The sequence below is a fragment of the Bactrocera oleae genome, chromosome 2 (assembly GCF_042242935.1).
Source record: "Bactrocera oleae isolate idBacOlea1 chromosome 2, idBacOlea1, whole genome shotgun sequence".
Taxonomy (NCBI): Eukaryota; Metazoa; Arthropoda; class Insecta; order Diptera; family Tephritidae; genus Bactrocera; species Bactrocera oleae.
In genome coordinates, this window is record NC_091536.1 from 96,300,604 (window position 1) to 96,415,948 (window position 115,345).

At 32.8% G+C, this 115,345-nt stretch overlaps 1 non-coding gene and 1 pseudogene across 2 annotated transcripts; one reads left to right on the top strand and one right to left on the bottom strand.

Annotated features, from left to right (window-relative positions):
• Window positions 1-5,641: 5,641 nt before the first annotated feature.
• On the bottom strand, window positions 5,642-20,821 carry LOC106614784 (neuromedin U receptor homolog nmur-2-like; annotated as a pseudogene).
• Window positions 20,822-43,678: 22,857 nt separating this feature from the next.
• Window positions 43,679-104,862, top strand: LOC118679917 (uncharacterized). 2 transcript variants are annotated; one of them, XR_011394873.1, is made up of 3 exons: window positions 43,679-43,788; window positions 88,097-88,160; window positions 104,501-104,862. It is a non-coding gene; the product is annotated as an uncharacterized protein (transcript). The 2 variants fall into 2 exon arrangements; XR_011394872.1 differs by lacking the exon at window positions 43,679-43,788 and adding an exon at window positions 80,096-80,628.
• Window positions 104,863-115,345: the final 10,483 nt, after the last annotated feature.

The following is a 115,345-nucleotide window of genomic DNA, read 5'->3' on the forward strand; positions in this document are numbered from 1 at the left end:
ACTCGTATTCCTGTGAACTTGTAACTGACCTTGTCTTTGCAGTTGTTATTGCTGTTTACGCAGACTGCCGTATATAAATGTACTCTACGAAATGCATTTATTTATTTGGAAATGTATTTCTTTGCCTAGTTTGTCTATTGGTTTGAGTTATTTCGTGACCAATTTCTGTGCTGTTACTTCCAACACTTTCACTTTTGCTTTTTAGCAAGTTATTATTAATTGTCTTCCATTTTCCATTTTCTTGTGTTTATTCTTAGTAAGCAACTATGTTATGTGCTTTGACTTCACAAGCTATGTGGCATAGCGAAATTTGCTTGTGTATAGTTGCCAATAAAATTAAGAATTTGTAATAAAATTCATATGCATGATTTCATAAAATAAATATTCATATGGCTTAATAAATATCAACTAGGTATTTTGAATATAATTCTTCAAAATCACTACCTCTCCTATGAGGATCTTAAACGTTGCTATCGAAAAAGCGATAAGTCTTTTATACTTTTTTTATTATTCCCAAAAGTGGAAAATAAAACAGCGTTGTTGATACGATAGACTTACATATACACCTACTTTAGGTAAAATTATATAACTTTATGACTCCTTACGAAATTTGGTATAAGTTTAGATAAATAGAACTTCAACTGCTTCTATATCAATCTAACGACATTTTAAAGCCTACAAATTTCCTTGGCTTTGCAATATTTGCCTACTGAAGCCTTTATGAAGTGGTCGAAAGAGAACATAGTAAACATGCCGTCACTGATGTGTGACAACATTTCCGTCGAAAATTGCTAATTTTGTTCACCATATACCGAATAAAATGTTCTCTATGAATCTATTAAATAATTCATATTAATTGAACAGTGCTGTGTTTGAAAGCGAAATTCTCTAAACTCAGCGAGGCAAAAATTAAAGAGAGAATATTTGTACATCTTTCCGACAAATTTGGTTGCTGTGAGTAACGAACAAGACGAGAGGTTCCATCAGGACATTTTCTTAATGGAGAAGCGTTATTAAGGGAAAAAATACCTTCCATTATAAATCTTACATACAAGTGTTTCCTACGCACATCCATACGCGTTCTTCTATTAACAACCGCTGGATAACTTTCTGAAGACATATTTTTAATACCTCCAAGCTATCATAACCACAGAGCTTAAAAGAGGAAACCAACACTACCACACCGAGATTTGGGATGCAAGGCAATGGTTATGCAGCCTTCAGCTAAAAACCACATACCTACTCACCTAAAAAGTGAGAGAAAAGTTCTTATTTTAAAGTTCACTCAAATTGCAAGTATTCAAAGTATTTCCTTCAGTTATCCTCTTAATTTCTTTCAGTTCCTTGCTTTTATTTTAGTGCCTAACTTGCTATGTTTTACTCTTTCTTATTTTTCCTCCTTCCCTTTTGTCCCATATCTAAATGTGAATACTCCTGTGTATCCTTTTTGGATTTCTCTTTATTTAAAGCAACTTTTGAATTGTTCCTACAGTATTATTTCAAATAAGAGATTCTAAGCCGTAATTTCGTCCCATGAATTGCATAAAAATGTGATTATCAGAGAAACCTTCGTAAAACGGTTGATAGTATTTGGGGTAAACATGTTTTGTAAATTTGTATTTAACTAATGCTTTCGAATTCCAGAAGTGGAAATTTTATTATTTGCCGTTATCTTTGCTGACAACAATGAACTTGAAGGAAATTCCCATCAACAAATTTATGAAATGTAATTACAAGAGAATTTTGCATAATTATGAAGGGGTTTGTCGCCATAAACAACTTCTTCTTCATCATATGTAGGCCCATAAAATAATCCAGAAATATTTATTATATTTATATAATCTCATATATGAACACCACTGTGTTGGAAAATCGAAAATATTTGACGATCGAAAATAATGTTTTTTAGCGCAATAATATAATTTTTAATGTAAAAAGCTTAAAGCTGATGTGATAACCATTTAATGAAAGATAATAATTTTCATTTAATGAATTAAAACAGAAAAAAATGTAAACTCCGCTACACCAAAGCAATAAAACCCTTTACAGGTGTAATTTTTATAGCTAAAGGGATGAGAAAAGTTATTTACTTTGATTTTGACCGGATATTTTATGTAGCAGCTGCTATAGTAGTCCGATCAGAACAATATTTATATTTATATCGGAGACTATAAGATAATAATCTGTGCCAAATTTCGTATTTTCCTTATGGGTTTACATATAGTTCGAATTTTCAAAAAATCGATTTTTTAAATTTTATTTTCTTAATATACATATATTTAAAAATACACATGGAAAATGTTATATCGTTCCGGTGAATACTTTTAAAGTTACACGCAAATTTGAAAAAACATTTTTTATTCCAGAATTTATTGCAGAATTTTGTTTTCAAAGTCGGTAACCAACATTACTCGAAAACGGCTAAACCGATTAGTCTCAAATTTTAACACGAGCTTCTTAAATGTATTTTTTAGTAAGTAATCGAAGATTTTTTCAATAAATATATAAAAAAAATTTTTGTTTCCGTTGAAAAATCGATTTTTTTGAGAAATCGGTTTTTTAAGTTCAGATGATCCAATTCAGAGGTATAGTGGTCACCGCAAAACGTCTTTTTTGAAGCCTCCTAGCTCCCGAAGATCAGCTGTATCTCTTTTCCAAATAAAAGTCTTCTAACTTTATATAATCCCTTATATAGACTTAATTTTAACCGTTCAGTTTGTCTGGCAGCCATCTGCTATATTTGTTCAATCTAAATAATTTCTTACGATATTGCACCATTTCTTTGGACAAAAACCCATGTAAAATTTCGTAAATGTATCTTGTCAAATACAAAAAAAAAAACACATGAGCAGCTTTTTGGTAAGTAAAGCACGTGTGCGAAATTTAAGTACGATATTTCGAAAATAATCGCGTATATACAGACGGACAGACGGAAAAATATCGGCATGCCATTTGATCGGCTAAAACTTTCTTCCATTTGTATGCAGTCTTGGAGAGCTGGTCCCACAAATAGTAGGTCCAGTTGTTATGCCTCAGCGGTTCTTGCAGGTTTGACATTACCAACAAACTTTTTTCATAGAATTTCATACATATTGCAAGTCCTTCTTTTGCACCGATGAGTTTATGGTGTTTTGTGTGACCTTCTTCCATGCTCTAATGCTCTTTTCCTGCGGTTCACGCTAGCAGGAGAGGTTGCCAATTTGAGTATCCATTCAAGCAAGAAAGTTCACAAAATTCACAACTGTTCAGAATTTCAATTAAGAGCAAGCAACGTATGCAAAAGTATTTAGCCAATCGAGGGTTTTGGTTAGTAGAAAATATTCATAAAGGTATTATTAATATTGTATGTTTAGAAATATGATAACATAATTGCACGAATCTATGCTTACATATACACATGAATGTGCATTTAAAAGAGACAGATGGCAAAATGAGAGAAGACTGGGAAAAATGTTTATTAGATGAAAATAAGGTTATGAATTAAATTCATCAAGATTTGTAAGGTTTTTCGTTCCATCATATCCACACATGAGCACTACACAACAACAATATTTTTAACTATTTTCTATTTCCTTAACTAGTATTGGAATATCTCAACAATTTTGGTATTTGTTACAAGACAATATAAGTACACATAAATTTAGATAAAATTTTTTCTAAGTAAAATTTTCCTGTGATAAAAAATAAATAGCAGCACCACAGATAAGGTGGTAAAAAGGTAAGTTTTTAGGAAGGAAGGAAGCAAAGCAACAAAATGCTATCGGCGATGTTAACGATAACTCCTATTTTCCGGTTTTGCTTTGTTTGGCATTTTTAACTCTACAGTGTGTTCCAGAAGTATCGTTTTCGTTTTCCAAAGAGTAGGCAGCGCTTTTTGGGAAAATACATTGATTTGTTGTAATACGTTCTAGTTTGTTAATTCAAGGAGTAATTAGGACATTTGTGTTTACGATGAGCGACTTTAATTTATCCTATCGGGTATGTATTACATTCCAACTTAAGTGACAATCGAGAGCCCCGCTATGAAAATAAGACTACACATAAATGCTTTATTCTTCTTTTTATTATCAATATTAGTCAAACTTAAAACGTTCTATGATATAGATCGTATGTATATGTGGTGGACTAGTCAACAACTAAGAAAGTCAGCAAAAAATGTACTACAATTACCGGTGCTTTATGAATTGAATAGTAAACAAGTACCTATATAAATAAACACAAAACATAAAAACGCCAATAATTGCGCTATCAACTCAAGAATTATCTTTCATTATTGGGATGCCGACGTCGAAGTTATGACCCACCAGCACCAGGTTTTACTCAAGCAAGAAAAAAAATTCATGAGAAGTGCAGTTATGTTATATTAATGAATAAATTCCACTAGCATGTATATAAGTGAAGGGAATATCCTTAAAATGCAAGAAACTTCCTTTAACATGGAAATACCATATATGTTTATCAGGTCTCTGCTGGTCATCAAGTCAGCCTTACCCCTTTTGCCCTATGTAATTAAACATACCTTTAGGCGCAAATTCCCCTGGTTGCAATATTCATCAAGGACAATTACAGCCTACTAATATGCTTAGTCCTTTTCGGCGATAGATTATCTGGTGCACAAAGTTCCTAAATGACTGCAGGCGCTTGAAGAGAAATGTGCATAAATTATTTACAGCTGCAATATGAGCCTATTGGCTCATGCAAATTTTGACGTTTTTAATTACAGTGAACTTTAGTTAATACTCAAGCATTTAAGCTTCGGTTATATGTACCTGCGGGCATATAAGAGAAGAGTACTGAGTCTAGTTTACTGCACCAAGTTGGTACGCTGTCATCTGGTCTTAGTAGTAGCATAAATATCTCACGTTTACTGAACTCCCTTAAGTTGAATAGAGCGCTCTGCTGTGCTCTCACAAATATTGTATTTACTGTCATAATCTAATATCCCGCAACAGCATCATCACCTGCAACATGTCGCTTATTCAGCTTCTTTTTACGAGAATGCTAATGAAACACTGCGCTATTCGCGTTTATATCCTGCGTTCTCTTATTATTTTCGTAAGTCGTATATGTGAGCGACCCACATTAGTCATATTAGTTGAGCGCCCGACGAACACGCCTTCGTCAGAATATTCGATGTATCTCGCTTAACTGTTTCGTTAATTAACATGTGATCATCGGCTAGGGACCGCGGCTTACGTACCGCATGCACCATACTGCTGCTAATGACGGAGCAACTCAAATTATTACTCCGGTTGCTATTTATGGCTAAAGACTGCGGATGACCATGGCAAAAGTTATGCTCTGTGCCGAGCTTTTGACAGGACTTATTGAGTTGATGAATTTAATGGGATAAAGTGTGAGAAAGGTGGAAAAGGATAGGAATGGACAATATGAGATAACATGAGATGATTTGTCAGACACAGAATTAATGATATGAGATGAGATAAGATGAGAGGAGATGAGATGAGATGACAGTTGTATATAACGATAATTAATTCGAAACGAGATGAGACAGAAAATAATACAAAAATTCTGTTGAAAGGCAACCTAAACATGTTTCACTCGTTTGCCTACAGTGGCGAGACACTTCATTTTGCATATGTAACATTTTTGTCCACTCATGCCTTTCACTGCATTTTAGTTAGCACACCATGAAAGCATCACATAATTTCTGACTCATGATGTTGTACAGCAACGGATTGATGCATATCGATAGGTAATATAGCACAACTAATGTGAGGTCGACAGCATCGGATACATCTTTGAATGGCGATTCAATGCTCACGCCACACACATCTATCAGCCGTTCCCACGACAGTCGGGTCTACGTAACCGGAACGGACCCGGATTTATTCCGGCCAAGGACTGTCAACTCGGTAGAATTCTGCCGCTACAACAACAACAACATTAGCCGTTGAGCACGGAAGGGTGCCCAGCGAAGGAAGAAGGCCACTGTAACGGCCAAACGTACAAAGTAGGTTGGAATTAAATTACAATATAAAAATCTTCGATAAGGCCTGGAAACTCCCCATATAACCTACGTTTAATTTCCCACAGGGTTGCACTCGTTAAGTGATTGTTGACATCGAACCATTACACACATCATTCAGCCATCTCGTGAATATACAACATAAACAAAAATAACCAATCACTGTTACTAGAACTGTTTAAAGCACATATTTCATTTCAGCTCTTTAAATAGGTTACGCGCCTACCTGTCGCTGTCACTGTGGCAAATGGTTGCGGCAGGCATCGCCTACTGCTCCATTTGACATTAATTGACTTAAGCAGGCGTGTTATTGTCGAAGCCGACATAAAATTATGTAAATATTTGTTTAGCTGGAACGGAGAGGAGGGATGCCATAGCGATGGTCTAGGTTAGAGAGTTTTGGTATTTTGCTTTGTTTATTTGACCCAATTTGTGCCTACTTTGGTTTTATTTGTTTACCCACTTTTTACCTTGTTTGGTGGAAGGCGTTGGGAAAAATCATGTGAGAGAAGCAATCTTTCAATATTTTTAATGCAATAATACCCAAAGACAACGAAGAATTGTATCGCCTGCGGCAGGGCCAAGAACAGCGTTGCCAAATGGCGAAGATGAATTTGATGGTAGGTGACAGCTTCGACAGTGTGTGTACTGTCTGCAATTAGGCAATAAAGATAGGAAAGAAAGAAGAGAACGAGAGACGAGAATTTGCTTGGTGTGCCTGGAATTCCGCACTTATGGCTACAACAAAATAAATCTATAAATAAACTATATCGAAATTTCCAACAGTCAACTATGTATGTACCTTCTGCTCAACGCAAAAGAGGCTTTATCCATAACTCGACAAGGACATGACATATGGCCATACTTTTTTTTTGCTTAGGTTGGCAGGACTGTTATATTTTTACATGTCAAACTTGAACAAGTCAACCTCGAGTGTGTTTTTCGAATTTTACTATGGAAATTAACGTTGAGCAAAAAGTGTTTGTTTGAAATTTTGTTATTCCAATGGAATAAGTGCGACGGACGCAATGAAAATGTTGCAGAAGGCATATGGGGAGTCTTGCCTATCACGTGCACGTATTTTTGATTGGTATAAGTCGTTCAAGGACGGCCGTACATCGCTGGAGAACTTGCCCCATGATCGTCGTCCAGCAACGTCAATAAACGAAGAAATCGTCGAAAAAGTAAAGAAAATTGTGTTGGAAAATCGTCGTGTGACTGAAAGAGAGATAGCTAGTGAGCTCAACATATTAAATGGATCCGCTCATAGCATTATTCACGATGTTTTGGGCATGAGACGTGTGTCTGCTCGACTTGTTCCAAAATCCAGCTCATACGTCTCGTCTTGTACGCGATTATTTGACCAAAAACAACGTAAATATTGTTCCGCAAGCACCGTATTCACCCGACATGGCACCGTGTGACTGTTTTCTTTTCCCTAAACTCTAATTGCCGCTTCGTGGAAAGCATTTTCAGTCGATTGAAGTCATAAAAGAGAATTCGAAGAAGGAACTGAAAGCCATACCTAAAGCGGCCTACCAGAAGTGTTAGGAAGATTGGAAAAAAAGCTGGCATATGTGTATCGCCTCTAATGGTGACTTTTTTGAAGGGGATAAAATAAATATTGAATAATAATTAACCGTTTTTGTTGTTTGAGCCAGTCTCGTTTATATTTGAGCAGAAGGTATATGTCCGTTATTTAAAGTGAAAATCATGGAGATGAAACATTGTGTGACGTGCCCTAAAAATTGGCGAGCTTAAAGTATTTCAGTGCATAATTTTACATACTTGTGAGAAGCTTCTTGCTACTCTTTGTTTTAGCAGCTGGAGTTAACGGTATTAAGAGGTAATATTAATAAACAAAACGTATACATGTACAACCTGTACTTAAATTTAATGCTTAAATCTAACCACAAAAACCCTCATATATGTAAGTGAAATAATACAAAAGATTTCTTCATTCAAGAAGCATTGCTTTAACATATACGAGTATGTGGTCGTATTTTAATTTTCCTGACTTGACTCGGTATTGCATGAAGGTTTGTATGTAAGTTTGCGCTTATATGGCTGCATTCATATTAATATAAACAATAAAACCTTTGTACTGGTGTTGATTTCTGACAAAATGAAAATTTGCTTTTTTTCGATGGCGTGGTGTACCTAAATAGGCATGTTCTTATTAGAAAAGTCGAACAGGGAAATGCTTTACGAGATGTGTTCAAAACCAAACGAGAAGTTTCGTTTTTTGAAAAAAGTATTTATTCACTTGTCCAAATTAATGTTGTCGCCTTCAAAATAGTTCGCATGCGATAATATGCACTTATGCCAGCGCGTCTTTCGATCGTCGAAATACTTCCAAAACTGGCTGCGGCGCCGTTACAGTATTGTTTTTGACCAAGAATTCACGAACAAATTCATTCATCCATTTCTACTAACAAATGAAAATCGCCAATCTCATAAAAAAACACATATTGACCGATGTATGCGGTATAAAATCTGCCGGAAGTTCGAAAATCTTTCTTCTATATAGTTTCTTATATTCGGTTTCTGGAGCGTTATCAGTTTTGCCCCGTTCTGAGCATTTTTGGGGCAAAGGGCACCTCAAAGACACTATTCATGCGAATTCTTATCCGTATTTATTCTAAATCTTTAGCATTGCATATTTATCTATATTTGTATTTAGCCTATGTCTGCGATACCTATTTAAATATATGTTGAAGCGAAACAATGAATCCAATGACTACATCGCTTTTAGCTTGTGGATCAACCATAGAATTTTCGGCTTCCAATGTCACGATTTATTTCAATTTACATAATTTACAGTTAACGAAAAATTTCCAGCAGACATATTCCAAAAAATTTCTGTGCAATGAAAGTCCAAATGAAATTGTATGAGCATTGTGAACAGTTACAATAACGCTTTGCAAATAAATTGACCATAAATTTAATCGCTTTAATGGGTCAGGTTTTGTTTTAGTTATTGGGTTCTTTTTCTGTTATTTATTTTCTTAACGATATTGAAGAGTTTATTTTCATATTAACAACGATGTTAATGGATGGTAAAGTCATAAATGTAAAGAGATTCATTTGTGGAATTGTTTGATTTTTTATATTTATTTGTTATTTTGTTTTATCATAAAATTTTTGTTTGTTGCAAAAAATTAACTTTTGCAAAATAAACTGTTTTTCATTGAAACAAATGAGAAAATTTACTTTATAAGTGCTCAATTGCATTTTAAATATCCAATAATTTAATAAAAGATTACATACATTTCCAAAGATTGTATTAAGTTTTGTATAACTTTATGTTGGCGTTGCTGATTTTCGCTAAAATGTTGATCTGCATAAATACTTGTACATACATACATTCACATGATAAAAGGAAATTGTTAAATTTTCTAATAATTAACAAAATATGATACGTATATTCAGTGTAAAAAACAAGCATCACTTTTGATAATAAATCATTCAATAAATATTTATGATTGTCAAATAAGAGGTTAGCTGTATGTTATATTTTTGAAAGCATACCTAAATATATTTGCGCCTATTTCGGATTGTAACAGAAATTTCCAAACGAGTCACTCAACCTTAATGAGCTGTGTCATGTAATTATGGTACTGTAATATTGCTATAACTGAATTTGGTCATCAAATAAATTTGTCGTCATGAACTAAATCTCCTGTCAATAAGTTTTTTATCAATCAAAAGTTTGTCGTGATATTTGATAAAGTTTTCTACTCAGCCCAGTGAGTTTACATTGAATTAACTGTCATACACTTAATCGGCAGTTTAGAGAGTTTAGTTGCGGTGTGAAAATTTTAACTGTTCACCATATCTTCCCACACTGCAAAAGCATTTTTGTTGGAAAACTTTTTAAATTTGGTTGAAAGTTAAAAAAAGTTTTTGAAGAGAATTTGTCGATTTGAATTATTACTCAAAACATTCAGCTAATATGGCAGCTTTATGCAATTGTGATCAGATCTAAACAATTTCTTCGGATATTATATTCTTGCTTTAGAAAATAATTCATGCCAAATTTCGTGAAGATGCCTCGTCAAATAAAAAATTTTCTTATACAAGCACTTGATTCCGATTGTTCAGTTTGTTTGTTAGCTATATGCTATAGTCGTCCGATATCGGCCGTTCCGACAAATGAGCAGCTTCTTAGTGAGGAAAGGACAGGTGCATAATTTCAGATATATGTATATACATATATATATTTAGATTTCGATAGCTTAAAAACTGAGGGACTAACTAGTTCGCGTATATACAGACAGACGGACATGACTAAATCAACTCAGCTCATCATGCTGATAATTTATGTATATATTTTATAGGGTCTCCGACGTTTGCTTCTGGGTGTTACAAACTTCGTGGCAAACTTAATACACCCTGTTCAGGGTATAAAAATGAAATTTGGTACAGAGGATCACAGTAGCCAAGGACACCCGAGGGCTAAACATTTTTTAAAGTGGGCGCGGCTTCGCCCCCTTAATGCTTTAATGCACATATCTTCCAAACCTCTTAAGATATATTAACCAAGCTTGCTACGAATAAGTCATTTTATCACCTCTTCAAACTCTGTGAAAGTGGGTTAAGTCGGATACTAAACACAACCACTCCTCATACAAGTATAACAGTTATGTTGAAAACTACTTAAAGTACGATTACTCACTGAATAAATGATCCGCAAGTTTTAAATTTCACCACCAAGATGGAAAATTGGTATCCTGTTTTGTTAAATGGATGAAATCGCGGCGAAACTTTGCTTAGTTTGATATAAAGTTTTGCCAAAAAGTGAAGATGTTCCCATGCCTTTGTTCCTTGCAAGTTGCAAAAGTATAAAATGTTTGGTAACACCCGAACTTAGCACTTCCTTACTTGTTACAATTTGTGTGTTTTTATTTGTTTGTTGTCACCAATAAAACTATCTAGGATTAGTAGTAAATTTCATTTCAATACTAAATATACTAAAACTTTTAATTTAATAAATAATTTAAGTGAACAAATTGATCCCATTCCGTGTTTCTGTCACGGAAAGGCAAATACATCACATATAAATTAAACACTTGTCTCATAGTTAGTGAAATTTGCACAAATACCCGTGTTGCACAGCGAAACTGATTTCCATTTGTACATTCAATTTTAATTATATATGAAATTGAATCGCTTGAATTACCATTTAAGTTCTGGTGAATTGAGCGCGTGGCGTGAATGCGTTAACGAATTGGATTTCAGCTCAAATCAATGCCAAAACACACATTGAACTGCGACCGGAGCTATGAACGATATCCAATATAAATATGCATACATATATATACATACACATATACGCATATTGGCGTACAGAAAATGATTTTCAATTTTTTATTGACTATTTGATATTTTAAGGTAAATAAGTTTTTGCAGAAACGTACAGAAGTCACTTTGTTACGTACTTGCATAACGGAGCGGTCCTTCAGAGGTATTACTAGAAAAGTAGTAACGCAAAATTAATTTTTTTAGAATAGAATAGCTCGGGGTAGGTAGGTACACAGAGTGGATATCTGATGACACACCCAGGCCTTTAGGCGGCCTGTTATGTCCTCCCACAACTACCACGTGCTTCTGATGAAATTCATCAATACCAAACGTTTTATCTGTGCAACAGTCGAAACAGCGTCACGAAACCCTCAACCGATGGTTGCGAAAGCCTTGCATTTGCATAGGAAATGTTCTATAGTTCTACCTTCTAACAGCTTCTACAATAGTCATTGTATGGCGTTCCTGGTCTGCTAGCATATCTGCCAATTACTCCCCCTAACAGCTCCTGCACATTTCCTATGTGCATATATCCCTTCACAATTTCATTTTTAAAAGGGCAGTATCTAACGAATTTGGTCCCTTCGCACACATACACATACATATGCATTTGTTCTTATCTTTCGGCTACTGTTGTTTTTAGAAACAGTTTGCCAAACTCTTCTTCTTTCCCATCTTCTTCTCCTTTGTTCACATGAAATGCTTCAGCTAAGAAACCGGTAATTAGTGCGGCTTTGGAATTGTTCACAGAATTGTCGGTTAGTAGATTCTAAGCCACAAACTCGAGACTTGAATAGTCTTTAAATTTGATTATCATAAATGAGTAATTAAAACAGTTGGTAGATCAAGTAAGAGTTTGGGTGCACATGTTTTGTGAATTTGGTTTTAAGACATTCAAACGATTTGTTCAAGTGGAAATTCTGTTGTTTGTCATCATCTTTTTTGACAACGATGCATTTTGCAGCAACACATTTATCAAAAGTAATTAAAATAAAATTTTGCATAATTATGAGGAAAGCTTGCCCACTTCAAAACTAACTGCTTTACAGTTAAAGTAGATTATTATGCAAATTCCTAAGAACATCTTAAATTGGCTACAGACAATTTAAGGAAGAATATGATTAATTAATTTCTAGTCTCGCTCTGTTAGTCTACATAAAACTGAAGTGATAGGTAGGTCACCGTATATGTTTCATTCCGTGGCACGAGCTCTTTGTTCAGGATTTTTGATTTCTTAAGTGCACGTGACTCAGGTCAAAACTAAACTATGCACAGCAGAACTGAACGGAACGCAGAAAAATTGGTTATGGAATTTTAAGTATTTAATTTAAAAGCTTTAATTCTTGTACATATTGTATAAATGGTTCAAGTAATAGTTTCTTAAATTCTATTTTCACTACTAGAGAGAGTACCGAAGGCAAATGTCAAATTATTAAAATCATTGAAAGCGATTATTAGCTTTAATACTGTATGAAAACAACCGCTAAACTGACGTCGTTGAAATCTAAGAGCAAAACTAAAATACTTATAGTGTAAAATTCTAAAAAGTATATTCAAATATTCGAATTTGTATTTTAGATGTGAATAGAATTTCAATATACCTTTAGTTCACAAACTTCACGATAAATTAATCAAGTATACTTATAGTGTGTAGGTCACAATTATTATTATTGGAAATATTTAAAATTTCCAACAAATATTTATAGCATTTGAGTTGTTCCAGCGCAACTTTCATGAAGAGAATTTCATGGAAACTTTTTAGCTTTCACCAATGGTGATAACAATGAAATGGAAAAGTCAACGCACATCTAAACACATACACACATACATTCTTGTATGCATTAATGTGAGTGGGGGAAGTGTGAGGGGATAATCGCACTGACTTATTTGTAATAATATTTGCTTATTTGACCTTCGTCATTTTTCAACCCGATGAAATCTGTAGACAAATTTTTATTTTATAATTATACTAAGAATTGCTCATTATTGATGCGTCATAAACAAGTATATCTACTAGTAGTTATAAATTTATATATGTATCTATATATCTGTATGTATGTAAGTATATGTATCATATATTTACACAATGTCCTTTTCATGTTCCATTCAACCTTGCTAGCCTCTCAATGAGCTATAGCACACACATACATATTTTGGTATATAAATAAAAAAAATTTATATGAATTATTACTTTCTCTTACACTGTCATTCTCGAGTGTCTAATGGCAAGAAAAATAATTGCGTTGCATTAATTCAGTGATGCTGCTCAAGTTGCTGTTGCCTGTTCTGACATGATACAAAGCAACAAGGCAACATTTGTCGCGACAATTTGAGAAGAAATGCGTTGGCACATAACGAGGTTACTGCGGTCAGAGATATTAGACCAACAATATGCTACACTTTTGATATTTGTGTGTGTTGGATACGTCATTATTTTCGATTTCTACAATCTAGAAATTTCCGGAACTGACACGCCGATTCAATATAAACCTTTATCCTTAGAGAATTCACTGCTAAATTTTTGTAGGTGTTGAAAACACCAATTCTAGATTTTATGAAAAGTGAACGCGCGTAAATTCGCATTTGTGCTCTGAGAGAAGGTTTATTTATTTTTGTTTTTGTTCAAAGGTAATACAAACAAAGTTTTCACTTGAAGTGCACTCATTGTCTTATTTGCTACTCGGACGTAGTTACGCATTTAAATATGTTTGTACAGATGTGTATGTGAAAGCGTGTAAGAGTACGTGCTGTTTTTCATACATATGTTTTCCACCTTTGAATTGAACACGTAAATTGTTTGGCTTACAAGACCTAACATCTGCTAGGCAGCGACCATAACAAAAAAAAAAAAACATTTTGAAACCTTCTGCAACTACAAGTTCTGCAAACACTTGTGTGCTTTCTGTTGTGAGTGTAAGCTGCTACGCACACATGTACTTATGCAAATATAGTTTGTATATGAAAATATACAAATATTTTGGTAGCTAAGCTCCTCTATCGTGCTCTAATGCTCTTTTCTACGGGAGCAGGTGAGGTTGCCAATTTGTGTAAACATGCAAGCCAGAAAGTCCACAAATTTACAAGCGTAAAGAATTTCAATTTAGAACAATAAAAAAATGGAAAAGTGTTCACATGTTGATGCTTAAAAAGTTTTGTGGTTTTCAAAAAAAAATCAAAAAAATACTGAGGTTACTACAAATTTGAAAACCAGTTCGCCTAGTCACGCAAGTATATGCTTTAATATTAAATAGAGATGTAGACAATTAGAATGAAAGAAGACTGCTAAAAATGTTTACTAGTGGAAAATGTGATTGATTGGTTGAAGAGCAGAATGACTTGGGTTCTTCTACTGAGGCTTGAGATTTTGAAATTTTTTTTATTATTATATATATATATTAGGGTGGAGCTAAAAAATTTTTTTTGTTTTTTGCTTAGCCTGAGGGTGATTTGTAGATTATAAACAAAAAAGTTTTGGAAAAAAACAATTTTTAACATCTAGAAAATTTTATTTGTTTGAACTTTTCACATTTATATAAAAATTACCTAATTTGACGGTTTTTAACTCAAAATTTATTTTAACGCTTAAGGAAAGCATCTTGTCGTTTAATACTTTTTTTTTAAACTGCAATAATGACCACAAAAATTTTTTTAGTTCATAACTTTTAATTGGCCAGAAGGAGGACTCTCCACAGCTTCTAGAACACTTATTAAAAATTTTATACGAAATAAAAATTTTAACTCGAAATTTTACTTTAAAAGTGAGTGCTTTATGTTTTTCCAAAATTTTTTTCTTCTATAATCTAGAAATTTGACCTCAGGATAAGCAAAAAAAAAATTTTTTTTTCGCTCCACCCTAATATATAATATATATTATTTCATATATTATATTATATATATTTATAATATAGGAATATTTCTACAAGTTCGATACTTAATTTTTATTGACATAGCAGAATATGACCGACAGCTTATTTGGTGTTTTCCGCTTATTAAACTTTGCAGTAGAAGTAAATAAAAGGGAATTCTGCCAGAAGCAAAATGGTTGCTCAGTGGGATATATACCTTTCTGTTATCTATATATATATATATTGATATTGCAGATCAATAACGACTGACATGTGCGTGTACATAGCTTCAAAAACTATACATACTCAACTGTCAAAACCAACACAGAGACGAGTATTTAGCTAAAGTGGTTGCTGTCAGTTCTACTATTGCTGCATACATTCAGAAAATAAACACACGTAAATATTAGTATTTTTTTTGTAATAAAATTGATTTCCACTAAAATTTTACCGTAATACAAAATACTTGTTACTTTAAAGTTTGCTTTGAATTTGCATTAATACAACTAAACGCTGAAAAGCACACTAAGTCTTCGCTCTCTGCATACATGGAATTCACATTCACTTACCCAACGGTTGCTCTGCCATGAACTCGCCGCATTTAAGTTTACCAACCATTGCTGCAAGCGTACTACACATAGCACAACCATATTATATAGTTATGCACCTGATTTTTGTAATTTGGCACCGGTTCAAAAAGCGTCATGGTGTAAAACTTTGTTCAACTGCAATAGGCGGCTTAATAGGAACACCCACAAACAATGCGAGTTATAAACCACGCTGCAGCGAAATGTTGCTCAAAAAGGAGGCCAAAAACAACATTTGCAATAACAACAACTCACTTTAACACTTTGATGGTATGCAGCTGCTAGAAAATGCTTGAATCTGTTTATTGACTTGTTCTGAGTTTATTACATGGGACACGCCAACGCAGTTCTCTGGTACCACCGCCTGCCAACTGGTTAACGAAAGTGGGCGGTATAGCAGGCATATGAATAGCTGGTAGTGCAACAAACTGGCTCGCAGGCAGGAAGGAAGGAAGCGACAGAATGTTACGCAGCGACTAAAAGCAATATCGGCACTGTTAATGACAATCAAGTTTCCATTTTTGCGTGTATGTAGACATTTTTTTGCTTTGGCTTTGTTGCTGTACGTTTTTTTTTTAATTTGGATTTTTATCGCTGCTCTGAATTTGTGATGTTATTGGTGGTTGTGGACCTCCGAAGTTGTCGCTCGTACTTAGCTGCTACACTTTATGACCCAAAGGGCACGCACTGATTCACGAACCCACATAAAGCAATCAAAAGCGCTTAAGCATATACGACGACTGCCTTCAAAATTGTTTGCATTTTTTTTTCTGTTGTTTATGTGAGCATTTGCGTGTTTGACCGTGGATTTTGGGTTATTATGCATATTCATTGAACTTTTTGCGTTTTTTTTTTCTTTTCAATCGATTAGTTCGCAAATCCAAGATAACGAGTAATAAAAACACCTAATAAACTACGACCTAATATGAACAAAACCTAATTTCTTCCAAAGTTGGCAAAAGATGTAGCTCATAGTCAATCATTGCTGTACTTTGATTAATAGATTGATATAGATCCCCACATTAAATGTATCATTTCATATCCTTAAACTAAAAATAACATACTTTTATAAAACCAAGAGAGAAAGCCTCTAAGGCTAGTGCTCCTTTACTTTGTATAATAATAATTGTATTATTTCATCATAATCGTATTAATGTATACTTATCGCTATATTTTAGCAAAATGCCAGCACTCTCTAACTAACGCCAATTTTTTTAATCACTTCGCTATCAATTTCAGCTGTCAACAAGTTGGTCAGGGTCAACAGCTGTCCATCGTGTCATAACAGTGACTGCGCTCCCACGTGACTCACATTTCACTTATAAGTATAACTAAATGAACCCGATACAGCAGTTTGTTCATATACTTTCGTATTTGCAGACAGATTTAACTAGAATAATTTATAAAGCAGAATTAACTGCCAACCCAGTAAACAAACAAGCTGGAAGATTCTATTAAAATTTCATTATTTACTAAGTATTGGAAAGTTGTGACGCCGAAGTGCAGTAACCAGCAGCAGTATTATAATCGTTTTTCAAAAACCATATATATAGTAGTAAGCGTATTTAAAATTGGTCTTGTAAAGATGGAAATTTCGGCTTTGGCACTGGTTGAAAACTTTTTGTTAAAAGAATACGCGCTGTGTTCGAAGTCGACTTATGCTACGTATACCAAAATAAAAGCGATGCTTATTCGATGCAATCTAATCTTTATAATAGTTTAAAATTTTATCTGACATGTTTAATTTTTTACAAAGCTTTATTAATCAAATCTATTAATGAAAAATCTAAAGCCGTAGTCAAGACTTGACTTTTTGTCACTTTCTCCATTTTTGTCCAATGTTGTTTAACTACCTACTCTTCTAAATATGTCTGTGGTTGATGTGAATTCTGCACAATGCCTACTATCTTGATAAATTTACTTACACAAAATGTTATCTAGATCTCGTCATTCACTGTCTTCCAGCTACGGTAATCGAATATTTTACTCGATGGTTAGAAAACTTGTTAGTTTGAAAATTTGGATTTAAGAGTTCAATACCAATCAATTAGATTTTGAAGAAGTTATTTGGATAAAATAGTGAAATCAAAATAATAAAATAAAAACCTTATTATTTTTTTTTTTATAATTTTTGTTTTATTAATCATTTATTTAAAAATCTACTCATAATTCAATATTTTAACTACTTATAACATTTCCCACCCTTGCGAGTTAATCGACATGCGATCATCGCCGAGGGGTCGCGCATTACGCGCTGCATGCACTATACTACTGTTAAAGAAGGAGCGACGCAAATTGTCACTACGGTTGCAATTTATGGCTGAAGACTGCGGATGGCCGAGACAAAAGTTATGCGCACTGCCCAACTCTATGTCGAGTAAATTATTGCTATCGACTCCATAGGAACGTTGCGACAGTTGAGATTGCAGCATGTGATGGTGTTGCTTCTGATGTTGTTGTTGTTTGATTGTGGTCGCTGCAGTTATACCATTTACTTGATTTGCAACGATTTCTTCTCGTTTGGTTAGAGTTGTTGGCAGCGGGGATTTCGAACCCCCGATGGAGATATAATGGGATGTGATGAATGACGACTAACACTGTTGCCACCCATTCCACCGCTGCTGTTGATTGTGGTCGTCGTTGTTGTTGTTCGGATGCTGTCCTGAAGAGAGAGTTGATGTTTTTGGTCACGTTGTATGAAGACTCATGGAACCGTTCTGTCTTAGCAGTGCGCTGTGGTTGCGGCTTTCACTCTGATAGCGGCCCGGGAATACTAATTAACGAGCTAGAATTACCTGCGAAGGACAACAGAATCCCTTTTTTGCATTCAGCGAATTCCACAATTCCTAAATAAAAAGCTGTTTCTAAATATGAGATGTGATGGATAGAGGTGAGGAAGGGTAGGAATAGACTAGATGGCAGAACAAGCGGGGTCGAAATGAGGTCTAGTGGGATGAGATGGTAAAAGATGCGTTGAGGTTAGTTGAAATGTGTATAGTTTCGAAAATAAGCCAGTGAATTCGAAGGGAGATGATATTTCTAAAATAATATGCGATATAATGTATGTTTTACCAATACCTAAAGTGGTAAGACATTTCATTTGGCATATGTATATAACATTTATTTTCACTTGCGCTTTTCACCTATCCGACTTAACATTAACCTTAGCTCACCTTGAAAGCATCATTTGAGAAGAGAAAAGAAAATAAAAGAAAACACATAAAACGGCAGAAGCAAAAAGAAAAAGCCATTATACAAATAAGTAATCATGCAAAAGATGTACATGCATATAATTCAATTTAATTTCGTTGGCACCAAATTGTTTGATGTACATAAAAAATAAAGCAGTCCCAATAAACAACAGATGTATATTATTAAAAAACATATTCGTGTATTGGCACTTTTAACTATCTCTAAGGCAGCGCTGCATATGAACATCAAAAGAGAAATAAAGATGTGTGAATATTCGATAACGCCGAGAGGAGCGCCATGTTTCTTACCTTAAATTTCCTACAGGGATGCATTTACGAAGTAAATGTTGCCACCGATCCATTACACACATCATTCAGCCATCGCGTGTTTGTGTAACCTTAGCAGAAACAAATAATCATTCCCTGTGTTCACCTTAGTTCTCGGTCTGCTAAAGTTTAATTTGCATTTATTGATGCTACAGGTGCCTTAAGGGACTGCTTGCTACAGTTAATAGGTTACTCGCCCACTTGTTGAATACATAACTGCAGGATTCGTACTGAGAAAATAAAAAACTCCTTCGAGTTGATATGGCTAGCGGTTACGGCAGCAATCGCCTGCTGCCTTATGTGACATTAATTGATTTGAGCGGGCGTGTTATTATCGACGCCTACACAAATTATGTAAATATTTGTTTAGGCATATTGAACTGGAAACAAGAGGAGAGTTGATAAAACGATGGCCTGGGTGAAAGGAATTTGTGATCCGTTATTGAATGTATTTCGCTTCATTTGTTTGACAGAATTTATTTAACTGTTTTTCATGTAGTTTGGTCACGTGACACGAAACTCGTGACAAAATCATATGAGCGACACAAGTTGTAAATATGTGGAGTGTTTATGGGATGTCTAATATTTTTGAGTAATTACATAACTCACTAGTTGTCATAGAAGGCGATAGTAGGAAATATTTCACAACTGCTTTAGTTTATATTAATATGCGTATTTTTGTTAAAATTATTGAAAACGTCACGTACGTCACAGCGTATGACAAACGAAATAAAGTGACCATGCAAGCAAAGACAACGTCTAAAGTCTACAGTCAATTGGTGTTTGAATCTTGACAACTACACCGTATTCTTTTCATAATAGATTAAGCAATATTATTTAGTTAAACAAAATTGTTGAATGATAAACATCGAATTAAGACTCACTAACTATTCATTTGAGCAACAACAATTACTTACCCAACATCCTGATCCCACGACTTCGAGCACTGATACCTCGACGCAAATCCAGACTACGTCTACTTTAATAATCATCAGGCTTATAGCGAATCCGTCTTAATTGTCATTCTATTGCTTTATTTCCGAATTATTTACTATATATTTTTATATACAACATTTCAAACCTTTCGAAAGGCTATATGTAACAAATGCAACTCACCTGACAATAGCAACACCAAATCCGACACAGCCAAGTTGAAGAGATAGAAATTAGTCGCGGTGAGCATAAATTTATTTCTCGAGATAACAATGCAAGTAATGAGATTACCCAACACACCAGCCACGAAAATGATGGCGTAGAAGACGGTAAGCGTTATCAGTGCGGACATGGGGAGCTGCTGCTGCGGCAACTCCCAGGTCTGATTGAGCTGCGCAGTGTTTAGCAGATCCGTTAGGTTCTCCGTCGATATATTCAGAGTCAATGACATATTCTGCTTGAATGCCTCGCTCTGCAACAATTGCTGTAGGTCCCCCACGGAGGACGAGTCAAAGGCAAAGAGCGGCGAATTAGAGTAATACGCTTGACTTATGAGGATATCCTCTTCGAGCAGCAACATTTCGTCAGATGTTTAGGCGCTCGTCAAAGTGCTGGCGGAAATGGTAGAGGTTGCCAGTTGAGGGCGCCAAATATATGTTGCGCTGGCTGGGGCGGTGCTTAGTTGCTGGTGTGAAATTTAATTTTCTGTAATAGGCGCGAGGCGTTGGCTGTAAGAGAGTAAAAAGTGCTGTATTTAGTATATATGCGTAAAAGTAGATATTGAGATCGAATTTCGAGCTTCATTGTGGTTGATAGAATATTAAGTCAGTAGGCGGGGCAAACGAAAACATTGTAGCTGTAAGGCATATATTTCACAATAAACACAGATGCTGGCATATATATGTGTATGTACTGATATACATGGCTTTGTAAATTCTTTACATTTATTTTTTCATGCAAATAATGTGCCACAGATATTTAAGTTGATAAAAATGTATTTTCTCCTTTATGGTAATTTAAAGCGTCTGACTTTTTGCCTTTTTGTGGTTGGTCTTTTGTGTCAAGCATTCAACAGGAACAAAACATATATATGGGCTTCGACTTTAATACTGGAGAGTTTTACTTTTTTAAAATTGTTTAACGTGTTGGACTCATGCATGCTGTAAATTTAGTAGAATGAAAGAAAAGCGAAAGTTAAAAGTTCACAATACTTCGGCATTGCGGAAACCCTCACACACACCAACGATGCAATGGAGCAGAAGTTAAAATTACTTTGCCATGTATTGTAGTGCATTTGCAAAATAACGAAAAAGAAAAAGTCAGAGACAATAATTCACGCAGCATGTATGGTGAAGTGTGCGGATACACCATGGAAAATTCAAAGCTATTCTGGTATTGTGAATCACAGCTAATGTAAAATTGGAGAACGATGGAGTACAAAGCAAAAGAAAAAATTCAAATATTTTATCAGTTCTCCCATCGATTGACTGAACTTTTGCATTAAAACAAATTTAGATATAATTTTTTTAGAGGTATATGAAATAAATTTCTTGGTTCATGTATAAATTAAAATAAAATGCACATAAACAATAAAATACATTTACTTATATACATAATTATTCACTAAACAGATTGAATGAATAAAAACTGAGTTTTATTAATAAGGCAATACGATCTCTATAATACACAATAAACAAATTTAAACAGTAAAATCAAGTAGCAAGTTTAACTAATAAAACATTATACCCCCATAAATATTTTCTTGGGGACTTAGCTCTAACTCTAACTCTAACTCTAACTCTAACTCTAACTCTAACTCTAACTCTAACTCTAACTCTAACTCTAACTCTAACTCTAACTCTAACTCTAACTCTAACTCTAACTCTAACTCTAACTCTAACTCTAACTCTAACTCTAACTCTAACTCTAACTCTAACTCTAACTCTAACTCTAACTCTAACTCTAACTCTAACTCTAACTCTAACTTTAACTTTAACTCTAACTCTTACTCTAACTGTACCTCTAACTCTAACTCTAACTCTAACTCTAACTCTAACTCTAACTCTAACTCTAACTCTAACTCTAACTCTAACTCTAACTCTAACTCTAACTCTAACTCTAACTCTAACTCTAACTCTAACTCTAACTCTAACTCTAACTCTAACTCTAACTCTAACTCTAACTCTAACTCTAACTCTAACTCTAACTTTAACTTTTACTCTGACTCTAGCTCTAACTGTAACTCTAATTGCAAATTTAACTCTAACCCTAACTCTAGATAAAAGAAATACAAATAACTCTTCTGCCGTTCATTGTCCTTGAAAAGGACTGAACTTGGAAGTTACTACGGAATGTGTACAATTACTTGTAACATGTTGAAGGGGAAATAAACATTACACATTACTCACACACTCAAAGTATAGCATGCTTTGGCATTGCTGACATACTATATACTCAAATTTTACCTTAGAACTTTTCTAACACCTTTTTTATTTTGAAAATTTACTACGAACTACACAACCGATCTTAATGAAATTTACACAGGTTTTTCAGATATAATTTAGAAGGTTATGAATTCAATTACAATTATCTTCTTGAACGATGGAGTTTTATTCAATAACAACTATTAAGTTTAAACACGTATTTTTTGTTTTTACTTTTGATGATCCTGTCAGAAGTTCTGCTGTCAACGCGGAAGCACCTTGTTTTTTAAAAGACTGCGGGAAATGACGTCGTAATGACCAAGTTTTGAATATTTTCATTTGAAAATTTCCGAAATCTTTATCAAATATGTATCTTCGGAATTATAAAAAGTTTGAATAAAATATTTAATTTTTTTATATGAAAAAAATATTACTGAAAATAGGTCGTTTTTTGCTCGACGAAATCCATATAACCCCTTAAATAAAGCATCTCTTTCTCTCTCTTCTCTGCATTCCATATTATTAGCAGCATGAATACAAAGGTATACGAGTAAACTTTGAACGTATGAAGAACTTCAATAGAGAAGTGTTAAAAAAATCACAATAAAGCAATTGTATCGTAGATAAATCACTCTGAAAATTGTGGAGCTATATTTAAAAAAATTCAAAAGTGAAAAACGTTTTAAAGGTCATTTGCATGCACATATCCAGAGAATTATTGATTTTGTTGGTAAACAATTTTATAGCCATTGAAAGATAGAAATAATAGCATATATGAGTGTGGTTATGTTTATTTATTCGAGAGTGAAAAAACACATCAGTAAACACTTTTCTTATTTATGCATATCTCTGTTGATTTTGCCATTCAGCTGTTAAATTTTATGAGGCTTGCTGTGACCAGAAATGGCCGTTATTTGGAAGATTTTATTTTTGTTTTGTTAATATATCTTTCTTTATTGAATCTGTCTGTTCAAAGCATTACGAAAGTTAATAAATCTTAAATCTTTTTAAAACTAAACAAGCTCAATCTCGTAGTTGAGATTTCTGCTAATACGTTGCTCTTTAGAAGGCTGGTAGATATTTACTTATTAAGCTAGTTTGATTATAAGGCATTAAATAACGGATCCAGTTCATTACACAGTTTAAGTTCATAGGCTGTGCTCTACTACTTTCTTTACGATTAGAATACCAAGATCTTTGTGAATATTTTCATTTTGAATGTACCATGGTGGTATCGTTCTAAGGATTTTTGACTGAAACCTTTGTGTTATATCGCTGTTAGTTGCACAGGTCGTACGCCACAGTTGAATACCATACAGCCAAACCGGCTATATTAGTATGTTGTTTAATAAAAATTTTTTTTGTCAAGGCTAAGTTTTGAATTTTAACTCAGTTTAATTTGCACGCTTTTCTTAGTTTACGAACAGCGTCCTTCAATTGCCGCTCAGTAAAAAGAGATCGATTTGCTTGCCATTCACGTCTAGCTTGCCGTTTGTGCCTATAAACTTCTCTTTTTTATCATTTGAAATAATTTAATCAAATAGACAGATTATTATGCAATTCGCTATTTATGACCTCAAGACAGCGTGGAATATCATTTCCAAGAATACTAAGTTCACAGAAATGATAAACAGTGCAACAAGACGTGGAATGGGGTCAATACAATGTCATTGCATATCGTATACATGTTTATGTGCTGATATGAAGTTTTTCTACTCTTTAGTACTCACCTCGCACAGAAGACGTAGAAAGGCACACGCACAAAGACAGTAGTGTAGCTGATAGTGTTTGATTTATACATATATTATAAATGTATATATATATATACATTACTAACAAGTCGTTGCCAATGCCACGCGAAGCAAGAATTCCGTATTCAATGTCAACATTGAACTTTTCGTTCGTTTTCAGCAGCACGAATGATTATGGGTGAAATATATTATATAAAACTATGTACAAAAGACATATAAATCTGAGTTATTTAAAGTTAAGAATTTGCGCTTTTGCAAATATGTAGAAGAGAGAGGTAGCATTTAGTCTGGTCTCTTTGCTAAGTAGTTGAGAGTTGAGGATGAGCTTAAGTTATAGATAGAAGCGCCATTCACATATATTCCAAATGCTTTTATTAAAAAAGTTTATGCTAGGTTTATATTATATATCATTTCTGTCATTCATTTTGCTTCAAATGCTTTATTCTATCCTACTGTGCTAAATAGCACCTTTCTTAAACTGTTGTATTTTAGTAAAGCTATATTAAGATGCTGACCATCCGAATGAAAATTACAAATGTAATAACGTACAAATAGCCAATATAAAATAGACAAATTACACCAATTACATTGAAATATGGGCAAATAAACTATCAACCGAAAGCATAGCCGAAATCAGTAATGAACTTTGATTTTTAGCATGGGTGTGAGGCTAAACCAGACTATATATGTACTACTTATATAAGCCAATATATAAGCCACTAACTCAAAGGCTATTTATTTGTAATGGAATCTAAACTGCAAATAATACCATAAACAAACGATTAAGATGAACTACTTTTAGTTTATTGACATAATAAAATTTTATTTCAGAAGCTAATAATAAAGAAGACTTTGATTGTATAAGTTGCAAAATAAAAGTAATGATAAATAAAGCAGATTAAAGAATTAGTGACATAATATTTACTGAAAGAAATTTTAGGTGAAGAAATTATGCTGAAATGATACCTGCATATGTCATGATTTTTATTCTGATTCATGTACATTTGATATGTCTGACTCATTTTTCAACATTGAAAATACTATATTATTTTATTTTTATAAATATAATCGAAAACAAATTTCTATAGAGTAATTTTAAAACTTAGGGGTTGATATTTTCGTTTCTATAGCCAAGCAGATTTAGATCTGGAGACTTAAAAACTCTCTTGCATTGCGTCTCTCCAGTCGGAATAGCAAATAAAAACTAAAAATCACTTCTGATTCGTGTGAGTAGATTCGTATGTAATGGCATACTTATTAAATGTCGAATCGAAAATAAAAGAATACAACAAATACCAAAAAAAATCACCAGAAGCCATAAATGATGACGAAAAAGCAAAAAACTTTCTGTCGCTTCGTTGAAATATGAGTAGATAATTAACTGGCAACTACTATAAACAGCTGTTCGACGACTTGATTGACAGCTTTATTTAACAGCATGTGCCTTATTTGTGATGTTATATTTCTTAAACATTTTCGGATAATGAATGTGTGATAAAGTAAATAATTAAACGTTTGTATGTAAGCACCACTATTTTAATACTACGCACCAAATTAAGCCCACATATAAATGGGTGTATGTATTCTAACTGATAAAATAAATCTCCTTAAGATTCATTAAATCAAAATGAGATAAATAATTAATGTTTAGTGTTGATGAAAATAGATACTACTTATTATAATTCTTTGAGTAAAAAATTTAGATTATCCAGAATGAAAAGTTGAAGCAAAAGAAATATACGGATATTCAAAATCACACAACAACTCTTATATACTTTATAAATATTGAATTAGTTGTTTGTTTAAGCTTTTCAATTTCCGTAACTAAATTTTATATTGAAAATAGTACCTCAGGTTACGTATACGCACCGGAGTGCAGCATTGGCTTCGAGGTTGATAAGTACGTGTATGTGTGTGTATGTACTATACTATAGAATTTAATTATTTTATTTTCGAAAATAATAAAATTAAATGAGGCATGCAACAAATTTTGACGCTCACTTGCTTATACACATTCATGAGCATGTCAGGTAGTGTGTTTGTGTGTGTGAACGGCCGTTCAGATGCACATAGACGCACATGTAAATAAAATATGCAAATGCAATATGGCACTATGGAGAAAGGTTCTACAAATCCCGAGCAGTTGTAATAAGTTTAGCGAAGTACAATTGTATTTAAATTGCAAGCCATTCTTGACCCCGCGTATAATTTGACTCATATGTAGCATCAAATCAGACTATAACCCATACATCACAGATATCCTTCCAAAAGTTTGCAGATGTGTCTGCTCACAGCGATTATGTATGTGTGGCTCATTGGCTTCAAAATGAGCTAACACCACGCTCAGCTGGCACGGGACAACATTAGTATTCAACTGCGCGAGCTGTCCAACCAACAACAACAATAAGAACCGGAGACCAACGGTTCACAATTGGTTCACAATTTAGAGAACACAATGGTGATTTGGTACTTTGAAACCACACATGCATAAAACATTAGCGTGGATCTATGTATAAACGAGTCCTTATGAATGTATTATGTATACGAGATGCAATAATTGCGTTAGATTCAACATCTGCAGTTACCAATGCATATGAAAATATTTGTATGTATATACCAAAATGTAAATGTAAATATTTAAAATTGCATATCTCGCATTGCTGTTAAGTGTCTTTGCACATTCATGTCAATACTTCTACAATACTCTACAACTCACAATATTCCAGCAAATTAGCATTTATATTGCAGATAGAAACGCGCTTGCGATACAAAATGTGAGTATATATGTAGTTTATATATGGCTTATATAATAAAACTCGCAATATATATATATGTATACATACTTGTACATATGGCCTAACCTCAAGTCAAACTTTGCTGCAATTGTTGAACAAAATGTGCTTTAAAATACTAAAGATGGAATGTCTGTGCTTTTAAAACTGACATAATGAAATAATATAAGAGCACTCATTATCAAACGATTTAACAGCCACTCTAAGGTCGTTAAAGAAGAAGCATCTAACTTCAAAGCAATCCCAATTAAATTGCCTTATTGGTTACCTTTTCGAGGCAATTAATTACAAATTCACCTAATCTTATTGATTTACTCAAATATATACACGCAATAAATCAATAGTACCCCGCAGGAAAAAACAAACTTGACACATAAATAGACTCATATTTGCATTCTTATGTAGATAAAGACACGTAATTATAGACATACTCGTGTGTTTGTATTTCTATATGTGCGTGTAATAAGCGATGCTGATTTGATACTTTTGACAATATTTGGGATTTTATTGTCATCACTTATAGCTGATTATATTCAAACCATGAGGATGAGCGTACACAAGTATGCATACTTAAACACACACAACTACAAAAATATATTCGTTATATGTTTGTTCTTACACATATAAGAGTGATACGTGTGAACAAAATAGTGAAAAATGTGATACCTTGCTTTTTATAAAATGCTATAGACGGATGAAATTGTTTCTGTTGTGTTTTGTAATTTTGCTTTCTGGTCTTTCGTAGGCAAGGCGAAATTTATGCAACATTTTTGAACTTGTAGCAGCTGCAGTGAACGTGTCGTGAGACACATATATATGTGAATATATAAATATATATATATATATATATATATATATATATATATTCAATTTCTTAAGTATATAATGTGTTACTAACCCTATTTTGAAATACCTATATACATATATCTAAGATATCTGCAACTTTTTATGCATTCATACGATGTTTTGCGCGACATTACACCATTAAATATTTGAAAAATCAATGATTCTTTAATTCTGTGTTTTATTGATTGTTTGGATAAAATTTCAACCAGAACAATACAAACAATAATACTAAAATCAATAATTTACATTTTACTTAGATTTTAAGAAATACATATATCATATTTTTACAAATTCTGCAATTTTATTTTTCAAAGATAAAACATTTGAATTAAGGTATAATTTTTTTTCATTTTGCGCCCAAGCTACCTATATTTTATGAAATTTACTGGAATCTGTGTCCCCCTAAGTCAATAGGGAATATTGGAAACAAATGCAAAGCAAACAAAAATTGCTCAATCGTATAAATTCATTCCTCCGTACTCTATACAAATTAAATTTAATATGTGGATACAAACTTGTCCTCATAAAATACGCAGCAGATTGAGTTGAACGTATTTTTCTTCTTTTTTATGCCAATAGACGTTGAAGGCATGTACCTTTATAACATGTGTATGTATGTATATATAGTATACAAATAGGCGCATATACTATTGCCTAATATTAATGTTAGATCAGAAGATTTACATCTTCAGTCCTTTCTCGAATGTGTGGGCATTAATCTTGAAGCTTTACTTAAGGAGCTAATAAATTTCTTAATATCTTATGAAGATAAAAAAGGCCTAAAACATGCTGCCATTTTTGTCCAATGTAAAATTATTGTACGTAATTTCCTGCATCAATAAATACTATACATATTGATCACTGTAAAATGTTTACTATAATTTATATTTTGTCATGCTGGTCATAAATCAACTTTACTAGACGATTCCTTACCACAACTATTCACTCAACTATGGAAAGTAGGCTACGAAACTGGTGACAATATGAGCGTATTAAAACTTACACACTCATACATTAAACATATTTATCACATAGAATATTTTTTACAAAAATTTTTTAAGGCGCCACTTAGCAAATTGCTCATTTTTCAACTCATGGATATGATAAATGTATACACAATTACATAATAAAAAAGAAATAAATTAGTTTTTACTAAAGATGTAGAGGTGGGAATTTTTTTATTCGCGCTGCTGACTAAAGCAAAGGAATTAGAATTATTCTCCCATAAAATACTAAAAATTTGCATAATAAATTGAGTTAAACAATTACTTTTTGAAAAATTCTATTTGTGTCCCTCAAATGATAAATGACACACATTTAAAATTGCTTAAAATGAAACATAGCGCAACACTTATCAAAACCGCAAAACTTACGAAAATTTGCAAATTAATCACTGAGCCTCATACAGTTAACATTTATTCCAGTAATTTATTCCACACAAAATATATAAACATTCTCTGCTCTGTGCCAAAAATCAAAAATCTAACAGCTAAAACTTTTCACATTTGTGCAGATAGCACCCAGCGGATTATTGAAAAAGTTTGTGAGAATTTTCAGCATTAAATGCTGCAAATACACAAACGTAGGTATATAAACAAGTATATGCACAAATAAAATATGAAACAAAGTGAAATAAACGAAAGCTTTTGTGGGGGTGTTAAGGAAAATCAGATGGAGGGACTATAAATTGATTTTATGATATTCAAATTGGTTGTGAAAATCTTGATAAGCGAAGGCGTTTAGCAGAAAATATAGAAATGGACTTAAATATACTTAAAACAAAAAAAAATGTTAACGTTAAAAAGCTATAATACCCTTCAAAAATACGAAAGATTCCTTACAAGAACCTGATGCCGATCGTTTAGTTTGTATGGGCAGATATATGCTATAGTGGCCCGATATCGGCGGTTCCGACAAACGAGCAGCTTCTTGGGGAGAAAAAAAGTGTGCATTTCAGTTCGTTGTCTCAAGAAGTGAAGGACTAGTTCGCGTATATACAGACAGACAGACAGACGGACATGGTTAATTCGCTGATCCTTTGGATATGCATTTTGTAGGGTTTCCGAGGTTTCCTTCTGGGTTTTACAAACATAAAAATGCTTTTTGGTATAGTTAGTTTTCTTTTTTTAATTTTGTTTGAACTTATCATTTACTATACTTGATGCTTTAATTGAAGAGTTTTATTTTAAATGCGTTAATTATATTAGTTTGGATATTTCCAAATTCTTGAACGTTAAACACGAGCTTAAATTTCATTGTTTAAGAAACTGGGCGTTGAAATTCGGAACATTATCTAGTCTTAGTCACAAATTCGAGTTTATTAGGCAATAGAAGTTATAGCACCTCACATCCGAAAGGTTAGCTCATTTTATATAATAGCTAAATAAATTGTAAGAAAATTAATAAAGTTACAAAAAAATTAAATGAGTGTAAATAATAATAACAAAAATTACAATTTTGAGTAAAACGTGAAAAGTAAAATTCATAATTTTTTCGATTGACAAATATTTACATTTTCACAATTAAACCTCAAATAAAATCTTTTGAATTTTTATTTCGAAAATAACGTTTTCACCTTTACTCATAAATAATATTTTCATTGTATTGAATAATCTAATATATATCATAGGCACAGCAACAATAATTGTTACAACTTCTGGCTCAATCACTAATTTTAAGAACCCTAAAGATCTTTAGTTATAACAATAATAAAATTCTAGCAGCAGGTACATTAATATCATATACATATATGAAACAAAACTATTAACTTGAGTATTGCGCTGATTTGGTTTAATTGATTGTTTTCATCTGAATTGCTAACCTAAAGGAGTTTATTTTTTTATCATAAGCATTTATTTATTTCCCAATTTTTTTTTGGATTTGTTTTGATTAATACATTTAAATTAGAGTATGTAAATTTCTCAAGTCACCTGGTCACAAAGGAATTTTGATTAAAAAAATGAAAACGCTAATTATGCAGGACCATTAAATTTCTGAGCTTCCCACTCAAAGCGAGAAATGAGTAGAGCTTGGTAAGCATATAAATAAATTTTTATATGGTTTATGGTTTTTAATACATACGTACAGCAACAGTAACAACATTCGCTGTAAATTGTTGATAATGAGGTTTGTTTTCAAGGTGTGTTTTAAAAATAACCGAACCCTTTGCATTTATAATGAAATGCACATTCAAGTATCTCTTAAAGTTATTATTTATTCAAAAAAAAGGGTTTCATTAACTCAATACAACATTTGGAACGGTCATTTATAGTATATATTCTTATATGCCGTTTATAGGAATGTTCTTCAAAACAACAGTTTTCATTTTTCGAAATTGAAAGTAGTCTCGTGGTAAGTAGATTGAGTTAATACAGTAGGTGCTTTATGAGAGAAATTCGTTTTTCATCAAATACTCATTCACGTTTTTGGTCTTCATTAAATTCATGTGACATTTCGTTTCACACAGCCTTAAAATGTTCACTCATATTTAAACCATCAACCAATATTCCCGTAGTAAAAATGGTAGCATGACCAATAAGTATGTAGTGTTATGCTGGAAACAGTCGCCGACATTCGGCCCTAACGTACTTAACGTCCGTATCAAACCAAATCTGTCAAAAGTTATGCCCGTAGTTGCAACGCAGAAATCAATTGTTCTCTTTTGTTTTCATTTCACCAATGTTGCCATTGTTCTATTTGTATACACGATTTTTCACATATTTAGTTTAATTACTATTAAATATAGTCTACCTATTTATAAATAAATGTATTTGACTGTGATTTTGAGTTAGTTTAAGGCTATTTCAAATATAATCAAGTTTATTTTTTAATTACTACAAAATATCGAGACTGGCAACCCTTCGTTGCAAGAAAGCAATCAGCTCACTCGTTTCCACGGGAAAAATCCAATTTTCGCGGATATTCTACCATACGGCCTGTAGAAGCGGTGGGGGGTGTTCAGTATTGCGCTCTCATAAGATAGGTTGTACCAGCTGTTTGGCTGTACGGTTTTGAGTCGGTGACTGTTTCCTGCATTAATTTGCTTACGGCGACTAATGGAACTTCGGTGTGGTGTGATTTAAATAGATATTAATGTCTTTCTCACTGTTGACTGCGCAGACCGGTGCAAATATTTTCGGCAAAATAGCTTTGGAAGTACGAATAGTTGACATGACAAACATGACAGTTGTTCATTTAGAAAGGTGGTGTGTTGATAATAAACTTCTTAGGCAAAGTAAGTGTTAATAAGAAAAGAAGGACTGTATTTTTTGACATTATGAACGCTTTTAGCCATAGAACTGTTTATCAAAATAATATTAAAACACGTTTTTGAAATTTAAACGTTCAAAATTTATATCGATGCAAATATAACATATATTTGAAATATGAAAAATTTTAGATGAGTGTTATTGTTGCGTCAAATTATTTCACATAATATATTTCCAAGTGATTCATGCCATGAGTTTAATTTAATTGGCTGATTCCAATTGTTTATTTACGCTTAATTTATTTTAATTGTAGGCAATGCCCAAAATGAATGCTTAACAAATTACGCGCTGTCTTTGATTCGTAAACAAACATTAAATCTTTGCTAAGTCCAAGTTCAGGCAGCACATACACATAGGCCATTGATATAATTAACAGAAAAAAATAACGATAAAATTATGAAAAACATTTGTATACATGCGCAATTAAAAATCTTTCGAAACCCACGGCTTTTATGTGTCACTTTGACAACGCAGTCTAATTAGTTGACTTCACTTCACATGAAATAAGCAGCTATGAACAATTCTTCAGCTGCCAACTTGAAAGCAAATGCAAGATACTTATTATTGCGTTTGGAATGCTCATGTTTATGTAGATTTGCTTGAAAACCGCAAGTTCTTAAGAAGAAATCTATACAAATACGTTTTAGTACTTTGTGTAAAAGTCAATGAACTCATTGTGGTGCTAAAAATAATGAATTCGTGTGATGTTCGAATTATGTCGTCAAATTTTTCATTAATTTTTTTTTTGTGTATTTTTGGTAACTTAGATTTATTTGCCTTATTTGAGTTCCTCTTTTATGCAGAAAAGCCTGCAATTTAGGACTTTAAACCTAAAAATAAGTGCTAACGAAACCGCTGAGACAAATTTCATTTAAGAGCGAACAAAAGTCTCGAATTTTACGGGATAGTTATTATACAAAACATAAGTAAATATAAGTATGTTATGTTATTGGTAACCGATATATAGCTTTGAATGTCAGGAAAGCGCTCATTGGTATTTTGCACAGGTGCGATTAAAATTGATAATTATTGAAGATTATAATATCTAAAAAAATTCTAACTAAATTTTATTTAACTAAACTAAGTACTTAAGACACTAATAAAAAAACTTTGTGTTTCATTTTATAGCAATATTTTGATATATGCCCTCATTCATATGTACGTTTTTGTTTATGTGCTTATCGCTTAATTGTTACCAAAAACCAGTTTGAACCTCTAAATAACTTTTAAAATTTAACTAATTGACTTCATTGTGATAAAAATACTTTGAATTCATTAAACGATATGAGTTATAAGCGCACACTTAAAAAGAAACACAAACATATATGTATGTGTGTTGACAGTTTTTAAAAATAAAAGATGCGAGTGGTAATTGTTTATAAATACTACATGTATTTATATGTTCGTAAGTATGCAAATTATATATGTTCGAGAATAAACTAACAAATTTTTTACTCTGTCTTGTTTATATTTGTGATACTTAGAGTATTTTTCTCTTTTACAATACCTTCTTTTTATGAAGAAGAGAAATGTCAACATTGAACATGACATTGGAGGCCAACTAAATTAGTCAAACACCTAACACGCACATACATACAGTCACACATACATACACATAGATATATATATGTTAGGCATATAGACATGTTTTCTATGAAATAAGACTCGTATAAGACATATAAACATATATAGTTGCATGTATGTATATCTATGCTTCCCTAAAATGGGCGAATTCACGGCCAGGTGAACATCGCCACCTTTGTTGCACCAAAGGCAAATAAAACACTTTACTCCTTTCAAAACGTAAATTGAATTTATCCTATTGTTGCCATTGTATGCCATAAATGTATCTTTGAACGCTTTTTTCAGCATTTCTCCATGCTATGGTTCAAGCTAATTTTTTGCTCGAGTGCTCCAATTTCCACCCACTCAAGCTCCTTCTAGAGTGTTTATATCTGTTGCAATAATAAAAGTACATTTTGCTCAAGCATTTTCTTGACTCGCAGTGATTGTCTCTGACATTACATGCTCATCAAGAAGGACAAATATATATAATATATATATATATATAAACAATTTAATTTAAGCATTTGAATATTTTCAATGGTTGATAGGGCGTATACTTAACAATTTGGAAAAACAGCAAGTTGATACCAAATGTAAGCCGTTATAAGTAAATGCTTTTGAATATCCAAATAAAACGAGTTTTACATACATATATCTATGTAGTTGTAACTGAAAAGCGGCAGCGAACGCTGTATAAATGACATTTCAGCACTAAAAAAAAATTATTTTTTATATTTAAAAACAAAAAAATCTTTAAAATATCATTACTGATTATCTCGCAAAAAATCTCAATATATAATTTCCTTAAAAAACTATATTTTCGAACTTATAAATTTCGGTAGAATTTAAATCTCTAATTCGTAAATATTTTTGTTAAATGGGAACTTTCTAACACTTTGCTAGTCTTGCTAATTATAGTTTGATTGTAAGATCGAAAGAACAGCAAAATCGTTGTAGTAAGGCTTTTGTAGTTCTTTCGACCTTACAATTAATGTAAATTTTTTCCCAAAGTGTTTAATAATACTCCAATGGCTTCGTTTACTTATACTTCACTTTCACTTTTTTTACCAGTGTGATATTGTTTATTACTCCCCCAAAATATTATTTCAATTATTTTAAATCTTGTAAATTAGTATTTCTTAACTTGTCAAAGGCCGCAAACATTGAGTATTTAAACTTTTTAACAAATCAGTTCGGTAATATGTAAAAAACATTGGCCTTCGTATTATTTTATTGTACGAGAATTATTTGAAAATACGTAATTTTAGAACGCTTTGCGTGGAGGTTGGAAATTTCAGTGACAATAAGTTTTACTTCCACTTTTTCTTTTTACCAGTTAACTTTCTGCTTGTCGACTTTTTGTCTTCATATTTATTATTTTAGGCGTTTCAAAAATTTCTCACACTTATCCCTAAATATCGGATAATGTAGGTATATCACCTCTAGATGTTTTGTCATATCTGTGGCAACTTCATCGTCTCACTTCAACGTAGTGGCACTGTCAGTACTCCAACTTTTCTTAATCCTGCCAACATCATGTATCTATATATATATAGTAAGCTTTTACCGCTGAGTTAGCTGTATGTGTCTTACATAAATAAATTTCTTCGCGTGTGCATTCACTTATTTCTAAAAGTTTCAGGTCTTAGACATCAACATGACTCGTCAATGGCATTCGGTATCAGTATTTGATTTGATGCTCGATTTGGTCACAGAGATAACAGCAACCGCAAAGTGCTTACGCAGCTTTGTAATAAATATTGGCGTGCGCAATTGCATGATGCAGCTACAACTACACACATACACAAAATGGTATCGAATTCCACTGAGCACACAGTGTGACGGTGTCGCAAATCTAATTAATTCCACGCGTTTGGTAACTGTTGGCGCGATAGGCAGCCGGCAGGATCTTTTATCGGCAGGAGACTTAAATCACACATACACACACAAATTTCAGCAAGATTCCTAAATAACAGTTTACGCGTTAATTTACACCTATTTCGGTTGACATTTGTGGTAGTGTGTATGTCTACATTTTCTTACCGGAAATCACATCAAGTCCCCATGCGTTAGCTTTGAATGCGTTCATTTGCGTTGCAACTTAATTGCGTTTCCACAATGGCAATTTACTAAAATATTACTTACCTTTTCGTGAAAAAATTTTCAGAAAAACCGAAGAGACACATGGGAGAAAGTGCGTGTAAAGCATTAATTCCCCGCTGATTTAAACGAATTTTAATTCTAATTAATTGCTCCAAAATCATACCCAAAGTATAGTCTTATGTAAAGCCCGCACTTAAGCGCATGAAATTATATTAGTTTAGCTGTTGAATTCTTTACTCCCCCCTCTTTCTTTTTCTTCTTCTTTCTGCTGTGCATCACTGTCGAATATCGGATAGTATCGATAAATATTCGAGTGTTTGCCAGAAGCAAGTTATTTATGATAATACTTACATACGCATAATTAGTATTTGAGCCTGTGAAAAGTTGAGTGCCAGAGAGTAAATAAACTCTCAGTTCAAATGTAATCTTACACAAACCTTGCAAAATCCCAGCAATTTGCCGGTTTTAGTAAATTTACTATAAATCAAATATTTAGTAAAACATTCAGCACATTAATCGGTGACACTCGCTTAGTCAAATCAAACATAACATTATTAATGCAAACCAGATATAAAGGAATAAGTAATAAAATTTCTATCTTCCTAGTTTTATTAAACATGCATTTGAATGTGCAAATTGTAATACAAAATGGCGACTATCATCTCCGCCGCTGCAGACACTATCATCAATAAGTATAATTCCTTATGACAAGTTTGCTACCTGGATACTTGCAAACTTGCATGTGTTGGTGTTTTACGAGTTACCAAAGCCGCTTAGACAGATACGGCATGGCAACTAGGTAGGTATTCAATGATTCCTAATCATTTCATTCTACTTGTACACAATATATTGGAAGGCTAAACACCTTGAAGCCGCAGATATAAATGGGCATTAATCGCAATTTCTCTTTAAGCATGAAAATAAGAAAAAGTGATATAAAATACATGCAGACAAATACATTCAAATTACGCGCCAAATAAGATTATACTTAATTACATCGAAATTTTTATATATATACAGAAATTATATACTTACACTAGTATTATGCATAATCTATTTGTGTATATGGTTGTATATAAGTTTATGAGAAACTTTGTCTACGTGCAGTCATTCAGTTTATAAATAAGTATGTACTATATACTAGTATAGGATTATGACTACAGGAAATGTCTGTTTTGTAACTAAACTGCGCCTATTTGCACACTTCGCTTGATTAGTGTAATCCAACGCACAACTTTGGCCATAATCATTATTCTCACACTTCAACACACACCTTCAGCTATTTATTTATCTATTGTGGAGGTCAAAATTAATTACTTATTCTGTTGTGCATTTATAACATAGTGTGAGTGTGTATGTACAAGTGTATAATGTACGATATAGAGATGTGCAGGCACAGAGAAGAAAACGGAAAGTTGAGGAAACAGAATTAATACACGCAGCTTAACGGTTAATAGAAATATATTACTATTCTAAGAAAATCCTCTTAATCTTTTATATAACCATTTATACATATAAATATGTAAATCTTTGGTTCTTGGTTTAGAAATATATTACTCAAGAGACTAAATAAGTCTCGTTTTGTCAAAATTTAGTTGGATCTAATGTTATATATTATATACACAATGACATACTTATATTTACACATATACTATTGCTTCGATACCTAAAATTTTTGAGAAAGTTATATCATATTCCTTCGACTTTCTAAGACTCACGTTCTATGAATTTTATTAATTATCTTTTCATTAAAGCTAAGAAGCCGTGAACGCTAAATGTTCATTTTATTTGGTAGAAATTAATAATATCACGTGTGGATTTTCAATTGCAAAAATCGGGGTTGTGGATCTATCCAATTATCTACGTTAGCTACAACTTTTAATAATATCAACTCGTTGAATAGTTCAATACTAGAATAATGTATTTTACTGTTTCACTTATTGTTTTCAAAGCACGTTTTGTTCAACGGCTTCAACTGCAATCAATACTAACCAATATGTCAACAAAATACCACTGGTGTTATTAAAGCATCAGTACCGTTACACAGAAGAAAAAAATGTGTTTAAAGAACAATAAATCATTTTCGCTTACGCAAGCTAGAATTGCTGACTTCAATTGTGTGCGTGATTTCGCTTTTTTTATGTACAAGGGTCGATATGAGATATTATATATGTGAACACATACATATTCCATAAACCATTAATTGTATTGCGAATATATCGACTCAGAAACATGCTTACTTTACCAGATATAATACGTGTAGAAAATCCATGCGAGAATTTTAGTGAACAAACAATTTAAAACACTGTGCCGTTATTGGGCACTCTATTTAACAGTTTGCCGTGCACATTATTGTTGGTCATAGAATGTTTATACAATACATATCTATATTTTACTTTTGTGTTTTTGATTTTGCTGCTATGACATGCCTGATATTATTCAAGCAGCACGCGATTAATAAAAACGTATTCGATACCGCATTCCCAGTTCGATACAGTTAGAATTTTGTCAAGTCAAAGTCATTTACTCATTTTCCTAATGCGGCCCATATGACGTAATTTAATACACATACATATGTATATGGCAAATGTTTATTTAATATATGGATCTCTGTAGATATAGTAAATATCAATATAACAGATAGTTAAGTTGCCTACGTCTTGAAATATCGACATTAACCAGACATTTATATGTGAATTCTAAGTTGTTACGGCTAACCCTAGTTATGCGCTTATATAACATCTCTTTTGTTTGTTAAATCCAGAACTCGCAACGAGCGAATTTCACTTCTTCCTTCAAGTTGCGCCTTAAGATAATCAAAAGTTTCAACATATTTTCCATTTGCTTCCGACTTCCTAAATTAGCTGTAATTCATTGTTTTTTGTCACTCACCGGAAACTAACTTACCAACCGCTTGTGAATCAACACAGTTTGCTTGAGAAGAGAGCAATTTCCTAATTGAAATTATGCAAAGAGTAACCTCGAAATACCCTTAGGAAGCTCAGTGTATAATTTTAAAATTCGAGTAAAATATATTTGAGTAGAGGAAGAGAAGTAAGTACGCAATCACAAACATGCAACAGATGTCCCGGAAGATGCTGTCCTTCATTGTCGAGTAGCTTCCTCATCTTTTGGTTTAAAATATTGCATTTGTATTAGAAATCACTTTGGTTATCAATATTTCCAGTAAGCAGTTCTCAATATCAGAGTTTGCAGTACTTTCAATATTGGCTTAAAAAGTTTGCAATTCCTCGCAAGCACGCCCTTTGGCATTGCCATGTGCCACTGTACTTTTGCTGCTTTCTTGCTGGCATGGCAAGTTGGTAATTCAATTGAAGCGCAGCGACAGAAGTTGTTCGGATAAGAAAAGAAAAAAAAAACAGCTCAGAAATTAGATGTTTAGCACGTTGCAAGCAAATTTATTTTATTATTCGCATATGTCTGTATGCATTTGCATGTGTTTAGACGGACGGATAGACGGACATGTCTAAATCGTCTCAGCTCGTCACGCTGATAATTTATATATACAAGTATAATATATTATATAAGGTTTCCGATGTTTCCTTCTGGTTGTTAAGAACTTGGTGGCAAACTTAAGATACCCTGTTTAGGGTATAAAAATGCAAATACATTGTTTCTAATTTATTAAATTAAGGCGAATGCTAATGCCAATGCAAATATCGCCTGGCAAAATTTGTGCGCCCTACACACTCAACTGAGTCACACACACACTGCTACAACTCAGTTCAGCTATAATTGAACTGCTGCGAAAACCAGCTTGATAAGGGCTTGCTTTCGATTTCCTTTTCAATTTTATTTTTTTGGCAAACACATACATAGGTACATTTAAACATTGCTGGGAAAGAACAAATCAAATAATGTTATAATTAAACCTTAATGGTCTGCATGCATGGTGAAAGAATGGTTAATAAATGTTGAGACTACTATGAATTATTCACTCGGAATATCCACAATTAACGGATAATGTAAAGTTAGCGAGATTGGCAACCTGCAGGGCTGTGAGTGTCATTTAATCATTAGCATAGATTTCTTGGCCAAAAATATTTCGCATAAGTACATACATAAATGAAACTAAAAATGCTCGCTTCACATTGCGTGGGTTACGAATAGTCCAGAGTTTTTTTTTTCTTTTTTGCTATAAATATAATTTATACAGTTTTTTATTAAGTTTTTATTTTTTGTTATTACACTGATTACACTTTTTATACTTCATTTAATAAATGTTTGAATAAAAAATATTTTGTGTCTATTTTTAGGAGCTCAATTCGCATTATGTGTCAAAGAAATACACAAACAGAGTTTTTGTTTATCCTATTTTCTAGATTTTGTAATATTGAACATTTTGAAAGTTATGCGAATATAGAAAAAATACTTTTGAGTGTGTTTAAAAATAGAACGATTTTTTTTACTATTTTTTTATTTTTACGTATTTTTTAAAAATTGTAATAATTTAAATTTGGGGATGAGGCTCAAGAGATGTCTAAAAGAAGATTCTCTGAAAATTGCGAATAAATCGGTTCAGTAGTACTCGAGAAATCGTGGGTATCGTATTGAAAAAGTCTGGTCTGAGAAAATCGCATTTAAAGTTTCGCGTCAAGTCTTTTGTTCGATTTGACCCAGTCGAACCTGTTTGAAGGCCGCGTAAGTAAAATGTGTATGTCTCGGAAAATAATTTAAGTTTTCAAAAATGCACCCCTAGACATATTTCTAAATAGTTAAGTTTTGATTATATGAAAAAAACTATTTTTTTTTTTTTAAATTCTACACTAGTGTACTTGATGACCAGTATTTTTCTAGGAAAGTGTAAACAAAATGAAAGCGCTTGCTGCTAATGCCATCATTCCCTCATTTTACTTTCAGTTTCAGAAAAAAAGCATTTTGTATTTCATTTTAAGTGCATTATAGTTAATGAAAATATTTCGTTGAATTCTTAAAAAAATATTGAATTTGGTTATTGCTCTGCTTGAATCACTGACGTTTTACCTAAGAATATGACTTTCAAATGTGCGACAGGTTAAGCCCTAATGCAGTTAGTATAAGCTTTGAAAGATATATAAAGAGTATATTATATATGTAAGTTATATTGCGGTTTTAAGGTCATATAAAATTTTAATATGAAAAACAACGTCGCGTGGTATTTAGATTTGTAAACTCGGTAGCTCAATATTGATGTATGCTTAAGGCTGGTACAACCAGTGAATCAAATGTTTTAATCCACATTTCTAGTGTTCCTAACCTTGGCCATTCAACTGGTCGCATTTGTTAGCTTAGCTTTGCATTTATTGAGAAGCTGTTTAAAAGTATTGTTATACAATTTCTTTTAAGAATCAACAAAATCAGATTTTATCTTCGAAATTGCAATTTCAATAATGTTCAAACAAAATGCAGATCTATATATTATCTCCTGCTGAAGTCTAGCGAAAGTCAAAGTCAATGCTGATGACTGTGGCAAATCCATGAAAGTAGCTACAAACATAGCCAAGCATACTTGAATACATACAAGTACAATACATATTAGCTAGTCAAGTATCTAAGTGGCTACGAACGAGCAGAGGAAAATATTTTTCTTAGTCAAGTTGGTATAAGCGTTGGAAATTATCGTGCATTGCCTCTGATTGGGTTGAGATTATCAAGTGGCTAAGAACACAATGATAATATATCTTACATGCATACATACGTACATACTTACACCCGAGCGTTACAAATCGAAATTCTTGGGTTGCCGAAAGGTCAATATTATCATGCTGTGGCATTAAATCTGTGCCCTAAATGCTAAATTATAGAAAATGTCAATGCTGCGAACAGCGATTAGTTATATACAAACCAACAAGCAGTTAAACAAGCAAGCGAACAATTGTGAGAAAGGAGAATGCAAGTAATTCACAAAGTACTGGGTGACATCGAGGCACTTGAGAGGCAGAAACTGAGAATACTTTCAGAATATGCATGTGTACTTAAGGATGTTTGGTTATAGTTAATACTTTTTCATACAAACACAACATACAAGCAATCTACTTACTCACTAATATGCTTTAAACTGACTTAATTAAAATTTCATTTCGGTGAGCATAGGGAATACTACCAGTATCAAGTCCTGCTAAGGAAATACCAGTGGTAGGAGAAAAATGGCTTACCCAAATAATATATGTCATGCCATCTGTAAAGATATGGAAATTTGGGTAGAAACTGGTAAACTCCACTTGCGTTCCCCTGATTGCTACAATATAATGCTATAAATGTTAAATTCAATTGTTTTTGGTGCGTTCGGCGATGCCGCACTATGTATTTTTATACCCTGAATAGGGTATATTAAGCCAGAATGTTTATAACACCCAGAAGGAAACGTGGAAAACCCTATAAAATGTATATAAAAATTATCAGCATGACGAGCTGACTCGACAGAATATACACTAAGAAGCTGCCCATTTGGCGGAACCGCCTATATCGTACCACTATAGCATATAGCTGCCATTCAAACTGAACGATCAGGCGCTTGTATTCTTTTGGAACCTTTTGTGTTTGTGAGGCCTAAAATAGCTTTGGTGTAATCGCTGTTAACGTTTTTTCTTGTTTTTAATAATTTCTTAACTGTTCTGTGTTGTGGTATCTCTCATCTTTTGTTTCTTCCTTATATAATCTAGATAATAAAATTTGCGTAAGTTGACTTTCATTATATTTATTACAAACAATATATGATTTTCAGGCAACCATAAAACAGACACGTAAACAATATGTGTAAATATGAATTTATTGTAAGAAGCCTTCTTTGTTTCTGTTAACAATGAACACGTTTCGAGACATTACTTTATTGGAGGCGCATTTTATTGCTTTCCATACTTTTTTCGTTAGCTGTTCTTCTGTTTTATTGTCAATTGTGTTTGCTTCAAAATCTGACAGAGAATTAAATGCCCAATGGCAACTATTGTTTTCGTATTTTATGGCATTCTACCAAAGAGCTTTCAGGAAAAGTTATCAGTGAAACCAATTGCTATCAAAAATCATCAAGTAATTTTTAATTAGCAACATTTGTTGTGTTATCCTTTGGTGGGGAAATGATTTATGATTACTCTAGTAGATTCCAATAAATTACGAAGAGAATTTTAGTTTCTCAAAATGCTAAGACCAATAGTTATTTATTGAAATTTTATTTACTTTTTTTTAAAATTTTATTAATTATGTTATATTTTATTAAGTAATTGATAATGAATATTTTAGCCCTTAAAACTGAATTCTTAATAAAACTTTATTCAAGTTAGAGCTCGTTTTTACAATGAATTCAAATATATATCACAGAAAATGTTTTATAAGTTCCAAATCGGAGGTAATTTCTTAAAAAAACTTAAATCGAATTAAAAATATGCCTAAACAGATTTAGTTTCTTTCAAACCATTTACGAATTATTTACGATCATATGAAGTTAGATTTGCAGATCAGGTATATTTCCTGTAGACAAAGATATTATTATTTTTTTTTGAAATCTATGGCTTTTGCATATATACAAGCTGAAATGTTTTAAAATGCCTATTTTCATAGATTTAAAAGCTGATTTAGTTCTTATGCTTTGAAAAAGTAACTTGTTTTCTTTAAAAATTAGAATAATTTATTATCTATAATATTTTTGTTCAGCATACTCTTCTAAAATTGTTTAAATTGCAAATGAAACTTATAAATCGACATTATGAAAGGTATTGAAGTTCTTAATTGACACCAAATATATTATTTTGTAGATTGTTTTGGAATAAAATTATTTGATATTAAAATAACCATCTACTATTAATTAGTAATAAGAAGTCACGTCCTTTAAGATAAGAAGGCGGATTCCAAATGTATATTCCGTAAACAGTGAGTATTAAAATATTTTCGAAAATATTTTCTTATGTTTTGAATACTCATGAATATTTGTCACAGCTCTAAATGTAGTTAATTAGTAATTAATGGAACATTCTATCGTTCTAATACTAAAATTTCATTATTCAGTTTCGGAGTTATTTAAGCACTTTTCACATAATGTATATAAACGTTTTATTTGTAAACATAAATTAATTTGTTAGTTTATAAATTTTTGTCCTAACGTACACTTTTCTAATTTGTTTTTATTTCAGTGACAATTGCAATTAAACTAATTTCTAAATACAAATTTTTATGCTACACATAAGTTTTTGTGTTCAAAACATGATACCTTACTACACTTATTAGCTTTCACTCAGCATTTTGGGTATACAAATTTTTTGCTAATAAAAAATCTGAAAAAAATTCGTATTGGCAAATTTTCATATTACATATCTAACTCTGAAGTAGCGGTTAGCCACGTGATCATTAAATATCATTGCACTTAATTAACGCGAAAAACGGTCAATTTAGTAGTGTCGTGCGACACGTCGAATGAGTAACTTCCGACCGAGGTATTCAAGTAGAAGTCCTCTGTTTCTTCTCCTTCTTCTTCCTCTAACACATCCGTACTTATCACAAACAGAATCGAAGAATATGCACACATCCGGTAACGAAATCAGACTGAAGGCAAAATATAGCCTTCACACATGTATAGGCAGTCATCGACAGCTGCTGTCACTGCCGCTGTCTCTGCCACTGCTGCTGCCGCTGACTCTACTGCTGCCGCTGTAGGTCGTATGTCGCGGCGAAGTTGAGATGAACGGCAAAGCAGAAGTTGGTGCAGAAATTCGGTTTAGCAGCGAAGAGCGCGATGCGACAGCCGGTGCTTTTTATTGCTTTTTCCATTGTTGCTATAAGTTTGTTACCAATTAAGTTCAGCAGCTCTTGACAATTGGTATTAGAGTCTCTTTTACCGCGATTTTCTACTACCAACAAGAGAGCGACGAAAGCAACTGAAACCAACAATGCTCCAATTGATATAGCAGTTGTTGCTGGTTTTACAAATATTATTATTTGTTGCAAATAGATAGTTATTCCTTGTGAAGTTATCATGTTATCACCACCATCGTACATACACACACACAATGCTTCCTGCATTGTTCCCTCGTGTTTTTCTTTAATGAGTTTCACTCGCTGTTTGTACTGGCTGGCAAATGGCGTGTCGGTAGCTTTTCCTTTATATTTGTCATAACATTATCTTTTATTTGGAAATAACTTTGAGGAATTTATGCGTTTCACTTCATCATAACCCGTGACAACGGCTGGCACAATAGCTTTATAGCTTTTCCGCCATCTGGTGTCCGAAAGGTTTCTATTTTTACGCCAGACTTGCCAGTGGCTGTTTGCGTTGCTGTTGACACAATTTCAGGCGGAAGTAAAGAAGTCAAGTTTACATAATACGTACAATGTCGGCTTGACTGTGTGTCCACAAATTCTTTTATGTGAAAATATTACGATTTAGCATGGCTTTTTTACTCAATTTATGGGTTTTTTAGAACCTAATCTAAGACAGGTGTCAATCATTAGAGGACTGTTTAAACGTTCTAAGTCACGTTTTTGTAGGATTATATTAAATCGTTGATAGAAAACAAGTCGTAAAACACAATAATTTTGAAAAATTTACATAGTGGAGGCTTGTTCTCATCTTCATTTTCTTCTTAATCTAACAAAATCAGGCCCTTATAAAGTATCAAAAGATCTCTTGCGTACGTTTAAGATTTTTTTTAAATTACTAACGGTTGCATGTCCTTATTCTGTTTTAAGCAGTTTTAGTTTTGTTAAAATTTTTAAGTTGATTTTAGTTATTGATCGATATTATTTTTCGTTTTGTATTGCATTAAAATATTCTTTAAAGATGTCGATTGAGCTTTTTAACCATTTAAGATCTGAAAATATTCCCGCTTCCTTTTAAGTCATTGCGGCCTACAGCCGTGAATCTGACAATGCTACGCTTCCCGAACCTGCAGCTTGCTACCACACGTGTCATTACTTCTCCTTTAGTCTTCTCTTTTTGGCCAAAAGCTAAGCACGTGCCGGCGCACGTAAATTATACTGATGCATTACATCTCGTCATCTGGATTCACGGCGAGTTTTCTTATATTTACTTTTTAGCAATTTTTTTTTCTATGCATAATTTGATGTGTTGCCTCACATTGATTTTTAATCTTACATTAATGATTTTCTAGAAGTCTGACGCTTTTCTCTTTCTTTTCAACCTCTACTCGATTGAAGTATGCAAACGAAAAGGAAGAAACAACATTTCCATTTAAGGAAAACGTGAAGTAATTAAATGCATGCCAATGTAGTGCTGTATACGAGCTTAACGGAAATTACTAAAGTGCTTTTCCTAGTAATAATGGCACAGCTGTTGCAAAATATTTAGAACTTTATTGCTTTTGGCGTATTAAAATTTATTTATTTTTTAATGGAAATTGAAATAAATAAGATTGGTCAGATTCATTACAACAAAAATTTTTTTCATTGATTGGTTTGCTGAGATTATCATTTGAAAGGAAACTAGCATTTCAACTGAGGTAACAAAAGCTGCAAAACAATTTACTGTTAGTTCACAATCTTAAATTACTACTGCGGAAAAGGCATCACGGTGACTATTGAGTAAAGTAATATTTCAAATGCGTGTTAAATATTGTATATTTATCTACTCGTGCTTAGTGTCGATAAGTATAATCTGCATGAGTACTTCTCACAGCTGGTTAGTCAAGAAGTTAGTTCTAAAGCAATAATTCATAAAACAAATGCCACAATCTTAACTGCTGTGACCAAATATGAAATTTACTGCGGTTTCTGCTGACAGCACCTTAATTGCTAAGTAACCACTGAGTAAACTGAGTTTGCGCCTAGTAGCGGTTAAGTGCTTAAATGACTTTAATTCAGCAATTAACATGATTTATGTGTTGCGGCTACTTGCAATATGTAACAAATATGGAAAATTCAATGGATGATTTAATTGCTTTGAAAAAGAAAAACTCATAATTGTTTCCAGTTCCAAGTCTAGACATAACTCAGTTGCACTAGAATGCAGTTTCACATTTTACTGTTTTTTTATGTTTTTGTTTGTACTTTGCAATAATCGTTATATTTAATTTTGCAGCAAAACTTTGCCTTTACTTTTGCGATTGTGCCTAAGAATCTGCAATGACCTTAAATTTCAATTCAATACAAATTCAACTGTGGCATGGAGTTGTTTCGCCATTTTAGGCCGGTCATTAGTGTAATATGTAGAAACGGGAAAATGTATGAATACATACATATGTGTGCATTGTTGTGTGTGTGCAAGTTATTGATTTGAATTGCTAACAACAATGCTAGTTTTTTACTCCATTTACTTTTATCAATTCGCGTTAATGTCATGCGATAATTTCACTTTTACCTTCTCCTTCACTACTTCCCTTCTCCAATTTCAATATAGGTAAAACTGATGTTGTTGTTGCTACTGTTGCTACTGTTATACTGTATTAAGATATTTCGTAATACTGCATAAGAAGCAAAAAAGTTAAATCTGATTTATGTGAATCAAGCAAAAAGTTAGGTTAGAAGGTCAAAACTACGCGTGTTAAATTGACTGCTAGCCACAGAATAATGCCATGAAAGCTCTACACAAATTTAGTTAACCGAACAGAAAAATAAAATCATAAAACATCAGAAATAAAATAAAGAACCTGAAGTAATAGTAACAGTAATCAAAAACTCAGTGCCAAAAGAATCAATAATAGTAGCAGTGACCACCACACACAGTGGTTTTCGTGGTTTTTCTCCAAATTTGTTGCAGCTTCGATGGATGGATATGAATGGAATACTAGAATGACTTGCAATCGTCAATTTGCCACCGGTGGACGTTGTAAATTTCAGCAACGTTGTTAGTTGTCCAAAGGAACAGCGCAATACCGAAAACACTATAACAAAAAAGCGGAAAGTTTCGTCGGTCGCATGTTGCAAAAAACGCAGCAAATATAATACGAAAGCATAGAAAATAAAAAGAAAAGTAACAAAATTAGAACGTAAAATTGACTAATCAATAATATTAAAGTGTATAAAAGCGAATTTGCAGAGCCGATTTAAGTATAACAATGCGCTGTGAAACGTTGTTGCTATGACAGCCTTGCAATAAAATAGCTTGCATGAAAGTCAAGAAATTGTTCAAAGTTACACAATTTTGAAAATATTTTGATCTTCTTTTCATATAATTTTTATCAACCCAAGAAAACTTCTAGAGCATGCTTCTAAGTCCACGCTTAATCGTTGGAAAATTTTGTTAATAAGTATTAGGTCCTGCGGCCTAAGTACTGTTGAAATGCTTGTTGTTAACTGACTTTTCTAATACGTGGAGATCTCGCATATTCCTTTTGTTTGCGGAACGATCCCAATTGCAATTCTATTAGCAATATTGAAATATATTTGACCATTATAGTTTTCAGCTATTAGAAAAAATAAACTAACCGAATTAGAAAAATTATTGTTTCGAATCATAACAATCATGTAAGCAAAATTGTAATGTTTGAGGAATTTAATGCTATTAGAAGGTTTTATGCCAAACTGAACTTAAATGACAAATGATGTAGAATATATAATATATAATTAACGTACATATAAAAGTAAACCATCAGCATTAATTCTGGAATTTATTGAAAATTTTTTTTTTTTTGCTGCTGAGTGTAAATCTTAAAAATATGTATAATTTAAACTTTTGTTCATCATACGCCACGTGCGACCTTTTCATGAAGCCTTTTTAATTTACAATAAATACTTTAAAAATATGTACTGAAGAGTAATATTTATGTTAAATTTTATTTATATAATTAATAATAATAATATATCATCACTTAAACGCTTCCATTTTGATGACTAACTACTGTAAGCATAAATATATGTGGTTAGGTTAATTGAAACAAATTGATGCACTGCTGGAGCATTAATTCATGATAAATGGTCGCTTTGTTAGTACGTTTTCACAATGCTTTTTCGGGGGTCATTAACTTTTAGCCAAACTGAAGCAGTGGTAGAGTAAAGTATGAGTCATTATGAGCCTATGTGCACTAGTTTAGGTATAAGGATACGGCTTTCTATTCATAACTACATATAGTGTGGGTATAAAATATGCAAGAAAACCCACCAACATTTATAGGAAATTGAAATAAACACATATGGACATTTGTTTGTAGGTATGATATATATTCCATTCGATTCCATATAATTGGCATGTGCTTAAGTGACCTATTTATTAATAAATGCTTCATTGACAAATGCCGAAAAAAGTTAATGATTTCTTTGCTTGAGGCAAGCCATGTTGCTAACTGTTCTAATTTTCCTTAATCGTGTCATTGAAGTTTTGTTCTGAAATTATGGTACATATATATACAATTTATGGTATATATGTATTACGAGTATATCGTGTATATCAAGTATTACAACTTTTATTTTTCGCCCATTATAAGCAATCATTCAATTTGGTTTGGTAATCTCAATAAAAAGTATAGTTGTTGAATCGATTGCCGAGTAGCATCTCTATGATAGCTGTAAATCATAGTAAGGCAATACCCTCTTGCTTAGTCATTGCAAACGTTGGCTTTCAATTCTGCCAATATAAATTTACGTCACAACAAAAATTCATCAGCCCAAATAAAACTATCTGTCAACTAATCTGGCAGCTTATTCTCTAATAATCACAGTCGTAAAAATTGTACAAATTATGTTAAATAATAAAGAAGGCAACAATAACAAATAAAATTACAAACGAAAACTAAATTGAAATAAAAAAATGTCTCATTGAAAGAATTTATGCCAATAGTTTTGAGCGTCTTTTAAAGAAGTATATTCGCAGATACCAGCTAGTAGATATTTCCATTAAATTATTCGAAACGAATTTAAGAATTTTATACACGATATCTTAAATTACATGCCAGTAGTGTTTCGATAGGGTTTTGAACACTTAAATTCGAAACATGGACAATGGCTTATCTTCTTTCGTTGTCCTTTGTAATCATAACATATGTGAGGATTGGGACCTCTTAGTAATAACATTCTGTTAGAGCATTTTGATCAAGAAATTGCATTACCCATGGGTTAACTATGATGTAGATTTCTTGGATACTTCTCGAAGAAATGCTAACCCGACCTTGAAACCATTTTATATACATTAATTATTCTGATAGGAAAGGCTAGAGTTTGCTAAATCTTCTATATATGTATCACAATTAAAAAAAACTGTTAATACCTACAGAAAAGTCGACGACCTCTACTTCATTAATAAATCAAATGCAGAAATATCAAAGAAACACACACATTGAAACTCGTGTTGAAATTGTCGACTTCGCTCTATAAATACCAACACGTTTATTTCACGCTTCGCCTCGTGCTGTTTCCACTATAAGTGGTGGATGTATAAAAACGTGTGTGTTGTGGCAACGAGTTGGAAAGTTCATTGAATTCCGCACAAGTTTATCTTCTTCTTCTTCATTAGAGCCATCTTGTCCTCATGTACCTCAAAGGTCTGCCTCTCAGCTTCATGCTGTGCTCAAGTATACATAGCTGTTGATTTAACAAATCTGTCATACATTAATCACAGCAATGCTTTCACTTTTTTGTCAAATACATATATGTTTGTATATATAGTACATGGCGACCTACATTATTCTGGTGACAATCCTAATCATATTCTTTACTCAATGCAGAGGAAATCCAACTAGGGCATGAGATCATCAACGAATTCAGTGCGTCAACACATTAGGGGAGAGTGTTCTATTTTTACTCTGTTTAATAATACTTTTTTGGTTTTGGTGAAAAAATACCGTACACTTTGCTAATCGTTTCAAGGTATCTTTGAAAATGCCAACGTTAAATAACTATGAGTGTGTCGCACCATAATATGATTGATTGATGCGAATAAACAAGTTCTTACTACGCCGTACTTACTATTCGTTCACCTTCCGCCTATACCCGTCACAATTTCAGATCAGCCACGCTAACAGTAAAATATCCAACACTGACGATGCCCGCTAAGTTTAAATAAAAAATTTGCGTTTACCAAAAATAACAAAAACAAGTTAAAAATACAAATAATGAACATCTAATGCGCATCTACCGTTTATCCTCGTTGACTTTGGTAAAAGCCTCAGAGTGCAATAAACGCGATAATAAATTATGTGGCTAATACAAAGTGTTTGTTGCAGACACAACTGAAGGACTCCACAGCATTTCAGCGACTGCAGTTGGCTGCTGGCGACACTCCCTCTTCTCCAAGCGATTTATCGTTGTGCGCCTAACACTTTTTACTGAGTTGCTAGCTAGCCAGCCAGTCTGTGGAAGCCCCGTCATCGTGAAGAAATTCATTAACGATACGTGAGTCATCGACATCATTTTTCACAGAGAAATTCTCTATCCGAGTTAAGTGTTTGTCTATCATTGTTGCCTGTCGCTTTGGCTGATGTCTCTGTCCAATATATGTAATACTTTGGTTGCAGCCCAACTGTCAAATGCCTACACGTCAAATGCCTACGCAACCACTTCGTCGCAATCTGTCAGATGATGGTTGGCACCGATTGCAAACCTAATAACTGCAAATAGTTCACATGCCACGAAAGCGGAAGAAAATACGCAAATGTTCATCATTCATCAAGTCCACCATATACTCAGTATAACAGTATTGTTAAATGATACTTTTAATAGTATTACGTGCCCAATTTATTTATTATGTGTAAACATAATTATTAATTTGAGAACCCTATTCGGTAATATATATTGAAAAGCTAATCAAACCAAGACGCATTCGAAGCTTAATTATGTGCTTATTTTTCAACTGAAGCAATCCGAAGATTTTAAGGTTATTAACCTGCTACTTAGTAGTAGATAGAGAATGACGTATGAGGCGTATTAGTAACTAATTCTGTAGTTAATAGATACATTAAAAGCAAAATTTTCTTCTGAAATTAACAAAAAGGGCAAATAATTTAATATAAGAAACTGTAGCTGAGCAGAACTTGAAGAACAAGCTTAACACATAGTACTGTTCGCAAATACCAAAAACCCTCCATTAGTGAAATAAAAGAAAAGCTGAGAGCATAGAAAGTGCATAACTGTACACGAGCTCACATTTGACACCCTTTCTGCACATTTCGTCCAACAACAACCATAAAAATGCACTTAATATGTGGTGGTGTTTCAGTTTTCTAGACTTAACTTGGCATTGCATGTGTATAGATAAGTTTTTGCTTATAGGTATGTGTAAACTCACTAAACTAAATAGTTTGCAAGGTCGAACTTTAGCCAGACCTACAAACACTATGGCAATAGCGGTCAAGCCCAGACTAGGCTCATTTTCAACACAATTACAATCACTTACATACAAGTATGTACATGTAATTAGACAAACTAAGCATCCAGACATGCTAAGCTCAAAAAGCTAAATTGAGTGAAGTCATTTGTGGCTGCAGACAAGTCAGTTTCACCCACAAGTCAACGTGGGTTTCCATGAAACTGTGTTTATATTAATACGTTCTTGATATATGTGCAGATACTGTGTTATAGTAAGATTTTTATTGTCATTAAGTGATTAAATTTTAACTCCTAGGCTGCTAATTTGGTCTTCAGTCTAGACCAGAGCTAAATTTACGACTTTGATGACCTTAATTATTGAAACTTCACAATTAAATATTTTTCCAACTTATAGTAAAAAGGAAGCAACGTAAAATGATATGTTTACTTGTATATGTATACTTGCTTCCAGTATTTCGCCACAATATTATTTGATTTTTCAAAATAAAAGATTTTTTTCAAATTATGTGTATGATTTTTGTAAAAATTAAGCACATAATTGATCTGGTGAAACCTATAGAATTAATCTATATTCTAAAAATTAATTCTGCGTCCCGAAAAATGCTTATATTTTCCTAACCAACGTAGATCAAAAAATATTTCAGAAAAGAAAACGATTTTCAGCATTTTCTGACTTCAAAATGGCTGTTGAAAGATTACAAGTAATGTTGCCTTCAAATTTGAAATGTAGATATAAATTAAAGAAATAAATGTCTTGTCTTTAAATATAAATATGAGCTTAAATTACCATACACACAGAAACGAAATTGCGAATATTTTCGTTACCACTTGCAGAAACTTGAATTGCAATCTGTGCTCTACGCTGTACTGTTGTTCTTCCGAAAATCTTGCAATGTGGTTTGAAGGAACACTATATTTTACTCTTGCTCCAGAGAGCTTTGTATTATTAGTTATTTCATTTCCTTGAATGTCATAGCTTTTTAGATTTAACATTACATTCCCATACAATAAAATCTCGAGTTTGTTTTTAGAGTAAAATTCTATTTACTAGTTTTATTTAAATTAACGGTGGGTCTCCCCATCTATTTAAAATTTTTTTTTAAATTTTTTATCCAAAATATATATGCATATTATATTGCGTATTCAATAAAGTTTATTACGTTTAAAATTTCTTTGCACACTTTTCTCAAGTATACAATTTTATGTCATGCTTCAAAAAATATTTTTCGCATGCTCTGGCAATAGACGCAGAGTACAATACTTTTGTTCAATTAACGGTTATTTGTAACACCTAAAAATAGGCGAGATAATCGAAATCATTTGCATTTATTGCTGATCTAACATTTAGTGTAAATCCAGTTGCTAATTTATGTATTTTTGCATTTACGTGGGTTATTAAGTAAGTTTATCGCGTTGAAGCGGAGCAATGAATTTAATTGACACTCCGCTTTTTGCTTCGATTAAGCGTAACTTTTTCGCTTCGCAATGACACAATTAATTTGAATTTAGTACACGGTTAACAAAAAAATTCCAAAAATCTTCGGAAAGTTCCAATGCAATAAAAGTGTTTAAATGAATGAACCTGTGTGAACGTTATCAACAACAACATTTTGTAAATAAATTGTGCATAATTGTGCAGGATTTGCTTTGGTTTTGGGTGCCTTTTCTGTTATTTATTTTCTTAACTGTATGGAAGAGCTTAATTTCATATTAACTGCGATGCTAACGGTTGAATAGCAAGTAATATTTACTGCTTTTTCAGCAATATTCTTCTTACGTCCAAAATTGAATTGTCGAAATCGAACCAGAAGTTGTGCCAAAAGAAATTATCTCTTTTTAACATGAAATCACGCTGATACTTTCCTGAGTTTAATATGTAGTTTTGCCAACACCTGAAGGTGTTTCTCAGGCTTTGATTCTAGTAAGTTGCAAGAGTATGAATTGTTCGGTTACATCCGAACTCACCATTTTTTTACTTGTTTTATGTGTGGTTTTACATAGTTCATCCGTTGATTCGAGTCATTTATTGATTTGGGCGATTTTCGTTTTTATTACTTTACACATTTTTACTAAAATTTTTCAGTTGGTTTTTCATTAGATGAATATTTTCTCCTTTTGTTTTCCATTTTCATTCTTTTTTACTAATTAATCAAATTTGATCTGGGTTTTGACCTACACAGGTTATGTAGCCCAGCGAAATTTGTTTGTTTGTATTCGCAAATAAACGATTACTTAACTTACAACTTAATTTTGGGCGTAGTCCCGCCTATCTTGGGTATACTTCAAGTAAGTTAAAATTGGTTCTCACTTAGTTGCTTAAAACATTTCTTTAAATTTTCTTATACAGTATATTTATCAAATGTTATTGCACAGCATTTCGGCAAACAACAAAATAATTGCTTAGGTTTATTAAAAAAAATATCGTATAATATAAATATTATTGCTATTGATTGCCTCTTGCTCTCTGCTAGCTTCTTGCTCTCGACAAAAGTTGCTTAACCAAGCAAAAAGGTTTCATATCAACACGGACATACCATTCTTGTTTAATTATATGAAATTTAATTGATTATAATGCTCAACTCAACTCTTGGAAAATTGAGTGCGTGGCATGAACGCGTCAACACCTCAGCTGACCCTACCTGAGCTGTCACCGCAAATCAATGCCAAAATTAGTGCCAAAGCTCGCCTTCGTCTAGAGAAATCAACGGTAAGCAACTTAAATATATATATATATATATATTATATCAACGGATATAACGAATTATAATATACATATAATAATTATATATGAAAGAAAACAAGTTTCGCCTTTTTATGAAATATTGTTAGGAAAATAAAACTTTGCCCAAAAACGCCACACACTCCACAAACTCAAAAAGTGCAAAAGTCATTTTGTGGCGTACTTGTACAACGGAGTGTTGCCTCTGAAAATTATTGGAAAAACGTGTCGTAAATGAGTTCTCTTTGTTAAAAAGTTTAGAATTAATAACAATTTGAGATCGTACGAAATTCGAAATTGCTACATTTACATTTATAGTCATTTTCCACATTTGATAACAGCCATACTTAGTACGTGACCGCTATGTGTTACATTTTGGGTTCCTTGTCGAAGTAATCCAAATATTACAATAATTGGCTTTTCTACTAGTGGCGTTGGGTGTGGAAAAATTTAAATTATTAAGTTTTAAAAATAAAAACTTGGGGTAGGTTCAAGTATTTCTATATCCAAAGCTCGAAACCGTAAGATATAGCCAGGTTGGTGTCACTTCACAATGAAACTACAAAATATTGAAATATATCGACATGCTCTCTTCGGTACATCTGCATATACATGTATATATAAATATTCTTCTTTTTAAGAATCTTATAGCTAAATTAAGAAATTACACTCTTACACATAAGAGAGCCTTTATATGACCAAAATGGATTCCATTCAAAAATAGACTAGTATACGCTCTCCATATCTAAGAATTCAACATTTTCTCTTATTTCATCACCTACTTTGGGTTTATAAATCTTTGTACAGTTTCCCATCCATATTGATGTTCACTTTAATCTCTTTTGCCATTTTACTGACGATTAGTGAAAATATTTTGGAAGAAATCGCCACAAGTGTGACGTCAACACCAAGGACAACTTGGAAATATGAAAGTTGTCAGTGATGTAACTTCCATATTTCTTATGCATGTTTATAAACATTTTTCTATTTCACAACCACTAGGCAAACTTCTTAATATGCACTTTTATTCATCGAAGTTGACATAAAAACGGAAGGCAACAAAACCACACTGTTTGTGGCAACAAGAGAATAGTTATATACTCTGCACTAAGCGCTATTGCCCCCCAAAAAAGTTCTAGGAAGCAATTTTAATGTCTGCTCAAATTACAATAATCCGCTACATTTGTTTCATACATTTCTTCACATTTATATTCATACATAATTACACTTGAATAAATCCTTTTTTTTCGTAGGCATGCTGCCGGTTCCTTCTTTTATTTTATATACTACAATACTTCATTCTCTATTGTAATTTTTATGAACAATTTGCTAAGCTTAACTAATCTGTTTTCCTTCTCTTTTCTCTGCCTTGTCCACATGAAGAGTTGTCAGCTGTGAATCCTTATCGCTAATTAGTCCGGCTTTAGAATTATTCGCAGAGCTGTCTCTCAAATTAGCGGTTCTAAGCCATTAACTCGCCACATAAATGGCAAGAAATTATGATTATCATAAATAAGTGATTTAGACCGTTGGAAGAGCAGTTAGTAGGTTTTTGGGATGAAAATGTTTTGTGAATTTTGCTCTAACTTATTTACGCTATTTGTTCAAGTGGTAACTTTATTATGTGCTGTTATCTATGTTGCCAACAATGATTTTGCACCACTTTTTCAGCAAAAAATTTATAAAATGTAATTAAAACAAAATTGTGCGCAATCATGAAAAGTTGATTAAAATGGTGCAGTTTTATAGTAAATAAGAAGCTATAATACCCTTCACAAAAATATAGTGATTCGCTTTGAACGATTTCTTTGGAGATTACACCATTGCGTTTTCGTGAAGATACCTTGTCAAATGAAAACGTTTTCCATACAAGCACTTGATTCCGATTGTTCAGTTTGTTTGTTAGCTATATGCTATAGTAGTACGATATAGACGGTTCCGACAAATAGGCAGCTTCTTAGAGAAAATAACCTGTGGAAAATTTTAGATCAATATTTTAAAAACTGTGGAGCTAGTTCACATATAAACAGACAGGCGAACAGACAGACTGGCTAAATCGACACAGCTCGTCATGCTGGTCATTTATGTATATATTTTATAGGGTCGCTGACGTTTCCTGCTGGGTGTTACAAACTTCAAGGCATACGGAATATAACTTGTTCAAGGTATACAAATATTAAATAGTAAAGTGACGATGTATTAGATAATTATAAATAAAATTTAAAATTAAAAATAATTAATTTACAAAGAATTCTAGTCTACGCTGTAGGTAAAGCTGGGTCACCAACTCTGTTTAATTTCTTGAACTCATACTAAACTATGCATAGAAGAACTGAACAGAATGGAGAACAATTGTTTGAAAAATTTGTTTTAACCTATTTTTATACATTAGTGTTGTAGTTAAACTTAAGGTCCTGTACTTATGGTGGAACGGTTTCTTGTGTCTTTATGCACTATACTCAATAGCTTATAATGATCACTTTTCGAAGGGCACAATTTTGCTTTATACAAATATTTAAACAAATGAACTGCGCACTGTTCTGTTACAAGTATAAACTGTATTTCAGTGAGAGCGTGTTCTGAGCTATAAGGCCAGTGAAACAAAACTTTCCAGTCACTGTTTTCCGAACAGTTCGATATATTTGAATGAATAAAAATTATTGTTGTTTACGCTTCAAATCAATGACATAAACTGAAAAAGACGCACAAGAGTAGTAGCTTTCCAACACATGTTCAGAATATTGAAAAAATTAACAGTAATTGAGTTATCTCATCTCTTCGAAAACCGAACGAATATATGTTCTCTTTATTTTTTACAACCTCAACATTTGTGGGACCTGATTATAACATTATGACTACTAATGATCAGTATATGTGAATCAATTACTATATCAATTATTTGTTGTTTGTCGTACTTGTTTCAAATTCAAACCAAAACAGGCTCTATTTTATTCGACTTCAGGCCAGACATTGTTCTTTGAGTATTCCGTACTAAATTTGTGAATATATACATAAATTTACGTAGGTTTAATATAAATCGTTATTTTTTTAGTTTTATGTAAGCTGCACAATTCTCCTCAAACAACTCAACTCAGCTTATTAACTTACAGCTCAAATTTGTCAGAAACAAAAAAAAATTTCACAACTTCTCACTGTTATTGATTTTATTAAGAGGGAGAGAGAATGCGAGAGTGAACAGATATTATAAATCTGCCTCGCCATCCTATGTAAAAAAACTATAAAAATGAGGTAAATTCATTTAAGTTCCTTTAAGGGGGTTTTCTAGTCTAGAGACATGAATTTTAGGTAGTTTTTAAAGTGTCATAAAAAAAGGCATTCATTATTTTTACTATTGATTTTTTTTATCACTTAACTTAATGTTACAAGAGTACAGGAAAAAATTGAAAAAAAAATAGTTAAAAATTTAAAAACATGACAGCAAATAAAGAGGAAGGTCTAAAAAAATTGGCACATGAGCATACCCGTGATTTCAACCCTCCTAGTATTCTGAAATTAAAAAAACAGATTATCAATCTGCAATAATGTCGCAATTGTTTGAACTTGCGTTAAGTAAAAAAAAAATATTTTGACAAAAAGGCGACCGTTTAAAAAAATCCATTTTTTACCATATTTTTTAAAAATATTAGAAATTGAAATTCGAGGTATTCGAGAAATCCTGGGTATCATATTGGAAAAGTCTGGTCTGAGAAAAACGCATTTGAAGTATCGATTTCTTTTGTTTGATTATATCCAGCCGAACCAGTTTAGAGGCCGGGTCAACTCAACTGAAGCTTTTATTAATAAGCCTAAAAGGCCACGAATGTATGGGGCCAGCAAAACGCAAATACCGTAATTCCAATCAACATAACGAAATAAACTAGTTGTGAAACAATTTAACCGAAAATAAACGCAATGTGGCGAACAATTACAATTAGTTTTAAGTGTTGGGACTTGGATTTTGACTGCTTCCGAGGTAGCACTTACATACTCGTATACAAACACACATAATCCTATAAGTACTTTCAGTGATAGAAAATTTTACAGTTTTGTCATTTTGCTGACAACAAAAATCGTTCAAGAACTTTCGCCTAGAATTAAACTCAGACTCCCATAGAAAAAGAGTGGGAAAGAGAAAATCGTTAATTGTCAGAGGAAAGACCGCATTAGGAAAGTTCAAAACTTTAATTGGAGTGTTTTCGGGTAGACACATATGTATATATGTATGTATATCGACATGCTTGTATTATCACTTTTGCACTCATATGGTCTCACACGTGCTAATATAGTTACATGTAAAAATTTTCTTGCTTTTCATGACTCAACTAATTCCGCACGTATGTTCATTTCGCCTTTGGCATTGGCTGGGCGTTAGGAAAGTTAATCGTTGGGTTATAATCAAAAAAAAAAAGCAAGCCAATTTTAAAGTTGAAAATGCCTTTTCAAGTGATGGTTTCCATTAAAACTTTTTCCCTTCCACAGTTCCTTGTAGGCCTTTCAAAATAATTGTTTGCAACGACTTAATGTTAGAACAGTTTTAACCAAACATTTATTTTTTTAATCCGCAAGTGAGAAAAAATGCCTTAATTTTTTATTGTTAAATTTTTGCAATTAGTGCTTCATTACTCTTAATTGTCTTTGGGCTTATCGCTTTTGTTATTTTCTGATTTTCTGTTTCTTCTTCCTGTGTGCTTGTAAAGGCACGTATTTTTATTTTTAAAGAGCAAAGTTCATCATTCAATACAATATGCTATATTCGTACAGCCATTTAACTTTTTCTGTTTCTGCACCTTTCGACCTTTCTTTTGCATGTGAGTTTCTGCACAAGCAATGCAAAGATTTTATGAACTGTTGGCTTTAGCTTTTCCTGTCATTCTACCAGATTTATGACATGCGCATGTTTGGAAAGTTCTAAAGTGGAACCAGGATTACAGCCAGAACGCATATGTTTCGTTTTAGCTGACTGCTTGCCAATCGCAAAACGGGTAAAAAAGCAGTCGCTTTAAATAGTGAAAGCGAAAATGATTTTGTTTACCAACTTAAATATATCTGAGATATTATTTGCAAGTAAAAACAAATTTATAGCACTTGCAATGAGATACATACATACACAATATGTATTAAACATACATAGTACATCATACAGTATATGCAAGTAGCTGTATTTGTTGAGAAATCAAGGCCAAATAGGCTTTGATTGGGAGCTCAATCACCGAAATTTAAAACTCGATTTCAGCATACTATGACTGGAAACACATATGGTATGTATGTATGCAAGAGGTTTGTTCAAAGAACATATAATATTTATTTATTCACTTTCTATTTTATCCCCATCAAAGTAGTCCTCCTCAGATATAATACACTTTGCGTTTTTGCCAATGCACTTTTAAGTTTTTAGTAACCCCTTAAGCTCTCTCAGAGATTTTTTTCTTTATTGGCCTTGGCTCCTCTGGGCTCTTCCATTAGGACGATTGGAGTTTGGTTCCGATGTCATAGCCATATACCCATAATTCGTCACCAGTTATGACTTTTTAAGCAAATCTGGATCGCCGTTGGGGTCATTTTGGAGCGAACTTCACTGCCACACACTGCATGCGCAAAATGTTTTATTTGGTTTTTATTTTCTTATTTATATATTGGTTAAGTTTTGCTTTTATCGATGTAAAGCACACTTACCCACTATGTGCTCAGCCCAAAATTTCTTAAATTTGTTTTAGTATATGCGGTGACGTCAATTTTATAAAAAGTTTATCGAAACTACCCCTTTTAATAGAAGCTATCACAGTGGTGAAATACTTTGCGCCTTTCTCGATCTAGTATAACTTGTGAGATACGCAATTTGCACTTAAAAATATTAAACATCTTATAGACATTCCAAATATTTACAAATTGCTCCACGCACATGACAGTGTCACAAGGGTGTTGCGCCACTAAACAATGTGAAAAGTGGGTAAATAAATAAAAAGAAAGTTGGCTCAACAAACAAAGTGAAATGCCAAAATCGGCTTTTCTCCACGGGATTTCGACTCAGTAAGGCTAAACATATTTTAACATAGTTTTCTTTTACGCCAAAAATGACACACAACACCACAGCTACTCGAAGGCTTTTTCACTTCTATTACGGCTCATATATTCACATAGGCAACATATGGGCGCTCTTAAGCACGTGAAGCCTAAATCAACAAGTAGGTGCGTAACCTGTTTGAACAGTCAAAAAGCAAATATGTGTGCTTTGAAAAAGTTTTGCCTTACAGACACCTGTGCCATCAACAAATTAAAAAAAGAAATCTGGTTTGGGTCAGGAAGTGATTGGTTATTTGTGTTGTCCACGCGATGGCTGAATGATGTGGGTATCGCTTAATGAAAGACGCGTGGCGCCCTCCTCAGCGTTATCCAATATTCCTGCCATTTTATACTAACCTATTTTACTTTGAATCTTTCGCTTTCTGATTTGTTTTCCATAGGGGGTACTGAGGTTGTAATATTCTCTTTATTTTTGTTTTTGCCACATTCACGTCGCTCGCGTCGATTTTCTATATATAAGTATTTATTTGAAGAAGTGAAATATAATATTTAATGCTGCGCGGCAAAAGAAAACATCGATAGGTTTTGATCAAATGAAAGCTTTAATGCTTTTCTTTTCGCGTAAAGATTTTCAATAAATAAGAAATAATACGTTATGAATGAAAATCTTTGAAGCGATTAAGAAGTTGACTTTAAATGAATTTATTTAAGGAATCTGTTTGTATTTTTTACAAACAAAGCTTTTTGTAAGAATATGTAATTTCAAATAGAAGAGGACATCTTCACTCATAATCGTATTTATTATTTATCGCTTAGAACTAGAAAACATTTATAAAACAAGAAAAGCCATCGACCATCGAAAAAATGCAGGTAAACTTGTTAGATTTTTTCTCCATAAGCGCTTAATAATTCTCCTCAGCTCATATTTTTCATTTTCTATACTAACTGTTTCACTAGATTTTGTGCCACTGAATATTCGTAGGCCCTTAAATAATAGAAAGGGATTCCTTAATAATCACATTGTTGGCCCACAATTATGGCCGTTTACGACGGATGTTTTCGCGCAAACGCCTCAAAATGCTCAAATAACACTCTTTATTGACCGTCTGTCCCGTTGGAATGAATTGATGATGTACCAAACCGCGAATATCAAAAAAAAAAACAATTTCCGAAATCTTTCTGGTTTCACAATTTTCGGGTTTCTACAGAGTACAATGAACCATTTTAAGACCAAAGACTCGTTCAATACCATCGATCAACCACCGTATTCACCAAACTCAAGTTAACACTCTGTGAAACCTGTTTCGACGCGATTGAGGCCGTAAAAGAAAATTCGCAGAGGGAACTAAAGGCAAAGAGCAGGACGATGCCGGTCTGTCAAATGAAAAAGTGTTTGTGAGTTTTTTAAGTTAAATCCAATTAGCCAAATGATGTATTAATGTAGCTGAAAAGCATATAAAAAACATACGAGTTGGAGATTATATTTCTCTATTGTAGACTTTGGAAAATTGATAAAGAGAGCCTTCTAACCATATAGCACTAAACTGCAGTATATTAAATAGTTTAGACAGACAGCGAATGTGCATAAATATAAATGATTTTGTTTAGTAGTAAAAAGGTTGCGTAAGATTAGTTATTGACTTAATAATCGATTTTAATTTGTTTAATATGTGAATCTAATGCAGCATGAGAAATATGGTTACGATTAAGTACTGTGCAAACTTAGGTCGAAAAATATTTGAGCTTGCTCAAAACGCCGCAAAATCATAATTCTAACATGTAGTGTTGGAGTATTAAGCTCTTTAACGTACATACTACATATATTTCAGCAATTTGATAAAATTTTCTTTCGTTAATCTATCTGAAAGCAGTCTTACTGCTCTCCACTTTACAGGCACTTTAAATAAAGAACTGATAAAAATGATGCCAAGAAAAGAAAAAAATTGTAAGGAATCTTTTGGTTTAATACTCATACAAACGGCAGAGAATAAAAAAAAAAACATTTCAGTGTAATAATTTCGAAGGCAATCGTAAATATTGATATTCTTAAGCGCTTTCGATTGGTTTATGAGAGTTTGTGAATCGGTGCATGTCCTTGCGGTCATAATTCGTAGCAGATAAGCTTTTGCGACAAATTGGCAACAACCGCCTACGACAGAAGAAACGCCGAAGAGGGATAAAAAGCCAAATAAAAGGCAATAAACAAATGTACAACAACAAAGGCAAAATTGGTAATTTGCTGCACGCCAAAGGGGGAAATCGGTTGTCGTTAAAACCGCTGCGTAACATTCTATCGCGTCCTTCCTTCCTGCCTGCGTGTTTGCTGCCAGCTTGTTCTTTTTTCCTTAATTTACTGTATACCTTTCGTTAGCTATAGTGAAAATCAGCGACATAGGAGATATGCATTGGGTTCTCTCGGGCAATAAAGTCAGAAAGACTTAATATATGAATCGAAAAATTTGCAAGCAGCTCTATGCCTTCAAAGTGTTCAAATGGATTGTTGTCATTGCAAATGTGGGAAGTTTTTATTTAATTATCGTAAAGTAAAGTTTTAGTCATTTTGAGATCAAATACTCGTATGTAAATATGTATTAATTATTATTCTACTAGATTTAAAATAAAACTTAAAATGTAAATATATATATAATATTGGAGATTTGGGAAATAATAGGTCGACAGTTTTATTAAGCAAGAGTGACAGCAGCGTTTTTCACTAATAGTAATAGTCCTCTGAACTGGTTTTGATAGAGGAAGAGCCGATGATGATGTTAAAGCTAACAGCTTAAGTCTCTACATGTCAGTTGCAGTTGATCAGCGCTGCAGCATGCAGGCGATTTTATATTAGAAATCAAACATTTTTTCAGAATTACGAAATTTTTATAAATATATTCCGAAATCGGCAATCGATAAGAAATACATATTCAACACAGATAAATATCAAACATAAAGCGTATTATTTTTCTAATAACTCACACCGTGGTAAACTCGTTATGAGTGAACGCATTACTGCTTCAAAACGCGCCACATATGTTACATGGTTGCTTTCAAGGTGGTGTATATGAGGTCAAGCAAAACGTAATATACATTGCAGAAAAAACAGTAGACGGAGGGTTATACAAAAACAACACTGAATTAGTGCGTCGCTATCACTTTTCTCGCCAATGACACTCGGAGATAACAGTGCAATATATACCGTTTATTTTTTTGTATGTACTAAAATATGTATGCATGTACTATTCCCTGTGACCAGTGGATGTTAGCAAAACTCTGTGACACTTCAACGTTTCATAAACATTAAAAGAACATTACATATGTAAATAACTAACTGTAGGGGCTGGTCTATCATCTATAGATTTCAGTATTTATGCGTTTCAATTATCGTACAAATATCTATAATTTTTTATGCTCCTTAAGTACGCATTAATAATGAGAAAAACTGAGTACAACTATAAAATAAATATAAATAAAAAAATGGCATTGAGTTAGAATGTGATGAAGGTCAAATAAGCAATGACATTACAAATAACAGATAGAGGGTAGCAAGTGCATATACATACAGGTTAGTTGAAAAGTTTCTCCGCTCGAAATGCAAAAATACTGTTTTTGGTACAAAATATATTTTTTTATTCAATATAATATCCCTTAACTTTAATACACTCATTCCTATGATCCTCCAATAATTATATGTCATCCCTAGAATGACTTTGCATATGGCTTTGACTGAAATAGCTTCATCATTCCACGAAAACCGCTTTCCATAAAGGAATTGTCAAATCTGGTAAATGCGGTGGATTCTCAAGCAATTCGTACTTTAATTTGTTGAATTTTGTCATCGTTAAAACACCTTTGTGAGCAAGTGTTGATGAAAAATATTTTTTTCTGCTGCAAACCTGGTCTTTTCTTACGCATTTTTTCATCCAGCTGATTCAAAATGCTGCAATAATATTCAGAGTTGATAGTTTTACCTTTCTGCAGATAATCAGTCAACAAAATTCCTTTTGCATCCCAAAAAACTGATACCATAACCTTCTTTGCTGATCGATGTGACCTCACCTACTTTGGAGCTGAACAACCAGTCACTTTAGTCCACTGTAAATGTTCTTGTTTCAATTTAGGATCATGGCGGTAGATCCAAGTCTCATTTAAAGTTATAAAACGACGCAAGAAATCTATTTTATTTTGCTTGAAATGTTCCAAATTATGATGAGAAATTTGTTTTCGATGCAGTTTTTGTTGAATTGTTAAAACAAACAAGTTTTTTCATATGTAATTCTCCATGTAGAATATGAAGTACTCCTTCGTCTGAGTTGCCTATGCCATTAGCAATTTTGCGCATAATCAAACTTGGATCTTCACTAACAATATTATGAACTTGGCTCAATGTGGATACGGTGTTTGGTCGTCCTTCGCGTGGCTCGTCTTCAAGCCCTGTATGACCACGTTTAAATTCACCAGCCCAAAATTCAACGGTGCGTTTTTAAAGTGAGAACTCCCTATACAATAAAATTGTTCAAAAATTCCCTTTGCTTTAAAAAAATTCTAAACTAAGAATCTATTCGCTGCTCGATATTAAATTTTTGCCATTTTAAAAAAATAATCAAACACGTCACTTCAAATGGCTTGTAAACAAAGAATTAACTTTGCATGTGTTCTCACGAACTTGACAAAAAAAAATTTGGAGCTAGTAATGCTAGTGCTTGGTGAGCACTATTCACTTTTCAACCAACCTGTACCTACATTGATGCATGTTGTCTCTTTTGCTGAAGGCTAATATATATGTATGTATGAATTCCCTTCACGAAAGATGCGATTGAATAACACGAATGTCAATATTATTTGTTTTCACTAGTTCATAATTAATTTCAAGAATAATAACAGAGAAGGTCATATGCATATCAGAAGGTTGAAATACTCAATTAATTTGTCTTGTATGTGCCTATATATTTGAAGTTTGTGGACTAAAAGGGTAATGGAATTGTATCTGCATCTTAAATAAACTGTGTAAATTTCAGCGTAACACAGTGCAGATACAGAAATTACAGGACTACAGCACAAAACGGCTTTAAATTACTTTGAAAATCTACCTACCTAACTACATTTTACGCTTTTAAAAAATTCACAGTTTAATTTCGTTTAATTGCAAAAAGTGATCGTTTTATTTAACTTCGACAAAGGGTTTTCTAGTATCACCTTAGAGTATTTAAACCCTTCATAACAATGATAAATTCTCTTTTGATTACATTTGACAAATTTGTTGCCAGAATTCAAATAGAATAGAAATTTGCTGCAGATTTATTTTTCCTAACAAAAATTAAGACAACTAACAAAATTTCCAATACATTAAATTTAATGGGTGTGTTAAACCAAAATTCCCTAAACGTGTACATCTAATAGACAGCTAACTATTTTACCAACTTTTATTCTTATTCAATTATTTACAATAATCGTATATTTATTCCACTCATGTGCCAAGTTTACGGCTTTAAACATCTCAGCAAAGAACACTTCAAAAACCGCAACAATTATCTTAAAAGCCGAAAGGGAGCAAGAAGAAGATATAAAAAGCTTCGAAAACTGGTCATAAAATCGGTAATAGAAGACGAGGTAGTCTGTAAAATGAGGAGCTGAGCAGTAGGGACAAATCATTTGAATGTGTGGTTAGCATGGAATAATAAAATGTATTGGATACTGGGCCACTTGCAATTTGAGTAGACATTAAAATAATTTCCTAAAACTTTATTGGTTTCTTTTAAGTAGAGTAAGTTCTCTTTAGCAGTTGCCTTGCATCCCGCAAACCGGCGTGTTTGTTTTGGTTTAATCCTTAACGGTCACGTAGTAATGGAAATAATTATGTATGCCAGTCATGCAGTCTTCTGCCAAAGACAACTTAAATGACGGAGTGACGATTTGCCAATAATTCGTCATAAAGCAACTTTTGCACTTTTTGAGTTTCTGCGAAAACCGCGTTATTTGGGTGTAAAGACACATGAATACCTCATAAAAAAGTGGAAATTGTTTTCTTCGCGTAAGGCAAACTTTTCACACAATAAAGGCTATTCTCACGCATACTTACTTACATATTTATATATATTTCAGTTGGTTATCGTTCATATCTCCAAGCGCAGTTCAGTGTGTTTTTGGCACTGATTGCGTGGCTGCTCCTCTTGTGTGCAACTGAGCCTTGAGGCATTGACATACATATTTACACCAGAATTGGCTAGAACTCGAGTCCTGTTGTAAGCGATTTGATTGGGTGTAATTAAAAGGGGATGTATGTATAAATGCTTTATCGCTAATGATCTTCATGGTCAATGTTTTTCGTATTCAAAATACCGTTTGGTTGTATATTAATCGGTTTGAATATTTATTTTATGAAATCATGCAAAGAAAATATATTCCGAATTCCTAGACTACTTTATTGTTGACTATAAGCACACAAATTTCGGCATAGCACATAACTGTAAGGTCAATATGCAGCAAATATTTTTTAGCTACGAATACACAGCAGAAAGAAATTGGTACGCAAATAGAAGCAAAAAAATAAATAAAAAGTAATTCAATAATTGTCTAGTAAAAAAAGTAATAAAATCGCGAAAGTACTCAAGTCAACAGACGAACTATGTAAAGTCATAATTTTGCAAATAAATTAATATGTATACTACTAATACTATATTGACCATAAACTCATTTTAAGTCCTTCAAGTGAGATTGCTCTATGGGAGAGTGAGGCACTGAACGCTGAAACTCTCAAAGTGGCTTAGTTTTGTTAGGTCTACACAGTGTGAATACACAGGTCTGGAGAAAAAATTAAATAAAATTCTTTATCAGCCATTTGAGTTTAGACATAATTATTATGTCTATTAATCTTAATTTATGCTGGAAATACTAGCGGTTTTTGGAAATATTGATAAAAGTCATGAAAAATATTCATGGCATTTGAGAAGTGGACCCAGAGAATGTTAATGAATAGAAAAGGTGCAAATGTTAGCATCGAAAATACGTATATTCGAAAATTAAATTACACCACATCACGGTAGATCTATCTAAAGCAGGAAGTTTCGTAAGGCGTAATACTCAGTTTAAAAGCTGACCGTTAGAAATGTTTACAAAAGAGGTCCTAATATTTTAGATCTATAACCTGAAGGGTTTATTAGAATTATTAATGTAGAAAAGTTTAACAATATCTCTTTGTCCTTATTAGTCCCATCAATTTAGGCCTAAAATAAGAAAAAATATTATAATAATTCATAAGAAGCTGAAACTCGACAAAATTGCTCAAAACATAATTATAAAAGAAATTTCAAAAGTCCTCATCGTTCCGGTGTGTGCTGAAAAATGTACACGAGGAAAGAACAAGAGAACAAAATTGTAGATCACAAAATTCTCTACAAAAAATGTTTCAATAGTTTTCTGTCCTAAAAGTCACCATTTTGAAGATATAACGCTTTAAAAAGTTAAATAATTTGTAATCCCCATTGTGCAAAACGTTTCCACGCCACCTAAGAGGTAGTATACTTAGCATTTTTTTGACTTCATATTTTTGAGATACCAGTGCAGTCATTTATATGGTAACTTATACGAAAATAACCCCTTCAATAGCATTAAGCATTATTAATAAAGAACAAAAAAAAGACTCAAAGTCAAACACAGCACAAGCAACAAAAACAATCTCTGATGCGTTCAAAGACTTAAATTTATGCATAATTTATTTACAAAACTTTTTGTTACTCGGCGCGCACAGATTCATTCATTTAAACACTTTCATTTTGTTTTCGAGAAAAACTCGTTGGAAAAGTTTCGTTAACTGTGAATTATAGTCGTATTGTAATTAACTGTGGCATTGAAAAACCGAAAATGGTACTGTTAATCTACAGCTAAAATCGATGAGGCGATTAACTTTATTGCTTCGCTTCAACGCATCAATATGTCTAAAGCTACGTACATACATACATACAAATGTAAGGAAAATAAATTATGTGTTTTCGTTTCCACGAAATACTCTTTAGCGTTATATTCCTCGGAAGAACAAGTATACAGAATGCAGATGATTTATTCAACTGGAAAAAACACATCACCTCCATTAACACCATTCAACGTCAGAGAAAAACACGTAGCTTAATTGCGAGCATTACGGAAGCGCAGTTAAAAATCGAAAAAAACAACATTTAATGATGAGGAAAAAATTGCAAGCATAAAAAATCACTGCAAATAGCGGAAAACGAAAATAAAAACACAAGAATTGGTGGGTGAATCCTATAAACATTTAGGCAATGTGGACACGGCGGTGAAGACAATAGAGAATATCTTTCAGTGTCAGTCATTGCGAGTTTTGAAAAAATAGAGAAAGTGCTTAATAGAAGTTGGGGAAATGTTTGGGCAAATAGTGTAGTTTTATGACTTAAATTTCACATATAAATGTATATATTTATATAATTTGTAAACGCATAAATTTCATTTCTGTAAACCATCTAAAAGGCGATGAACTCAATGAAACACTAAAAGCCAAATTGAAAGCAAATATTTAGTTGTGGGGTTTCAATAATTAAGGTTACCAACACTGTCATAAATTTTGCTCTAGTCTAGACGGATGCCCAAATTAGCAGCTTAAGAGTATTTAAAGTTAATAACCCCGTGGCAATAAAGTTCTAGGCATAACAGAATTTAACACTGTAACTTCACTAACGCATATATGGTATATACAATAGAGTGGAGCGAAAACAAACGTTTTTTTTTGATTAGCCTAAGGTTAAAATTTGTAGATTATCAACAAAGAAAATGTTTGGAAAAAATTTTTTTTTTAAACATCTAGATACGGCCCACTCACTTTTAAAGTAAATTTCGAGTTAAAATATTTATTTCGTAAAAAATTTTTGATAAGTGTTCTAGAAGCTGTGGAGAGTCCTCTTTCTTTTTGTCCAAAATATTAATATAAACGTAAAAAAAAAATTTTTTTTTTTTTCAAAAATTTTCTCTTTTTATAATCTACAAATAGCACCCTCAGGCTAAGCAAAAAAAAATGTATTTTCGCTCCGCCCTAATATAAAACCACATAAAAATACATATTTGTAAGTGTACATATATTTACATGCATGCCTTAGTATAAAAAAAAAAAATTATGGAACAAGTAGCTGGCTGTTGGTGAAACTATCTTTTCTGCTGCGCAACTGACTTCACTCAAATTAGCTCGTTGACTTCAACGTATATGGTTGCTTAATTAGTCAAACTAAGCTTATGTAGAAACAACTGTAATTGTGTTGAAAGTAAGCATCTCATTTTGACATGACCACTATGATGCGTCACTTGTGTGTGTGTGGGTGTGTAAATATGGCTGAAGTTTGCGCATTTCAAATGAATTTAACGCATTTTCGTGTTAAGCATAGAAAATTGAAAGACCACCACATATATAGTGCATCGAAAATTATTTACAGTAGAGGTAATCTACAAGCAGATTCTCAAGTCAGAGGCACGGCCGGGCTGTTAGTAGGTTGTCATGTAGAAATATTTTGGTTTTGTTTGACTCCAGCTAATAAAACTGGCTAATATGTTTTATTAGCTGTAAATTCAATGTGTTGATTTACTCTATATAACTAGATATATTATGTACCAATGTTATAGTTTTGAACTTCTTATCTTATTAATAATTTGCGAGTAATAACAGCGCTTTTGTATAAATATCCGAAATATGTACAGACTTTGTAAGTGGTATATGCTAGTTCCATTATTTAATTGAAATTAATGGTTTATAAATATAGTATTCATATTCATAATCCTTATGTATGAATGCCTTCACCTACGGGCACAATAGACCATTGGTCGCGGTGCATACCTCTATCCATATCTATGCCTCCACCATCGTCAATTATGTGCAGTTGGATATACCGTCATGTAGTGTAACGCTCATAATAAATATTATCTTATCTTCTTTTAGTATTACCTATCTTTTTAGAATAGTGTCATCTATTTACCCATTATATTGTCGTTAACCAGCAATCCCTTCCATAATTAAAGTAAAGCTAGTTTTGAATTTATACGTGTGGAAATGTTTACTTGAATCAATTGCATATGTTTTTAATACTTATTATTAAACATTACACCAAGCTTTCGTACTAAATAGATTTTACAGTGCTTTAATCTCTACTAAGAATACACGTGCTCCAACTTATCGCCCTTGTCGCTCCGATATTTGCATATTTTCTTTCACTTTCATGGTATGTTAACACTCTGCAGTGATTTGATTTACACTCATTGGTCCCCATCATCCGACTGGCTGTCACTGAGTGGCTTTTTGTGAAGTCTATTGACAGTTGGGCAGCTACCATGCAAAACCAATCAGACGCACCGAACTGAGACATCAGCCCGTACAGCAATGCAAGCAACAATGACAGCCAAAAGCTGTAACTTGACAGCGATTGTGTATGATAAATCATGCCGTTGAAAAACGTGTCCAGAGACAGGCTTGCCGCTTTTGCTGCTTTTCAAGTGGTTCAATGGCGCGTTTAGCTAAAGTGACGACAAACAATTTCGATTAGCAGCATAATTTATGAACGCGTTTATTGCACTCTGCGGCATTCACTAAAGCTGAAGAGACTGCATAAAAGCTCTTTCAGTATTTGTTGTTGCTTATCATAGTCGCGAAATTTTCGCGTAAACTCAATGATGAGTTTTTGAGATTGCGATTTATGTATATTATGTGGTTAACGTGGCTGTTAAGTAAACGTGTCAAAATAGAAGAGGAGAATTAGAAGAAAAGCAAGAGGTTGAGGTTTTGAGCACACATTTCATACAAATGAAAATTTAACATAACACGCTTATGTAATTAGTATTCAATTCATAGTGCACGTGTCTTATTTTGATTTCCTCTTAATTCCACTTGTTCTGCCGTTATGATGTCACCATAATTATCTATGCTGCTATGTGTTATATATAAGTACACATACATATGTATGTACATGTATCCGAATTATAAACCTAAGCTGTAAAAACTTGTTGTTGTGCTAATATTATGTGACATCGAGCTGAATTGAAGTGCAATTCTGTGATTAATGTATGACAGATTTGTGAAATAAACAACAATGCTTGAAAAGCCGCATGAGGCTGTTAAGAGGCAGAACCAGTTGAGGGCGCTTCCGTCAGACTCTTGAGTTCTACAAGAACTAGGTGCCTCAAGCTATGAAAAATATGTTGATTTTGGGCATGAGATAAACGTGCTGTTATTTCAGAGGCACATCGGCAAGTTCATCACGTGTTCAAATGTGTGTGCTTTTTTGATACTTTTGTTGCTGGTTTATAGTAGTTTGCTCACTCACTTATAGCTATACACATAGGTGTGAGTAATTTTTCCAAGTACTTGAGCATTTTGCTTACCAGCTGGTTCTCACCACCGAGCGACAAATAGTGAGCTCCCTTACTTCATAGATTCTTACATTAAATTTGTTGTTGTGTTGTGTCACGTGAATGAAAAAATTGCGACACTTTTCTTCGAATACTTGGCAAGAAGCAGGAGATTATTGAGATTATTTTATTTATAAATTTTACCATAAGTCAAAGTGCAATTTCTTACAAAGCAAGAGTAATATTTGTGCTCTGCCGAAACCACTACATGCTCTGATCAAATGCGGTTCTTAGAAAGCCTCAATTCGAACAAAAACTCAAACATATGTAGATGCCAGAGAAGTGTTGAGTTAGAAACTAAATAGCTGACTTTGCCCTTAAGCTCATAAAGGCTGCAAGCAAGTGAACCTTTCAATTTTAAGTACTTGATGCCTTTTATTGCCATTCTGATATAAATCACTCCTACAAATATATGCCTTCATATACTTCAAAATAGCATAGTTTAGTAGCACGTCCATTAAACTAACCTAACTCACTAACCGGTTGTAATAAGAAGAACAAGTCACCGAAATGTAATAGCAAGGCCGCTGTAAATAAGTGCAATAGCTATAAATCTTTAACAGCTTTGAAGTAACATGCAGATTATTTATTATTACTTGCCTTAAAGCTTAAACTTGAATAGTTAAACCGATCAATAATGTTAAGCTTCAATATCAAAAAATATGTAAGAATGTATTTTTAGAAAATGTAAATTATTTGTTAAAAACATAATGAACAAGATTATCTAATAAGAAGATTTGCAATATTTCAGGAGAAGTATGTGAATAAGTATGTATAGCTACGAGGGCAGTTTGATAGCACAGTGACTACCTTGAAATGCTGAACAGTAACTCTCAACAAATAGCTGATTGATCTGAATTTTGCAGACAGAAATAAAATTTGTAATGAAATAAGTAATGGCAACAAAAAAAAAAACAGTCAACTGGTATATTTTATACCAAGAATCATGAAATCGGCTTTCTGGATTGGTACCCACTAGCAACGATACTTCTACTAAATATATCTAATATTTATGTACTGTGCCACCATATATTGTAAAAAAAGTTTTCAGTTTAAAATGTCGATTCAGTAAAGTTGCCACTTTTTTAAAAAAATCAATGCATAAATAATAAGCTGGGCACAATCAGCCAAAAAATTAATATGCTGAAAAATATTAGCATCAATTTCAGAATTTCAGAATGTCGCAAATCTCGTTTTATTTTGACCAAATTATAAAAATATAAACATATTTTATGCAAGCATATGTGAAAGCAAGAACTTATGGTTGCCTGCATATCAATAAACCTATTTGCATGGGGTTGCAATTAATTATATTTTTAGATAAATTTTAATATTATTGAATTCACATTGAATACGAATACTTGTTGATTATTTGCTTTGACTGTCTGTCTGTCGCCCAATTATGATGCCTGTTTGCTTCTTTTCGGTGCTGCGTGTTATGGTAAACTGGTTTTCAGAGAAAAGGTTGAGTCGCGCATATGTACGTACGCATCCATGATGTAAATAACTACATTCGTAAATTACAACAACAATAATGTTTGTATAAAATAGACCACACTGTTTTGTTAGCTTCTGGATCATATATCATACAGATACAGTAGATACATACATACATATGTGCTGCTATCGTATATTTCTGTCTATACAATACCTTATATATAAATCTAAATAGATATAGAGACACTTAAGCGCACGCTGAAACATACTTGTGTATACACATACATACAAAGCCGGTCCGTTTTGACTAATGTGGTAAATTTTGTGTAAAATAGTAAATTTCGTAAGAGGCAAAAGCCAATTGAGGCATTTAAAAACGGCGGAATGTACGAACGGTTAATTAGGTATTTGATAATTTAGATGTTTTACGTAATATTGTTGTTTTTTATTTTTGGCTTATAGTGTGTTTCTCTTGTTGTTTTTGTTATCATTGCCGTCAGTATAATAACTAATTTATATTATGATTACGATTGAAACCGAAACTAGCTATTAAATTGGTTATTAGGAATTAAATTTTTTTTTTTAAATTCAATCGTTATGTTAACGAACAGGTTGTTGTTGTGTTATTAGCTGAGACTTGTTTACATTTATTTTAAACGGGCAGCTTTTAGTTGATGTATAAGTAGTAGTGTTGCGATGAAAATGACAGACTTTTATAAATAAGTGCATCTCAAGGAAACTATATGTATTTATATATATATAAATTGTCGGGAATAAATATAACATAATAAAGGAACAAATATTATTAATAATATTATCGAAATGCACGCGCAAATAATTTAAAAACAATATATCTACTAACACAGTTAGAATGACAAAGCCACGCTCAATTAAATTGGAATGATTAACAACATGTGTTGCATGTTCTCGCCATAGATAACTTAATCAAATGACACTTATAGTAGTCCAATTGGAAGAATTTCATAACTACAGAGACATCTGTTCATTCAGTTTTCTTATAGCTGTTTATTTCCTTGCTACTCACACTCGATTCAATTTCTTTACTTATGAATAATAGTAATGCCCTTATTACTAATTTAGTTCACATGGGTTCATAACCACTGACATTGGCAGAGTTAATAAAAAAGTCGCACGGGGCGTATGATGAACAAAAATTAAAAGTAAATTTTTTGGTTTTCCCTGTCTAGGAATTTTTATACCTTGTACAGGGTATATTAAATTTTCCACGAAGTTGGTAACACCCAGAAGAAAACATCGGAGCAAATATATATATAAATGATCAGTTGACTTAGCCATGTTCGTCGGTTCGTCTGTCTGTCTGTATATATGCGAACTCAGTGCGCTCAGTTTTAAAAATATCGCGCTGAAATTTTACACACGTCCTTTTCTCCCCAAGAAGCTGATCACTTGTAGAAACCGCCAATATCGGACCACTATATCATACAAACTGAACGATCGCAATCAAGTGCTTGTGTGGAAAACTTTTACATATCTTTACGAAATTCGGCATGTGTTAATATTTAAGGCAATGGTGCAATCCCCCAGAAATTGCTTAGAATCTTTTGTATTTGTGAAGGGTATTTTTTCTTGCTTTTTACTAAATTTACTTATGTTAAATTTTGAGTTGTTTTTCTTGCGGCATAATGACCAAATTACATAGCACCAGTAGTAGTAGTGTAGGAAGAAGTAGTGTAGACAAGGTGAAATTACCACATGACATAAAAGCAAAATAATAAATGTAAACGAACCAGCATTACCGTTGGACGATCAATCCCATTGTTTATGCACTAATACATATTTACATATTTTCGCATTTCGATGCATCATCCTAATTACGGACCACAAATAAGAAAACATCATCATATTTGAATTGATACTTAAAAAGTCATTGCCAATTATAAAGGGCATTTCCAAGAGCAAACACAAACTTTTGCTGCAAAATTAAATATAACGACCGCAATGCTTGTTGCAAAGTAAAAACAAAAAAAAATACAGTGGAATATGAGACTGCATTCTATTATAACTGAGTCATATCTAGACATCAGTTCAGTTTATATTCACTTCTCACTAAATTACTGAGAAATTAACGCGAGTGCTTTCCTTTCTAAGGTAGGTAAATCATTCAATAAAATTTTCAAACCTGCAAAATATTTTCATTTATGACGACTCATAAATCATAATTTGGGCAGATTTTTTAATTACGTACCCTGCGTGAAGGCATCAGTTTGCGATCAACTCAATCAAATATTCATAGTTAGTTTGAAGATGCCTTGCTGAGAACTTCTGACAAATATACGATTTTTTGACGGAGAATTAAGACGATTTATGGGCGTCTTGCTGAGAAAAGGCGAAGCTCATTCAGGTAATAGACAAATTTCCTTCTTTATTGAAAATAGATGGTTGGTTGAAATTAAAATGTGGTATTTATTATATGCCTCTACTACCTTAGTTATTTGAAAGACTCACCTCGATTACGCATTTATGAATATTGGCCTTAGTTCGGATATCTGAAATTTATAAGGACTCATTTATAAGGACTCAAACTATTAAGATATAATGAAAGAAAACCTGCTATAATGCAGATTTTAGAAGTGGAAGGTTTCAAACGTGCTTTAGCAATTTATTTGAAGAAATTGAAGCGACTGATCGCTAAGTCATCGACTGTTAATTTAGTTGTCTGTCTGTAAAAGTGAAATATGAAATTAGAATTAAATGACTAATTAAAGTAAGAAAGAATAAATAAATTGTTTAAGATAAAGCTATGATTATGAAATCTAGTATGAGAATAAACCTTTATTTATAGCATAACATATTTGGTATTCCCAAAAATATCGTAAGTGGCGATGTAGACTATCTGGTTACTTTATTTATTCTTTCATCACAGAAGACGTCACAGTTTTATCCATCACCTATTATTCATATGTTCGATTAAATTTTAACAATTTACTCGTAAGAACCAATCCGCTTCCCTTATCACTTAAAAATACTGTAACTCTCTGCTTTGGTTTTTGTAGCTGTTTAAAATGAGCTATCAGAGACTATCTCGTTCAATGTTCAATTTAACTTACCTCCATTTCCATTAAAAAATGAAAATTCGCCGAAAGCAATCAATTAAGTTGTCAAACATATCTTTCAATGTCTGTGCCATTATCAAACTGTCGAGAAAATCATTTTGGAAATTTAATATGCTGAATCGGTTAAAAAAATAGTAAAAATTATATCTTTTTTTAACTGCTGAAACCCACCTAACCCCTTAAGTGGAATCGACTTTTCATAATTTTCTCTTGTATAGAAAAGCGCACAGATCGAGATATTAGACAAACTGCCATCAAGTGGAGATAAAACATTAATTTGATGTAATGCGCAAAATTTTCCATAGGAAATACTAAAAACAATACAGCAAATTGATGTATTTGGATAATTTACGACTATTCAGAATAAATATTCTTCCGCTTGTACTTTCTTTCAAATACAAAATATTTAGGCTGAAATTTAAGTGCACCGTCACGTACAATATTCTTCGTCTAAGTTGGGAGATTTACGGTAGCGTAATGGCACGTGACGTGGCAAGCTAAAACCGTTTAGATTTCCGAGTTCGTACTGACTTCAAAGCAATATATTTACATTTGTTTAATACGGTTGATTTTTCGTAATTAATTCAAAATAATCATAAATAATTCAAATAGCTAAGCCACACTCGAATAGTTGAAATTATTTTATGTTAGCTTCTATCATTATCACCAAAGGTTCTTTCATGCAATCAGTTTAAGTGCCCATAACTTTGGAAGAAGGCATTACCTTAAAACAGAAGTACACATACAAACAAGTAAGGAAGTGCTAAGTGCGGGTGTAACCGAACATTTCATACTCTTGCAAATTCCAAAGGTTAAAGCCGGCTAAATATATACAGGTGTTGGTAATATGATAAAATGTAGCGAAAGAGTTCAACTTGAATATTAGACGAAATTGTGAGGGGATTACAATCAAATTTGGTATCATATTAACTTATCATTAAAATCTTAGTTTATTGCTATATTTTCATTCAAGTCAGCGTAAATTATACTAAAATCATAGTGGGCATAGAAAAGGAAAAGCTGTTTACGTTAATTCCCGACATTGCTCAGGTATACTTGAGAACATATATTCAAGCAATTTTATTAATATAATATATAAATATAAACATATGTGGAGTAATATCAGGTAGACGTTTCAAAATCGTTAATATCAGTTATATAGGTGCTAAGGCAAGTTTCAGCCCGATTTTATCCATTTTAGGTACGAAGATACACTGTTATTAGAAAAATACGCTCTCTCAGTTTCATTAACACAACTCTCACATTGACCGATATATATGTATAAGTGGTATAAAATGGCTTGGAAGTTTGAAAATCTTTATATTAGGTATAAGGGGGCTAAGGGAATTACTGACCAGATTCATCACATTTTTGGCGCAAAGGTATATTATTATCAAAGTAATATTTTCCTGAATTTCAATAATGTATAATTTCGGCAATTAGTCAGCACATATTTGGTGTTTAGGTGCTTCAAAATTTATGGTCTGATTTTGACAAATTTTGTGCGTAAAATGAAATTCCTTAAGGGCACTATTTGTGCATAGTTTAATCTGGATACATTGATAGGTTCTTGATTTGTACACTGGAAAGTGAAAAAGTCAGATAGAATTTTAGATTGTGTTATATGGGAAGTCGACGCGGTTTTTTTTCTGATTTCGCCTATTTTCACACTGCAATGTAGGAATGTCAAGGTTATATTACATGCCGAATATGGTTGAAATCGGTCGAGCAAGTCCCGATATATAGACTTTCCTTTAAAGGTGGACGATGCCATGCCCATATTCAGTATAATATAGTGCTTAGTTCTGTCATTTTAGTTTTAGTGGCAGTGGTCCGATTACGCTCATCTATGAACTCGCTCTTACTTTTTTGCCAAGGGACACGTGGACTACTTTTTTTTACATAAGTTACAGCTTGCACAGATAGACGGACGGACGGACCCGGATACAAACAACCGTTAGGTGAACAAAACTATTATACTATGTAACAACATGTTTCAAGAGTACAAAAATTCCAGGGTGTGTTCACAATAAGTCCTTTTGCTTGGAATTGTTTCAGCAACACGGCGGGATACCCACCGACAAGTCTGACGTAAAAAGATAAATTCTTCGGTCAGCAAATAGCGGGGCATGATGTAGTGAAAAGCATAAACTTTTTAAGTTATTGTCAAATAAAAGATAATGTGATTATGAAAATAAGAGAAACCTACCGACTAGCCATTTGCCAGCCATTGGAAGCAGCGAGCGGCATTCATTCAAGGCAAACGATAAGTGTAGCAACTGTGTCGAACGCCAGCGGTGCGCGGTGAGGGAGGAATTGGCACGTTTTTGCGGTAGGGCTGATATTGCAACAAGCAAGTCTAAAGCTGTAAACACATAGACAATCGCACGACAGCGAAATGTTCTTGTTTGCAAATGGCGTCTTGAGGCCAGCTTCTTGGACATGTTGAAGACGGCAGCGACAGGTCAAACTACTGAAGTGAAATTAAGATATTTTGTTTGTGTGAAGTCGTGCTGTTTCCAAAATAACGTGTGCCCATAAGAACGTCTGTATTTTAATATTTGACAGATGCTGCCTGTCGTCTGCCGGCTTCATTGTGTTTCATGCCTAATACAATACTCCCAAAGGATCACTATGCACTACCAGACACAAACTAGGAAGCTATGCAAATGAAAAGTAAGAAAAGAAAAAAGAAATTGAAATTCTAAGAATTATGACCTTTCCCACGCAGCTCAACCAGAGAACTTAAAACAAGTCTTCTAAGTTCTCTGGCTCAACTATGTAACGAGTTCGCCGCGAATGAGCGCACTGTAGAACTTGTTGCCAGTTTGTTTCGTCGCGCGCGCTCTTTTGTTCACTCACGAATTTCTCTTACCTTCTCCCGACTTTGTTTAGTTAGTAGCTAAGAGTTGCGACGGCGCTAGAAACTGAGTATGGCAAGGCTGTGGTTGTCAGGTGAACTTAGGCGATAGGAGCACAAGTAGCAAGAATGGCAATAAGTACAACACGAAACAAAAATTATTACAAAAAATGGTTTGTTTATCTTTTTGCCGGCTGCCGCATTGTGCTCTTCTGAACTAAACCGAATTTGCGCGTCAACGTCTGCGCTGCCGTCCATCCTGATACCGTTGCTGCATACGATCTACAGAGGCAGGAGTAGTAACAGCGGCAGCGACAGTAGCAGAGACAGCGACAGTAGCAGTAACAGCGGCAGCGACAGCAACTGTCGTCGTTGCGTAGCATTTGTATAAACTGCATTCGTCATTCGTTTGGCTTATTTGCTTATAGTCTGATTCTGTGGCCGGTCGTTTGCAGAGCTGTCAAACGGAAAATATTTCACATGCGATAAATACAGATGTGTTATAAGAAGAAGAAGCAGAGGACTTCTACTTGAATTTCTCGGCCGGACTTTACTCATTCGTACGACAATTTTAAATTGGCCGTGTCCTTAGCGACCTTATGTGAATTTACCAAATTACATATTTTCGTTTTAATTGTTGCGCTAAAATTCAGAAAAATTCAAGTCAAAAGTTGTAAAAATTTTAATTTATAAACAGGTTAGCGACTGCTTGTGAATCTAAAGGAAAATGTAGTTATTTTTGGGATTTGTATGTCATGTTTGCCAACCTGCCGTTGGTGTTCCATAATATAATTATTTATTATTAAAATATGAATACTAACAACAAATAGGTGTGAGCTGTGGATCATATAAACAATTGGAAATTCCATACAGAATTGTTTAAAACATGAAAAAGTGAATTTTAAACAGTTTTCAAATATTTTCCAGCTTCAGTTTCATATTCCGAAAGACGTGACTTAATGGTTATCAATTGCTGAAAGGTTAGTTTAATATTATATCATGATATTTTTATTTAAAACAATCACCAAAATAATAAAAAAAAAAGGTTTTTTTAAACGTAAGTTTCAAAACAACAAAATGATGCCAAGATGGGCATTTAATCCATTGCCAGATTGCGTATTAAAAAAATTGCCAATAAAATATAAGAGAAGATAACGAAAGACAACATGAAATGCAAAATAAATGGATGCGCAAGAAATGTGTTCTGAAACAGAAAAAAAACTGAATGAATGAATGAAACTGATCGCTTTCATTGTGTTTACCTTTTCCTAGAAAAGTACTATCCATCAAAACGTGCGTTATCAATCAATGTCTTGTGAACAATTCGAGGAATGTTTCTCTAAAAATTGAAATCACCCAGCTCAGGGATGGTGGAATAGAAAATTCAAGCCTGCAAAAATCGTAAATTCATGCTATCCAGTGGATAATCAGTGTGGTTATTCAGATATGCAATTAACCCTTAACATCACTTGTTTTATGTTTAAATAGAATTTAGAATAAACAAAAAAATTTTTTTTTTTGGTATCTCTATGACACCTATTGCGAATTAAGCTCCTAAAAATAGACAAAATACATTCTTAATTGAGTCATTTATTAAATGAAGTATAAAAAAGATAACCGGTGTAATACCAAAAAATGAAAAAAGGAAATTAATAGAAAACAGAATAAATTATATTCACTTAAAAACAAAAAAGAGTCTACACGGATCATTAGGGTTTAACTAAAACATCATTCACTTCGTCAGTACCATCAAACGCTTTTTCATGCCATCTATGTATGTGTGCATGTATGTGCATACAAAACAATCAAAATGGAAAGGAAAAAGATAATAAGTCCTTGCCAAGCTGGTTTTCGCAACAATTTAATTAAAGCTTAACCTAGCTGTTGCTGTGTGTGTGTGTCTGAGTTGAGCGTGTATGGCACACAAATGTTGGTAGATGATATAAGATTTAGCATTATGTTTATCTGTAGAAAAAATTTAATTAAATAAGTTCTCCAAACATTAGCTCAAAAACATAAAATAATTTCAAAATAAATTATATAAATATCTTATTGCCATTTTTCTTAAATATCTAAGGAAAATATAATTAATATTTTTTTCAAACAAAAGTGCTAAAATTTTTGCTTTATTGCTTCTTGTTATATTATATATGCATATGAAATTTTAATGCCACAAAATTCTCGCATGCGATTATTTTCTTATATGGAATTTTATATACTTCAACGAATACGTTATAGAAAAAACTGTGTTTTTCTGTTTTTTTATTTAAACTCCTAATAAGGACTAGCTGTACTTAGACACAAGAACTAGTTGATTACTCATTGCACTTAAAAAGTGAGTTTGTAAGAAAGGGTTAAAGAGATAATTGAATAATGAAACTGAAATAAACTAAATGCTAGGCCTCTCCTTAGAATGATATTTAGAAATTAATGCTCAACAGAACATAAGAATTATGAAATACTCTGCTTCTGCTTACTCATGCTTTTATTTACTTATGCTGAACAATAACACAGAAAAGTCACTCTGAGTATGTGGGATAGTCCGATTGTAGCAGACCTTCGGGTATTGACCGCATTTATTGCTTACATAACATACAGCGAATTTATATTATGTATGATGGCTATATACGAGTACAAGAAATGGCCTTCTTGAGTAGTAAAACATTGCTATTAACCGTTAAGCTGCGAGTGCTAATTTTATTTCTTCAGCATCTCGTTTCCTTCTATATGCCTTCATACACATATTTACATATAAATCTATTTCATAGAAATTAATTAAGTTTGACAACCAAAATAAGTAAATAACTAGGAGAATGTATGGTTGCAAGTGAAAGAATAATGATTATGGCTAAAGTTATGTCGTGGATTACATTAACCAAGCGTAGTGTGCAATTAGGCGCAGCATATATTTGAGTGAGCCACTGTCTGTGGTCATAATTCTCGATGTGCCACATATGTATGTATTTATTAACCAAATTGTGTGAGTCAAGCAGTTAGAGAAAGTTTCTGATAAACTTACACATACGTATATGCATAAATACCTGTAGCATTGAAGTGAAAGAATATAATTCTTTTATCTAAATAACAACTGTTGTGTAATTAAGTATTGCCGATTAGTGACGCCTAACGCGAATGCATTTTGACATTCTTGTTTTAAGAGAAATAGAAGTTTTTGCCAATTTACATTCGTCTTTTCAAGGCTAACCCTCAATTTCTTACGGAGAGTAAAATTGATGGAATGTAATTATATAGGTCGGCATATTTATATGTATAATATAATATATTTGATATAACACATGTTTAAAAAACAACTGTGAAAAAGAGAAAGAATCGTAGGGAAATCGTATATTTCTTTACTGTCAGAATAAATTCTCAAATCAGCCTTAGAATTGCTATTTACATTTAAAGTGTGAATTGGTTTACTCACTCACTCTTCTACTCACCTATTCACTCTCTCAAGTGCTTATTATACTTTAGTACTCCCTTCTGGCCAGCAACCGAATTTTATTATTCGATACACAATCCCAGCCAATACCCAATGATGTTATGAGGAATGTAGAAAAAAAGTAAAGAAAATCAGAGAGGTGGCTTTTCGAATTGAATTAAAAACCTCGTAAGCCAAAAGAAATCGTAATGTAATTGCCCTTCGGCTTTTCTATGAAGTTTTCCTCTGCGGGTAAATAATCTCAAGGTAAACCACCATTGTATAAATACCATTGAATCATGGACAGACAAAGATACAAGTTAAAATGTGTTTTTGAATGAGAACCAAGCAAATAAGTGTAAATCACTTAAGCTTTTGGTAATTTTGGTCAAAAGCATGCAAACCAGGCACCCAACAAAAACTTGTACAATAACATTGACAACAACAAACAACTACAATAACAGCAATACCAAGAATAACTATCAAACGCGAAAACTGTTATTTATGAGCCTGCGGGACATTGTGTGAGCTTGTGTGCCTAACTGAAATTCCCTGAAATATATAGTCTAACAAGCTATACGCAGTGTACGGTGCTCAAATTTATGTGACTACAGCTACAACTGCTATCGCTTAAGTCAAGTGGGCGTGCCATGAAATTGCCAACAGGCACCAAATGCTTGGAATTAATTAGACTTTCCGACACTCTCGCTTTGTGTGCTCATTCAACTGGAATTCGATAACATTTTGAATGTGCATGTATACGTAGGTTGTCTTTTATATTTCGCGATCATTTTGAATCCGACAGAATTTGTCAATCGCTCAAAAAAAGGCTTGTGTCGGTCGGTCGAGAGAAATGTTAAACAATACGATAACGTTGCTTCGAAACGCTTCTATGGCATCGTGATAAATCGTGGATTTACGTGTATGAGCCTGAAAGAATACAGCAGTCGACTATATAGGTGTTTCAAGGTGAGCCGAATCCAATAAAAGTTGTTCGCACACGAAGCACTCCCACGCAAACGGGCTGGTTTTTTTGAAAAACTGGACAGGTCGGAACAAATCACTAGAATAACGCAAAACAGTAAATTTTGAGTTGTATATCACCATTGGTTTGCCAGTTGTCTTTCAAAAAATCAAGAAAAGTGACTGCCGAAGACGAATCACTCTTCACTACAACAATGCGAGCTCTCATAAATTGACTGAAAAAACTGCATTTTTGAGCACTCGAAACATCGATTTATGAGTCATCTGCCGTATAGTCCAGACTTGGCACCATTCCCATACGTAAAAGATAAACTAAAAGGGCAACGCTTTTCGACACCTGAAGAGGCATTTGATGCATTCAGAACGCAGGTTTTGCAGACACCACAATCAGAGTGGCCAAAGTTCTTCGACAATTGGCATGCAAAAGTGTATAGATCTAAATGGAGAATATTAAAAAATAAAATAAAGAGATTTTCGATAATTAGCATTTGTTGTATATAAGGTAACCCTCGTATCACACAACTCCACAATGCTGCGTAAGCACTTCGTCTTATCTCTTTGGCAAAAAAGAGCATCGAATCAAATATCGTTTGTTTTTGGCGCAGCACCATATGATCTTAATATCTATACCGTCTGGAACCGGTGGAAAAAAATGAGTGCACTCAATAACATATTCATTTATGCAAGACACAGACAGACAACGCAAGAGGTGTGGAGTGCTGGATCCCCCGATTGTCTGCTGAAAAATCGTGCGATTAGCACATTTGTGGTATTTTTTTATTGTTGCTCTTTTCACTTTTTCGACGAATGTGAATTCAAATGAAATAATCTGAAAGTGCTGTTGACATTGGGAGAGGAGTCTACCAGAAGCACAGCTGTCAGCCAGTTGATATACAGCTGCATGACTTTGGCAGTATTATGAAAAATTGGAATGCCGCAGATTTTACAAAAAGTGCGTGCAAAGGCGGAACAGAAAAAATTTCGAATTTGAGGGTGGAGTTTTGTTATCCTTAAAATGTCAGCGTCAAGCAAAGTGCTATTGTAGAAGCTATAGATATGCCACAAAAATAAACAGGTTACAGGTGAAATTATCTCTCGTGCTGTCCTCTAAACATTACCTCTTAAATGATATCTGATTTCAGAGAATCTGATAATGCCTGAAACACAAACAAATCATTGTACAAAAAATTATGGCATAAGGTTTAAAACTAATTGCTTCCATTCCCAATTACTGACCGTAATGTTGCGCTATTTTACGTCTCCTTTGAAAAAGAGGAAAAAGTTAAAATTATTTGACATACTTTTGTTAAAAAAGTGCTATCTTTCTTAGAAAGTTGGGAATATGATTTTGATGGTGAAATGTGGTGCAGTATGTCCTTTTTCTGGATATTTTCCTGCAATTAATTTTCAAAAAAGAATTTTTTGCATTACAATTAAATAAAAAATAAATATTTGAAGGAAGTTCCCAAAGAAAGTTCAGTGAACGAATTAATTTTTATTAATTGTGACTTCAAAATTAATTAAAACAAGTGAAATATTGTTTTGGATAAAAAAGAAATGTTTCAATTGCTAAAATCCAAAGGTTATATAAGAGAAATACTTTAAATTATTTCAAGCATTGCAAATTTTTGTAGATAGCATTTGCTGTGGGTACTTTATATAGGCAATGAAAACTTAAATATGGCGTAGCAAACATTATTTCGTGGCAGGTTCTCATTTCAATCTTATACGAGTAAATAGCTCAAGCTGTGACAATGACAATGACAACTTGTGTAATATAAACTTAAATACAGTTTAAAAATTTATAGGCTTATGTGAATATCGATATACCTGATATTTCACTTGAAGAAGTTGTTAACGAATTAGATCATAGGAGCTTTCGATTTGAATAAACCCAGTTTTCGCCACAAATATATTATATAAAGTAACTAAAACGCGCATAATGCATTTAAATTCAAAAAATGCAAATTTTCGACAACACTTTCGTATAAAGACCTGCAACTGCCAGCTAGGCTTGTTTAGATTCTCAACTTGTTATGTATATGCCCTGTCACCCATAAACCTTACAGATATTCAAACCATTCGTTTGAGTTTTTAAAAGACAACAACAATAAACTACAAAGACATGCGACAAAAAAAAAATAGTATGTTTAAATATGCAAAGCTGAAACAGAAATTTACCGTTATACGAAGTGTTAAAAATGGGCCTTCCGAACAGTGAAACTATTTATTTGTATCTATTTACACCCAGATTGGAGGTGCAATGCAATGATCAACAAAATACTTGGCAAAATTTATTGTGAAAATAATAAGCAATAAAAAAACTAATAATGTATGAAGAAATATTTAAATAAAATAACCGTTAAGAAAAATAAATAAAGTTATTAAGAAATTCCATATTATTTTTTAAAGAAATAAAGTGTATATACGAGAATTCACTTGAGTTGGTGTTGCAAGCAAAACAGAGAAATATTACTTAAATAATAGTATATGGCATGCCACAGAAGACTCTTGTGTGTGCGTAGCCGTGTGAATTAACCACCAATGTCAAGGTTAATGTTGACATTTCCTGTACATTTGTTATTTAATACAGTTCCATTGCTGTTATATTGTCGTAAAATACTAAAGGAAATGCAAAGTTATACAAGTTATATATATAAATATGCAAAGTTGCCGTTTAATGCGTGTTGAATTTTAATTTATAATACTTCCACATTTCTCTTTTATAAGTTTTTCGTTTCCACAGCAACAATGAATTAATAAATATTTATTTTATTACAAAGCAGCAAATTAGCTAAGAGCAATTAAATTTTTAAAAGTTTTCGTTCTTTAATAATGGCGAAAGTGAGTGCGGTTTGCTAATTAATAACACTAAATGTGTGTGCTCAAATAAAGTGATTTAAAAATGTGTGGTTCAATCGTTTGCGAAATAAATATGTATGTGTGTGCATTAAAATTTTTTGTGTAATTAATAAATTTTTAGCGATTTAATTTTTTTTAAATAAATATGTTATTTTGTGACAATGATAAAACAACTATTAAGACAATAAATATAATATACATATACACACAAATATTCATACAGTAAGAAAAACCATTTTAGTTGTTTTTGAGCACATAGATTTTAAATCTTGTTTTATTATAAAAAAAGTCAGACAAAATTTTTTGTTGCAAAATTAGATATTTTTTTTATGTAAAGAGAATTTGGTTAGCGATTTTTAAACTCTTGCAACACAGTAGTTTAGTTCACCTAACGGTTGTTTGTATCACTTAAAACTAATGGAGATAGATATGTACTTATATATATATGTATATACTTAAATAATGAAAATGACGAGACGAGTTGTGATGCGAATGCCTGTCAGTCCGTGCAAGCTGCAAGCAGTCAAAATTGAGATATCCTAAAGAAACTTGGTACACGTATTTTTTGGCAAAAAAGTCAGAGCGAGTTCGTAGTTGGACGTAATCGCAGCACTGCGATGCCCACGTTGTTCTAACAAACATTATGCACCTGAAGGTATTTCCCGAACTAAGCTCTTCCTTACTTGTTTAATATAACGTTTTACCAATATTTGAAGGAATGTTCCGGGATTTGAATCTTGCAAGTTGCAAGTGTATAAAATGTCCGGTTACACCCGAACTTAACCCTTCCTTACTTGTTTGCATTAAGCCTTATAATCTAAGTACGTTCCCAATTTCTTTATAGTTCGCAATTTTTTTCATTAACAAATTATAATCGTATTTTTTTTGTAATCATTCAATTCAATTTGCGATCGTATTCTGGAGCTTAGTGCGAAACGATTTTTGTGTCAGATTTTGATGCCGTTAAAGGCTCCAATTGATTGTCGCTTTATTAATAATTTAATAATCATTACTAAAATTTCAAAATATAACAAATACACTAAAGCAACAATATTTTAAGCACTTCATAAAGTATTTTTCATCAAAACAAAAACAATTGCATTTTAGGAAGGCTAGCAAATACCCAAAAAGTTTGTGATCTCAATAAAGTAATACTTCTCCTTTGTCCTTATTTTAAGGTACACAATTGAGAAATTGTTTGCAGCTGCTCATTTCATGCGAAGTGACGCGGACAAGCCGGTGGTATGTAATAAAATATTTTAAATAATTTTCTCGCTCTTCTTTTTTTTCAAATTGTATCATTGGCCTTTAAGTATTTTTAACTTTAATTGCTTCTGTTTTGCTTTGAGTGTTGTGCAAACTTGAGTGTTTAATATGTATTTAATTTTTGTTTGCGAATTATAGACAGTGCGTATTGTTATTAAATTAGTTCATTGCACCCACAAGAAAAACAAATTAAGCGTAAATAAACATTTCGAAATACGTTAAGTAAAAATAATAATATACAATCAATTAAGATTTTTCCAATTTCAAACTTATTTTGGAATCGAAAGTTTTGTTTGGACATTCCATATGAGCTTCTCAGCGTTAGAACTAAGAAATTTTTAGAAATATATTTTATAAAGAGACTTCTATGGGTTTTGAATATCGTATAAGAAATTCTGTTAATCGATACTTGATATTTTATACAAAAATATAGCTGAAATCATCGTACCACAAAAGACCATGCTTCTTATCTTACATATTTTATTTACGCCTGCGAAGAATAATATCATTATTTGCAACAACACACAGCAACAATTGACCAATTTTCATTCTTTAAGTCATGAAAAATATTTACACTCGAATGCCCAGTCAACAGTGTGTGAAAGCATGCATGATTTCACAAATCGCACCATACCAAATCTCGATTAGTTGCCTTAAACACATTCGCCTTGATTCATTCACCTTCCGTTCTCATGTCCTTTAATGTTTACATGACTTCACTCATTTTCCTTCGCCATTCATTAATAATTTATGCACTTCGCCGGCTGTTAGTTATATTTTCAATCCTTTTTCCGCTTCTTTGTTCATTTTTCTCTTTTCATGATTATTTCGAGCTTCCGCAAGTTGAATGAAAAAAATTGTATGTTCTTTTCAGATTGCAGTCGCAATTTATACTTCATTCCTTCGAATTTTATTGCATATTTTTTTATTTGCGCAAGCGCTTTCACCACTTATATGTAAATATATAAATATTTATTTGTTGCATTTAATGCTTCAAACTTTTAACCCTTAGGGTTTTGGCCAAAATAACAGCAGATTTTCATTCAGATTGCTGTGATAAAAGTTATTTCTTTTGGGTGAGCCATTAATTTGCAAAGTTTTGTAAATTGTTCCTATTTCGACAAGGCTTGTGATATGTTTCATTTTATTATTTTTTAAATGTGTGCAATTTATCATTCAAACAGCATAGAATTCCTTTTTTTATGAAATAATTGATTATCTCAATTTATTATACACATTTATTTTATTTAAAGTGGAAATATTACTAAAACTACTTCCAACTCTTAAACGCCCACGAATATAAACTTCCTTGTGTGTCTTTAACTTCTTTATGTTTAAATAAATATAACAATTTGTGCTGTATTTAGATGTGGTTATAAATAATCTTAGAATTTGATAAATGCCCACTTAGCCAAGTGGAAACACTAAACATGAGAAAAAGTAAAAAAAAAATAATATTTTTAAATGTGTATAAATGTTGCTTAGGGAAAGCTTACATCTTCACCAGTATATATAAATATAAAAATAGTGCCAATCAAACTGGAAATAATACTAAAACTTTTAAAATAATTAGATTTAATAAATAGATTCATGAGTATAATGGTAGACTTCTCCTCAGTGGCGCTCTTTGAGCGCATCGCATAGAAATCGTAACGGAAAAGCATTAATTGTTCAAATACATATATGTACAATGCATTTGAATAATAATGAAAATTATATATATTTATAAACAAAATTCAAAAATATTGTTCTCTTTTATGCAAGTGATTGAAAAAAGCGCATAAACAGAGAAATCACTCACGACGAAGTATTGCAGCAGCCACTATTTGAACACTAGTCAGCTGCAAGTTTAAAGTTGTTGCAGTAAATTGTCAACGAGTAACTTCAACATACAAATCAACAGTAAAACCAAAAAGAAAAGCGAAAACAGAAACGATGAAATTCGTCTTCAAAAATTTATGAAACTCGAGGTAGCACATTTTTCATTCTTTTCCTAGAGCGTGCTTATATGTCGACATTCTTATATATATACTAGGGTGGAGAAAAAAGATTTTTGAAAAAAAAAATTGTATAACATTTAATGTTTCGAGTTAAAACTTTTATTTCGCTAGAAATTTTTTATAAGTGTTCTAGAAGCTGCGGAGAGTCCTCTTTCTGGCCAATTAAAAGTTATCAACATAACAAATTTTGTGTGGCCATTATTGTAGTTTTAAAAAAAAAGTATTAAATGACAAGACAAAAACCGTCAAATTCGGTAATTTATATAAATGTGAAGAGTTTAAACCAAAAAAAAAAATTTTTGTCCAAAAAAAATTTTAACTCGAAATTTTCTTTAAAAGTAAGTCTAGATGTTAAATAAAAAAAATTTTTTTCTAGGAATTTTCTTTTTTATAATATAATATATACATATGTATAAAGTTACATATATATACCTGGATATGCTCAAGAGCATGCCAACTGACCAGTGAAGAAATGGTGGGTATGTGTTTAAATGTTATATATTTTAGACTGTCGTGACCAACATGTCTGAAAACCAATGGACACCGCATTCAAAACACAAAACAAAGCTAAAACTATTAAACATGGAGGAGAATACATAATTGTTTGGGGATGCTTTTCTTACCATGGTATAGGTCGGACATATCAGATTGAGCATATAGCAGCTGCTTATTGCAATATTTTAGGTGAAGTGATGTTTACTTGTGCTGAATATAATATACCGCATGGATGGATGTTCCAGCAAGACAATGACCCAAATCACAAATCAAAGCGGCTAAAAAATGGTTCTCAGATAACAACATTAGCACTTTAAGCTGGCCTGCTCTATCCTGGGATTTAAATTAAACTGAGAATATGTGGCGAGACTGAAAGTAGCTTTGAGGGGTAAAAAAGAAGAACTAATTAAAATGTCCTCTGGTCACTGGTAAAGGAAGTATGAGATACCGCAGGCCACATGCCATAAATTGGTTGAATCTGTGTCTACCTTTCTCTTTTTATAATAATAGAACAACCAAATACTAATAATAATAATACAAAATAATGTTTAAAATAATGTATAATTAAAATTTTTAAATAGAAATTCAATGTTTGTAAATGTTCCTAATTTTTTTCACAGCATAAAATGAAATGAGCGTTGGAAAGAGTTTTTGTTCTTTTCAAACTGAATCGAATTCGACCCAATTATTTTACTATTTGATAGAAAGCACATTAGTATTTTTAAAATAAAAAGGTTACTCAGAAATTAATGGAGATATTTGTTTTCTTTGGATTTGTATGGCATATGTCAATATGTCTCTATTACTTTTCACATGACCTTATGTACAATAAATGTGTGTACGCTTCAGTATGCACACTTATTTGCGCTGATGGCTACAGTGTGAAAATAAACATCAAACAAAGGATGACAATAAAAATGCAATTATTCTTAAAAGCATCAAATCAGCGTCGTTTATTATACTCATAAATTTATATAAGCATATAATTTAGTAAATTTTTTATACGTACGAGTATCGTGACAAGTTTGTTTTTGCTGCCAGACACTATCGATTTGTTGCGTCTACACATTTGAATAAATCACATGACTATGTGAATTCCTAATTAATTGCCTCGAAAAGACGGTCAATAAAGCAATAAAATTGAGACCACTGTGAAATTGGAAGCTTCTACTTTATATGCCCATAGACAGACTGTTAAATGATTTTTGATGAAATAATCTTATATGATTTCATATTATAAAGTAAACTTGCTTATAATAGCATCGGTATTTGATTAACTCGTTAACTTTTTAAGTGCATAGTATTTGTCTAGATGAGAATTTAATTTTACTAACAAATCTTATACGCTCTAAATATGGCTTTAAACCTCAACCCTCAACGCTTCACTTAACAATTTCCTTCTTTAGAGTCCACTACGTTCTCAATAACAAAACAATACGGAAGATTTTAGTATTTCTAACAATAAAACTACATATGTGCTTACTTGAGCGTAAGATATTGCACTTTGAAGATGTGTGCCGACTAAATAATCCAAACAACTGTACATTATGAACTTAATCACCTCGGAGGCCATTACCGTAGTTGTCAACAGACAGTTGCAACATTGCAATTCCACGTATAATTATGTAGAAGATAAAGTCAACTTTTAATGAGATTTGTAACGGTTGTAGATGGTTGGCAGCTAGGGGATATTTAAAGATAAGCAAGAACTGAAAGCGTTGGGATGAAATTGAGGGAGACATGCTGAGTGCATATTAGTCTAAGTACATGTGTGTGCTTCACTCAAGCAATTTAAAGCACTTTTTGCTACACAAGTTTACTAACTGGTAGTTTCATTCTATCACCCATATTATTCCTATGAATGGTTTAACTTAAAGTCCCATGGCTCACAAAGAATCAGTATTAATAGGGGAAAATATGTACGCACTTGTTAATGCTAATGCAGAAAATCGTGCATGGTTTTTTCTATTTTTATTGATTATTTTCATTAATTTCTAATGATAAGGAGACTTTTTGAATAAAATCAGTGTATTTGAATTGAAATCATTAAAAACTGTAAAAAAAGTTAATTGGTCGCGTCGAAGCCATTATACCCTTCACAAATACAAAAGATGCCTTACAAGAACTTTAATCGATCAGTTTGTATGGCAGGTATATGCTATAGTGGTCCGATATCGGCCGTTCCGACAAATGAGCAGCTTCTTGGTGAGAGGAGAACGGGACGGGATCACAAAAACTAAGGGACTAGTTTGTATATATACAGAAGAACAGATGGACGGACAAACTAACAGACAGACGGACGCGGCTAAATCGACTCAGCTCGTCATGCTCATCATTTATATATTCACTTTATACGGTCTTTGACGTTTCCTTCTGGGTGTTACAAACATCGTGGCAAACTTAATATACCCTGTTCAGGCAATCACATGATAAAATTGATGAAATGAGTTTTTTGCTAAATATTATATTTTATATTCATATTTTTCTGATATGTGGCACTGAACTGGAAGATGTTCAAGATATTTTCTACACCTGATCAGTCTGCTTTTTAAAAACGTCAATTTTAGTTCGTAAAAATTCACATTTAGTTCAAGAAAGATCTCTCTAATCCATCAAGGTTCAAAAAGGGTTTTTTATTTAATAATTTTTAACAAAAGCATTAAAGTTGTGTGATTTCCTTCAAATGCGAATAAGTAACAACGCTATAAGTAAACTTTGAGCACCCTGTATATATACATAAATCAAGTGGCGTAACGATTGGTGATTACTAATCGTTGTTCTATTTACAATCTATCACTATAGTGTCAAATTATATTAGCATATTTTATTTTCTCTTGCGTGCATTTGACCACAAGTGTTTCACACACAGTCATTCACATTTTGCTGAATTAATTTGTGCCACGTATCACTAAAATAAGCCTACACTCTTAATTTAATTTTTTTTATTGTCAAAAATTCATACAATTAAAGTCGGCTGAATATTAACTTACATATATATATACGTTTTAAACAAATAACCAGTTATCAGGCATATTACATTTAACTGCAAAATAATTAGAAATTTCAAATTCAAAATAACATTAATTTAATTCAACAAAAGTTACTAAGCTGTAAGTGGATCTTTGAATGTATTTTGGAATTTTCAAAATATTTCTCAGCGTCTGGTGTTGCTATCTATTCATATATAATTTTCTTCCTTAAAGAATCAATGCAAGTGTCGCTTTTTGTATTTCACATTCATTTTTAATGCATTCAATTTCAATAACGACACTTAATTGCTGAAGCTTAGAAAGATTAATTGTTAACGCTTATAATATTATATATATACACTTACCATATATTATATGTGGACATTGTTTAGTACGTAGTACTCAAATTTTAGTACTCATATACAAAGTTTTAATTACTCATCACATCACATATTTATTATACCAAAATTTGTATGAAATTCAGCACCCTATACTTAAAACAAGCTGTGTAAATACATCAGCTACTCAAGTCGGCTAGATGTTAGTACTGGCTACCAGTTAATTATCTACTCATATTCGCATAAAACACTGACAAATTTTTTATGGTTCATGATTTATATTCTATAGGAAAGCCTTCTATTTCTACTGTATTGTTATTGTATTTGTTGTACTTTTGATGATTTATTTCTGGTCGTGTTAACAATTCAAACTTCACTCAGTGGAAAATTTCGGTTTCACTTTTGTACAGATGTACATACATAATATAATAGATACAGATACGTGTGGCACTCGCGGACTGCCGCGGTAAAGCTATTGCATAGCATTTTTTTTATCAACTTATGCAATTATAATTATTTATTTATATTTTATGCATTTTTTATTTTTTTATTTTATGTTAATTCAAGTTACAGTTTTTGAGTGTGATGACCCATAAGAAAACAATTTTTTTTCTTTTTTTGAATAAATAAAAAATTAATATTTTTATACTCTCGCAACCTGTTGCTACAGAGTATAATAGTTTTGTTCACCTAACGGTTGTTTGTATCACCTAAAACTAATCGAGTTAGATATAGGGTTATATATATATAAATGATCAGGATGAAGAGACGAGTTGAAATCCGGGTGACTGTCTGTCCGTCCGTCCGTCTGTCCGTCCGTCTGTCCGTCTGTCCGTCTGTCCGTCCGTCCGTGCAAGCTCTAACTTGAGTAAAAATTGAGATATCTTTATGAAACTTGGTAGACATGTTTCATGGTACCGTGAGACGGTTGGTATTGCAGATGGGCGTAATCGGACCACTGCCACGCCCACAAAACGCCATTAATCAAAAACAAATAACTTGCCATAACTAAGCTCCGCAATAAGATACAAGACTGTTATTTGGTACACAGGATCACATTAGGGAGGGGCATCTGCAGTTAAAATTTTTTTTTTTTTAAGTGGGCGTGGTCCCGCCCCTAATAGGTTTAATGTGCATATCTCCTAAACCGCTAATGCTATAATAACAAAATTCACTGGAAGCAAATGTTTTTAGCACTTCTATTGACGGTGTGAAAATAGTTGAAATCGATGGCAACTCCGCCCACTCCCCATATAACGGTACTGTTAAAAACTACTAAAAGCGCGATAAATCAAGCACTAAACACGCCAGAGTCATTAAATTTTATCTCTGGGATGGTATGAGATGACTTTATAGGAACCGCGTTCAAAATTAGACAGTGGGCGTGGCACAGCCCACTTTTAGGTGAAAACCCATATCTTGAGATCTGCTTAACCGATTTCAACCAAATTCGGTGCATAACGTTCTTTTCATGTTTCAATGTCACAGTGCAAAAATGGGCGAAATCGGACTACAACCACGCCTACTTTCCATATAACACCATTTTAAATTCCATCTGATTATTTCACTTTCCACTATGCAAATCAGGCAACAATGACTGTATCGGGATAAAACTTTGCGTGAATAATGCGATTAAAGTATGCCACCTTGTGGCCAAAAATTGTCTAAATCGAACCAAAACTGTTTAAGCCCCTAAGTACTAAATATGTGGACCCCAGTGCCTATAGTTGACCTTCTACCGAAAATATCAGCCAATCCACAAAGAAATCTCAAACGAGTATACTATTTGACTTTGCGAGAGTATAAAATGTTCGGTTACATCCGAACTTAGCCCTTCCTTACTTGTTTTTAAATATTTTTATTATCTTACAATACATGTAGGTTATTCAGGAATTTTTATAAACCTATAGTTTCAGGTTTATTGTAACTGAAATAAAAAAAACATAACTTTGAGACTTGATATTCTCTAAATATCTGGAAAATACCATGTCAATGGTGGTCTCATATTTTGTTGTGCATTCTTGTCGATCATTATTCATTTTCAAATTAAATTTTTCCAAGTTGATGTTGAAATCGCCAGCCAAGATAAGTCGAAATTAATTACCGTTGATGATTCAATTGAAATACCCATTAAAAAAAATTGTAATTGTTATTATTTTGAATCACCCTGCTCTTAAATTGATTTGTTCCGCTTGAGATATGCGAAAATACACCTAACAGTATGCAAAAATTTGCGCATACTTTGTGATCGCGTTAGCTTTATTTCCGTTACGGAATTTCTTGTTCAGTCCCCGCGCTCAAAGCACGCGGTAAAAGCTATGCAATAGCTTAAAAATATTTGACTAATATTTTTTTTACCACCGCTTGCACAAAATAGTAGCGATACTACTACCCAATATATCAAATTTAAGAGTTTTTGCCTAAGAATTAGAGGTGTTTGCATTATTCTATGTTAAATAAAATAATCTTATTTATTTTGGTATTAAACTAAATATGTTTTAAAATTTTTAAAATTTTTTGTTATTTATTTGATAAACAAGGTTCGATTGTCTCTAATTAGTATTCCTTTCACTAACATGTTCGAATTTCACTCGTGTAGTCGTAGAGCTCTTCTAACATATTACAAATCACAAACTTCATTAGCATCAATCGATATATTTCAGTGGCATTGAAACAGACATCACGAGCAAAATAAATTATACAAAATATGCTATGAGCTTGCAACGTATGCACATGCATGTATAGCAGAGTAAATATATAATATGTAAATCAGCCCATTTATTAGCAATTATTTCAAACACATGATTTTAATCTGAAAACGAGTCATTAGTTATACAAATATGCGGATCTATCGGGTTGAAACCAATCACCAATAGAATTTTATTGCGCTCTTTTCATGAAACTCATAAGTATTTATAAATTATTTATTATATTCATATTAATTACATACGTATTAAATTTATGTAATTTATTCATGTTTTTCTCAAAGCTTCCGCCCGCATCGCTGACATCTCAAAATGTTGTTAAAGTTGTTGCTTTAGTAGTAAGCTTGTTTTTGTTATTGCTGATTGGCTACTAAAACGTGCTTGCATCCGTTAACTTTTTCCGATTAAAACGATAAATCAGCAAAGTTGGCGAAAAGTTAGTGAGCATGTGCAACTGCTAATGATTTGAAATTAACTAAGCTCTAGTCTTGCTCATATACAAGTATGTACGAGTATATATATTTATGTGTGTTGATTTTGTTAAAGCCTTGCCAAAGACGATTTATTAAATGTACAGCAAGCAGTTAAAACACCTATGAAAGTGAAAAAAATAGGGAAATCACTAGAGGAACCTATTTTTTTATAATTTTGCGCTATAAAAATGTTGTTTTGTGGGGCCAAAAGCAGAAGTTGAAGTAATGCATCACCGCTGAGAACATTTTAAACTTACGTCTTTAAATTAATAAATATGGTGTTTAACAGAAATTCAATTTTGTGTTATTGCATTTGATACTTTCATAATCTTTTTCACATAAAGAGTTAACAGCAAGCCAAGGCAAGAGCGCAAGACCTAACTCCATCCATCTATATTATATGTACGAGTATGTTTACTACCAACCAATCAATAAGGATTTTTTCTGGATTTTCCACGAAAGCTAGGATAGCAGTGGAATAAGATATGCAGAAATATTTTTTGAAACAGCGACACAATTTTGGGAATTGAAGAATTATAATAGAGATTTGTTTACATCATTTCCTAGTGCGTATAGTTGCCGCTAAAGAAGCAGAGAAATTGAGATTTATAGCCATTATATACATAATTGTATTTATGTATATCATACACCACTAAATATAGACTAATAAATTTTAATTGCTATATATTGGGTAATTTTTCAGCTTCCCACACTCTAATTCACTCACACATACGCACGAAATATGTTGTCTTGCTTTTTCGCGCTAATTCATTATTTCGGCGATCCTTGAACTTGAATATCATTTCTTTTACGACTTTACGTGTTTATTGCTCTATTTTGATCTAAAGGTTAGAGTTCTGTATTGATTTGGCATATGCTAACTCTTGATTGCTTATTGGTTAATATTCACATGTAATTGGTTAAATTTTCCAATCTTATGTTGGCGATGTCTACTTTTTGCTTTCCGCTTGCGCCATTTTGTTTTAGATGCGGCGGTCAGCATTTTCATAAAGTTCCATTTAAAATTGTTATATAATAAAAATTGTTTATATAACAATAAAGTGGTTCATAGCAAAAGCAATGCTGGGAAATAGATTGATTGTTTACTTTGTGCTTAGCTCAAATCCCTAAAATTAATTAATTTATCATTGAAATGTTAATATTTAAAATGTAGTTTTTGCTTCGCTTGCCATAGGCTATGACTTATTGCTTTTAATAATAGAAATATAATATATAGTATATATATACATATGTACACTGAGTGAGTAGAAACGAGCTAAAAATGGTTGCTCGCCATTGTATGTTTGTGTGGGTTAAGAAGCAATAATTAAAATGTATGCACCAAGAACCGCATTTTGTTGCACTGATTGTCATTTCTGTAAACTCAATTTTCTTGGAAATGCGCTTATAGTAGTGAATTGCATATTCTGTCTTCTTGATAAAACGGTGAACCTGAGCATTGAAATAAATATGTTAAATAAATTTAAATACGTTTTGTGTTATTTATGTATTTATGTGTTTTTATATATATGTCAAAATACATCCAACTTGCTAAATCGCGGTCTCATGCTTTCAAATAACCGTTAAGTGATATTTGCTCTGTGACACGCGCCGTTCTTTTCAACTTATTATTTTTGCTTTGCCGTTTCTGGTCACAGTCTTCCCATGAATAAAATTAAGTTCTGTAAATAACATCATTGAAATGACCTCCACAAATTCTTTTGCAAAGGCGAATTCGATGAACCCAATTTCCGAGTACTTTTTCCACTAAATCAAGTCGTATGTCATAAATAGCACGTTCCATATTGACTTCTATAACTTGAATCAGGTTTATTGCTAAAGACCAATGATTTCAAATAACCTTACAATAAGTAGTCTAATAGTGTTAAATCACAACTTCTTTGAGGCCATTTAATGTTACAGTTTCTTGAAATTATCGATTCTCCAAACTTTTCTCGCAATATGATAAAATGATATTGACATATTTAAAAAGGCTGAAACGACACTTAGAAATCATATTATCACTATTGGAAAACCCGATATGTACATAAACATATATACAGATATACATGCACGGGGGAAAAAGCAGTCCATTTATTTGTCAAGTTCTAAGCTAATTTGAGTATATTCGACATATCTGCAGCCTCTTCTCTGACAAATCACTGTCAAAAGTGTGTTAATTTCAAATGTAGGATAAATTAATTAAATCTTTGTAAATATGCATATATTATATATTCCTCACACATTTCGCCTCATATGTTTTTATTATTCAAACACATATTTAATCAAAGCAAATGGCCTCTATGAATCCAAGTTATGATTTCAATTAAACTCTTTAAAAACTTTTTAATTTGTTACATACAAATTATGCTCTTTCAGCAAGATACACACGAGCTTGAAAGTGTAACAGTTAATAGTTATTGCATTAACATTCTTTTTAAAGCACTCTTCGTAATTTATAATGTCTCAAAATGCATCCCTCTGCGATGTCTGTGTACAGTTTTCACCTTTAGATGCGATTAACTTTTTGCTCTTTGAATTTAATTCTACTCTCGTATGTACAACTATATATTCCGAAAACAATTTCCGGGAAATTTCTGGTCTTAATGTACAACATGTTGCTACAGAGTACAATGAATCATTTTGAGACCAAAAACTTGATCAATCTCATCGATAAATCACCGTATTCACCGGATGTGGCGCCATGCGATTTTTTTTTGTTTCCAAAACTCAATTTACCACTCCGTGGAACCCGTTTAGATTCGATTGAGGCCGTAAAAGAAAATTCGCAGAGGGAACTGAAGGCGATCCCAGAGCCGGACCTACAAGGCAGGTTTCGATGATTGGAAAAAGAGATGGAATATGTGCTCCGCTTCAGAAGGAGCATATTTTGAAGGCTACAAAATAAAGATTGATTAAGATTAAAAAATTTGTGTTTTATTTACAATTTCCGGAAACTTTCGTCGGTCGCAAGGTATATACATATGTGCCTAGATGTTTACTACGGATTTGCCTACAAAAATCACACTAAATTTGTTTAAATGCAGAAATTCAATCAATCGATGAGAGAACTAATAAAACATTTAGACTATTATTCTTTTTGTACTCCATTATTCTTCAATTCTACATTAACTAGCTAGACTAGCTTCAAATGTACTACAGTGAGGGTGTATCCGATAAACTCAACGCGTAAATTATTGTCGCTGACTTTGGTTGTTTCTTTCTCCAACAGGACGAAGTGTTTATAAATGTTCGTAATTTTGTTTTATAACCGCGCAGTATGCATTACAATGCAACGGAACACCATTTAAAATTCTACGAGTTTCCGCTCCATTCGATTGTTGATGTGTGTGTGTGAGTTGCCGTACAAGCAATGCAGATGTTTCGTGAACTTTTAGCTTTAGCTCTCGCTGTCATTCTAGGTACTAAAGTTACAACATTTGGAATGTATGAAAACTTGTAAAAAAATGGACTAGGATAAGAGCCAAAGCAAACACATAGGTTTTGTTAAAGTTGACTGCTTGACGCAGTTGACAAACGGCAAATAGGCAAAAGTACAGGCACAGTCAAGATAAAATATATCCTTAGCACCTTTAATATATGAGACACATTATTTGCATGTAAAAATAAACTTGAAGTGGAATTATGCACCAAACAACGCTGTTTTTACTTTTTTACAGCTAAGTTCGCACTCCTATTAAAGAAAATTAAACTTTGTACCAACAATTTTTCAGCACCAAAACATACAACGTAACATATTCCTCGTCAGCTAAATAACATGTTTTCCCATGCACTTTGGCGCTCTTAACTGGCCACGCTAGCCAAGCGTACATCCTCCGTGGCGGACCTACAGCAGTTGCTGTTATGTGACAGACTCTGAATATCTCGGCGGAGAACCCCGACGGTATTTACTGACAGGTGTACTGGGTAATCTCGTAACATGCATCATTATATCGCATAATAAATTTGTGCATACCGCGACCAATTTCTATCTCATCAACTTGGCTGTGTTGGATTTGATGTTGCTGCTGTACCGTGAGTTTTATTTGTTACACAAATGATTTTAATAAAATTTTTATGAATACAAAATGTATGAAAATATGAAAGTTACTTACAAATAAGTTCAGAATGGGATCAAGCATATGGATCTACCTCGAAACCCGACTCGATAAAAGCCAGAAAACATATACATTTCATTAAGAAGAGGAAATCAATTCTTTGTGATTTTAAAGATGTAGGAAAAGAGTAGTGTGAGAGCTACTGGCGAGCCAAATACGATTTTAAATACATATTTTACTACAAGTATAACATCCCCTATCGCAGAGACATGAATAATTTCTGCTATATAGTTTTTGGGGTTCGAAAATCAATTAAATATGTATAAGAGGCCATATTTCCAAAAACAAAAATTTTCTAAAAAATAATACGCGCTGGAGGTTAACATAAACATCTGCACTTTCTGCTGGACCCAGTCTTGTCCATTAGCTTTTAAATCACGTAAAGCCAGCATTCAAAAGTCCCGCCTTGTAAACTTACTGATCATACACATTTTACATAACAGCTTTTTCAAACATTACATAGTCTTTTTAGTAACTCTTGAGATGTTGCTCAATTCAGAAAAGTTTCCGGTTTTATTCACGATAGGTTTTATTACATAAGAGGTTTTAATATTTGAGATATTTTTTGTGGAAAACTTCGTTTTGGTTGGGCCTTGAAAGAGGAAATAATGCAATTAACATTTTTGTTGACGACAATTTTTGAGTGAAAAGATAAAGCCTTACACTTCAACTACTTCACAAATAATATTGAAAACACTTGGTTATACAATCAAATAATTTATTTGTGACTTGATTCGATGGAAAAATTATGCAAACATACTCGAATATGTATACAACCGTGATAAACATACTCATATCTTTGGTAGATAGGAATAGTGGCACCTAGACCTTTAGGAGGCCACTTCTGATACCAACGAGACTAATATCCCCTCACTCTATTGTCTTTCCTCTGAACCACCCGGTGCTTCTGATGAAGTTCATCAGTACAAATGATTAAATGACAATCCTTCCGAGTAAATTTTTGCGCCTGTCGTTTTAAATTCAATCAAATTGAAATATTTATATTCACGAAGATTTGCATACGTATATATGTGTTTATGTATTTACAGTGATTGATATGCTTATGTTTACTTCCATGTGCGTTTGTATAATAAAAAGATAACGCAAGCTTTGCAGAAGCTATAAAAGTATTTGTGAATAATATTAAAGCAACCTAAGCTTAAGTAACGTCTATTCTATATTGCTGTAAATAAATACTAATATTATATGCACACTTGTCATAAATTTGCCACGACTCCGAGCATTACACACATGCATGTATATAAACTTAACAAAGTACTTACTGTTTAAAGAAATGTGGTCACAACTGCTTATGACTCTTTTACAGGTGTGTTTTACTCTCATTATCAAATTATGGCATGAAATATATTCACGCATATTTTTACAAATTTGATGAAATTAGTTTTGGTACACTACACAATAATAGTATAGTGTGGATATGTACTTCAACCACTTAGAGAATCTCGATTGCTGTCCTATTTTGTTGTTTTGTGGCTTGACTTGAGAGAAAGCTTGCTATGAGTGAAAATTTCATGAGAACACGATGGTATTTCGTGAAACGTCGATTTTAAGCAGTTTTATTTATTTCTTGCTTACAATTAACCTTAATGTATTTTACAAGAAGTAGCTGTCGATTTTATTTTTAGATGTTGCTTTCATAACTTTTTTCCTTTCTCAGTTTGATTGTACGGCCTTAGTGATTAATTGCCGCGAAACGCTTTCAAATTTTTAGAACACACTACAAAATATTACGCCTTCACAATCACCGTGAAAGTCAGGTGCACAAGCAGCAAGCAAATTCGGCAAAACAAACAAACCCAAATGCCTTCAATCAAAGGCTTACAAATCATTCTAATCATGCAAGCTCAAGTCGATTAATGTCACATGAAGCAGTAGTCGATCATTCTCAATATTCATTGTACGTGTCATATACGCAGCATATAGGCGCTGTTATGCACGCGAAGCGAAATTCAACAAATAGACGTGTAACCAATTTAAAAAGCCAAACAAAAGGTGTGTGAAAAGTACTCACTTTGATACACCTGTGCCATCAATAAATGCAAATTTTACTCTAGCAGGCAGACAGTCAAGCGGAAAGCTGCTGATGTGATTGGTTATTTTTGTTTATGTTGCCAAATCACGTGGGAAAACTTCGTATGGAGTTATGCTTGCCAAATTATGTACACTTGTTACTTATTTGGAGCAGATCCTTCTTTTATACCAACATTTCTCTTTTTGTCTCGAAAAAAATGAATTTTAATCAAATATATTTACCTTGATCTTTTTTCGTATATTCTCTTTTCTCTTTGTGTTTTTACTTTCCCTTTCTTTCTTTTCCTTTTCACATATTACGTAGCAGTGGCTTTCTGTCTTTGCTGGGCGTCTTTCCATGCGCAACATCTGATGGCTGTGTTTGTCATCAGCGTGTACATTGAATCGCAGCTGTTCAAAGATAACTTCGAAGCTGTCGACCTCACATCCGGTATGCTGTATTACCAATCGACCTGCATCAATCAGTTGCTGTACAACATCTTAAGTCACAAATTCCGTGCTGGTTTTAAGGTGAGACAAGTTTAATGGAGCGTACTCGGATATGTGAAAGGCACGAGTGAGGAGAAATGTTGCATGTTTATGCCAAATGAAATGCTTTTTATTATATGCAGACGGTGAAACATATTCTGTATATTATTTTGGTAATCTCACCTCGTCCCAAATTAATCTTATGTCATATTAATTCATCGCAGTGGATAATTTACATTATCTTCCCATTTCAAATAATTGAATTTCATATAATTTCATTTCTTCTCATCTCAACTCTTCTTATCCTTTGTCATCTTACAAATCTCTTTAGCACTTCTGTTTTGAAATATCCAAATATATATTTCGTCCAATTATCCCATTAATTTCACCAGATTAATTTCCATTACTAATTTCACTTCGACTTAGATCAACCCTTCACGCCTCATATTTTCAGAACCACTTCCATTTCATCACTAGATCAACAGCCATATTTCTCATTTCATATTATTAACCTTAAAGCAAAAATGTTTTAATTTTCCAAAAACATAAACTTTTAATACTCATCGTTTTATAATCGTACTTCAGCATTGCGACCGGCTGTTCTCATATTTAGAGACCATTGATTATTTAAGAATTGATGAAATCTTCCCACTTTATAACTTACTAAATTAAAAAGTGTCTTCCATTCTCCTTCGCAGGTAATTTTAGCTCGACAGTTTAGATTTCTCAACCGCTCTCAGAGTCAAAGCCACAACTACAGCGCTCTTCCCTGCCACTCTTACCGAATAGCAGCGGGGAAATAGCTGGCAATAGCGTTAGTCGTCATTCATTACATCGTTCATGTTATACCTCCATCGGCTCGAAGTAACCGCTGATAACAACCTTGAAAAAGCGAAATGTAATCGTCGCAAATCAAGTAAATGATGTAATTTTAACAGCGCGGCAAACAACAACAGCAGAAGGGACACCAGCACATGCTGCAGCGAAACTATTGCAACGGACCAATGATTTGGCACGGTCATCCGCAGTTTTTAGTCATAAATTGCAACCGTAGTGACAATTTGCGTCGCTCCGTCATTAGCTATAGTATGGCACATGCAGCGCGTAATGTGCGAGCCTTCGGCGATGATCGCAAGTCGATTAACTCGCAAGAGTGGGAAAGCAACACCAGTCAATATGAAGTGTATGAATGAAATTTCGTCCGAACTGGCGAAATTCGCCTCACCGAATAGTTTGACAAAGATGCAAATGGCCGGCGCTCAACCAGCGCCAATCGTAGAACCGATGCACTCCATAGCGGAATTGAACGTGTATGGACCGGCGCATACACGCCTAAAACTTTCTCGAATAATCAGTCGACGTGGTCAAGACACATTGTTGGCCAAGTCAATGCAGCAGGCCGAACTAATGCCCAACGCCGCTAATATGCCTAATGTGCCTGGCTCACCGTTTATAAAATACGAAAACGATAAGACAAAGGAGATGCTGAAATCTATGATACGCAAGGTCAATGTCGAAAATACTAGATATGAGGTGTTCAGGTGGTATGAGGTGTTCAGAAAGAAAGAAATAAAGCCCGCGCCAAATTTTTGTTAAATTTTAAAACAAAGATTCTCATAATAAAAACATATACCTATTACAAATGGGTGAACATGTTAATACAATACGAAAGCAAATTAATAGTTTAAAATAATTAAAAAAAACATGCTTCACTTCAATCTAACGGGGAAAAATAATTTAAACTGGCAGTAATATTGACCGAAAAATACTTGTATTATTGTGAGAAATAATTTTTCGTATATCGAGCATGGAACATATATTACTGTCAGTTGATTTATAAGTATTTTCCAATATTTAGTTTCAAGTGCTTTAAAAGCGTGTTTTTAGTTTTCCTAAACTATTTACATCCGTATTTTATTAACACGTTTACGCATTTGTAATAAGTCTGTAGTATGTTAAGGATTTTCCCATTTTTAATATTTTCATCTATGCATTTAAACTGGAGAACTACTACTTCAATAGCTATGTATATGTATGTGAGCTTATGAATAAAATTAAAATATAATTGTAATTAAAAGCGTCAAAATTTGCATGAGACATAAATTTATGCTACACCGGAAAATAATTTATGCACATATCTCTTTAAGCGCCTGCAGTTAGTCAGGAGCTTTGTACATCAAATGGTACACCGCCAAAAAGGATTGAACAAATTTGAAAACTTTTAGAAAGTTACAAATAGGAGAAGATATGCCTGAATGTACACATATTGTAATTGTAAATGTAATAGAAGAATATGATTCAGATTGACTTACTGACCTGCAGACACCGACTAAAATTATATTTTCATGTCATTGATTTTTCTTGCATTAAAATAATCTCCTTTAAGTTACATACAAGTATATGCTAGCACACTTCAAATAATTTTATAAAATACCCACAGAATTCGCCAATTTCTCTCTTAGCCAAATATTGTAATATCGTAGCATTCTTCAGTTAACTTAAATAATAATGATTTAGATTAAAGATTAAAAACGTTACGTAAAATTTGTTCTTGACTTCATAATCGACTATTACTTGATACAAAGCAATGGAATATCAAGTTTTTTAACGGAATACTACCTAATACCTAAGTATATTACAGAATATTGAGAAATTTTTTTTCTTAGTATATTTTACTCATCTCCATAAATAAAGGGTTCCATAATGATAACAACACTTTAAATGAAGTTTAAAACTTGTGGTGCACTATGTTGAAAGCACTTTCTAGTTTATGAATTTTTGGCGATAAATCTGTTTGTAAATACGAAAGTATGTGAGCAGTCACCTGTGCGTGGTCAATTTATTTGTACATGTGAAATTTCTGCCACACGTGAGCGCAGTCGAAGTTACAACACGATGCACTGTCTGTGGACCCCGGAAACATTGCAAGAGTTTGGCGATAGTTAGAGAACGTTGGCGTCCTTCTGTTTTGTTTTAATTTTACACATATATCTTTTTGTTTAAAAAGTACTAGTTTTGTAGTTTATTTTTCTTTTTGCTGACTTATTTCAAGAACACTATGAAGTTACATTCCTTAGCATTTCCAGTAATTCATTGAATTATGGCTCTCGTTTGATATAAAATAATAGATGAATAATATTGAAATTAAAAATGTTACCAAAGCATTTATGTGACTTGTTTCTCCTTTAAAATAACATATATATGTATTATCATATACCATCAGCATATATGCATACATACAAGTAAACATAGAATAATATTTTGTAACAGAATTGAAAATGTAAACCGTAGCAACTTTTAAATGGCTACTATAAACCACAACACTCGTTTCGCAACAATATGATAACACTTTTCAATTTCTTGCTTGTTCGTAATTGCGATTTTCAACACTTGTAAATTTTGTGAACTTTCTTGCTTGAATGGTTTCTCAAATTGGCAAACTCACCTGTTTGTGGGACACCTAAGTTGTACTCTGAAACAAAACGCCATAACTTCAGTAAATCCATGTAGTTCCAGCAGCTTTAAAAGTGCTATGGTTTTTGTTGTTGGTAGTTACATAACTTAACAGCAATTTACGATTCCAACACAAAATAAACATGTGAAAACAGCAAATAGCTCTTACACACATACACACGACTGCACACTTAAATTCAACGGTACACGTGCGAATATTGGATGCTGAGTGCACGTCGGCTAAAATAAAATGAATTTCCTTCGACGCACAAGTGCGTATTCGAGAGCGTCATATGCGGTTTGAAAATGAATTTCCCGGCGAGTAAGCACATATTAAATTATATGTGATTGGGTTTGTGTACATTGCTTGCAGGAAATATACACTAAGCGCTGAGAAGATAGCTTTACGTTATAGTTTATAACTGACAGAGTCAATGGAAGAAAAATGGTGAGCTGCTATTCAATAATTAGAGAGGAATGTCTTATTCCATTATTACAAAAGTTACAAAAAAGTTACTCTAAGTAAGTTTTCAAAAGTTGAAAAAACAGCCGAGATTTTTTCAAATTTCCTACAGGGCTAAAGAAAACGCGATTTTGTACATTTTTGTATACTTACGTACTTAGTACGCAGAAATATAGGCGTAGTTTTCGATTATTTTCAGCACTTTTCCGCATTTGCTTTGAAGAGAAATGTGCAGTTTGCATAAAGACAAGAAAAAGTTTCCTTTTTTTCAAAACCAATATGAACTGCGATTTCTTTATGTATATATACCTATATACTTAAATATATTAACATACATATATTTCGTCTAACCTGATGTCAAATAAAATTCTATAGTGAAAGAAAAGAACTTAGATGAAAATGGCTACAAAGCCATGCCAACACACAAAGAAACACAATTCAGAATTTCGGTTCCAAAATAGCAGGATTGTTTTTTCTTGCAATATATTTGAAGGAAAGAGTTGAACTAGTTCCAGAATTGCCTAATGGTTGTAATAAGAACCCGAAAATTTTGGAATTGTAAAAGTCGAAAAAAATTGCATTTCCAGCACACATACATACAAGTATATATCAGAAGTGAGGTATTTAATGTATATAATAATTCTGACCACGATAACTTCGTTCAGAACGTACACATTTCTTAACAAATTGTCGCGACATATGCTGCACAGTTGCTTTATGTCATGTCTGAATAGGCGACGATATCTTGTGCAGTACCACTGAATTAATACACTATAATTATTTTGCTTGCCAATGACACTCATAGTTGACAGCGCAAGAGCAAATAAAAATTGTTTTATTTATGTTTTTTTATGTCCTTGAATAATGTGCTACATTGCACGTGGATGCAAGCAAAATTCAATGTCAACGTAACATTTCATAAACATTAACAAGTAGACACGTTAACTTCGGTTGCAACGAAGCTATAATACCCTTCACAAATACATTAGATGCCTTACAATAACTTTTATCGGTCAGTTTGTATAACAATTATAAGCTGTAGTAAATCGATCTGAACAATTTCTTTACATATTGCATCAGTGTCATAGGCAATAACCCGTGCCAAATTTCGTGAAGATATTTCATAAAATGAAAAAGCTTTCCATATAAGCACTTAACTCCGATCGTTCAGTTTGTATGGTAGCTATATGGTATAGTATAGTATCCGATATCGAGCAGCTTTTTCATGAGAAAAAGACTGCAGCGAAATTTCAGATCGATATCTCAAAAATTGAGGGAATAGACCGTATATATACAGACGGACTGACAGATACACAAACGAACATGACTAAATCGACGTCACGCTGTTGATTTATATACTCGTATTTTCTTTGTAGGGCAATAAGACATTCTATAAATAAAATAAGTATATTTGGAATATGAGTTCATATATTAGAGTTTACGCCGTTCCGTTTATAGTTTTTTATCGATTGCGAGAAATGTGGGGTATAACTATAAAATAAATATCTGTATCCACATGAAAAAGTGAAATCGAGTTAGCAAGTAATGAAGGTCAAATATGTGATGACCTTTGTAAATAAGAGTTCGATTGCCTTTTTCCATGAGCTTTTCTCCACAAATGTCGCGATTAAACAACACTAACCTCAATTTTGTTTGTTTTTAATTAAATTGTAATTATTTCCAATAATAATAATAATAGTGTTGATCACATGAGCACAATAAGCTTTAATTACTAGATTAATTTGCCTTGAATGTGCGTATATAAATATTTGAAGTGGCTTGAGCTTTGACATAACCTTGAGATAACATACTACTGGGAGTATAAGAAAACATTAGAAACTATTTGCTCAATCTGTATACAACTTAAAGCTAGTCTTAAGATAAAAAAACTATTTAGAATTCCATAACCAATTATTCTCCGTTCTGTGCAATTCTGTCACATGATCTTAAAAATCAGATATTGCTAGTAGCGAGCAACGTCTCACGAAACGAAATAGAAACCGTGACCTAACTATAACTTCTCTTTTGTAAATACTGGCAGAAATTATTTAATTATTGTCTTCATTTACACTCCTGCATCAGATATAACAGCTTCTAACAAATAAATTTCCTTTAACTGAAATATACCACCATATAGTAAATTAAGTTAGAAATCTTTTATGTATTGCTTTAAAGTGGACAAACTTTTTTCATGATTATGTAAACTTCTCTTTTAGTTACATTTGATAAATTTGTTACTAGGAAATTTTGCTGCAAATTCATAGTTGCTCATTTCAGCAAATCGCGTAAGTGTGCTAAACCTAAAAACTACCAACTGTTTTACTAACTGTTTTAATTGCTTATTTATGATAATCATATTTTTATGCCGTACATGTGGCGATTTTGTGGCTTAGAATTACTCTCAACGGAGATAATACTCTTTGAGCAATTCAACAGCCGCAGTAATTACCGAAATACATTCATCGCTGGCGACTTTTCATGCGGACAAAGAGAGAAAAAAAAAGGAAACTAAGAAGCAGGCTTAAAAAATTTATTCATAAAAACGATAGCAGAGAATGAGGCAGCAGTATTTAAAATAAAAGAAGAAACTGGGCAGCATGTTCAAGCAAAAAAGGATATGTTTAAGTGTGATTATGAATGAATATAACTTTCAGCGGATGCATTAAGCAAATATATTGGATACTTGTAATTAGTGCAGACATTAAAATTGCTACTAAAGTTTTTGACGAGAGCAAGAGGACTTAGCTGAAGGTTGCATAATCGTTGCTTCGTTCCTCGAAACAGTGTGCTGCCTTTCGTTTTTCTGTCAACTTTGTGGTTATGACAACGTGGATGAATAAAAGTGTGTCTTAAGAATGTTGGCCATCGGCTGTAATATAGAAGAAAGTGTACGAATAATGCGTGGGAAATATGGAAGTTGTCAGCGCTGATAGTTATTCATCACACTTTTGGTGACGTCATGCAAAATATTTTCATTAAAATCGTCAGCTAAGACGTAAGCATAAAGTGATAAAATACGGCAAAGAGCACATTAAAATGGATGAGAAGCTCTAAAAAGAATTTCATACCCAATGCGCGTATTATGAAAAAATGTTGGCGTATCACACAGTTTAGAGCTTTGAGTATGAAAATGATTGCCCCTAGTTCTTATGTTTATAACTTAATAATTGAAAATTTTGTATACCCACGCCCACACCGACGGCAATAAAAAACCTATTAATTCTAAGATTACGTCGCCAAAACCCAAAATAAATTACTATAAGGGTCACGTACTAACATAAATGTTTATGCAAGCTCTTAAATGTTAAATGCCTGTAAAGTGGCAACGTATAAATTTAAATATGGCAATTTCGTGCGATACGATCTCAAATTGTTATTAATTCTAAGATTTAAAACAACTGATCACACTGTTATGCAAGTATGTCACAAAGGGAATTTGGCACTTTTCGTGTTTTTGCGCAAACAGCGTTTATTTTATTAGTTTATGTCATTATGAGTAAGCTTTATAGAATTTTGGATATTTCTTAATCTAATTGTTTATTTTTTTAACGTTAACGTTAATAAAAGAGTTTTTGCATATTTGTTATTAGGGTAGTCAGAATTTTCAAAAAAATTAATTAGATTATTTTTGCATTTTCGTTAAGTGTAATATCTGAAAAATATTCTTTGAAAATTTCAAGTTGATCCGATAATTACTTTTTGAGTTATTCGACAAATAACAAAGAGCGCTCGGGCACTTCAAGGCACTCTGGAGCAGGTAGGTGAAACTTTAAATGCATTTTTCTCAAAACTATGTTTTTTGCACTGGTGACAACTCTAACTCGAAAACCGCTCAGTAGATTTTAATGAAATTTATGCAGCTTTTAGAATACATAATAAACTCGGGACTGATCGAAGGATTTTTTTTCCATTAATTTCGATTTTTCAAGATCAATTAACTGTTGATTTTTTCCCAAAAATCTAGAAAAAAATTCAATCAGGCCCAGGATTATCTATTTACAAAACTAATTTTTTCCATCCGATTGATTTTAGATGAATCTCCAAGCACTTATGATTGTGAACGCAAGGACTTTTTGTTGGAACTGGGTCAGCATAGAGATCTATAACTTTTTTTTTTGAAATTTTCGTGACTATAAATCAAAACATTGTATAATAATGCCATATTACTACTTTTGTAAAATAACATGATTCAATAGCAAAAAAAAACTTACTGAAAATTCTCATTTTTCGTGCCTCTGACTAGCCCTAACCCCTTAAAGCGTATGGTTATTTACTTCACGAAATTACACAAATGAATTTAATTCCAAATCCCTAGACAATTTTATTAGTGACTATAAACAAATATTGCTAATAATTTGTGAGGTCAATACTCAATACATACAAGTAAATATTAACTTCCAATAAACACACGAAAATAAAAAGCAAATAGCAGCTAGAAGAGATAATTAGTCAGCTAGTAAGAACCCAGCTAAAATCTCAAGCAAATTTGTGTGTTGTAATAATAATGTAAATCATTAGAAAGTCTGAAACTATACGAATCAACAGACCTGGTCCGAGAGGAGTACACAAGCCAACTAACTACATGACGCTATTATAATAACAGTTATTTTTTATAAAAAATATGCAGCGTAGTGTAATAATTGAACTTGACAAATTCTCCAACGCTTATTGTACCTCAAACACATTTTGAAAGCTTTGCAGCGTAAATCCTTTTACATTGTGATAGGTCACGGCTAGCAGTTAGAGCTTTTAAGACCCCAACTCGTTTCTTTTTTGTGCACGTCAAACGTTCTACTGCGCTATGTGTGGATGAGGCACTGAACGGCGAGTCTTACAAAGTGTTTGTTTGTGTATACTTTTTGAGGTTAATTCAATGTAAATACACAGGGCTGAGGAAAAAAGTAAATCAAATAGCATGTTAACCGCTAGAGCGATGAAAAACTTGTTGACAGCAGATTTAGCTCAAGTCGACAAATTGATTTTGTCACCGCATTCATTAATAGCTATTGTTGTGTGGCTAAATAAGCTTATGAAGACTATGAAGATTGAATGACCTAATAGGAAATTTCAGTTTAAATTAAAAGGAAGTATGAGGTAATATTTATTTAGAAAATCAGGTAGAGATGTAGACCTTAATAATGACAGCCACCAATTCGAAGTGCTAACATAAATGCAGATATAGCAAATGATATTTAGAAAATTACAAAGTACATATAGTGTCTTTAAAAATGTAAGATTACAACTAACATTAACTTAAACTTCTCTCAATGCTTGCAAGCATCTAAGTCGGGGCATAACTTTCTATTAAAACATGTTGCGCAACAATTCGACATTCTTTATTCGACGAAATCGTGAATGCATGACAATAAAATTTGTATCATATTAACTTATATTGAAGCTCATAAACTCACTTAGATATATTACTATATCTTACTTCGCGGCAGCGAAAATTGTATTAAAATCTTACTACAATGAGATAGACATATGTGACATAAACTCACCTGAAACAAGAAAATTTAATATATTAAGTTAATGTGCAAAATGTGAAGCAGAAGATCGAAATTAATTATATTGTATTAGGGATATCGGGTCTAGCCCAACTCCATTCGCGTTCAACGCCAAACCTTATAGTTCTTAACAAAGCTTGTCCACTTAATTTTATTCAAATATCACACATTTTCACCAACTTAAACGGGGTAAATGTTTAAAGTCTGGTGAAAAGTCGGAAATCACTATATATTATTTATATATGAGGCAGAAAAATTTCTGAACTGATTACATTAAATTTTGTCATTGTTCAGTTATACTCGAAAATATATTTTCAAGCAATTTTATAAATAAATATATAAGACCCACATATTCGACATAAAGTTTATTCGATTAACGATAATCATTACATGTGTGTGTGTAGTCTAATATTATTTCATATATTTTCAGCATTAAGCTGTAGTATTCCAACATTATACGTTCAGTTAATTTTGCTAAGATATCCTACATATATATATGGTTTAAAGGTAACGGAATGTTTGAAAATCTTTTATTGGGTATATTGACCTGATTTTATCAAAGTTAGGTAATACTGCATATTATTAGGAGAATCAGATGCTTTCTAAATTTCATTAAGGTACCTCACATACTATCACCATTATATAAGAAGTAAAGTCAAACAGATGTTGGAATATCCTGGAATTAGTTATATAGAGGCTTAGTTTTCACCCGATATTATCCATTAAAGATGCACCGTTATTTGAAAAACATGCTCACTTAATTTATATTGGATCTAAGGAAAGTACTGATCCGATTCAACTTATTCTTAACACATATTATTATGAGAAAATGATTCTCTACTAATTTAAATTATAATTCTCACAGATTGAATGATATTTTCGGTAAAAAGTTAGCAATAAGCACTGGGGTCAACCAATTCGGTATGTGGGGCTTGAACAGTTATATGCCAATTTTGACAATTTTTGATGAAAAGGCGTGCGCGCTATTCGGGCAAAGTTGTATTCACTGGTGCTTGATTTTCTCTTTAAGTCAACTTAATCAACACAATGATCTCTGATGGATTTACCTTTGTTCTGTCACCATAAGTAATTATGTCGCTATATAATATATATACATACTTACACTTATCTAAATTAGAAGCGTATGCCTACGCAAAATACTTGTTGTTGTGCTGTCATTATGTGACACAAAAGTAAAAGCAGTTCTGTGATTAATGTGTGACAGAGTTGTTAAATAAATAGCAATACTTGAGCACCGCATAACGTTAAGAGGCGAAACCAGTGACTGTGCGTCCGTCAGACTCTTGAAACAAGCACTTTTCAGTAAATGAGTACTTGCACGAGAACAAGATGGCTCAATAATGAATTTTCCAACATGTTGCCACTACATATATACATACGTAAACATATGGTACAAGAAGTGGGATCAACATTTATAGCGCTGCGGAGCGTGGCTTAAATGTGTTGGCAGTTCATGAGCAACCCGACCATTTCAGCTGAGTTTTACTGCGTATACTTCTTTGATACTCCTACACTTGATTTATTATTGAAATTTATCCATACTTATATATGACTATAAACACATACACACACATTCGCATTAGACACTTTTACTTCTTTGTATTACAACACTTTGTTATGGGTTTGTTAAGCTCCTACGGTTCTCATTCTCAAATGACCGCTTGTTGAGCTCGCGGTGGTGTCGCGTGGAATAAGAAAGTACCACTAATCTACTACTGGGCAACAACCAGAAAGCTGTGACCGCATTCGGAAGAAATTGTGATAATAAATCATTACTGAAGAAGATCTAATCCAAGTAATGTGCATGATTATTCAACCACGCCGCACTGCTATTTTTTTGGTATAAACGCCCTTCCATTATCTATTTCCATTTGGAGTGTAAAAATCTGAGCCCATAGAGGAAGGCACTCAAATTTTCACAAAGCGATAATAGCATTACTGGGATATAATAACTGATGTCATCAATAAAATATATTCCTATTAAATAATAAAATGAGTTTTACTTCTTACTGGTGTCGTGCTGCGATCCTTCAATGAAAAAATATCTTCTTTTACCCGAATGTAAAAGAATAAAATATTTAGAAAACCACTGGATTTCA